General features: G+C 38.1%; 2 protein-coding genes across 3 annotated transcripts; both read right to left on the bottom strand.

Moving 5' to 3' along the window:
- Positions 1-3,976: 3,976 nt before the first annotated feature.
- PNLIPRP3 (pancreatic lipase related protein 3) lies at positions 3,977-39,189 on the bottom strand. 2 transcript variants are annotated; one of them, XM_019459552.2, is made up of 12 exons: positions 38,873-39,189; positions 29,011-29,165; positions 24,145-24,264; positions 23,358-23,489; positions 20,970-21,078; positions 16,914-17,033; positions 16,708-16,830; positions 13,478-13,596; positions 10,311-10,443; positions 8,395-8,506; positions 5,882-6,049; positions 3,977-5,626 (listed from the first exon to the last, which is right to left on the bottom strand). In XM_019459552.2, the coding sequence occupies exons 1-12, from the start codon at positions 38,919-38,921 to the stop codon at positions 5,545-5,547; spliced, it is 1,422 nt and encodes a 473-aa protein (XP_019315097.2). In that variant the 5' UTR covers positions 38,922-39,189; the 3' UTR covers positions 3,977-5,544. The 2 variants fall into 2 exon arrangements, with proteins under 2 accessions (XP_019315097.2, XP_019315098.2); XM_019459553.2 differs by lacking the exon at positions 16,708-16,830 and having other exon boundaries at positions 38,873-39,188.
- A 42,476-nt stretch (positions 39,190-81,665) lies between these two features.
- CCDC172 (coiled-coil domain containing 172) lies at positions 81,666-140,171 on the bottom strand. The gene is made up of 8 exons (XM_019459551.2): positions 140,038-140,171; positions 139,773-139,858; positions 116,294-116,410; positions 114,962-115,127; positions 98,527-98,628; positions 98,066-98,168; positions 83,646-83,733; positions 81,666-82,811 (listed from the first exon to the last, which is right to left on the bottom strand). Exons 1-8 carry the CDS (start codon positions 140,114-140,116, stop codon positions 82,776-82,778), a joined length of 777 nt encoding a protein of 258 aa, XP_019315096.2. The 5' UTR covers positions 140,117-140,171; the 3' UTR covers positions 81,666-82,775.
- Positions 140,172-144,179: the final 4,008 nt, after the last annotated feature.

Here is a 144,179-nt window from a genome sequence, read left to right as displayed (position 1 = left end):
TTCTCTGCCGCCACATAATCACACGTTTCTTCATTTCTTTTCAGCGTGAGGTTTCCTGTAGTCTTGGCAAAATGGCGGACAGAAGCTTGGTAATACCATCTGTTTTCATGATCCGTGGGCATCATTCGGCCGTTGACTCAGTTGGGGTCCCTGAACTGTCAGAAGTGAGCCTGAGGGGAGTTTGCTGGAGTATGTTGTCCTACTCTGGGTGGTGTCATCCTGAATCTACTGAGCGTGGCCTCTGCTTCCTGTACCTGAGACCCTCAAGGAAATGATTGCTTCTCTGGCCACAGTTCACAGTCAACAGACCCGGATGTGTGTGTGTGCGTGCGTGTGTGTGCGTGTGTGCATGTGTATGGGTCAGCGAAATTCCAGTTCTATTTCTCCGGGATCTTAGCTATTGTAAAAATAAAGTACACCGAATTCCGAACTGGAATCACGTGAAATAATATATGTAGTAACCACAGAATTCAGAGGTGAAACCTTAATGATTTCTGTCTGTTTTGGCTTCCACAACAGATCATGGAGCAGAGGGTGAAGATGAGAAGAGCAGTCTTTTCTTTGCTTCTCTCACTTCTGTGCCCGCTTCTATCACAAGAGCTTGTCATGATGAATTCTAATCAAGGATCTCCTTTCCTGTGCCCCTGTTGGTGCTGCGCACACCGTGAGAGCAGGGCCCAGCTCTTGTTTCACATATAACTTGCTACTGAGCACAGTGCCAGGCACGTGAAGACAACAGAAGGTGAACTCAGTAAATGTTTGTTCAATGAATAAAAAAAAAAAGCCTATGGACAGAAAGGAAAAATATGTGACTATGTAAAGGCTAAATGTTTGCAACACACAAACATAAACAAATAGGCTTCGCAAAGAAGTAAACATTTGCCCCACATCTTTGGCTCAGTCTACGTGGACATTTAGCCTCTCTCATATTGGAATGAAATCTAATAGAAGCTCCACTCTCTTGAGTCTGAGACTTAAATCACATACAGCAGAACTTTTAGAGAAGCGTGCATAAAATAAAGAAGCCCATCTTGTGTTATAAGTATGTATTTGGGGAACAAAAAACGTAACACAGGCAAGGCATACCTATCATTTTTATTACACGAGTTACAGAAAGTGAGGATTTACAAAATCTTTTTAGTCAGAAGGTATATGAAAAAAGATTGATTTTTCCCAAGTGGAGGAGTAAAGACCCCAGGAGGGACAGGGGATTTTTCTGTTTATCTAGCAAGAGCCGAGGTTTTAAGAGGCTGGGAAACAATAACTTGGCAGACATCCCTGTTCCTGATGCCCTGGGCTCGTTCTGGAGAGTTGCAGAGTCAACAAAACCGGAGGGCTCTATTCAGCAGGGAAATTCCTATTGTTCACTCTGATCTGAGGAACCCCGGGGGACACAGTCACACAACGCCACTGGATATCTGAATTTTCCTCAGCTTCTGCAGGACCCTTTAGTATCTGCTTCCTCCAGCCCCGGCCAGAGGGCAGAGTTCAGTGCCTCTTGCGGTCACTGGATCTTCACAAGGCCATATGTCCTTTCCTCCACTCTTCCCAGAGCACAAACTCTTGCGGACCTTCTTCCACGCACTTTCTCCTCTTAGCCTGATGTTTTAGCAACCAGGTTCCCTGCCATCCGATATTCTATTCTACCCATGACTTTAATTGGTATCGCCCTTTCCAATATATAAAGTGCTACCATATACATTATCCTTGAAATAAAAAGAGAAAGAGAGAAAGCATGAGCGAGCAAGACAGAGCTGCAGGTCAGGTGCAGAAACTGCCCATCTCACAGGCCGGTAGGCAGGTGCTCAGTCCCCACTGCCCAGCATGGAAGAACCTGAACCTCGTCACATCTCTCAGCCTAAGAATTAATTTACAGGAGAGAAATGTGGGAAACGATACCAAGAGGGTTCCATCGGTTAAATGTGAGAAAATGTACAGGACGAGTGACCTGGTTTATTTAATAACTAGTGTGCAGGAAGGGGAAGGAGGAATTGTTATAGGAAAAAAAAAAAAAAAAAGAGACTTGGGACAAGTCAATTGGAGGCAGTGTTTGGATTTTGCTTGGTTCCCAGTTTAAACAAACTCACTGCCCAAAGACATTTTTCAGGAAATCTTGGAAATTTAAAAACAATCTCAGTCTAAGATGATATTAAGGAATTACTGTTCATTTTTTTCCCAGTTAATCTGAAGTTCATTTAAAAATGATTATTGTTAAATCTTTATAAAACGGATATTGCAGCAATGTTAAGCGATTTGAAGTATAAATGGAAGAAATAGTATTATGCCTAGAATTTGGTTTAAATTATTCTAACAAAAAACAAACACAACAAAAACAGGGAGTGTGTGTTTGTGCACACACTCATAAATTGGCAAAATTTGAAAATCGTTGAACTATTTGACAAGAACCTGGGGGTTCTATTTAACCGACTTCTCTGTTGCTATGCATATCTGAAAACTTCTACAATGAAAAGTAAAAATCAAAAATAATTTTTTTTTAATTTTGAGAAGCAAGAGAGCAGGGGGTAGTTGACAACAGGGCTGAATTCTGCTGAAGGATAGAATAAATGAACAAGATTTCCTATTCAACTTAGTGATTGGCGGTTGCCGGGAATGTTGGGGAGAGTCGTTCTGAGGTCAGATGGGAGTAGAGGGCAATTTAGGGTTGAACACAATTTTTCCCCCATGGGAGAGACCTAGGCTTTTAAAAATCTGATGCAATGAGAGGTTGCGTATACAAAAGAAGGAGATGTAATCAATACCCAAGAAAGCAGGGGAGGGTGAGAGTCAATGCATGGGGCAGACATTGACCTTGGATGGGAGAAGGGGGAGCTCTTCCTTACTAGAGTGAAAAAGGATGGGATGGATGGCCGATGTACGTAGTTGATAGATTTGGATCAAAAGAAGGGAGGGGCGCCTGGGTGGCTCAGGGGAGCATCTGACTCTTGATTTTGGCTCAAGTGATGATCCCAGGGTCATGGGATTCAGCCCTGCATCAGGCTCAGTGCTGAGCACGGAGCCTGCTTGGGATTTTGTCTCTCCCTTTGCCCCTTTCCCCCACTCGTCCTCTCTCTAAAAAACAAACAAGTAAATAAATACATCAATTAATTAAATAAGTAAATAAAGAGGGGAGATTTATTCTCTGATGACCTCTGTTTTCTGTATAAAGTAGGGGGAGAATTCAGGGTAGGAGGTATAACGTGGACATTAAACAACAACAACAAAAACAGGTAGAATTTAAGACAGTGTTGATGGCTGATTTATAGTTATATCAGCCCTCCCGTGATGTGACTGTCTCTGTAGGACTCAACGGTCCGGGTGCTGCCTACAGAAAGGGAACCCTGGTGCATTTAGGTAGAAGTTTTGCTTAACAGGATACAGAAAAAAAGAGATGGGGTTTAGGGCATTATAGGTATTATTACTGAACTAAATTATCATGCACTTTAAGCTGGGATGGAAAGGAAAAGGTTTGGTTGGTGGATTTCGAGAAAGTAGATGGGTAATGGAAATGGATCAGAAGTCACCAGGAGGTCTGAGAATGTCAGTGAGCCTGAAGGGACACAGTTGTGGTCAGAGAGGGGGACGCTCACATTAACAATTTTGGAAGTGGGCATTTGGGGTGACATGATGACAAGGTCTGAGTGAGTCAATGACAATGAGTGTGGAGGAAGTAAATGGCTCACTGGATTGGAAATCAGTCTTCAGCATTAACGGTAGGTCATCCAAGGAGCAGAAGAATTTCTTAAAACTCCTTGCGCCAACATCTGCTGGCTCAAAATGCTAAGTTACCGTAACGCAGGGCACTCAGAGAGAAAGGGAGTCATTTTTTTTGTGTTTTCCTAGGGAACGATACACACAGAAAATAATGCTGTCACTCTAAACTTTCAGAATCCCTTTGCCTACATAGCTCATGCACAGTTTTTCATCCTCACAACATTCTAATATGCAGGGGGGACAAAAAAGGACAGACAGTAAGATCTATGGAATGGAAAGTTTGCACTTCATTAAAATAGGGTTTCCAGAAGTTAATTGGTTCCCATTCGTCTTTTCAAGCTTAGAAAGAAGCAGCCAAGAAGCCTCTTGGGCAAGGAGGCAGGCCAGGACTCATGGAGCCTCATGCTGTGACTTGATCCAGAACTCTTCCTGCTGGTTTTTGAAAGAAAGAAAGGCTGAGCGGGGAACAGCGCAGGCTCAGGACAGCTGCTTTCACAGGAAGGTTTCTTGTCCCCAGAGCCAGGGGGCAGACTCTACCGCCAGGTTGCCAAGGTGTGCTGGGTCTGCCACAGTGTTAGGAGGGCTCGGACTCTCCCATGGGGCTGCTCATGGCCGTCCTGCTCCTGCACCGGCCAAGGCCTGGGGCTGACACGCCCACCAGAGAGCAGTTGATCGACCAGACCCCAGACCCTGCCAAATGTGTCTGCAGCTCCTTCCCTCCTTCCAGCGAGTCTTGGGCTCCCATCAGTCGGCTAGCTCCTATTTGCACAGTGGGAAAGAGCCACCCCATTTTGTTATCTACTGTCTGCCCCAACACAAGTTTAAGTACATCCGGGGGCCTCTTCTTGAGGTTGACTTGGCATTAAGGCATCAAGGAGAATCAAGAAAACTTCTGCAGAGGATCTGTCATCATTTCTTTTTAACAACATTTACAGTAGAGTGCTGCGGGCTAACCACTGAACCCATTAGAAAACAGAGCAAATAAAAACGTTCATCTGTCATTTGCCATGGATAAGGACAACTGAATTACAAAAGATGGAAGGAATTTTTTTAAAAAATTGGTACATTTAAATATTACAGTACTTTATTGCAAACACAAAGGGATAGTCAAGTGCTTTACAAGTGAAATGCTGCCTTTAGGTTAAATGCAATTTTGCTATGGAACTTACAAGGCCCAGAGAGGAGTAATTCTCCCCTGGCAGGGAAGTTTCTAGAGAAGGGGCTGATGATCCTCAGGGCCTATTGCTAACTGGTGTACACATCACAGATAGGCCCCCCAAATCTCGTTTACTTTACATACACCTGAAGACCAAGGAACAACTTGGAAATACTAATGTACTCTCATCGGTTTTCATTATTAATACATAAGCATATTAACCCACAGGGTTATCATCACTATATATCATGAACTATAGTCATAATTTGTCTTAGCAAGATTTAACAACAGAATAAATATTCTTTAAATCATTTTAGAACAATGATTATTTGACCTGGAAATACTCAAAACGTACTTCAAATACTCAACCAGAGTCTCGCTTTTGCCCAGTGAATTTATTCCAGCACACTTGGGCCTCTCCTCTTCTCATTCAGGGAAATTCCCACACAGCTTTATTTTGTCACTGATACTCAGATTCCTTCAGATTACCATACCATACCCTGTCCTAGGACTCAGTCTGTTTTTAAGGCACTTACAAAGTTTATCAGTGAGAAAAAAATTCTATATAAAAAGCAACAACAACTGTACTTGTCTATGTCATTCACAAAGGCCAAGTTTGGTTCGGATACCAGCTAGAAGGAGATTCTTTCTTTCACTGCTCCCATTAAATAAATCCATCAAGACTGTATCTGAGATTGGCATGGCTTCAGGATCTGAGCAATATTGGGTCCCATAATGTCCTGGCTACAGAAGGTAGATCTGAAAAATTTTACGAGAAAAAAAAGGATATTAATATAGTCTAGTGGGAAAGAGAGACATGGGAGATCTAATTTAATGAGCAATTATTATTTTGTAAACACTTTTGCAAATATAATATTGGTTTCTTAAATAATTTACTTTTTTTAATTATAAAATTTCAAGATATACAAATTTGTAGGCTGGTTGCAAATTTCAAATTATATGTAGGTTTTCGATACCACTAAAATTTTTAAAAAAGGAAAAAGTAATACTTACTCGTATCCATATTTTCCAGATATATCTATCACCATTTCTGCTCCCAACTTATTCTGAGAGTGTCCAAACAAAAGTTCCTTCCAAAAGAACTCGATATTGGTAACATTTCCAACATTAACGTCTGCGTCAATTAATTTTGTATAAGTCATGCCTGGCTTAAGTGTTCCACTGTAAACAGAAAAATTAGACTCAAAAGCTTGCCTTGGGTATTCTTGACGGTGTAGTCAAAGAACATCTGTGGTACCATGAAAGAGAAAGTTGCATTTGCTGGCATTTGCTTGTAGGAGATTTATTCTTTTCGTTCATATTGATAAGCATCGTAGAATAGCATGGTTATGAAGCTTGAAACAAGGGTGAGGTAAAAGGGAGGCTTGACTAGTTCATGTTGGGGGATGCCTGGAGAGGCATTATCTTGATGGGGTTTCTACAATGAAAGGTCTGGTCTTGGCTTTATAGTATCAGGAACCAGATTTTATTGACCCCAGGAAATGATCAAACTGTCAAGGAGGAGCTAAATTCACAGAAATCTGATCTATCCAGTTCACAGTGGGGAAGTGCTTTCTCTTTACTAGTATTCCAACTCTTTCCCTGGTAACTTCTTTATCTGGATAAAAAGAATCAGGTATCCAAACTAGTCATCAAAAGATGTTTTGCTGAACACGGCCATAGAAGAGAGAGAGGTGGATTATTTTGAGGCATAGGGCATACCTAATCCAAGCCCAAATTAGACCAGATGAGATTTCCTCATTCCTGTTGTTTCCCTCTTCCTTTGTTAATTTCATTGTAATGCCTATCTCCTCTAACTGGAAGATAGGTTCCACAAGAATAGGACCTATGGCTGTATCCTTAGCCATCAGAACAATTCCTGGCACACAGTGGGCATTCAAAGGTTTGTTTGTTGAGTAAATGAATGAATGGTGCTATTCCTAGGGCCTGTCTTACTCCATTTCATGTCGAATTAATTGCTTTAATTATCAGGAGGCAGCTTTTCTTCCGAATTCTTAAGGATAATCTTCCTGTTGCCCTGAACTGCCTTCACTCAGTGTGAACCTACCATCCGTTCCTTCATAACAGCGTCATTAGAAGCCCCAATGACTAAAATATAATCCACAGGGAGGGGCCAGACTCTTGGCACTTGACTGAAACATAGGAATAGGTACCATGCAAATGCATTTAACTGATTGCGTTTCAAGGTGAGACATCTACTGTGAACCAGAAATGCTGAATTATCCTTAAAAGAGGATCGGATGCCTATGCCACAAGATGACAAGTAGCTTCTTTAGATTTTTGCAAAAGAAACGCAGAGATGTCCAAATATTCTTATGCGTTTTTAAGGGGGCAAGAACACCTATCTGTCCCTACCTGCCCCGGGTCAGGTGCCTCTCTGCAGAGCTCAAACTGTCCAGTGTTAGGCAATATTCGTTGGGCCTCAGAGCCACAGGCACATGATTGTATTGAACTGCTCTCAGAGGACTGCTTAATGCAGACATGAAGAACAGGCAGAAATGAGATATGCTAAGACAGGGAAGGGTATTTGGAAGAAAGGAACAGCATGGATGAAGTCAGGAAGGGAGGAAAGGGTGGGATCTAGTCAATGCTGGGGAGTGCAATCAGGGTAATGTGGCTGAGCTGAAGATGAACAAAGTCAAATGGTGGGAGACAGGGTTCGAAGGGTGGGCTGGAGCCTGTGCATTGGCCAGGATCCAGATGACCACCAACTGAACCCATATGTACAAGCAGCAGCACTGAGGCAAGATGATGTGCACAGATTGCCAGAGCGATTAATCTGTTGCATCCTTCGACTGACAAGTAACCATAAAATCTGTGTTTTTCATACCTCTGCCCACTATTTGAAGATGATGGAAAGCGTAGAGGCAAAAATCGAATCCATTGATTGGTTTACCAAAAGGTAGCATCTAATTGGCGTGCATAATGTTAATTCAGAAATGGATTACAGAATTAAACGACAAAAGTGAAATATGTTACGCAAAAATGCTAAGGCTCACCAAAGGAAAGATTTAGGAAAACTCCGGATAAAAGGGGACTTCAGCCAAAGGTACACAGTGAACGTCTCTACCGAATTATTCCCGCCTTTGACTATTCCAACACATGTCCTATATCTGTGGGTACTACTCAGCTTCTTAGCAATCTGGCAATTTATATATAAATGTCTTATTCCAAAAGTAAGTTGAATCTACACAAGCAAAAACATATGCTCAAATCTATATGATATTAATGGACTGAATTAACAATATATCTTGTTTATAGTCCACTTGCTTTATTGTCTGCATCTGCCATCATTTTCCAACATTTTCTGTTTGTAGTTGGAGCCACAGATACCATGATTTCTATTTTATGCCTGGAAAACATGAAGTGGAAAGAAAAGGCAAATGTGGCCTGCCAGCCATGTGGTGTTCTGCTCTAGGAAAAGACCGAGCTGCCGAACGAGCCAGTCTGACCAAATGCTCAGTGCTGTGCCACCTGCTGCTTCCTCGCCCTTGGCCCTGGCCTACCTGGCTATCACCAATGCCTCTGTTTTCCCAGTGGTTCCACCTACACGGAGAAACATGCTCCCTTGGGTGACATTGTTTCCGTCGAGTCTGACAGATAATTTGTGACTCCAACCTGGAAATTTAAAAAAAAGAGAGAGAAAATGGAGAGGTGAAAACATGAGAAAAGCATGACCTTCAGAGCACATGGATGTGAACTCAACTCTCAGCCTTGAATGAGGCTGTTCATGTTCACGAAAAAAGACAACTTTATATAACTTGAGTGAATTGGGTGAAACACTGCCTTTAAAATACATATAAATGTGCATATTTTCATTTTACAAAAGTAAATAGTGGAATGACATTCTTTCAAGAAAATTCTTTAATTTTCGAGGCATTTTTATGTCTTTTTAAAACGGATATGGGTGTTTCCTTTCGTCTATTACATTTGTATTCTGCAGCATGTATGCTTTGCACAGCCAGGTTTTTATTGGCCATGGTCTGGCAACTGCTCCAGAACAAATCTAGAATGCCTATTGGGCAAGAGGGTCTGTGCTTTTATATTGAGAAGCAAAGTGAGCCTTCCTTCCTCTCCCGCAGGGCTCTGCGCTCAGAATGCCGGGTTAATGCAGGTCTGGGGCAGTACAAAGCCTGCCAGCAGAATAAATCCCTTGCAAGTGGCCAAGGGTGACTTTTTAAAAAATCTAGAACGAAACAGATCTTTCATTGTGAATCCTGAAATGGTTGTATGTTTAACAACACGTTGAAAAAAATGCAATTCTTCCAAAAATTGTTTGAAAATGTCTGAAAGGGGAAAAAAAACCTACAAGAGAGAACTTTCAGTTCCTGCCTTCACGGTTGCCAGAGTTGTCCTTCCCTCCTCAGCCCATCTCACTGTCACGTCTCCACTGAGACCGCTCGCCCCATGTTCCCAGTGACAGCAGTGGGGCTTCACCCCATGAGCCCTTTGGGCCCCCCTCTCATCTGACCTTTTAGTGTTTTTGGTGATGCATCTTCCGTGTCCCATACCTCTGACTGCCTCCCGGGCGCACACGCTCCCACATCCCAGGGCCTCTCAAAACCTTCATCCAGCTAGTCAGAATCATCCTTGACTTCTTGACTTTCTGCATCCCTCAAATCCATTCACCGAGTTCCATTTTTGCTTCTGCCTCCCAACCATCTCTGTACTCTCTCCGCTTCTCCTACCTTTCTGTCCAGCTTTACTGAGACGTAACTGACCTATAGCACTGTGTAAGTGTCCAGTGTGATATACATAGAATGATATACATATCTTGTGAAATGATCACCACTCTCCGGTTAGTGAACACATCCATCCCTTCACATGGTGGTGAGGCAACACTCGTTCTAACAGGTCATTCTGCTTCCATCTTGTGTCCCTCTAATCCATGCAGCAACGAGAATCATCTTTTAAGAAACCAATCCGGTCACCTTAACACCTTCGGTGGCTTTCCATTAGTTCGTAGATGAAGTCCAAACTCCCCACATGGCACACGATTTCATTACCTGACTTAATTTATTTCTCTTGCCTCATCTCATATTACTGTCCTCCTGGTCTCTCCAGTCCTGTTGGGGGAATCTTCTTTCTGATTTAGTTCTCTCTCACCTCATGGCACTGAAATGTGTACTTCCTTCCTACTGGAACGCTCCCATTTCCTTCTCTCTCTTACTCATCTTTCAGGAGTCAGCTTAGAAATCACCTTCCCTCAGAAAGCTCCCTTGACGTGGTTGTGGAAGTTCCTCCCTTGCGTGTCTCCCACCACGTTTATTATTCGGGATTGAAACTCCCCACTAGTCTCCTCACTGCATCCTCGGAGTCTGGCCCAGCGCCCAGTTATTTAGTAGACACTCAGTAAAAACTGTTGAATTTTTAAAGATAAGTACCTTGAAGCATTACAATAAAACTGAGCTACAATACTTACGGGCAAATGGGGAAAGAGTGCCTGTGTTTAAAAAATAATACGATCTATTAGGCTGCATACTTTTGAGGTGAAATCTATCAGCAAAATGACCCATTGTTGGGCAGCCTTCTTTGGGACAATGGAAGCAATTTCCCTGGTGACAGAAAATAAGAGGTAGTTAGAAATGTAATTAGCAATGTTGACCTTCAATAAACTCCTAATATATTATTAAACTATGATAAATCTTTGAAATTTAACTAAAGCATATGCATTTCAAAATGACTAAGCTGTTGGGATGCCAGGGTGGCTCAGTCGATTAAGCGTCAAACTTCAGCTTAAGTCATGATCTCCCAGTTTGTGAGTTCGAGCCCGGCATGGGGCTCTCTGCTGTCAGCATGGAACCTGCTTCAGATCCTCTGTCCCCCTCTCTCTGCTCCTCCCCCTCACGCACATGCCCTTTCTCTCTCAAAAATAAACATCTGAAAAAAAAAATGACTAAGTTGCCTAATAGGCCATCCCGTTTGCAAAAACAAAACCAAGGAAAACAAAAGTAACAGAGGGAAAAAAATGGCCTATTAGAAACATAAATAAGTGATATGAACAGACAAGCCATAGAAGAGGGAAGTCAAATAGTCAATAACTATGCTCAGTCTTACTAGGTGTCAGGGACGTGCTAATGAAATCAACATACAATCTCATACTCAGCAGATTTGCAAAAATTAAAAAAAATTGGCGATATCAAGTAGTGGTGAAGACATGGAGTGTGGGATTCTCATTTGCTCCTGTGGGGAATATAAATTGACTGATAATGTCTAATAAAGACAGGAATGCACATATGCTTTGACGATTTCGCTTGTATTGCCTTCCATAAAGAGACTTCTACACACACACACTAGCAGACATACAGAAGTGCTTACTACAAGTTGCTTTTAATAACAAAAACTGGAAACAACCAAAATGCCCATTAGTAGGGGAATGAATAAACAAATTGTGGTTGATTTCTCTGAAATAAATACATTAGATCTACATATATCAGTGGAGATCTCAAATTTATTTTATTTTATTTTAAACAATTTTTAATGTTTATTTATTTTTGAGACAGAGAGAGAGAGAGAGAGAGAGAGAGAGAGAGAGCACAGGCATCATGTACACACGGGAGAGGGGCAGAGAGACAAGGGGACAGAGGATCCTAGGCGGGCTCTGTGCTGACAGTGAGCCCAGTGCAGGGCTCCAACTCATGAACCATGAGATCACGTCCTGATCCGAAGCCAGGTGCCCAATCGACTGAGCCACCCAGGTGCCCCTCGATCTCAAATTTATAAAATTTAACAAAAAAAGCAAATCCAGAAAGATACAGTATAATACTATTTATTTGATAGAATATTGGATTCACTTCAAACACTTCAAACACGGCGTGAAGGGAATGTTAGGTAGTTCAATTTTATCTGTACATTTTGAAATCTAAAGCAAAACTGACAAAATGTTAACTTGAAAAAATCTGCATAGCGGTGTTTCAAGTTTTTTATTCGTTATTTTAGGATTCGAACGTTCAGATTTATAAACCATGGACATTTAGGTTAAGATGATCGTAAAATATCCCATGTAAAACTCTATTTTAATGAAGAAACATTCTAACAATAATAAATGAGCTCCTATTTATTAAGAGCTTACCACGTGTCAGGCACTTTTTAAGCACTTTATGTGCATTTAACTCAATTAATCCTTACAAGTTCCCTTTGTTGTTATGGTGCTTTTAGTCTCCCTGTTTAACAGATGAAGAAACTGAAGTGCACAGAAGTTAAATTTAATTCATCCAATGTCTAATAAGTGATGGAGCAAGACTGTGAACCACATAGCCTCGTACTAGAATTCCTGTTTATTCTATTCTATTCTATTCTATTCTATTCTATTCTATTCTATTCTATTCTATTTTATTTTAATTTCTTTTGTTTTATTCTATTTTATTTTGCTCTATTTTATTCTGTTCTATTTATTTTATTTCATTTCATTTCACTTCCTTTTTATGACTGGTTAGAAGCACAATAAAACGGGTCAAGGACATTGACTCCCTGTTCTCTAGTTTGTAGCCATAATTAGCAACCATGTGGCACAAGAGCCTCAATTTCTCTAATCTCACAGATTGCACCCCATTATCTCTGAATATACTGTGACGCCGAGGGCCTCTTCCACCTGCCTTCGTATAGTAAATGCCAAGATCCCTTCAGCCACTCAGAGCAGCATCTGGGGCCGGAAGGTTGAGGAGGTGGGGTAGAACGAGGTTCCTGGGGAAACGCCAGTGTTTGGCTGGCAAGCTTCCTGAGCATGGCAGTTCTTGGGCATGCCATGAGCAAGAACCGGCTGGGGAGACAGAGAAGGTGGCCTGAGGGCATCCAGTCACCTCGCTCTGTAAGAGCAGGGAAAGGCTTATTCCTGTCTAAACACTGCACTTATTCACAAAGTGCTATTACTTACCATAAACTTCAGCTGGAAACCCCACATTTTTCTACCCTGATAAAACAGGGAGTTTAGGTCTCTAAAGCATCAGAAGGAAAATCTTTTCCACTTTTCACTACAAAATAGATTTTCTTTCTCCTTCTCATAGTGATAACCAAATGAAAAATACATTGAGCTCAGATCTGGCACTGTGCACTTTATGACTCGAGCAAAATCAGATTTGGTATTTTGTCCCCTTATTGATCTGTGTGGAGCTCCTGTGAGCTATCTGTGCCTTAGTTTTGCTCTGTATAAATAATTAAATTTTAAGAAAATAATTTTCACGTTCCAAGTAAATAGTAACATATTTCGTTGTAGCTATTGATTGGTTCAGCCTTCTCAGGGCATCTTTGAAGATGACATTTAAAATATAGACACAGAAAAATTTTTGCCCTGAACTTACGTCTGTTACGCAGTAGCATCTAATTACCCCATAACAAATGGCCCCAAACGCAAAACTGGATATAATCTTCAAAAGAGCTGAAACAACCAGAATACAAATGGTTGGTTTAGTTATTTAAGCCCTTTAGCAACCCAGCTACTGTTCAGTACTCTGCACAGAGAAAGAACCTATTATTTCCCCAAATGGCAGATGCATTTTTTGCCACATACTCAAAGCACTAATTTTTAGTTGGCTGATCGTGCTTCAAAAACCGACTTGCTAATTAAGTTGCACTACAAAATGCTTTACTTACCGCTTTAAAAGATCTGTAGGATCTACAAGGATAAGCAATAAATGCATCAGGATTGAGGATGCTTTCAATATAAAAGCGATGACTTCGGGCATGGTTGCAATCAAAGAAGGAAGCCACTTCTGTGAAGACAATTTCCAATTAATAGATAGCAGTAAACTGATGAACTGATAGCTGATGGTGTGAACCATTTCTTAGAAAAGTAACTTAAAAAAAAAAACAGATTATTGACTTGGGAAGTCTAGAGAGCCAGATCTTGTATGCAGGCTTGTATATTGCACGATATTTATCAATGTTACGTATCATTTTCTTTGTATCAAAGAATTCTTTGTGTGAATCTCAAGGGACATTCAAGCAGGGTAAATAAACACACGCAACCACAGATGACTCTGTGTTTGGATACTAATATCTTCAATGCCTCCCGGATCTTTGACTTAGGGCTTTAAGTATTCTTGTGCACACAGCGTCTCTACCTTAGACCCATTACTTCTCTGCCTCTCTCTCTCTGTTTCTGCAGGAAGGCTGAACTCCCTCCTGTTCAATCACAAAACAGCCAGCAACAGCAACATTAACCGGCCGGTGCACAGCCTCAGCTGACCTTCCAGGTGTGATAGGTAAGAGGTATTATAAAGAATGCTAAGGACAAATTAGTTTTGTCATTGTCAGGCATGACATTATCGCCACTAATAGTTAAGATTGTTGCAATAATGAGGCATACCTAAATACATTTGTGCATTCTGAAGTTATCATAGTATTCTAGTCATTTATGCTCTTTATCTTGTATAGCAACATGTCTGGCATGGACCATTCTTCTACACAGCTTGGCTGACCTTTGAGAAGTTAGATTTTGTTTTAGTATGTGTGGTAGATCATTATACTACAATAGAGGCCTCCAATGAGTCACTCTTTTTTTAGGTCCTCACCCCTTTGCAGTATCAGGTTACCATTCTTCCTTTCAAGAACAAGGAGCTGTTTTTTTTTTTCACACACTCTCCCCACCCTGGATTACTAGCTAATCTTGTGATTTGCTTGGACCAACAGAAACATGGAGAAATTGACCTGTGCAAGTTCAGGTTCTCAGTCTTAAGAGGCTTTCTAGAATCCACTTTTGCTTTCTTAGAACCCAGTTTTTATGTTAAGCAATCCTGGTTAATTGGCTGGGAAGAAAGGCCCTGAAGGATAAGAGACCACTTGAGACAAACCAGTACCAAGACCCCAGATAATGGAAGACCATGTTGGACCTTCCCACCTACTGCAGCCCCCAACTGGATGCAATCACATGACTCGCATCACAAAGCAAAGTCTCTGCAGAGCTCTGCCTGAATCTTGACCCTCAGAACAATGGGCAATAAAACCATTGTTCTTTGAAGCCATTATGGTTTATCATGCAATAGATAATTGAGACAGGGTAATTTCAGAAAGCAGAGATCAATAATTGGCATTATATATATATATTTTAACAAGGACTTCTCTTACATCAGGCCTTTTTGTGTTCAGATTTATGTTTATAATTGTGATTTAGACCAGATGGTTCACTAGCATATAGGAAAATACAAATTTTAAAAGTAAATGGTTTCTTAGTAACAAATGTAAAATAGAATATCTTAATATCTTCAAACTCTTCTAAATCATAACATGAATGATACACATACTTAAATAAAGTTGTAGGGAATTTTATGATGTCTTAAAATGATAGCTTGTGATCAATGTATTTTACTTGAATTAATTCTTTACAGAATTTCAAATGTCCTGTGTATGTATATACTTACATAAAGAAATATTATGATCTATATTTTATCCTAATAGAAAGGGTTTTAAGTCATAATATGGAAAATAAGAAGACAAATAATTTTTATAATAGGCCTTATTTCAATGAATTTTGCTTCTCTCTTCTAGATGGAATTGGCTTTCTCATTTTGAGTATCTGTAATTCACTACTTGTTTCTTTCCTTCAGAAGGCATTGCAAACAGACTTCTAATCACGTTTATTTTTCTGAACAGATATTAAAACTTTGAAAGTTGTCTCTAGAGAAGAGGAAATTCAAGCTACTCTCAGTGTCATATCTGTGTCTCTTTCCACTACACCAGCCAACTGGAAGTTGAAATAATTAAATCATCTAGATATTCTGACCACATGGAATCAGATAGTGAGATTTAGGGTAATCCATTTATTATCACATCATCATACATTCTACTATCGTGTATTTTATATATTATTGTGTGATATGTTTCACTATTTACATGATGGTAATATGTAGATATAGAGAAAAATGAAATCCCCAAATAATAATTTTTGGTGCCTTATTACCAAGAGCTCTATAGGTATTATTGTTACTGGAAACTATTATAAAGGGCTAAATACTATTTGTTTAATTTGTGATTAATTTAAATTGTGGATCGATAGTGATTCTGTTAAAAACTAAGTCAAACCGTATCTCTCCTCTGCTCAAAATCCTCCCATGGCTCCCAACTCAATTGAGTAAAAGCTGAAACCTTTACTATGGTTTATAAAGCCCTGCATTATCTCCCTCTGCCCCTGTTCCTTTTCCAACCTCATGCCTACTATTCTCCTCTTTCAATTTACGCCAACCACAGTAGGCTCCTCACTGCCATGAACTTCCCAGGCAGGCCCCTACCGCAGGCCCTTTGCACTTGCTGCCTCCTACCCATTGGCCTCGAATGCCTTTCTCCCGGGTATCCACATGGCTAACTCCTTTAGGCCATCTTGTCAGTAAGGACTCCCTGGCCACCCTATCAAGAATCTCCTCTCCCCACTCAACCTCTACTATCACCCACACCTCATATTCTATTCTATGCTTTGCTTTGTCTCCTTACTCTGTTATTTGTTTTTCTAGCAAATTAGAATATTAGCTCCATCAGGGAGGGGTTTTTGTGTTTTGTATTCACTCCTACATCTGCTGCTCCTGGAATAATGCCTGGCACATAGTAGGCACTCTCAATACATATTTGTTAAATGAATGAGCACATCCTCCCTGTTTATACTGAGTGCCTACAATATGTGCGATATTCTGATAGGACCTGGGGATGTGAAGATAACTAAGACACAGACACCGATTTTGCAGATCTCACAACCGGTGGGAGCTTCATACATGTGACTGTGTTTTGCACGAAAGTGTGTTTTTATAGTATATTATGTGCAAAAGGGTGTGGATCCTGTCCAACGAGGGAGCTGAATATATAATAGCCAGCTTCATAGTTTAGAAAGTATTTACCTTCCTTATAAGTATTGAAATCAAAGCTAAACAAAGGTGTAATTAAGTCTTCACATCCTGGCATGTGCTTCCCTCCATTTGGGTAAAAGTCAAGGTGACCACAAGCATTAATAGTCCCAGCACCTGAAATCGTTAAAAGCAGGATAAGTGCTTCTAGAATTCTCTTCCACTCTTCAGTGTAGTTTCTGTTTGTGTTAAAAACTTACCAAACTCAAAGAGTAAGCGAACTGCATTTGTATGAATAACATCAACAAAGTTGGCATCTGAAGGGTCCAGCCTAACTTCATTCGGAGTGTTGTGGAAATATGGCCCAGCTGGGTCCAACCCTGGGAGAAAGCATAATGTCTTTTAAGCCAAAACATGTTCTATACAAGAGGATACTGATAGTGTTCTTTTGGAAGTACAGATGATAAAGGCAAGGTATTCATTCCTATAAGGAATAGGAATGAATAGGTCAAACACCACCCAAGGCAAAGTATAGATATACAAATTGAGTATATAAATGCAGGTCTCTATATATTACAATACCAGATTCCTATATACAAGAAGGGCTGTATCTAGTCAATGGCAACATAGCCAATAAAGTCAGAAAAATCAAAGAGGCTATTCTGGGTCTGTACAGAGACTACCATATTCATAATTAAACTTATGGATTGCGGATGATCTCAAAAGCAACATCTGTACGTAAAAACAAAAATAAAAGATAAGAGCTCTTCAATGCGTAAACGTGAATCTACAAAGCCACACACTTAAAGTAACCGAATCCTAGTTTTCAGCTATGGCTCACTTAGTTTCACTTCATTATATCACAAATGAAAAGCTTGACGTCCAGGAAAGTGCAGTGACTTGACAAGGTCACCATACATTGGAGGCAAAATAGACTAAGAGCCCAGGTGTCTATGCCCTCAGCCCACCGTCTCCTGTTCAAATGTCTAATAAAGATAAAGGAAAGATATCTAGAGGTCCCTAAGATGTTATGACCATTCACGTACCTACTCATTTACACATCTGACAATTATTTATCGAGCACTTAATATGTGCCAGGTTTAGCACTTGGATGCAAGGAATGAGGCCTAGACTTGTCCTCAAGGATTTTTCCATCTGGTGAGGAAGGCACCTCAATCCGCTCAGTGCAGAGACAGAGGTGAGCATTGGTCTTTTGCAAGCACAGGGAAGTGACATGTAAACCAGTCTTGGGAAATTGGGGCATGCTTCTTCTGCTGGAGATGGGAAATACAAGCAGAGGTCTGAGGGCCCAGAAGAGTCTGCCAGGGTAAAGAGGGGTCAGCAGACCTCCGGGGGTAAGAAAGAGACTCTCCATGGCCTCCAGGTGAGGCAGTTAAGCACATCTGGGAAACTATATAGTGAACCGGATTTTGAGGCTGGTGTGCAGAGCTTTAGAACTGGGTGAAAGATGAAGACAGCACTATAAGCAGGAGCCGGATGTAACCGGAACCATGGGAAAGGGTTTGGACGTGATCTGGTTGGCAATGGGAAGCTCTCACAAGTTTGCAACAGGAGAGATCTATCTATATTTTGGCAAAATCTTTTTGCTGTGAAGTGGAGACTGGATCCTAGATTGGAGAGGACCCCAGAGCACAGCCCCCTGGGGACATGTGGCACGAGTGGGAAGTGAATGTTTGCACACCACACTCCTGGGACACAGCAGCATTTACCTGCCTCATAATCAACCTTCAACTTTAGGAAGTCTGTCTGGCTGTCTGTGTGTTTAGTGTACAATCACTGGTTAGTTACAAACTTCTGATGGAGTCAAGAGCCCTGTAGAGATGTATCCAAATATAGCAGACACACTTCAGACTCTATCGATCGGAGGACAGGCAAATAGCAGGGAAGAGAGGATCCTGGATTTTTGGTTCTAGCGTGTCTCTGGAGGAAAGGCAACAGAAGGTTCAACTTACGGGTGTCTTAAAATCTATCATTTAGGGGCACGCGGGTGGCTCGGTAGGTTACGCGTCAGACTCTTGATTTTGGCTCAGGTCATGATCTCTCGGTTCATGGGATCAAGCCCTGCTTCGGGCTCTGCGCTGACAGCATGGAGCCTGCTTGAGCTTCTCTCTCTCCCTCTCTGCCCCTCCCCTGCTCATGCTTACTCTCTCTTTCTGTAAATAAACTTAAAAAAATCTATCGTTTAATTTTGCTTTTAACTGGTTTTATTATAAAGCTAGTATCTTTCTTGAAGTTCAGTTCTTTGGTCTCAAGGAACATGATTGTTCAAAAATTAACCACTCGGAAGGAATATAGATCAGAACATCCAAATTATAGCAATCTTTGGACTTTAGAGACATTTAAAAATGCATCATTTCCTGGGGTGCCTGGGGAGCTCAGTTGGTTGCGTGTCCAACTTTAGCTCAGGTCATGATCTCACGGTTTGTGAGTTTGAGCCCCACATCAGGCTTGCTGTTGTCAGCAAGGAGCCCGATCCTCTGTGCGCCCCTCTCTCTGGCCCTCCCCCACTTGTGCTCTCTCTCCCCCAAAGAAATAAAGATTTAAAAAAATGTTGTGTTTTCTATTTACTCAACAGGGTAATTCACTTGGCAGGAAAAAAATTGGAGTTAGACAGTTTCTGATTTTTGGAATCAAAATTGAGAAAGGCAAAATCTTCATAAATTTATTGTAACCCAGTGTGATTTTCAATACATGAACAGCAATATTCTTCCCTTTCATTTATGGCTGACATGCTCAAGGTTGGGTAGGCCCCATGAACTTCTGACTTCACACACTGTGCCCATTTCTTCTTTCCCCAGGCCTGAAAACTTAGAGCGAAGGGGGATTTTTGCTACCCAATGACTTCAGAATAAAAATACAGTTTATTATCCCCAGAAAGAAGGGTGGCAGTGGGCTGGTGCTAGGGCTGGGATTTGGGAACTAGGAGAAAGAAGAAGCGTTCAGTGGGAAAAAACCTGCTGTACTAAGAGCTGCAGAGGCAAAACCCTTTGTACCCAATTTGGAGTTCTTAACTAGTTTTAGGAAAAAAAATACGTAATGTTCAAATTTGAATTTAAAGCATATGTATGTATGTGTGTGTATGTATGTATGTATATTGTTTTAACCGACAGGAAATGTGTGCCTCGTATGTGCCCGGGTAGGGTGGGGGTGAGGGAGACTTTCTAGGTAGTTCAGAGTCTATCAAAAATGACAGGTGCATGAATAATTGTAAGACCATGCAATACAATGGTTGCATTTCCAGATATAATAGAGGCATATTTCAAAGGGGATGGTAAGCACAGAGAATTAGCTCAGCCTGAGGAAGGTGCTTTTGAAATGGATCTTGAAGGATGAATAGTGGCTGTTTAGGCAATAGCATGCGCTAGGGCACAGAACTATGAAAGGCCCCAATGAAACATGAACTATTTCTATCACCAGCTAAGAGGCTTTGGGCAGTGGAAAGTTCCAGCAGTGAGTGACACGGCCTGTATTTGGAAACATGATGACTTGGCAGCACTTGTGGGGGACTGGGCTGGGGGACCAGCCGCGAGCGGCCAAATCCAGGCTAGAGACGAAGAGAGCCTGAACCGGGTCCAGGGCCAGGGCACGGAGAGGTGAAAAGCAGACAGGGAGACGTGGCGCGTGCCCACAGAGCGTTGTTGGCTGGGAAGGCAGAGGAGACAGAGGCCAGCCCAACCCGTTGATGTTGGAGCTGATATTTCCATCTCCATCCATCTTGGAAGTCAGAGTGCAGGGAACGGATATGATTAATTATCATCCTCAAAAAACCGAATCCACAGTATAAACTAATTCATACTAATTCATCGTCCACACTTGCCTCTGCGATTTGTTTTTAGACTTAACGGTGTATCCAGGAGGAACACCCACCATTTTAGCAACCGGAACAGCCTGGGCACAGGCCTTCAACGAGTCCCACAGAGGCAGCACCCATTGTGAGCGGCGACCCAGATGCGTCCCAGACGCCATTCCAGGACCATCAGCCGGGCTCTAACTCATCCTCTGTATCAGCTAGTGGTGCAGCGTTGCAAAGCATGGTGTGTGTGTCAGAATGCGCCAGCCACCCTCCACAGCTGGGCGGTCACAGTTGCCATGACTTTTGCTGCCCCAGATAATGCTGAGCGAACACTCCTGAACGTGGATCTGCACGCTCATACTTTGAAAGCACTTTTATGTTTTGCTTCAGTTGAGTCCCGTTTTCTCCTACCTTACATGCGCTTCTGCTACTTCACGCGGTGCGTCAGATACTTGATTTTGTGCGTCAACAAATTCAAGGCCCAACTCCAGCGCAAGCTTACCAGTTATTCTTCCAAGGCCTGGTACCCTTGACCCAGCTTCCCCAGCCAGATGTGCTCCCACGCTGTGGCCAATCAAGTGCACTTTTGAAGGAGAATATCCAAACTTTTTCTGGTAGGGATTTTAAAGGAAAACAGAACAAGTATTTTTAAAAGACCACGTGGAGCGGCTTACATGTTCTTGACATATGCTTGGCATAATTGTCCTTCTCACACACAGCCTGGGGACCAGTCAGGTGACAACGTGACCCCCACATCCACCCACTTCCTCGTCTGGCTGCAGGAGCAAGCACCAGGCAGGCCTGGAGGAATGGCTCCTGTCAGGTTCTTCCCGCTGTGCTAAGCAGCCTCAAGGCCCTCCGGAAAAGAACAGCCCAGAAATGGCATCTGTGGCTCTCAGCCCATGTCCATTCTTCCTGAGACCCAACCCTTCCAGCATCCTCCCAGTATAGGCCGAATGCAGTCAGACCCAGGCTGTTACCTACCCTACCTGTGTCTGTCTCCTCCAGTTGAAGGCGACTTGAGCAAATGTCTGGGATGACTTTGGTCTTCAAAGAGGAGTTTTTAAGAATGTTCACAAAATGGCTATGTCCCTAAGCGTTACACACACACACACACACACACACACACACACTCAACTTAAAGGGGAACAAAGGAGCACGCATTTTTAGTTTTATCTAAGCTTCAAGTTCTCTTCATGATAATAGTGAATATCAAGCAATCGCCTTCACTTGGATAAATGTGTCATTTGATCAAATGTTCCACTTTTTATTTTTGCAGTGATGGAAAATAATGACAGTAATGACAATAATCTGTGCTGCTTTATAAAGAGTATTTTCTCTCTGGTTCACACGTGAATGGCTGCCCAGGGTGTCACCTGGTCCTTAGGCAGCCTACCCTCCACTGCTGCCGTCCTTTGAAATCTCTGCTTTCTTTCCTGGGTTCCTCTCCAGCCCTGGTATCTGAGATCAGCCCTCCTCACCCTCAGTCTTCCCCTCCTCTGTCTCCATCAATTTCCGGCACATTTAGCTCAGCAAATGCTTTCCCCTTCAGTGCAACAAACGTTTCCTCTCCTACGAGCCACTCCTACTTTTTGTCTGGGCCCTAGAAAAGTCCACAGCTCAGGCCTCAGGGTCAACAAAACAATTCACGAAAGTTTAGGACGACTTTTTCTCAAAGAGGAGATGAATCTGATTTCATCCTTTGGGTACAAGGACCCATTCTAAGTACCTCCTTGTGCCCTGGTCTCCTTTGACAGCAGGAAGAGCTGCCGAGCAGTGTGGGGGCGCAGGTGAGTACTTGGCTCCCTGACCCCTCACTGCGCTCGGGGTCCCAATATCACCTCCCATGGCCTCCCATCTAGGTTAGCTGTGGCTCCAGTCTCTCTCCACCCCGTTGCCTTGGACTCATTCGCAGCACCGTCCCCATGCTTTGTCAGAGCAGGAACACAGTCTCGCTTGCCGTGTACCTTCGGGGACTAGAACAGTGCCCAGCCCACAGCAAGTGCAGAGAAAAATCTTTGTTGAGTGAATGAATGAACCCTCCTTAACAGTCTGAAAGGGTCATAAATCTTTAGATTTTCCTTCACTGCATTTTATGGTGGGAAATTACTTTCCATTATGGTAGGGCATTCGGAGATTTATAAATGTCTCAGGGTATATCCCTCATAAATAGCAACGTCTATTTGATTCTTTTAGAAAACGTATAGGTCATTGTGCCTGGACTGGACTACAGACCTAACTAATTCACTGCCGTAGAACCCAATTTCTGTAGGAAAATGTATTTCACATTCTAAACAAATAACATTCATCAGAGGCGAACAGTTTCTAATCATCAAAGATAGGTTTACAATGCAACGAAAACTACCCAGCATGAGAGGGTCCTGCGAGTTGACCCAGGAGGCGACCTTGGGGGTGGGGGTGGAGAAGCATTTGGTGAGGAGCCTGTGAAGGGACACTGCCACCAAGTGGCGCTTTGTAGAACCACAGGCGCTTCTTTCCCAAGAAGTAATTTCCCTTTTCCAGTCACCTTACAGGAATGCTTATAGTATCCCACCTGTTCAGAATTTGTGTAAGCTGATATAAAAGCCATACAACTGACCCAAATTCTTGGTGTTATGATGCAAAACCAATTACACATAATTTTTGAAAAAATCAACTTTTGGGGCACCTGGGTGTCTCGGTTGGTTAAACGTCCAACTTTGGCTCAGGTCATGATCTTAACGTGAGTCTGGGTCCCGCATGGGGCTCTGTGCTCAGAGCCTGGAGCCTGCTTCGGATTCTGTGTCTCCCCCCCTCTCTCTGCCCCTCCCCCACTCACGCTCTGACTCTCTCTCTCTCTCTCAAAAACAAACAAATATTAAAAAAAAATTTAACACTCAACTTTTCTTACCATGAGAACATCAGTAAGATATGCCACCTCGGCACCGACAACGCGGAGGTTGTTTACCGCATGGATATACTCCAGTGAACCGTTAATCCAGTCTACGTTAATGCAGTTCACATCTTCTACTTTGAGTAGCACCTGGGGCAAAGATTTATTATAAGTCTCGGAGAGATAAGAATTGAAGAAAACCAAAGTGACCGAACAGGGGATTCCATAATAAGAAATAACACTACCAGGTACTGAAAACCTATTACATGCTAGGTCCCGTCCTAACCCTTTTACATATATGAACTGATTTCATCCCCAGTTACAGATACGGAATCGGAAGCACAAATAGATTAATTAAACTTGCCCAGGATCATAGTAAGTAGAACCATGGTATGAATTCAGGCGGCCTGACTCTACTATACTATATGGCCTTATAAATAATTGCTTACTATGTTAGCACTCTATTAATCTCGAGTATCAGAGAGGAAAATTAATTTCTTGGAGTGAACCTGGAAAATTTCGCCCTTAAGTGAGAAATTTATCGCATCATTTAATCTTTTGTCAAAAGTGAGAATTTATCAAAGAATAATTATTAAAAAAAATATGCTCCCCTTATAATCTATGCGATTCATAATAAGTGAGCATAAATGGGAAATGGATAATTCACTTGGGGCCTTTGGGACAAGGACAATGTGAGTAACTGAATGGAGGGATTTCCACGAATGGGCATTAATGTGTGTGAAGTTCATTCCCATTAAACATAGAGCTTTTATCTAGTAGAGGGAAGAGTTTATTCACATCATACATTGCACATGTCTTGCTGCCATTTTCCATCTGATTTCCATCCGGGTATGTTGATATGGGTCATCTTGTCTGTCCCGAAGTGTGAGGCTTGGATAGTTCGATAATTAACTGCACTGATCTCCTATTTCAAGCGAAAAGAGATGAAGGTTAAAAAAAAAAAAAAAGAATTTAAAATTATTTGATATTCAGTAGAATTATTCTGTCTGCTCAAAAGTCTTCCACTAAATTGGATTGTTAACAACCTTATCGAAAGCATTTTAACCAAAGAAATAGTTACCTTGACACACTGCAAAATACTAAGAAGTTATTAATGTGTTATAAAATACAAAATACAAACTTAATCACCAGGAAGGGCAAGTGTGTGGTTTTAAGGCACTGTTTGGGTCAGGGCTTTAGGACTGTGTTGGGTCAGTTTCAGTCAGGACTTCTGTCAGCCTTACTTTTGTATAACACTTCTCTGTTGCCGACGTGATTCATGAGTAGCGTGTTACTTGAGGCTTAAAAGCATGCTACAAAGGTGGCAAAAACAGATTGTTCACCCACTTTAAGAATGAGGAATAGAGGTTAGGATCTCACCATGTGCAATACAACAGCTAACGATAATTTTATGTAATTACATTAAATGCTCTTTTGTACTTCTTGTGTTTTGTTGGATTCTTTTTATAACCAAACTCAATTTAAGTGATATGATGAATTTAAGTAATTTCATTATTAAGAGAAAAATGAAAAGGCACAATAGAAGAAACGCGCAAAATTCTATCTTGAGAAAAAGTGAATAGTCTAATCAGCAAACTGCAAATTTGACAATGGTGAATCCTAACGCTGGAAAGCAACACATTTAGATACCTATGAAATTCAAACAAAGAGCCTATTACCAGCTACCTGTGATTAATAGTAACGTGCAATTAATCATATAACTTGCCGGCTAAAGTATCTCCCAAGATGGTGAGCAAACAATTATGAGAATCCTAAATTAGTTTACATGGCAATTGTAATAGAGCTACACTTAGATGTGCCTACATGCTGGGAATTGTTCTAAGTACTTTGTAGAGTAGCTCATTTAACTTTCACGACACTGTGAGGTAGGCACTAACTTTACAGATTAGGAAAGAACATGATGAGAAGTCACTTGTCCCGAAGCACCTGGAGTGGGGGCTGAGTCCTGGAGTGAGGGCTGAAACCCTCATGGTCCTTCTCTGTATTCATGTGCTTCACCACTGAGCTCTCCAGTCAGGATCTGATCCTACTGTTCTTTACTGATAGGGCCCAGGGCAGATGTGGGATTTGCTGAGGCAGATAATAAAATCAGGTGTACCTGGGCCTTCCCAGAAACACTGTTCTGCTAAATAATGGAATTCTAGTGCAGAAAACTTTGTCCATCTATATACCTAAAAGAATCCAAATGCTCATTCCAATTCCAGCTGAAGTCCCTTAAACACCAACTGTGTTTCTACTTCTATGCTCCCCCTCAAAAGAGTCTTATTTGGGAAAAGGAATTTGGTAGAGAAAGTTTGTTTCATCTTTCCCCATCACGAGACTCGCGGGAAGCGGGACCTTGTGATAGCTTCAAGGTAGCAATCTGACAAGGATTGTGAGGTCCGACCATCCTCCACTGTCACAAAAGCCCTGGAAGAATTTAATAAAATAGAAAAGGTAGAAAAAAACACTATTTTTCACTTTGTATGCCATCTGGCACACCCCTATGAAGTGGCATACTAACTTAGAAAATGTGAAACTTGAAACAACATCATGGAACCAACTCAAAGAAGACAACTCAGATTCTGCCATCACAAGGACAGAACCTTAAAAGGGTGTTGGGACAGAACAGGTCATCCAGAGAAAGGGCTAGTTAAAGTCTCAGTGTTTAGCTGGGTGCTCAGGCCTTTACTTGGAACGTTCTTATCTTTGAGGAGTTAGAACCTAACTGGAATGAGATCAACCCATCCTACAAAGCATGACTGGATGATCTCGTTTCTAGTACGTCAAAAGTAGTCACTGGTTAGATATGTTCTAGCCTGGAGAAACTACCATGATTATGTCAAATGTGCATCACCAGCAGCGACTGCATGAGCTACTCTGGGGGACAGTAAGTTGGTTTTATTCTTGCAGAAATGTAGCTGTGAAGACCTATGACTCTCAGAAGAGTCAAGTTTATTGCACCATGTTCAGCTTTAACAATTCCTCTATCTGAGAAAAGAGTACATTAAACCATTGCACAGTTTACCTCTGCTTCCTCATAAACGAAGTCAGATTTGCACAGTGTAGCATATGGGTCAATTCTGGTTTTTAGTACTGCATCCTGACTCATCCTATATCCTCACTGTTGTTATAAAACACTCTAACAACAAACCCTTAGGCTTCCATCCATTGCAAAATTCAAGTACAGATCTGGTTTGTCACATGGGTTTTTCCAAATGGAAGGGAGTGGTAAAGATATGAGTAACATTGTTTTTATGGTCCCTTTATTAGGAAAGTGCTCAGTGTCTGATATTCTCTTCATTGCCTTCAGGGCCCAGACTGTCCTAAAGACTGACCTTCATCACCTGTTTTAGTGCCCGTTCTCTACAAAAGCTCAGGTGCATGGCCACTGTGCAGAAAGTGAAAGGACCCACGAGTCCTATGAGGACTGAGAGTCAAGACTAGGGGTATAGTTCGTCCTGAATGCACACATACACCCTGGAAGTCCTAAACAAACAGTGAAGGTGCTCCAAAACATTTTTTATTCAACATAGATTCTCTTTACCTTAAAAAAATTGTGGTAAAGTATATGTAATGTAAAAATTACCATTTTACCCATTTTCAAGTATACAATTCAGTAACGTGAAGTCACTCACACTGTTGTGCAACCATCAACACCATCCCTCTCGAGGAATTGTCTATCATCCTAAACTGAAATCTGGCACCCATTAAACAGTAACTCTCCATTATCACCTCCCCTAGCCCCCGGTAACTATTATTCTGCTTTCCATCTCTATGAATGTGACTATTCAAATAGGTGTTTCATATAACTGGAATTATACCATGTTTTTCCTTTCCTGTCTAGCGGATTTAACTTAGCAAAATGTTTCTAAGGTTCATCCATGTTGTAGCATCTACCATAATTTCATTTCTTTTAAAGGCTGAACGATATTCCTCTCTTCGCTTCTTGATAGTTATAAAAATCAAATTTTTAGGTACAGTTGCTTTGTAAGTTTCTCCATACCCAAAATAAGAATTTTTCTTCTTTGTTTTAGATAGAGCCGTCATCTACAGCGCAAATGGCACATGTCAGTGAAGAGTCGTGTGTCCCCGTGTATGTGTCTGGTACGTAGACAGCTACGAATCAGATCCTGTTTGTAAGAAGGCAGAGCAGAAGGCTGTCTTGGCTGGGTCTGAAGGAAAGTAAGCCTCAAGGTTTTATAGATGAAGGTAAAAACTGGAAATGTCATTGCACTGGGGAGTGCTCTTTCTCTGGCTCGTGCTCCACCTGGGTCTAGTATCATGCTTTTTTTTTCTCTGCCCCTAAGATAACATCATTCTTGGGTTTCAACTCTCACCACTGGGTAAAAGACTTTGTATCCTATTTTTCCAGGTCTAGACTCCCACAGAGTTGCAAGACGAAAATCTCCAATAGCCTACACGAACCTCACTCGTCCAACATGTAACTCATTCTCTGGCATCCCCAATCAAGTTTTCTTGTTAAAAGGGTCATTATTCTTCCCATAACTCATGTGTAAAATCTCCAGGCAGTTTGTGATGTTTATCATGTCAATTTTCTATCATCATACTCATGTTCATTCCATGGCTCAGGCTAGTTCCCCGAGTCCATTCCGAACCGCGCCGTAGTTTTCTAGTTAATCGCGAATAGCACTTTCTGTGATGGTGGAAATATCCCGTGTTTGCACTGTCCAAAATGGTAGCCACTAGCCACACGGGACTATTAGCACTTGATATGTGGCTGGTGCAACTGAAAAACTGAATTTTTAATTTTATTCCATTTTAATGCCACACGTGGCTCACGGCTACCATGTTGGGTGGCATAGTACGAAACAGTCAGAAAATCACCTGCAGGCTTGCCCGGCTCCAGTCAAGACGGTGCACTGCAGCCAGAGTAAACAGCCTAGTGACTCTTCAGAAACTACCAGTGGGACCTCCTGACTCACAGGATGAAATCCAAAATACCCAGGAAGGAGTTACACAATTTGTCTCTAAACTACTTTTCTAACTCCATATTTTGAGGACTTCCTTTCAGTCTAACTCAACATATTGTCATTCATCAGATGTTCTCTCCTTTATGTATTTGTCCATGCCTTTTTTTTTTTTTTTTTTTTTTGTCATTTCTCTGTCTGCCTCTGCTTATGCAAACCCTTCCCACCTCTCAGGACACACCTCAAAACACGTCTTCCTCAAAGCCTTTCTGGCTCTTGTCCCACCCTTAAGGGGAAGGTAAGCCTTTCCTCACTGCTCCCAGATTCTTTTGTTTGTATCTTATGTAACAGATCATAATTTGTGCTGCAACAGAGGTAATTATTTATATACCCCCTTTCCCCTAATATAATAAATTTAGGACACTGTCTTATTTATTCCATTTAATACATGAGGAGCCTGTTGCCTATTTACAGTCTTACATGTGGAAAGCTCCCAATTAATATATGAATCAAATGAAATATCAAATTTACCTCCTATGAAACGACATACTCAGACCAATCTTTATACTTAAATACTAGGGCAAGTATTTGATGATGAGAAAAAAAAAAATCTAGCTTACAATATTAAAAAGAAATATTTGCCTTTAAGTCAACAGTTTATCCCAGAGTAGGTTACTGAACCTATAGCTACATCTTATATTTTGGAATAACCTATGTGTGAAGGCAGCGAGTTATCTTACCTGATAAGCTTTGGGATTATGTCTCGTGTAGAGCAGAAAGCGAGTGTTTATCTCTTCAGGAGACCAGGGTAGACCTGCCAACTGTCTTGACAAAGTCCCAGTCCATGGGAAACCATCTTTAAAGCACCCCACCCTTTCATAGCAAACTTCTTTTCCTGCGGCAGAAAGATTGAGGGTCAGTATTGTAGGAACCAGGCCCAGAGAGAGGTTGTTTCCTACCACGAGGCTTAATTGAAACTGGTCTTTAAGTTACACAAGTCTGACTTAGGGGGAGATTCTCTTCAAAAAATGCTCTCCTCTCTCCTTCCCCCACCACCCTCCCAATATCATGACCATGACCTTGTAGATCACAATGTTGCGGATGAGAGCACAGGGGCTGTGGGATCAGACGTTCCTGGCTTTGGGCAATTACTTTGCCTCTTTAGAGTCTCAGTTTCCTCCTCTGTGATGTGGAGATGATACCACTTACCTTACAGCCTTGTTGGGAAGCCTAAACGAACTATTACACGGCACAGCCCTTGTCAATGGGCCTGGACATAAGAGGGATACTGTGTGTTCCCTGAATTTCTGTCTTTTCTTATCAGACTGAAAGTTTGGGATGAAATGGACCCTGGAGTCCCCAGGACCTAGCACTATGCCTGACACACTGTAGGAGTCCAACGTCGGTCTTCTGGGAGTATAGATAACAGCAAAGTTTCATTCCGTTTTAACCAAGTCTTTTCTGGAGCTCGCCTCACTCATGTCTAAAATGAGACGCTTTGGGCAAACTGAGGCTTAATGTTTCTGTGATCTACCGACTCTGATTGATCTTTTCACCATGGCCTTTCTTTTTCATTTTCTTTTAACAGCCAAAAGCAAATAACTTTATTTCATACTGTTTTATGGAGGCATAGTTTAACTTGTTCAATTATAACAATAATTATTTATTCAATGTAGCATTGAATTATGTATTCAATGTGTTATTATGATTTATTAAATTGGTTGGCATTTATTCAATATATGGTTATTCATTAGTATTGGCTACAACTGTTTGAAGTCTTGAATTTGAGCATTTCCTTTTCTCACTTACCAAAAAATGCTGAATAATTCTTTCACTCTTAAGTCCACCAGATTTTACTTTAAAATCTTAGGAGATTTTGCATTTTCTCCATTCCCTAACAATGAGATTACCCGCTAAACATGAAGAGAGAGGATAAGGAATTAAATTTTTTTTAATCAAACAAATGTTTATACATTAAAAAGAAATTGTACAGATGAGCAACATCCGTGCTCACTCCCAGACACAGCCCTCTCCCTAGAGGCGGCTACTTTTAAACATGTCTGCCGTTATTCTCGTGGTTACCCCCACATCTCTATATAATGTGCTAACACTGCCAAGGTTTGATTTATTAACATTAGTCACACATGATCTATTAACTTGCTGCAATAATAAATGAGGATTTAACCCACCTATTCTTGGGATCAGTCAGGATCAGGGCAAGAAACAAATCACACCGGTTATCTTAACTGTGAGAGTTTAATACAATGAATTGCTATCAATCAAGTGTTGGAGAACTGAAGGCACAAAGGGGCCCATGTAGTTGCTCACAGGTGGCCATTGCAGAGAGCAGCTGCTGGTGGAAGGCTGGTGGAAGAATCAAAAAGAACCAAACCAAAAGAACCAAACCAAAAAGTCATTCAGATGTAGAAACTTGAAGGAAGGGCTGCTAGACCCTGGCGGGGAGGGGTGCTGTCTCCAGAGCTGGGGTTTGGCCCGTGAAGAGGGGTGCTGGCTGGCTAGCACTGGCATCTTTGAGTAGGCACCGTGTGCCTGCTTCTGGGTGTTTCCGAACAACTGCCAGCTGGAGCCACCTGCTGCTACCGGATGATTATTGGTCATTTCTGGAAAGACAGGAACCAGGAGCAGAGAAGAAGGAACGCCATCTTCCTCCCTCCTGGAACCTCAGTGTCCCTCTAGTGTCTCTATTGACAGAGCTTCTCTGGGAGTGGCCAGACAGGCTGAACTGTGGTTGCACGTCCCAGAGCTGGCCAAGCAGGGGCTGGCCCGAAACTGCTGGGGGACAACAGCTCCTACAAGTCCTGCTCTCCACGCTGTCTCAACTCCTCCTCCTCTACAGTCGATAACACTGTTTTTAGCTCGTTAACTGGCTTCCACCGTGAACTGAAAGAGTAATAATCTATTTCTTTTTTTTAATGTTTATTTTTGCGAGACAGAGCGAACGAGTCGGGGAGGAGCAGAGAGAGGGGGAGACAGAGAATCTCAGGCAGTCTCAGTCTGCTGTCACTCAGGCACGGACAGTCTGCTGTCAGTGCAGAGCCCAACGTGGACTTGAACTCACGAAGAGTGAGATCATGACCTGAGCCGAAATTAAGAGTTGGAAGCTTAACTGACTGAGCCACCCAGGTGCCCCAGTAATCTTCTATTTCTTGATCGATACCTCATACTCCTTATAACCTGACTCTCTACCTTTGCAAGACGAAGTTTTAAGCCATGTTACCTCTCTTCCCTTCCATCTTTCAAGGTCCGCCAGCAGCACTTTGACTTCATATTGTCAAAGTTGATAACAGTCAGACTTTGTTCTATGATCATAATTAAGTCTTTTATGTTTTGTGGGTAGGCTGGCTCCAAAAAATTGAAAGCCAATAAACAGAATTTATACGATTATGACTAGATAAATATTTTTCCTTTCAGAGCCAGCTAGCGTGCTATAATTACATTTGCTTATCTGCACTTTGTTGTATGGTTACCCATTCGCTTCAAAAGGGGAATATTCACATGAATTATCTTTTCTTAGACATGAATTGCTCGAGATCAGTGTCATTTTGGTTTGCTTCATATTTGGATCATGCTTTTCTTGTAGCATTTTCATTTTCCTGGATTCTCTGGTTGCCTTTGTTTTCTCTTGTTGTAAGTGTAAACATGTGCCTTCTTCAATGTATCTCTACTATAGCTCCTCAATCAATATTTCTCATGCCTGGAATCCATTCTGGTTTTTTTTTCTGTTGAAGCACACATATGTCCAGTTCTAATTTGGATCAATGAGTTCACATTTGGATCGTGCCTTTCTAATACAGCCTTCTGTTTTTTTCTAGAATGTCCAGCTGCCCTTGCTTTTTGCATGCCATGTCTCCCCCTCCCCCATACACCCAAATTCTCAACTACATTATTCAGTCTATGGAAAGGAGTTTGGATTTTGAAATAAAGACTTGTAAAAACTGTATGTTTCTTATGTTTGTAACTTACCAGGGTTATTGGTCACTATGCCTTTTTCCATAAGGAAATACCCATAAAAAGAATATAAAGTTAGAAGAAACTAGATATGATGAAGGAGACTGATCAAGATTATAAAGTATCAAAGCCACTTAGGGAAAAAATTGAAAGATTAATAGTTCTTTAAAAATAACATGTTTGCTACAAAATCAGTAAGTTGATACTGGGCCAATAACTTAAATGGCCCATATGACAAAGAATATAGTTTTAGAATGGTAGCGTTAACGGTATTACGCAGCCATTGAAAATGCTTACAGAGATTTGTAATGAAATTTGTAATGACAGTGATTATGTTAGTGTGTTGTGCTGAAAAGGCAGGCTGCAGAACTATGCATGGTTTTATTTAAAATGCATGGGGAAAAAGAAAATTTAAAGGAAGTGCATCAAAATATTAATAATGGTGAGAAAGCGTGGGTTTTATTTATTTTTTGAGAGAGAGAGAGAGAGAGAGAGAGAGAGAGACAGCGCCAGTGGGTGAGGGGCAGAAGGAGAGGGAGACACAGAATCCAAAACAGGCTCCAGGCTCTGAACTGTCACCACAGAGCCCAACGCAGGGCTTGAACTCACATACCATGAGATACGTGAGTCGGACACTTAACTGACTGAGCCACCCAGGCGCCCTGAGGATGCATGGTTTTTATTTTCTTGTTTACCCTTATCTATGGTCTTAAATTTTTAATAATTAATAATGGTAACTCTAAGTCACAAAAGAAAAAAGAAGACTACTTCTCCAAATTATGTTTAGTTAATAATAATTTAATTAATAATAATTAAAAGGGCAAAAACAGACTGAGCCCTAAGTGTCACATATGTGAGGAAATGAAGACTTACAAAAAGTGACCACCCTGCCCAATGCGTCATTGTTATTAAGTTGGTGTTGGGGGGGTTGGGGGAGAACCATGATGCAGCTCATTCTATCACTAAGTAGAATTGGGAGGTGCATTAATTAGCTTTTGTTAGGTTATGTTGTAACAAATAGCCTCCAAATCTCCTCGGCTTCCCAACATGAAGGTTTAGTTCTCGTTCATGTTCTATTTTGGCTGCAGTAGTTTCCGGTTGGCTGTGGCTCTGATTTACCAGTCTTCTTCCTTCCAGGATCTAAGCCAAAAGAGACCCTGTCTGGAACATGTTGCTCTTGGGGCAGAGGGAAAGGGCAGAACCATGGTTGAACCATGCAAATGCTCTTCATACAGGCATTCGAGCTTGGCACTGCTCTCCGCAGGTCATGTAGCCAAAGGTGGGGCTGTAGCATCCTCTTCCGGGGAGGGGGAGTAAAGAGTGGGGAACAACACTACCATCTGCAACAGAAGGGTATGCGGGTTTACATTTTTATAGGTGCCACCGGAAGGAAAACCTTTTGTCATTTTCATTTGTATTCCTTGAATTACCTAAATACCTGAATATCTTGTGCATTTCTGGCCCTTTGCACATGTTCTGTGGGTGACATCTTTGTGTCTGATGTACATTTTTCTAAAGTTTGCTTTTTTCTTATTCATTTGTAAAAACTCTTCAAATAGTAGAGAGATTTGGTCCTTTTCAATCAGACATTGAGAAAAAATATTCTAGTTTGCTGTTTTTGTTTTTGTTTTATAGAAATTTCACATTTTACTCAACAAAATAATCAGTCTCTTTCTTTATGGCTTTGGGGTTTCATCTTGTTTAGAAAAGCCTTCCTTACTTCAAGATCATTAACAATTTCACTTTGTTTTTGTTTATATTTTTCTTGTTTCACTCTTTTACTTTAAATGTTCATTGATCTGGAGTTTATTCTGGTGTAAAGAGAAGTTTTTCATCTAGAAGTTCAATTCTCTTGGCCTGAATTTATACAAAGTATAATCATTTCAATGTCTTCCACATCTGTGGTTATTTCTCTTTATTTAAATCTGTCATCACAGTTTTCTATTTTTTACTTTTATTAGGCAATCACAATATACATTTATCAATTGTATTGCTTTACTCCTGTTCTTCTAATGTGTTAACCTTTACTTTCATTTTTATTCATGAAATTCTTCCTTCAATGTTACTTGTTCTTTTTCTAGTGCCTTCAGTTCTTGGGTCATTGTATTTTGATATATTCTGCAACTGAAGTGTTTTATTTACCCTTCGACTTCAACGTTCTTTACTATAGCACATTAGGTTTAATTGGTTAAGAAATCATATAAGTTGGTATATTAGCTCATGTTTTCTTAACTTCCACTCTCTAAATGAGTAATTTTTCATACTGTGAGCCGCCTTTCCCAATGACAAAAAATATCTTGAAAATGGACTCACTAATTTATCCAAGAAATATTTATTTGAGTGTCTATTATGTGCCAGATATTGTTCTCAGCATTAGGGAATCAACCGTGGAAAAAATAAGCCTAGCCCTGGTGGAGTATAGCCCAGTGGGGGTGTGGGGACAATGAATAAGAATAAGTAAATAAAATGAAGATGTGTATGTGTTCAGGTGAGGAAGGGGTTGCTATTCAAATAGGGTGGCCAGGGAGGATCTCACTAAAATAGGTGGCATTTGAATCTACAGCTGAAGGGGGTGAGGAGCAAACTGTGGGGATTTCTGGAAGAGGGCTGAGGGAAGAGAACACACAAGCCTCTGGGGGAAGGAGCATGGCTTAGTGTGACAGAGGACTTATGACACGGCCACCCTGATCAGAGCTGACGGAAGAGTGGGGAGTGACAGGTCCGTAACACCTTACTCTGCAATTGCAAAATCCAAAATCCTCTGGGGGAAAGAAGTGGGATTTTGATTTTTTCATTCGTTTTTCAGTTTGCAGAAAACTCATTTGGTAGCAAAAACTGACCTGAGGCTATATATATTCGTCGTCCTAATTAATATGAATGTTCATAGATTTCACTACAAAAATATCCATGTGGTTGTGCTACCCAAGATTCCTCTCAGGGTTTTGTATTTTACAGTATACTTAAAATTAGAAAAAAAAAAAAGTCTGAGTTCTGGGACATATCTGGCCCCAGGGAGTTGAACAAGGGATGATGGACAAGGGATGGTATTAGGAAGGTAACAGAGGGCTAAAGCATGCAGCCCTTGGCAGATCATTGGAAGGACTCTGGCATTTACTCCAAGGTGAGGGGGATAGCCATTGGAGGGCCATGAGCAGAAAAGTGATGCAGACTGACTGAGGTTTATTTTGTTTGAGGAATATACTGAAGCGGGACAAGGGGGGAGGCACAGAGATCATCTGGGAGGCGACTGTAGTAAATTAGACAAGAGACAATGGTGTCCAAAGTCAAGGTGGCAGCAGGGGAAGTGGTGAGAAGTTGTCAGGTTTTGGATAAATTGTGAAGGAGGATCAATTTACTGATTAATTGGCAGGAAGGTGTAATAGAAAAGTAGAGGATGATGTCAAGGTTTTTGGCGAAGTTCCTGGAAGGCTGGAGTTGCCATTACTTGGGGAGACGCTAGAATTCTAGGCAGATTTGGGAGTAGAATCAAGAGCTCAGCTCTGGGGACACCTGGGTGGCTCAGTAGGTTCAGTGGCCTACTCTTGATTTCGGCTCAGGTCATAATCTCAACGGTTCGGGAGTTTGAGCCCCATGTCAGGCTCTGCACTGAAGTGCAGGGCCTGGTTGGGATTCTCTCTCTCCCTCTGCCTTTCTCTCTCTTTCTCAAAATAAATAAATGAATGTAAAAAAACTTAAAAAAAAAAGAGCTCAGCTCTGGATATGCAGCTTTTATATGAATTAGATACATAAGTGGAGATGCCACAGAAGTAGGTAGATATATGAGACTGCAATTCCAGGGAGAAGTTCAGTTGCACATAGGAACTTGGCAGTCATAAACATAAAGTTGGTGTTTGACGTCACGAATATGGAGGAGATCACCAAGGGAGTGATGGTAGGTAAAGAAGAGGGATGACCTAAGGACAGAGTCCTAGGACACTCCATCATTGAAACATCAGGAAGACGAGTGGGGATAAGCACAGGACACGGACAAAAAGGCTTACAAGAAGTAGGAGGAAACCCAGAAGAACGTGGAATCCTAGATGCCAACTTAAAAATGTACTTCCAGGGGAGAGAGCAATCAAGAGTACCAAATACTGCAAAGTCTAAGTAGATGAGGATGGAGAATTGACCACTGGCTTGTCAACAAAGGAGTAACTGGTGACAGTGACAAGGGTAGTTTCTGGGGTGAAAGCCTGATTGGACTGAATTCAAGAAAGAAGGGGAGGAGAAAAAGAAACCCCATACACACAACTCAGAAGTGGAGTTTTAAAGATGGATGGGGTACCTGGGTGGCTCAGTTGGTTAAGTGTCTGACTTTGGCCCAGGTCATGATCTCACAGTTTATGGGTTCAAGCCCTGCATCAGGCTCTGTGCTGACAGCTCAGAGCCTGGAACCTGCTTCAGATTCTGTGTCTCCCTCTCTCTCTGCTCCTCCCTTGCTTGCGCTCTGTCTCTGTCTCTCTCTCTCTCTCAAAATTGAATAAACATTTAAAAATACATTTTAATTAAAAAAACAAAAAGATGGATGAAATAACACACGTTTGTGCTGCTGGGAATGTTCCAGAAGACAGGAAGAAAATTGGTAAAGCAGGAGAAATAGAAGAGAGTGTGGTTGAGTGCACTCCTTGGGCAGGTGAGAGGAGAGAGTGTCTAATATACAGGAGGAAGGGTTGGCCTTTGTTGCAGCAAGAACAGCTCATCTCTTGTGAAAGAGAGAAGGCAGAACGTACAGGCAGGTGTATGCAGCTAAGTTGGATAAATGTGGTACTGGGAGTTCCGCAAAGGTCTCTTCTCTTTGTTTCCATTTTCTTATTGAAATGGGAAACCAGGCCATCAGCTGAGTGCTGGTAAGCAGGGAGGTGTTGGAGATTTGAGAAGAGGGGAGAAAAATGAAAGAACCCAGGAGCCCAGGCAAATGAATGGATGAGGGGAGAACAGTAGGATGGCTTGGCAGCCTTAGGGTCACCTTCTGTCTGATAACCATGACTTTGCAGTGAGACAGTCAGCATGGTGTGTGTTTTTCTCCAGGCACAGTCAGCTGCACAGTGATGATGTGTTGGACTTAACCAGTGTTGTGGTTAAGCCAAGTGAAGCAAAAGCAGCAAAGAAGTCCAATGTGTATACCAAGGAGTGATTATGATTGGCCATGGCATTAAACTGAGGAGAGAGTTGGCTGGCTGCCAAAAAACTTAAAAAAATAAAATCATAGTTATATTAAAATTAGATTATATATATAATAGTTATGCATAGTTATATATATATATATATATGTGGAGTAGTATATATGTGTGTGTATATATATATATATATATATATATATATATATATTTCTACTGCACACTTATATTCATTATAGAGTCGCTATCATTAAAAATTTGAGTCTCCATCACATTTGTATTATTACCTGCCTTGGCATCTATTAAATTTGTAACAGGGTCCATTTGCATTTAGTTCTCTGGTACCTGCCATTTTACAATTTGTGTTTAATTCAATAAACCTTCAAACAGAAATCACTCCCTACTGAAAAGTAAATATTTCCGATGGGTATAGGGAAGTCTTATTAATCACAACTGTGTCTCCAGGGTTCAACACAGTGCCTGGCACATAGTAGGTGATTGTATTTGTTGATTAAAATAAAACATATTAGCATCCTTGTTCAGAGAGGACTTTGAGGGTGGGCTGTGAGTAGAGATAGCAAAGAGGCCTGAAGTCTGGAAGGAGGAGAGACCACCTGAGGAAAAAAAGGTGACGGTATAAGAACAATAGACCAGGCAAGACTTCACTCGATTCTGTTCTGGAACTGATCAGTCTAGCTGCTTTCAGTATTCAGTAAGGACTGTCGGGGGCAGGAACATTACAGAAAATAGAGCACAGTTCCAGGAATATACTAAAACCAACAATAGATCCATCCACTTTTATCCCACAGAAAAGATCTGGAGGGCAGGGAGTAAAAACACTGAAATTCTTTGATTCTACTTTGGTTAAAACATATCAACTAACTTTTGTTGTGCTTATAGGAAGAACACTGAACCAGGGAGGTAAAAACAGAGATAAACAACAGCTACTACACAGGAGATGCCTGAAGAGTCCACAATATAAAGAGCACAAGTCCATGAATATTGAGTTAATGTGTAAGAAATGTTCACAGACCAAAATCTCTTCACAAAAGCATGACCCAAATAGAAAAAATCAACATGGAAGTTCCAATCACCATTAGTCATTCATTGATTGATTGATTCATTCATTCATTTGTACATTCATTGAGCATCTACAGTGATTCAGATACTGAAACCAGAAATATGAATGTATTTTATCATTTATTGCTACACACTTATCTTAGAAGTGAGGAAATCAAGACTTTAACAGATAAGTTGCTTCACCAAGGCCATAGGCTAGTAAGTATAGAGCTGGGAGCCCAGTACAAGCCATCCAGCAACTTTTATATTATTGGAAATAGATACTTCCTATATACTTATCAGATTTAGTATTACTAAATTGATTCATTTCCCTTAGATATTTTTAGGACAAATAAATCAAAATATAAACAGAGCCAATATTCCGAAACCCGTATCAATCACATTCTGGATGTGACTGTACTCCTTATTTTGAAGGAACTAATAAATTAAGTCTTACCCGTTGATGTGCCAAAGAATAAGAGAGCAGCAATCCAAATTCCAAACATCGAAGTTGCTTTTGAAAATCACATCAACGCTTCTTGAAGATTTTTACTCACAAAGTCCCCTCACTATAAAATATTAAGCAATTTTCTTCAAAACGTTATCACCCAACATTTAAGTTCTAGGTCCAGACGAGTGTGGAGTTCACACGACCTTGAATCCCGATGCCCTGCAAAGTAATGTGCCCTAGCCTAGACTACTGGCTCCACATTAAGGGATATAATTAGCAAGGTGTGCCTTCCATTAGGTGATTGGTAGTTAAAACTTCTGAGGTTTTGTTGTTTCATCATTAGCAAGATTTTGATTACACACAATCTGAGTCACTCTTGAAAGTTATTTTAAGGCTTTGGGAGGGTAGATAACAAACATCGAAAAGGCACAGTTTTTCCAAACCAGGACCATAACTTGGAGTATTCTTCCCCTCACACATGTCGAAGGGCAAACAAGCAGACCCTCCTGAAACGTGTTAGGAGGTAAATAATGAACGTGGCTAATAATGGCTAATCTGCACATCTTGTGTGGCAATACAACGTTGCAGCTGCCATCATCTGGAGCCCAACCACCTGGAAGCAAATTCTGGCTCTGCCACTTATTAGCAGTGACCTCACACTAGCAAGCCTCACTGCACCTTTCTTCACTTGTAAAATGGGGATAATCATGGCTCCCAACCCACAGGGTCATTTAGCGATGGAATTACTTATTATATAAATAGTATCTCGTGTATAGTACTGTAGTGGAGTTAATTTTATTAGCGATTTTTCAACTATGTTAATGGTTATAAGAGCAAATTTATGTGCACATAAAATACAGCGTTACATCATGGCACCTGGGCCGCGTAACCAACTCTAATGTGATGCGAACCTGCCTTTTTGGCTGCTACACTGACTTAAAGTGATGCAGTTCACAGATACCCTCAGTCGAATTCTCAATTTCTAAATGCTCATAGAAGATGGCTGAAAATATTTCTTGGTGTTTCTTTACTTTTTCCCTCTTACCATAATAACATGACGATATTGAAGCATTTACGAAGCATTCAGCCCTTTCATACAAACCTTGTTACATTGTGCAAGGATCAGACAAAGAAGAGGTTAAGACCAAGAGTAGTTACAAGTCTTGGGTGCTTTATTTGGTTGAACTATTTCCTGGAACTGGTAGCAGCCAGTCCACCACGGCATTCAGACACGCAGTAATTAGAGAAAGGGCTATTCAGCAGCTCTGAGCTTGGTGTCTGGGGTGCTGAATGTCCAGCGACTACAAAAGACATGCTCTAAAAGCTTCGCCAGTTGCCACTGGTCATTTTTCCAGGAATCAATGTTTTTAGCCACGCACGCAGGATCAGCATAAATAGCATCATCGTCAATAGCACCTCTCAGAAGACAGCCTCTTATTTGCGTCTCCATCCCCAGGGACAAGCACAATGCCTGGAATCTAGCAGGTGCTTAATGAACATTTTTACATGAAAAAAAACTACAAAGATCTACAGTGATAATACAGGAATTTTTTTCAAGCCACGCTCTCTTCCATGTTTTCATAGCACTTTTCAATGAGTCTGCTATAGCTCTTAGCATGTCATGGAATTGCTGGGCATTTATCTGTTAGTTTCCTCCCCTAGACTGAACTATTCTGAGACAAGGACTAGTTTTTGTTCATCTCTGGGCCCCCAGGGTCTAGCAATAGATCTATCACAGCAGACACATGGTCAATATTTGTTGATAGAAAAAAAAAAAACCAGTAGCCTTAATTTTCATTGATCTCATATCATTTGAGGAAATTCTTACTCTAGACAGATTATCATTCTGAGAGTGGAAGACTCATTATACTTTAACAATTATATTTAACGAGGATCAGATACTGATGACGACATGGCTGCTTGCTGAATTCATGGTAGTTCTGCCTGAAAAAAATGTCACACAGAGCAGTTTAACAATAGCTTTTAAAAGTTCATCACAAAATCAAAGCTCTGCTTATATATGACAGCACGTCAAAATGAGGAAAAACAGCAAATCAGTTGTATTCTTGATTCAAGAATAGAGAATAATTCAATTAATTTTGTCCCTGATATGATAAATTATGTTTAGGATTTAGTAAGGCAGAGAACCTTTAAAGATGTCATGATGAATATTTCAATATTAATGTCAGAACCCTGAAGAATATGGCTGTAATTTTAAAAAGCACTTTTTAGGCTATTTCTTAATGCATGGCATTTTAAATTATCCAAGATTTCAAGGAAGCTGGCATCGTGGCCATTTTGGTGAAGCAGAGAAAGAGTGACATACAGGGACGCCTGGGTGGCTCAGTCGGTTGAGCGTCTGACTTCGGCTCAGGTCATGATCTCACAGCTCATGGGTTCGAGCCTCGCATCAGGCTCTGTGCTGACAGCTCAGAGCCTGGACTCTGCTTCGGATTCTGTGTCTCCCTCTCTCTCTCTGCCCCTAACCCACTCGCATTCTGTCTCTGTCTCTCTCAAAAATAAATAAACATTAAAAAAAATTTTTTTTAAAAGAGTGAAATACAGTGACAAAAACCTGGGTAATTTTAGCACTCATTCATTCATTCACCAAATATTTGACTGGCTACCTCATGCTCGGTACAATTCTAGTTTCTAGTGATACATCAATGAATAAAAGACAATAAGGACCCTTCCCCCTTGAATTCTACAATGGGGGAGGCAGCCAATAAACACAAGAAACAAGTAAAACCCTAGAGGACAGGGAAAGGTGGTTCAAATAATTGGCAAAAAAATAAAACGAGTGAAGCAGGTTGGAGAATTTGGGATTTGACTGGAGGAGAGGGTTGCAATTAAGTTTGGATGGTCCAGGAAGGCCTCCTTGAGAAGGTGATGTATGAGCAAAGAACTTGGAGGAGGTGAGGGAGGTAACTACGTGATTCTCCAGGGAGAGGGGCAGGTGGTCCCAGGCCCTGAGACAGGAGTGTGCTTCCTGTCTTTGAGAAAATGCAAAAGGCCAATCTGGCAGGAGCAGAGGAAGAGGAGTAGGGGATGAGTCACAGAGGCACCTGGGGCCAGAGAGGGTAAGGCTTTATTGGTCATTTGTGGCAACTTCAGCTTTTCTTCTCAGGGAAAAGAGAGCTAGCTGTTGGAGGGCTCTGAGCAGAGGAGACCTGGGCCGACTGTGGCTGTAACGGTCGTTCGGCTGTCTGTTGCCAAGAGACAGAAGTGGGGCAAGGGCAGAAGCAGGAAGGCCAGCTAGGAGGCTATTTCAGTAATCCAGGTGAGAGATGATGGTGGTTTGGACTAAGAGGTTGCCCATAGAGGTGGAGGGAAGCGGACTGACTCAGGATATAGTTTGAAGGTAGGGCCATTAGGTTTCCTTTCTATCTCTGTTCTTCAACTCAGCTCTTGAAGGATGCAATGATACAAGAAAGTCCTCAGTGTGTTTTGCAGAGGTAGAAAAATCTACTCACTTTTTTTTCCTGTTTCATTCTTGAATAACAGATTTTCGCTCATGAGTATTGTCAGAACAGTTCTTACGACGTTTGAAAGGACAAGAGTATTTTGATGAATTTGTTTGGCTTGGTTGGTTTAAGGAATGTAAGTGTTGTGCAAATTTTTAGAAATGTATTTCTGAATCAGATTATGCTTCTAAAGTCAATCTTTGTGATAAGGCTTTATTTGTATGCACATTTGGTAGTAATACGCCTCTTGTAGGCAGACATAAAGCAAGAATCTCATGTGGAAGTATAACCTCTACCAAGGAAATATGATTGTAAACTATTACTTTGTGAACTATAGGCTATAATTAGATAGTCATCACACACTTGTTAAATTATACAGAGTAAAAACGTATACTGCATCAACACGACTCATTATAATTACAAGTTACTCTAGAGGGCTTCTTGAAGTTTCCAAGTAGTACACTTTTCATAATAGTAATTTACTATATTGGAATGTGTATTAAAATTACACCTTGAAAAATTAATTTCAACTTTCCCACATTCAGCAAAGAATTGGGAACATCTAGAAAAACATCAGTGGCAAAGAGGCAATTGCAAGGGAAGGAGAGGTTAGGAGGATTCATAGTGACAGATGATGCGTGAGACTGCAACACAGTGTGAGAAGATGTAAATTCTAGAAGCAGGCTCTCACTGAAGCAATATAGCATGGGGATTTGGAGCCTGGACTTCTGAGCTGGATCTGGGTTCACGGCCTGGCAGGACTTCTTTAGCTGTGCGATCGTTGGTAACTTAACCTCCCTGAGCCTCAGATCCCCTGTGCACATTGGTTAAATAGGTAAGTGCCCTTATCTTCCAGGCACTGATTGTGTTTTGAATGTTTGCAAATTTGCCTTTTCTCCTCTATCCAACTCTTCGTTTCTGTCCTTCCCTCCCTGCCCAGGTTTATCGAGGTGCAAGTGACAAATTAAATTGTATATAAAGTGCACAATGTGATGGTTTGCCATACATGCATTGTGGAATAACTACCATCATCAATGGATGTCGGGGTGTTCTTGGGAAGATGAACTGAGCACATGTTCACAAAGAGGCACACGTGCCTCAACTCAAATGCTCCTCGTGCCCACACGAGGCACGCAGTAAACGATAAAGGGAAGCTGTAACAATAATTACTATTGTCGTAGGTCCAACCCAGTCTCCTGTTATGTGTGGGGTGCTACGCCATGAATGTTATTGAGAGAGGCTGGGCTACTTGTTCAAATGAGCCCAGGAGAAAGGCAGGACTGGAAGGGAGGGTCATCCATGGGTAAGTATTCCGTGGGAGCAGAGTGACAATAGGGAAGTCTGTATGTGGACAGCTTGTGTAATTACGTAGGAATTGTGGGCCCAATAGAAACAAACCACAGGGAGAGAGAGTCACGGAAAACAGGCTCATTGGGAAGCATGATGTAGTAGTTAGATACGGTGAAGTGAGGGATGATTGCCGGGTGAGGACATCAGGAAGAAGAGCAACTATGCCCAAGGACAGGGAAGAAGAAGGTGACTTATAGGTTTAGAGCAGAGGGAGGAGACATGATTGGCTTCAGCAGAAATTGAACGTGTTCCTGTGAGACACTTGTTCCATGATCAACAGCATTCCTAACCTTGACTCGTTGTTCCGTCATATACTTATACTCATCACAAGGAAAACCAGAGCTTAAGTAGATCGGCGTAAACCCAGCCCAACACATTCTAAAACAACTCCAATGCTCACCTATCAAAGGACTCACCATGATTTTCAGGGCTCCCTACTGGTATACGTGCTCTCAGGGCCCCTGCCGGGGGATTCACAGCATTTAACCTTTTTGCTAAGGGATCTAGACCCCATTTGCGTAAGTCTCTTTCTACTCTGGCTCCCCTTCTATCGCACTTCCTCTTGCGTGGGTGGTGCTGGAGCGACTTGGGCATTTCTGGGGCCCAATTAAGGGAGATTTAGGGAAACATTTTCTAAGTATCTGACTCTACGGTTTGATGCTTGGTTGCTGACAGCTTTTAAGCCTCACCCTAACCTCCTTCCTTTCTGCCCCGCATCTGGTAACCCGATAAGAAAGATAAGGATGCTCCCCCTTTGTGGCATGAGTGAGAAGTCCAAACGTGGAATCCCCTGCACATACATGTGTGTGGGAGCCCTTGCCTCAGCCCCACTTCCTAAGCACCGTAAAACCTCCAAGCCAGTCTCCTTTTTCTGGTGATTTTTAGACCAGCATGGGTGCCACCCTCGTTCTCCCCAGTGATGCATAAGGTAAGCAGTATTAGCTCATTTTGTTCTCACGAGTCCCCACAAGGTTGCCATTGTATTGCAGTTTTTCTTTCAGATAAGAAAGGTGAAGTTACAGAAGTTAAACAAGTAAACCCCAAGGTAATTATGAAAATTGAGCTAGGAATTGAACCCAGTAAAGCCTCCAAACTTTGCTCAAATGGTCAGTACCCCCTGCCCTCTCTGCTGTATTTTTTCTGGCTCTTGAAACACACCTCCTTATTTTCTGTTTTCCTACCTATTTTTTCTATGGATTCTCTGGTTCCATTGCTGGTGGCTTTTTCAATTTTTTGTTCTTATTCTTCAAATACAATATTTCCCCCAAATTTTCTCCTTTCCCGACACGGTAGATTCCTAGATGTTTCCACCAGGGGCAAGAGCGTCCCCTCCTAGGATTTCACGTTTTGTCTCTATGTGAGAAACTTGCCTCCATCCTCTTTCCGAAGCTTCTGGCCCAGCAAGGCCAACTGTCTTCAGGACCTTTCCAACTGGGTGTTTTGAACGAATCAGAGAGTCATCCCATTAAGCAAAAAACTCTTTTCTCTCCAAGGAACTCTTCCTCACACCTTCCCTGTTTCTATTGTAGGAACTGTTATTCTTTGAGTCATGAGCTGGAAACATCCAAAGCATCTCTGATGCTCTCGAGGGTCCTATCGGTTCTTCCTCTGTGGGGTCTCCCTCCTTCATTTCCTGTGAGACTCACCATCACAATCCCCGGTCAGGACTTCATCTCTTGCCTGAAATTTTGCTCTTCTCTCTGCAGTCATGAATTCTAGGTGTTATTTACAGACGCACCATCTTGAATCACATCTCCCATCACATTCTCCTCAATGTCTCTGTTGAACGAAGCTGAAACTATTTAACTTGGATAAAAGATCTCCTTGTCCTCCACTCAGTTTAGCTTTTGAGCCTTCAAGTCCACACCCCTCCACACCCATTGCTCCTGTTGACTTGCTGAGGTTTTTGTTCCTGCTGGTTCTTGCACCTTGATGGCCCTTCCCCACCCTTCTCTATATGCTGAATCCTTCTCATAATTCAAGGCCCAGTTCAAGTGTGACAGTATATTTTCTGAATATTTCTCCTGATTCCCTCCAGTCATATAAGATTTCTTCAATTTCTGAATACTCACTGTAACTTGTATTATTTTTATTCTTATAACTTTTCATTGTTATTCATAATTTTAATATTGTACCATTCCATTGTGTTTTCTTTTTTTTTTCTTTTTTCTGTTTACCTTTGACCCCCCCCCCCTTCACCCATTTCTCCCCTCCTTCACTCTCAATCTCTGGCAACCACCAGTCTGTTATCAGTATCCATGAACTTGATTTTCTTTTTTTTTCTTTATTCCACATATAAAAGAGACCATAGGTATTTGTCCTTCTCCGTCTGACTTATTTCACTTAAGCATAATGCCCTCTAAGTCCATCCATATTGTTGTAAATGACAAGATTTCATTCCTTTTTTATTGCTGAATATTATGCCTTTGCGTGTGTGTGTGTGTGTGTGTGTGTGTCTATGTGCGTGCATATGTGTATACCACAAATTCTTTATTCATTCATTTATCCACTGATGGATACTTGGGCTGTTTCTATATCTTGGCTATTGCAAAACAAAATGCAAATAATTATTTTTATCCTTCTTATAACTTAAAAAAGTCTCAAATTATTTATTTTTTCATCTTCACTATTCAATTGTAATGAACTACATTGTAATGTAGTAAATTCAAGGCCAGGGATATATATTTGTATGCTTATTATGATACCTGATGAGTACAGTTTTTTTTTTTTTTTTACAACAATGATCTTTTTTTTTTAAGTTTACTTATTTATTTGGGGGAGGGGGGAAGGGCAGGGAGAGAGGCAGAGAGAGAGAGAATCCCAAGCAGGCTCTGAACTGTCAGCACAGAGCCCGATGCAGGGCTCGATCTCACGAACAGCAAGATCATGACCTCAACCAAAATCAAGAGTCAGAAGCTTAACCAACTGAACCACCCAGGCACCCCCACGTTTGATTACTTTATTCCTCTACTTTGTCTAAGTCCAAATTCACCAGCATATGGTGCATGGCCTTTCTTACACTACCCCCTTGGGCTTCTTCCACCATTCCTCACTTTACATGCCCTTCAAACGGAACCACTTAGAGCACTGCAACAAGCTAGCTCTGCCTTCATTTCAGCCATTTTTGCAACACTATTTCCTTCCCTCCTCTACTGGGTGAAATCTTAATCTTTCATCCAAATCCACTTCAGGTATTACCTACTCTCTGAAATCATACTCAACCTTCAAGTTGCATATCATCACTTACTATGGGCTCCCCCATACTTTAGAGACATCTTTAACTCTGACACTATTACATTATAATTAGTGACATGTTGGGCTGTCCCACCTGACCCCTCCTTGAAATTAAGGAAATCAATGCCTCATAGTTGTCTTTGTGTTTCTCACTACCATGTAAGGGGCCTGTCACTTGGTGGGCACTCAAAACTTCTAGAACAGATACTTGAATAAATACATGAGTGAAAGAATAAACAAAGGAAGGAAGGAAGGAAAGAAGTGGTCTAAATAAATATTGAATGGGCTCATCCTGATTTTGCTAAACATATCAAAAAAAATAGAATTCTTGCCAATGGTCCAAATTTCTATTAGTCTTCAACAACTTTTGGGAAAGGAAGGAACTCTATGAGTTTATTCATTCCATTCTTCATGTTTCTAGTACATGAGGTTCTTAAAAAAAAAAATCAACTGCAGGCCTGGTTTCCATTCTCAAGGATCACTGTTATGTATTGCTCTCCTTGATATACTAAATAGGTATGTGTATCCCAATATAACAAATGTATATATTTCCACAAAAAATAATTCCAAGAATTCAGCTTTGGTATTGATGATCATTTGTCTTTAATCAGGCTACATACTGATTATTTCATTAATTTGATGAATATTATTTATTTATGTTTCCATATTTCCACACTGTCTAGTTGCCATCTTTTTTTTTTTTTTAACTTTTAACTTTTATTTAAATCCAAGTTAGTTAACATATAGTGTAATAATGATTTTAGGAGTAGAATTTAGTTATTCATCACTTACATATAACACCTAGTGCTTGCCCCAACAAGAGCCCTCCTTAATACCCACACCTGTTGAGGCCATCTCACCAGCCGATACCCCTGCAGCAACCCTCAATTTGTTCTCTGTATTTAAGAGTCTTTAATGGTTTTCCTCCCTCTCTCTTTTTATCTTATTTTTAATTCCCTGCCCCTGTGTTCATCTGTTGTGTTTCTTAAATTCCACATATTAGTTGCCATCCTAATGAATTTAAATTTTCTGAGAAAAAGATGACCTACGGGTAACTTGAAGACAATTGGGCTTTCTCTTTTCACAAGAGACGCAGTATTTGGGCTGTTATAGGGAGAATGGAATGCTGCTATTTGAGGTTTATTGAATACATATATCCTTAAGCTCCTTATGTGATAAATCACAAAACACATTTTAACCAAGCGCTTATTTCCCTCTAGCAGATTTTATATTTAAATTTTACACGACAGTACATGATATAGAAAAGACAACTCAATTTGACATCTGAAGAGAGTTATGTGAGAAAATTCTCTGGATACAGAGGGATACATAGAAATAAAAGGTCTTGGTCTCTATTTCTGATACAGTCTCTAGCTAGCTATGGCCTAGGAAAATAGACACTAGGTCAATAGACATTTTTTTTTTTTTTGCCATACTTTCTGAGTTTAATTTTCTTCTCTATAAAATGAAGAAGTTAAATTTTGTGATCTAAGCTCCTTTGTAGCTCTCAAGCAGTCTAAGCTTTAAATTCTAAGGATCACATTCTTAGATACTTGAATAATGTCATCTTGTGAGAGAAGGAAAAAATCGACAAATTTGTCTCCCTCTCTCACAGTAATGCTTGTGCTTTAACCATAAGACCAACCTAAAGTATGATTATTTCTTGCTGTCTATGCTGACGCAGTGTTTATACCAATTAGGTAGTGTGACTCTTGCCACCACCCAGACAGGAGCTCCTCTGTTGGGGCAGGATATCGTTAAATAATTTTAAGAAATGGGTGGCTCAGTCAGCTAAGCATCCGACTCTTGATTTCAGCTCAGGTCATGATCTCAGGGTTTGTGGGTTCGAGCCCTGCACTGGGCTCTGTGCTGATGGTGTGGAGCCTGCTTGGGGTTCTTTCTCCCTCTCCCTCTGCCCTTCACCCCATTCACACTCTGTCTCTATCTCTCAAAAATAAGCAAATAAACACTTAAAAAAGTGAAGAATGAAAGACTTGAATTTCAACTAAAAAAAAAAAGGAGAAACAAAAACAAAACAAAGAATCAGTATGTCTTGATGAGTAAAGGGACTGATTTAGGTTCAGTCAAACCTGAGACCTTGCAGTGGCATAAGGAAAATTGAAACCACTGTTATTTCAAAGGAACAGGAATTGAGATCAGCTTTTTCCCTTCCCATTGTGGAAGGGGATAACAAGGAGGCAGTAACAAGAAACTAAATACCTTTAAGCTCCACTTTAAGGATGAAGCCCCATTCTTGGGCTGGGAGTCTTCTAAGAAAAGAATGGGACCAGTTAACAGAAGATTTCAGGGGGAATTTTCTAAAAAGAATGTGCCCAAACTTGTTCATTAATCACTTCAATAGTATCTTTGAGAACCTTATTGCAGGGAAAGCACTTGTTATAAATAGGATACTAGGGATTTAAATATTGAATCTGCCCTCAAGGAGACTATAGTTTAGTAGAAATCATCTGCCACATACAGTAAAAACTCCAAAACCAGACAGAAGGTAAAATTTATGAACTGAGTAGAAAGGTAATAAATCCAATGTCAGTGACAATGTTCAAGGAGAGGCTGCATGACTGTTTGGGGTGACGTAAGAGAGATTTATACATCCGGTAGGAAGTTAAACTACATGACCTTCAAGATCCTTTCCAACAAATGCTTTGTGGTTTTATTAAGACTGTCACTATAGTAAGGATTTTTTAAAACACAAGATTGTCTGATTTTCTGTTCTAGTCACATCTCAGTTAGACGTTTTCCTCGTACAAATGTATCTCTATTATTTGGTATCTTTTTCCAACATTAGTTTTTAGAACAAACATTCTTAATTAATTTACTTAAAGTATGTCTGAGAATGCAATCAGAAAAAGTCAACAGAGATATTTAAAACTATTTCTAAAAGGCTAATATAAACATTTTTTCCCAATATCGTCACGATGGATTTTTTTAAAGGAAAACTTAATTATTTTATATAATACAAACCAGAAAAACAGGACTGATATAATAATCTGACATACATTTATACTTTCCATTCACTCTTCATACTATTTTAGCTTTAAGATTAATTGTTCAGAATCTTATTTCACAGCCACTCAACTTTTATTGACTTCGATATTGACAGACTTGGTACAAGTTATAAAGCCTTATGTGGCGTGATATATAATTAAAATACTTTGTCTCATAACTTATATTAATGGGTGCATGGCAGAGAATGCTGATTTGCCTCTGAGAAGAATGTAAACCTCCACTAATGAATTTATTGTGGAAAAACCTATTAGGGCCATTAACCACCTTGTCTTTGCCTTCCATAGTCAAGTGCTAGCAGCTTAAATTTTTCAGAGTGTAAAGCCACTGGATCTGGATTAGATGAAACTTAAAAAAAAAAAAACTAGTAAAAGGGCAATTTGGTTTCTAAATTATTGCGGTAAGGAAGACTCTCACTGCTGTTCCTAAATATTCAGACGTGAATTCCGTTGAATGGCACTGAGTTATATAAATAAATAAGTAGCAGGATATGGTGCGTTGCTTATAGGTCAAGATGCATACTCTGTTCTTATGCCCGAGGGTGATAAGGCTTTAGCAACTAATTTAGCTACCCAAACTGACAAGAGGATGCTATGTTAACCGGAAAGCAAATTTATTAATGTGTAGGAGAAAAATTCACTTTTGAGGAGAAAAGATACTCTGGTGCCTAGTCTGTCCCCCAGGCCAGATCAATAATGTTGCCGTTGCTTGGTGAGCACAGCATCTGATCAAGGATAGCTAGCTGAATGATATTTATGGCTACTGTTATCCATCTAGAAAAAGACCAGCACAACTATCTCCACGGTAACAATATCCTTGAGGCCCCTGGTTGGGACATTTTTCCCCTAGATAGTGCTGGAGACACTCTGACAAATTCTTGCTATTTGGAATCTCTGCTTATAGATACCATAAAGGTTGTTTTCTTTAATACAGTCTTCCATCAAAGGATGATTGAGCATCATCTAGAGGCATAGGTCAAAGCCAGAGTACTCATTCAAATGCCCACAGGGACCAGCTAGTCACAGAAAGAAGTGAGGTAAACGAGATGTGAGAGAAGTCAAGTGTTGGAAAATAACCAAACTTACTTTATTTTTCTTGAATATAGTGCGAACTGGTATGTATGATATTCTTAGAGATATTTGAAATTTTAAAATACAAAAAAAATCACAGAAATAGAAATGTTTCATTACTTGAGTTCTTTCTCATTTGTTACTTCTGGACTTATCATGGAGACATAAGATAATTACCATCAGATCATGTCAACCTACACCACAAGTCCGTCGACTAGGTGTACTCAGTGTCATATGCAAAATGTACTCAGTGTCATATGCAAAAATGGAGTTTACAGGGGCTCCTGGGTGGCTCAGTTGGTTAAGCGTCTGACCCCTCGGTCGCGGCTCAGGTCACGATCTCACAGTTTGTGACATCGGGCTCCGCGTGTCAGTGCAAAGCCTACTTGGGATTCTCTCTCTCTCTCTCTCTCTCTCTCTCTGGCCTCCCCCGCTTGTACTTTCTCTCAATAAATAAATAAACTTTAGGGGCGCCTGGGTGGCTCAGCTGGTTAAGCGTCCGACTTCGGCTCAAGTCATGATCTCACGGTCCGTGAGTTCGAGCCCTGCGTCGGGCTCTGGGCTGACAGCTCAGAGCCTGGAGCCTGCTTCAGATTCTGTGTCTCCCTCTCTCTCTGCCCCTCCCCTGCTTGCACTCTGTCTCTCTCTCTCTGTCTCAAAAATAAACACTAAAAAAATTTTTTTAAATAAATAAACTTTAAAAGTTTTTTGAAAAATGGAGATTACACACATTGGTGCTACTTAGCATGTATAGACTCTCTTTACACAACGCTTTGGGTCTGGAAATGTGTTTGTTCAGTTCTGGCATTCCAATTCCATTGTATTTAACTTTCAGTTATGATATTCAGTTCAATAGTGTTAGTGGGTAGCTCTTGTTTTCATATTATCAGTCAGTCTCAAATTATAAAGGTAAACTTTCTAATGTTTAACTGTTACTTTATTTTCCTAAAGTTTAAAACCCAAAAACCTTTTCGGAATTCCATTTTCAAGCCCCTAGCTTTGGTAATGTAGTTCTAGCCATGACTTTCATTTTAGGAAAGTGATTTCAGTGCAGGATAATGGGCCAGATTATTCTTTGCCAAATTAGTTTCTTAAAGACACAGTTTCACTTCAAGTGAGCAAATTGAATCATACGTTTGTGTAGCTGTTTGTGAATGCCTTTGTAGAGAACTATTCAAAATTGATAGGTTCTAACATCCACCCGAAAGGCCAAGACTTTAATCCACTTTTCATTGTTAGAGATTGAGTAGAGATTTTTCTCTTGAATGACATAAAATTATCCAAAAATATCCTTTAGCCCTCAGCCACATAAGTCCATGTACTGCAACGGGCTACAACCGTATACATCTAACTTATAAAAAGAAGCCCTGGAATATCTGTATTTCATGCTACGGGGCATTATCCAGTTCATGGTGTTAATTACAAGCACATTCATGGTATATTACATTTTAAATTCTTTGGCACAAAGCAATTCCTGGAAAATGACGTAATCAGGAGACCTCAATCCTAGGTTTCCTGGGGAATGATCCTTTCTTAAATTTAAGTTTTCACATTAACACTGTCCATTGCAAGGGCTGAATCACACTGACTGACTTTGACCAAGTGCGTTGCCTTTTGCAAATTTCCCTAGACAAAGATCAGTCATTTGCTGAGTCCAATCACAGCCTGTCATCTTCTGACACATAAGCATTCTTGTCAATATCACCAATTCAATATAGCTGACGATGTGATATTATTCAAATCTGTGCTCTCATCATCTTCAATAGAAAATGCTGCAACTGATTTAACTTTTTTTTTTTGGTACAACTTTTCTGTAACTGCTAAGACATAACTTCAATACTCAGGTCAACAGTACTTCCAGTAAGCTTTCAATTTACAAATGCTTGTCTCTGTGCAGAACCCACAATTTCTGCTGTATTCTATGATGCTCTTTCATAAACTTGCCATCCATAAAAGCTTTTGTTGTCTGGGTAATTTTTTCACTTAATATATAACCTCATTTATAGGAGTATCAGATATTTTATTCATAATCAAAAACAATCATTGACATTTCAATCCTATTCTCAGGTTAAGTTTTTCATTTCTCATCTTCTCCATGCACCAGTCCTAAATCTTATTATGATTTGTTTCATAATGGTTTCAGATGGTTTATTTCATATGTCACAGCCTCTTAAGTTGTGGTTCTTTCAATACAGATATCTTTTATTTGCATGTTATATATGGAATAATATTCTTAAGTTAATCAAAGAAAGATGATATCTTCCACTATGCCTGAATCAAACATCTTCTCCCATATTTGGTGGAGGTAGGCATATAGAGAAGCAATTCTCTTCTAGAAGAAACAAGCACAAGTGGCAACTGAAAAGGGCTTCAACATTAGAGAAGCAATAGAGGGTGATGGTGATTGTGGCTAACAGAAGATCCAATGCTCCATCTAAGGTAAGAGCTGCTGCTGTTCCATATAAAAAAGGTGGCTAATTATTTTCATGCAGGAGGGCAGATCTAGTAATGCCAACATTTATTTTTTAAAGGAGAAGCTCACAATGATTGACTAAATTAAAAAAGGAAAGGAAAGGAAAGGAAAGGAAAGGAAAGGAAAGGAAAGAAAAGAAAAGAAAAGAAAAGAAAAGAAAAGAAAAGAAAAGAAAAGAAAAGAAAAGAAAACTACAGGCCAATAGGCCAGACAGAATAGATCAGCAAGTGGAATCAGTCCCATAGGCAATCAGTATACAAACTCTGCATTGAAGTGTTAGATATTTTCATAGAATTTTACTTTCCGGAGACTATATCAATCACTGTGATTAGGATATTATATATTCCCCAACATCTCAAACCTTTGCAAAATAATTTATAGATATCAGTTCATAGTGTGAATCTCTTATTTTCATCATCCCAACAGGTTCTCTCTACTGGTAGGGATGTCGAGCGCATGGACCTGCATTCTCCGCATCCACCGTCATTTAGAGAATGTCATGGATACGGTCTAGCCATAGTTCTGAGATTTATGAATGGGCACATGACCCAAGCCAGGCCAGTCAGAATCCTCCTTGGGTTTTTGTTTAAACGTTGATATACTCATTTTTCTTGGGGCTCACTACCAGAAAGTGCCATGACATCTAGAATTACTTAAGGTCATTTTTGGCACAACACAAAAAAAGAGTGTAATTCAAAATTATGCCAATATGGAGAAACCTATCAGAGCCTAAAATCTGAAGAAGAGAGATAAATAAGTTGATCATAATATCATTTGAACTGTTGAAGCATGCCATCTCTAAAACCAGAATTTTCCTTGGTCTTCCTAGTTACCTAAACTTCTTGTCATAGGCTGATTTAGTGTGGGTTCTGTAACGAGCGGAGTCTTTACTCCGTCTGACTAGCGTGGATAACTAGTATTACCCATTATGTCTGAGTTGTTTGGCAAGCTATATGATCCATATAGTCCTAAATTTTCTCTATTACAATATACTATACTTAATTACAATCTCTATTTAACATCAATTTTATGTACTAGATTTGGAAAATTTTATCTGTAAAGAACCAGATTGTCAATATTTTAGTCATTTTGGGCCAGAGGTACTCTGCCACAACTAAGTCAACTCTGTCTGTTAGTGCAAAATCATCCATAAATAATCCACAAACAAATGAACCTGGTTAGGTTACAATAAAACTTTATTAATGGCACTGAAATGTGAATTTCATATAATTTCACATGTCATGAAACATTACTCTTCTGTTGATTCTTTCCAACCACTTAAAAAAATCATTCTTCACTTGTGAGCCATATCTGGCCTGCAGGCTATGGACTGCTGACCTTGTCATAGATTATAACCTTCCTAAGGTGAGGAGAGAGTCCCATCATCATCGTGTCCCCAGCAGTAAGAGACAGTGCTTGCATAGAGCAGCCTATCACTAAATATTGAATGGGTAAATTAAAACTCAAGGAAGATCAAGATTGTGGAAAATTCAGTTTTCACACACAAAAAAATAGTTACACACTAGAAATCATTAAAGATTTAAGGAAGCCAGGGGCGCCTGGGTGGCTCAGTCAGTTAACCGTCCGACTTCGGCTCAGGTCATGGTCTCGCAGTCAGTGAGTTCAGGTCCCGCATTGGGCTCTATGCTGACAGCTCAGAGCCTGCAGCCTGCTTCAGATTCTGTGTCTCCCTCTCTCTGCTCCTCCTCTGCTCACGCTCTCTCTCTCTCTGTCTCTCAAAGATAAATAAATGTTAAAAATTAAAAACTAAAAAAAAAAAAAAAAACTAAAAAAAAAAAAGATTTAAGGAACCCAAAGGAAGGTCATCACTTCTACCCAGTTGTCAGGTCCCTCCTCTCCCCTTCTCAAATCTCTTTACAATCTCCCTCCTGAATTTCCCAGGAACCTCGACTTTTTCTTCTTCTGTTATGCAGGTCCATTTTTTTCTCTTTATAACTTTTACCCCTCAGCTTGCATATTGAAACCAAAGTATTCGGCTGAACAGAGGGATCTACTCTACAATACATGACTAACCTTCCAGTTCTATTAGTGACATCCTCAACAGGTCATTGGTCTCAGGCAACACGCTTAAAAACGTACTTTTTTTTCACACATAAAGTGGAGATGGTATCACCTATTGAACCAACTCCATACGTTTTCTTTTTTGGTTGTTTGTTTTTAAGTTTATTTACTTATTTATTTTTGAGAGAGAGAGACAGAGAGAGAGAGCATGAAAGGGGTAGGGGGACAGAGAAAGGGAGAGAGAATTTCAAGCAGGCTCCGTGCTGTCAACGCAGAGCCTGAGGTGGGGCTCGAACTCACGAATCATGAGATCATGACCTGAGCCGAGATCAAGAATCAGACCTTAACCTACTGGGCCACCCAGGCACCCCTGAACTCCATACATTCTCTTAAAAGTTTCACATGAACTAGTAAACATATAGGATTCATAGGGTTTTTTTTTTTTAATTCTCAAAAAAAAAATTAACACATGAGTAGATTTTAGTAGTTTTCACGATGATCAGTGTTTATAAGGAATGTGATCCTGCCTGCTTAACAAAATAGATCGAATCTGTTACAAAGGGGTGGTCATCGTAATGGAATTTCTTGTCCTAAAAGAAAAACAAACTGGACTTCACAGGCTTTCTAAGAAAAAAAAATCAACTACAACCAGGATAATTTTCATACTATATTTTTTCTTAACTGAAAATCTTGTATTCAACAAATTTCGAACTATTAATGCATGAAAATAAAAAATGACATCTAAATTTTAATTGTGTAAAAAAAATTACAAACTCAGCCAGTCTAATCTCAAAAATATGAAAATTTACACTTTTAGAATGTTATGCCCTAGAAAAGTGTGCATATTTCTAAACATCTTTTAAAATGACATTTGATTCTAGTGGAATCTTTTTCTCTTTCATTAAGCTAGAGGATAAACTTAGGATTAAACTGCCTCGGATTCTGTGTCTCCCTCTCTCTCTCCCCCCCTCCCCTGCTCACGCTCTGTCTCTGTCTCTCAAAAATAAATTAAAAAATGTTAAAAAAATTTTTTTTTAAAGTTTTAGTCTTTCATACAATAATGAACAAATCTCTTTTCAAAATCACCTTTAATGTTTTGCATAGCTACTGTTGCTAAGATTCTTGTTTCTTTTTCTTGAAAAAGAATATTATGTTATGTAGCCTATGGGGCCCTCTTATCTGATCTTAACTTCTGCTATCATAAGTACATAAAACTAAAAATCTACACAGACATATCTTTGTTTAAAATAAAGAATGACACATGGAAGTGGTTAGATTTTAAATTGCTTTCAGTATTTGCATTATTGTCCAAACCATAAATTCTCACAAATGTAGAGTTTGGGTTTCTAGTCCAAACCCTCCAGTTAATCTGTCCATTTTTGCACTTGTCTGTTTATGAAGTATGAAGCTAAAATATAAAATAACTAATTCTAAACAAATGTGGTTCCATTATTTAAGAATAAGATGAAAATAACTGGTTGCTTTAATACTAAATAGAATTATAGTAGCTCTCACTGGTTATCTCTGTTTGGCTCTACAAAATCAAGTGTGGACCTAGGATGAATATTATTTCTCCTCCTCTATTACTGTAGTAAGTAATATCATTTTTCATAGCTGACATGGAGGAACTTTTCAAAAGAGATTTTACTCTCATCTTTTGTTTTTTCCCTTGAGGGGGTGGCATGGGGAAAAGAGCAACAGAGGAAGGAAGGAAACGAAACCAAGTCCAGCTGATTTTCCAAAAAAGATAATGTGTTCTCAGAACCTCTCAGTTGTAGCTCCTAACTGGTAAAAACCAAAGTTGTTCACAAGTCTAACTTCCCCGTTACACTGTGAGTTCTTCAAGGACAGGACCCTGTTTTACTCATCTTTTTTTTACCCCCAGTGCCTAGCACACATGATGCAAGAGAAGTAGGAAGAGTTTAGCAAGAGTGTTGAAAGAATTAATGAATGGGCAAAAGGCCAATGGTTAAGATTCTAATGGGTAGCCACGGCCATATGTCCCTTTAAAAGGTAAATAAAGACAGTGTCTCATTAGCTAGGACTATAGGGTAAGCCCCCCAAAAGAATAATAGTTATTGTTATTGATATAGAAAATAATTAGTGGAAGCCCCTCAAAACTTTGCATTCATCTACTGAGATCTGAAAGGTTGGGTTGGTTTATGATTGATCACAGGAGAGTAGGGATGAAAGAAACGTCATTGGATTAGAAACTAACAAAAATTTTGCATGTCAAAGACCATTTTAATCAATTGTTAGAATTTTCATTCCTTTTGAATTCCTGTGTTGCTTATGACAATATTTTAGAATGAGGCAGGGTTAGAATCACTTTTTCACCAAGTAAAGAGCTGCTAGGAAAAACTGGTTTATCTTCTATATACTTTCTGGAGACAAAGGTGAGATTCTATTGAAAAGAAACAATACAGGAAAAGGCATAAATAACTAACTCATTCTCAGTATTCCTGGTCTCCATCCTGGTATTCAAGTAGATCTTTTGTTTTAAAATGAGCACTTTGGGACACACTGATGAGTTTGACATTGATTAGTATATGTCCTAAGATTTCCTTTGCACGAAAGAAATAGATGTCCCTGGGCAGTTTATGGAATCTGCTCATGTATTTGAATAATGCCTCCCATCGTTATTGCTTTACTTAGAATACTACCATTGATTATTACAGCCGCAACATCATACATTGCTCAGAGATTATACCTTCAAAAATAGAACCAAAAACTATGCTGCTTATGGTAAAGGCTGGTATATCTATTTCACCATTTAACATTGTTGGATCTCTTTGACAACATAGGACAAAAATCGAATGTGGAGTTACCAATAAAATCCTCCCAAGTTAATTTCTGACTGAACTCAGCCCAATTAAGTTCGCCAGCCAATGAGACCCCATAACCAACCACCACAATAAATAAAAAAAAACAAAACAAAACACCATATCCTGACACTAATGTTGTCCATATTACACAGGCAGAAATCTGTTGCCCACAGAGTCAACAGAATGTAGGAAATTCATGTGTCAGAATGCAAGGAGACAAGCCAAATCTGGCTTTGATTATGCAGGACCTAAAGCTTTATCTGACTAATTCAAGGATACAACGTGTCCATCTTCTCAGGACGTGCCACTTTGAGTAAACCTGTCCTTAGGATGAAGACTTACCAATATTATAACAAAGTCTATAACTGGATGTGAATATTCATGTGAACTATAAACGGTTCTTACTCAGAGGTCCTCCACTAGGGCATAGGTTTCAGGATCTATGGCATAGGTTAGCAGTAGCCCTTAGAAATGGCCATGACTTGTCTACGGCCATACCACCCTGAACGCGCCCGATCTCGTCTGATCTCGGAAGCTAAGCAGGGTCGGGCCTGGTTAGTACTTGGATGGGAGAAATGGCCATGACTTGGCGATGTCCACTGCAGTTCTTGGAGTCAATCAACAGTGAGTACTTCCTCACATGGTCTTTTGCACTGATGAACATCGTACCTGACATGGCTAGAGACAGTGCAGAGAGCTGCAAAGGGAGACACAGCTTACAGGGGGACAACTTACAAAAATGTCTTGGGAAAGACATGGTTCATTAAAAATCCAGGTACAATAAAACGATAGTATGGCCTCAGTTGTTGAACCATTTCCCAAGATATAATCTGGGGAAATGGGCACTTACAAACTGTAATTCTATCTAGATTCAGATATTAAGCCATTTTACTTCAAAATGTGTATCTTTTGTGTTTTTTTTTTGGGGGGGACTGAAAACCAATTAAATTAATAAAAAAGGGGGGTATCAGACTAGTGAAACAACCCCGTAGGCTCTACCCAAGGCCCTACAGAAAGGTTTCAAACCTAAAGCCACAGAACATTTTGAGAGGCCATCAATGATCCATCAAATAAGAATCTAAGCACCCATATTCAGTGCTTACAAGGTACTCAGTTTTTACCATATTTTCATTCAATAAACATGAATTACTGCAGAATTATTTTACAGCCCACAAGAAAAATGTTGTTCCATGATATTAAATTTACCAGCACAGAGATGCTGTTTGGAATATCAAGCAGGTACTGAGTTCTGAATTTGTGCCAGAACATTACAAACACAAACCACAATTTCTTCGGCTTCACATTAAGAAATCAGACGGTGCTGAGGGAGAAAATGTGTATTCTTAAGGGACAATGCCCTCCAAATAAAGGAAGCCCTTGATACTATCTCAGAGTCAAGAAGTTCCAGAATCATGTCTGCAATTATGTCTATATAATTTACATTGATTACAAGCTGTTTTCTGGGCTGCAAGGAGGAAGCCTGGTGGGAGTAGGAAACGGGTGGTTGGATAAATAGGACTTGAACTTTCTGACAGGAATCGCAAGGAGAATCTCAGCCTTATTCCCATGGAGTCAAGTGTCAGTGCCTCGGTAGGAGGAGAGATCCAGAAGAGAATCATCAGGCTCAGGAATATGTCCTTTAGTGGCCAGGACAGTGTCCAGTGATTGTGTGTGTGTGTGTGTGTTTTCCCAAATAGAAAGGAGACCAGCAGGCTGCATCAGAACCAAATACTAGAGATTTACAAGGGGGGAAGAACCCACCTGACAGAGGTACATCAGTGTCACCCATACTTCCCCAATTTCCACAATACCTACAGAGGAGGGCAACCCAAAGGTGGAAAAAAGAATGATCTTTGGCTCTGAGCCACCGGCAACAAAACAGACCTTGATGCCTCAATTATAGTCACTTGCAACTGACAGATGACTAGATAGGACAGTTCCTGACTCAGAATCTGAGTGAATGAATCAGTTGGTCTGTGTTGGTATTAGACAGGCTGTGAACTAAGGGGTTATTTGAACTGCCTTCCTGGTTGCCTCCAGCAAATGGTCAGGCAGAAAGGATGCTGTAGATAACAAAGAGTATCACAATGAAGAAGACTGCTGTTAAGACTCGTGGGTTTTGCATCACTCCACGCTCATGTGTCCCACATTAAAAATCAGAGTCTGTCCAGGGCCGCCTGGGTGGCTCAGTCGGTTAAGCATCCAACTTCAGCTCAGGTCATGATCTCAGGGTTTGTGAGTTCGAGCCCTGCCCACATCATGCACACTCTTGTCAGTAACAGTGCCTGCTTCGGATCCTCTGTCCCCCTCTCTCTCCGCTCCTCCCTCCCCCTCTCTCTGTCAAAAATAAACACTAAAAAAATAAAATAAAATAAAATAAAATAAAATAAAATAAAATAAAATAAAATAAAATAAAAATAAAAATCAGAGTCTATCCAGTGAAGACAAGGGGATGGTGCCTCACCTGGCTTCAGTGGTCTCTGAGTAAACTCTTGAGAATTCACAACACAATCCTAAAGGCTGTTCTACCTGTTGTACCTACTTTTCAGTCATTTTATAATAGTGGGTTTTGTAGAGAACTGTGGAGTTACCAGGGTTGTTTTCCACCATGGATATTGAGGAATCCAACTTGGAAACACACAGTACAGTATCCATATATCTCTACACTTCTTTAGGCATTCTATAATTTCTCAAAATAACATTGCACACTTTTCAATGTAGAAGTTGTGTACATCTTTTGTAATATATCTGTATTTTCCAAAGTATTTGATGTTTTTTGATGCCTTTGTATTTAGTATTGTTTAAAATTTAATTTTTTAAAGCTTATTTATTTTGAGAGAGAAAGACTATGAACAGGGGAGGGGCAAAGAGAGAGGGAGAGACAGAAAATCTGAAGCAGGCTCTGCACCATCAGCAGGGAGCTCGATATGAAGCTCGAACTCATGAACTGCGAAATCATGACCTGAGCAGAAACCAAGAGTTGGACGCTTAACTGACTGAGCCACCCAGCCTTCCCTACAATTTAATTTTAAATTGCTCATTGCTCTTATACAGAATACAATTAATTTTTGAATACTGCCTGTGAATCTTGTCTTCATGCTAAATTCACTGGTTAGTTCTACTATACTTTTGGATGATTCCATAGAATTTTTAAAATACTCACTGATGTTGTCTTTGAATGAGGATTTTACAACTTTTTTCAAATTTAGATGTCTTTTGGGGTGCGTGGGTGACTCAGTTGGTTGAGCATCCAACTCTTGATTTTGGCTCAGGTCGTGATCTCACAGTTTGTGTGTTCAAGCCCCGCCTGGGGCTCTGTGCTGGCAGTGCGGACGGAGCCTGCTTGGGAATCTCTCTCTCCCTGTCTTTCTGCCCCTCCTCTGCTCACACACTTGTGCTCTCACTCTCTCTCTCTCTCTCTCAAAATAAATATAGAAAAATTAGATGTCTTTTGTTTCTTCTTCTTGCCTTAATGCACTATCAAGAACCTCTAGTACACTGTTGAATGCAAACACTGAAAGCAAACTTCCACACCCTGTTTCCAGTCTCAGGAGAAAGGAGTTAGCATTTCACCTTTAAGTATGATGTGACCTGTAGGCTCTTTTGTAATGCCTTTTACCAAACTGAGGAGGCTGTTGTCTATTCGTAGTGTGTCAAGAGGTTTCATCATGATGGAGTATTGAACTTTGCCAAGTGTTTCTCTGCATGCGTTATGAGTTTTTCCCTTTATTCTATTAAGGGGTGTACTCCATTCGCTTGGTGTTCAAGTGTTAAATCAACCTTGTATTTGTGGAATAAACCCCACTTCACCATGATAAATTATCCTTTGTGTATATTACCAGCTTGTTAACAATTTTGTGTTATGTTTGTGAGAGTTATTGATCTATACTTTACTTTTCTTGTAATATTACTGTTAGGTATCTGGGTTATTCTAGCCTCATGAAAGAAAGTATGAAATATTCTCCCCTATTATACTTTATGAAAGTTTGTGTAGATTGGTTTTATTTCTTCCTCCAATGCTTGGTAGACCTCATAAATGAAGATATCTGGGGTGGTTGTTTTCTTGGTAGGAAGGTTTATGATTACAAATTCAATTTCTTTAATAGATACAGGCTATTTAGATGTTCAAGACGTATATGTTTTGGTAATTTAGTTTTAAAGAAATGTGTCTATTTTATGTTGCAAAATTGATTGGCATAAAGAAGTCTGTAACATTCACATTATTCTCATACTGTATACAAAATCTGTAGTGGTGTCTCATCATTCCAAACATTGGTAACTTGTGTTTCCTCTTTTGCTTGATTATATTTGCTGCAGTGTATCAATTCTATTCGTCTTTCAAAGTATCACTTTACAGGTTTGTAAAATATTATTGTATGGTATTTTCTAATTTGCGCTTTTTTTTTGCTTAAAAATGTATCATGGACATTTTCCAAACTGGTAATATAAATATTCTTCAATTTTTAATAGTTGTATAATATGCCCTTGATTCCAAATTTAAGTCATTTCCAAATTTTTCAAAACTATAAATGTTGCTGAATTCTCATTTACAAACGTTCACACAACCCATGCTTATAATTGGTAGTACCTGCTAGGTTATGAACCACAAATTAAAATGTTGAGATTCCCTGAAAATATCGTAAGAGGATGCTTTTTTCTTCCTAATTTCACCAATACTGCTATAATCATTTTTTAAAAAATTTTGCCAACTTCCTAAGTGAATTTATCTTGTTTTTATTTGCGTTTCTTTAATTATAAATGAGTTTAAGCATCTTTTTATATGAGTACCAGCCTTTGTATCTTTTTCTATTAATTATTGATATTCCTGGCCCATTTCTTTTTTTTATTAAATTTTCTAGGTTCTCTCTGCATTATTCATGTTAACCCCCCACTTATTACCTGTTGCAAATTCATCGTCCTGGTTTTGTGTGTTCATGTGTCTGTGCGTTTGTGTGTGTGTTGGATGTTTTTCATTACAAGTATCAGAAATAGATGAATGCTTATAAAGCACCTGGCATGGTGAATAGCAGGCATGCAGTGATAGAACTACTGTTATTAATCCCGTCATGTGAATGGTTGATGCCAGGAGCTAACCCCGTTGCTTGTCCTACTGAAGTCTGTTAGGAAGCTAAATGCTTCATTTTCTACACACTTCTGACTTATATCCGACTCCTCCCCCCACACCAGTCACGGAGAACGACTGCTTTCTCCCTTCCACATTCTGCTAACTGTAAATCTTCTACAGGAAACTGAGTTTTAATTAATATAAGCCAACTCACACTAAAACAGATACCATTTTTCATGACAAGCCTCAGAAAACAATTTAAATTCTTATGACTCATCCTTGAGAACAAAATGTCCTCAGACAGTGGAACACAGGTGTAACAGGTGTCGGTCAGCCCTGCAGTCTCTGTCTCATGCTCCCCAGATGAGAAATCAGAACGTACTCTGGATAAGGAATGAAGAAATGTTGACGTAATTTGCTGTATTCGCTGTGTACCTTCTGCCACAGGAAAATATTTTAGTGGACTATCTTGCTCAGCTTGATCTGACAGGTCTCAATGACATAAACTGTTTGTGCAGCTGTTACTAGATAAGATGGGCATTTGAAAAAAAGAATCACAGGACGCATGTGAGCCCAGGTGAAAAGAGTGGTGGTTTCCATGAGGAATCAAGAGAGTGCGAGAGCTGACACTTAACTACACTTGGAAACAAGACTTTTCAAATGAGAGACTCTAATTACTCCTGTATGCTCTACCAGTAAATCCTTTGCCTAAGACTGATACCTTCCTTTGGCCCAGATTGATTAAGCCCAAACCAATTTTCTGTCATTGAGATGGTTCAGCTACTAGGAAATGTTGGAAGCTGGGTGAATATTAGCTTCACAATGATGTGTGTCCTTACATATTTTATCCCATCTTCAAGCAACCTCATCTACATTTTTTTTAAAGTTTCTTACATTAATTTGTTTTTGAGAAACACAGACAAAGCATGAGAGGGGGAAGGGGCAGAGAGGGAAGGAGACACAGAATCTGAAGCAGGCTCCAGGCTCCGAGCAAGCGGTCAGCACAGAGCCCAATGCGGGGCTCGAACCCAGGAACTGTGAGATCATGACCTGAGCCGAAGTCGGACGCTCAACCGCCTGAGCCACCCAGGCGCCCGCCCTCATCTAAATTTTTAACAAAAACAGTTCATTCAGTGTCTCATTTATTCAACAAACGTCTTTTAACCACTCACTAAAATATTTTTTCCACTCTTGAATTTTTAGTACCCAGCACTGGCCCTGGCATAATCGTTGTTTAATAATCATTTATTTGACAAATAAAATAATAAATGAAATCAGGTGCTGTGCTAGGCAGGATGGGTATGTTTTCATCCCTACCTTTGTTGACAGCATTTGAAACAGTTGCCCATCCCTTTCTTCCTTAAAGTTCTGTTTCTAGGCACACTCTATGTCACACTCACCTGTTTCTGCTCCTACCTCTTGGGGAAATCCTCACTGTTCTTCCTCACCGTTCTTCCCCGACTCCTCCTCTACTTGCCCATTAACTTTTGGGAGTTCCTTCAGAGTCTGTCATAAGCCTTCTACTAAGTCTACTCCCTCTCCCCCGGTCATTTTATTCACCTCCAAGTCTTCAATTACTGCTTCTATGTGGACAACAAATCTTTATTTCCAATCTCTCTCTTGAGTGACAGATCATAGATCGAATTGTCTCTGGGTTTCTCCCCTTTGATCTTACAGGCACCTCATATTCATCTGCATCAAACTGGAGCTTATCCTTTCCTCTTCACCTTGCTTCAACATGCTTCTACCCCACAACAGCAGTCCCATGCAACCGAGTGTTCAAGCTAGAAAACTGGGAGTCATGTGTGAGTCCTCGGTCTTCTTTACTTCTTTCTACTTCGTTCTATGCAACCAATCATGAAGTCTTCTTAATTCTAGGGCTTAAATTTCCCCCAAATCTGTCTCCTCTTCCCCAATCTTCTTTACAATGATTTTGGTCCAAATTGCTCTCAATGTTGACCTCCTCCTACTACAATAGGGTCCAATCTCTCTGCCTTCAGTCTCGTGCCTCTTCAATTTCTTACCCATACTGTAGTAGGAAAGAATGATTCGATGTAAATATGGTCATATTCTTCTCCTTCTTGAAACTCCTGGTCCATTGACCTCTAAGTAAATGCAAACAGCTGGAACAGCTTAATAATGCATTCCAAGATCTGGCCTATGCTGTTTCCGTACTATATGAGGTTCAGTTCCTTGAACACTCATGGTATCATTTCTTACCTCAGAGCTCTCACCCAGGTCCTTCCGTCTTTCTGAAACAGTCACCTCCCATCTCCACAACACCCTTCATCGTGCTAACTCATTCATTCCCTCCGTGCCTATTACCACAGTGCTCTTACAACTTGTGTCACACAAGTTAACACATAATCTGCAATTTTTTTCTTCCCCGTTAAAATAAGCTTTGTTAGCGCAGGGACAATACGTTTATTGAAAGCCACCATCTTGCTGGCGTTAGCATCAGTCATGCCCAGTACATCGTAGCCACTCAATAAATATCTGTTGACTAAATGAATGAAAAAAATGGCATTCAAACAAAAATAAAATAAAAAGAGGTTGGAGGAAACAGAGAGGCAAAACGATTAATTATAATTGAGCCAAAATTATGTGTCATGACATAGATATGTGTAAAAGTTAAACGAGAGGTGAAGGGCTGATTATTTTTGCCTGTATTGAGAAGGACCCAGAAAGGCTTTATTGAGAAAGTGACACCTGAAGCAAACCTTGAAGAATAAGTAGACATTCACAGTGCTTGGGATACAGAAGAGTACTTTTGCAGGTAATGCCCAACATTAATTCCACCTCCTCGTTGTAACAGCACTGCCATTTTCTTTTGGAGAACTAGCTTTCTGTTTCCTCAGTGGGCTGATCTCATTCCTTGGAACTCCCCTCCCCCCCCCCCCCCCGCCACCAGCCACCCCAGAGTGGCCTGGCCAATCAGAATCGTAGAGAGTGGTTCAGGTGCAGGCACCTAGTCCATGTGGGCCAACGAGAACCAGTTCACAGAGACTTGCCAGGACTAGTAGAGAAGGAGCACTCTTTCCATGGGGATAGCTAGACTGCTGATAAAACCCTGAAGCTGCTGGTAGCCATCTTTGCCACCATATTGGCAGAGTTCACCGGCAGATGAAGCTGCAAGAGTGGAAAAGGTGGATCTAGCGATGGAGAGAGAGTGTGGTCTAATTCCTTTGTTTAAGCCCTTGGACCTAGCTGTGCCGAAGGCTAGTGTGCATTCCGGGACTTAACTACTTAAGCATGAGACAGCACACTCCTTCTTTGTTTTTTTAAGCTAGTTTGGGTTGGATATCTGATCTTTTACAAGTAAGAGTGTCCCGACTTACGCAACATTCAGTAATTAACTACTTGAACGTGTACAAAAGTAACAGGCAGAAAACACAAAACAAGGTTTCAGGTCAAAGGAATAAATGGCATTAAGTGAAGGAGGAAATTAAGTTTTAAACAGCTTAATTTAACTTCTCTTAAAAATGGGGGAATGTATATATATTCCTGTTCTCAGCAGCCCATAGATGCAGGGTATTTCATGCCTCTTAAGGCACCTATCTGAAGGTTCCTTTTCCCCTGTCAAATTGTCATACATAATAATGATACATTATAAAGAAATTGTCCAGTTTTGTTCAAAGAAGGCTATGTATTTTGTTCATGTTCTGAACAAAAAGATTGAAGGCAGTGTTACAGAGATCATTTATTATCTCTATTTTCAGCTATTACAATCAATCCTTAAACCAACCATTATGATGTCATTCCTCTTGACACACACCAGGAAACAATTCCTATTCTTAATTTATAACCAAAAGATTCACATAATCTGTACTATATTCAAACAGCATATATTATGACTAGAGCATTGCCAGCTTATGATGACGTAGTTTCACTACCTTTCCTATATGATCGAATTACACATCTACTGAAGTAGATCTTCTCAACTTGTCTTGTTTAACTTTAATATCGTAACTTTTCTATATACACAAAACCTCATTTCTCTTTCCTAGCATAGTTCAAACATGGTTCTGTTTTAGACAGTCTTATGCCTGGCACACCTTTCTTTTTCTTAATTGGAAATCCAAAATTTATATACTAAAGAATTTATGTAACAAAAAATATTAAAAGGGCCCGGTTGGCTTTTGTATCTCTGCAACTCAGGTTCTAAATTAACTTCAGCATTTGCTAAAATGCTCTAGTAGACAGAAGTTCATAGGCTTAATACTGGTGCTGAAAATTATACCTGGAGATCCCACTAACTTTAAACATCATGATCTCTATAATCTTAAGAAGGAAACTAAATGTAATATAAGGGAAAAATAGATATGCCTTACTTTAACTGTAGCCTTGCCTAAACTTCCTCTAGTCATAGTACCCTATGGCCTAAAATATCCCATACTGGGTATAGATGTTCTAACAACTATATATTATATAGTGATATATATATATATATATATATATATATATATATATATATATGTATAATAGTGAATAATAAATGAAAACTAAGAAAGTTTTTGGCATTTATAAATTAGCTTGATAAATGAGACCTCATGGATTCCCAGTTAAAATATTTAATTTGTTCCAGCGTACATTAAAACAAAACTTTCAAAGATAGAAACTTATTATATAAAGCCTAATTAATAAAGGATTGATCATCTCACCGCTTCTCCATTTAATAGTCCAATTTTTGCCTGTTTTTACATTTTTACCTGGAAAAAAATAAAGCACATTCTGTGGTGGATTACTATAGACTGTAAGTTATCTATTAAAGCTCTATCCCCAATATCCAATATTCTTAAAATTACTGATTCCATCCAGTCAATAACTATAAATGAAATTGTTCTATCCCTTGCTTTGTGTAGAGATTACATGGGTGCTTCCATCGGTAAACACTTATCAAACTCCACTCAAAATCTGTGCATTTTATTGTATATGAATTACATCTCAAACGGTGACTTAAATTTAAAGAAAAAACAACTGCAAAAAAATAGAGAGAGCCTTGTTTCACACAGCAGCAGTGTGCTTTTCACGTAAGCCAGAGAGGACTTTTTTCCTTTAAAAACAAAAACAAAAACATGTACTTTTACTGAAGTCATTATAAGCTGGTTTATACTGCCTTGCATGAGTCCATTGTTGTATTTTAGGAACTTTGTGAGCCAGCTGTGAAGCTATTGTTATCTTGAAATTGGCCATGGTGGTAGCCTTTACAACACATTACAAATCAGGGCTCCTCCCACCCCCATCTTCTCAGAGAGCTGGTTTACTAGCACGTCACCGTATTTGATTTATATTAAAATAAAGATCTACTTTGCATGTCATGTTTAGAGTTATGGTCCATAAACAAAGCAAACTTCCCAAAAAATAGTTTTATAAAGATTATTTGTATTAACATAGACCATCAATCTCTCCTTGCCTGCTCCCCTTTACTGCTGCCAGGCAGTAACTTCAACTTTTTTGGCTGTTAATTTTTTTTTATGTTTATTTATTTTTGAGAGACACACAGAGAGAGAGCATGAGTAGAGGAGGAGCAGCGAGAGAGAGGGAGACACAGAATCTGAAACAGGCTCCAGGCTCTGAGCTGTCAGCACAGAGCCCAACGTGGGGCTCGAACCCACGAACCTTGAGATCGTGACCTGAGCCAAAGTGACCCAGGCGGCCCTGTGGCTATTAATTTTTGAATTTGCTTTCATGTCACTAAATAACATGCTTTTTTTTTTTTTTTCCAGTTTTGGCATTATCTGCTGATTTTCTACATGGAGGGTAAGAATTTAGTCTTTTTTCCCACAAAACATCTACCATCATCACAAACACATTTCTTCCCACCTCTAGCCTTTCAACATTGTGTTATACTTTAGTTAGATCAATAGTCAATGTTTACACTGATATGATTATGAAAATATGTACAGACAAGCTGTGTAGGATTATGATTGGTATTACTCATCCTTCCTTGCACACCTTTTTGTTTTCTCTGGAGTTAGTAATATTCTTGTGATTTATTTTATTTACTGAGTTTTCTATATACTTAGCACCGACCAAAACTCTACTCCAGTTGTTTAAAGTTCCTCTCAATATTTCCAACATGTAAGTATCGTAGAAATTCCACTTTGGAAACACCTCTCTAGAGGCTATTCTCATTCAGGTCGGTTGCTCTCCAGCCTGATGCACAGCTTTGATCCTGGGAGTTATCATCTCCTTATCTATAAGATTCTCATTACCTCTCTTGTGAATTGGTAAACCAATTGTTGGATCAGTCATCCTAATATTGTTGAGAAGTTCAAAGCATTCTGACTCCTGATCCCTTAGAGGTGACCTAGTTTTCACTTTGTAAGTTCACAGGATCTTACTTTTGTCTTTCATACTCTAAAATCTTGTGATGATGCCATTTGGACAGCAGGTCTATGCATTGATTCCATTAGGCTCTTAATGGGTTCTTTCAATCTAAAAACTCAGGTCCTTTAATTCTTGAAAAATTTCTCTGCTTTTTCTGTTCTCTTTCCAAACTCCTATTATTTAGATATTGAACAAAATGAACTGATTCTCAAAATTTACCTTTCTCTCCTAGTTTTCCTCTTTTTTTGTTTTTATGCTCTACTTTCTGGGACATCTCCTCAACTTTACCTTTTAGCTCTTTTATTTTAAAAATCTTCTGCTAACATTTTAAATTTCATTTATTTGCATCTTATAATGGCAAATATCTTCTCATATCTCAGGATATCAAGGATTTTTTTGAAGTTTTCACTTCCCCGCATACTGTCTTCCAAGTTGCTTTTCCCCCTATTTGTTTGGATACGTCGTCTTCTTGTTAAAGGCACGTCTTGTGGATATTGATTGATTCCATTTAAGAATAAGGCTGTAAAATGTTTTAAAATTTCTGGACACATGGGTGGTACTTGTCAGCTGTGAATTTCACTCTAGAGTGATCTGGCTGGACTGTTTCATTGAAAACTTTCTTTCCTTAAGTCTTTTCTGTTGAGCTTCCTCAGAGAAGGATATTCCAGTCTTTTGCTTGGAGTGGTGTGGTTCTCAAACCTGAATGTATATCAGAATCACATAGGTGGCTTGTTAAAACACAGAATGCTGGGCCCCACCTATAGCTTTTCTGAGAGCCCTAAAATTTGCATTTCTAACACGTTCCTAGATAATAGTGATGCTGCTAGTCCTGGGACCATCCTTGGAGAATATTGGCTGGCCCTTTTAAAGGATATAAATTTGATTGTCCAAAACAAGACCTAAGTTAAAGAGGTGGACTTACAACATTTAGAATGTAAGCTTTTCTTAATCTCTCTGTTTTCGGTAATTATACTCCATCCTCAACAGCGCCTGGTACTCTCTGTCCAGAGGCCTTCCGTTTTACAGTTTCCAGAAAATAAGCCTAAGATCTTTTGCCAGAGTTGGGGAGGGGCTGTTCCTAGCTGGAATGGCGAAGAGGATCTAAGGGTCTCAGTGTTTCTTAAATACACATTCAACCAACCAATCCCTTTTCTTTTCAGTTCTACCTTTACCTCCCTCCCCTTATAAAGGTACATAAGATTGCCAATTTCCAAGTGTTTTGAGAATTCTTGAGGGGAAAATCAAGACGGTTTTCACCTTTCTCTCGCCAGTGTTGGAAACTGGATCTACTTTCTCAAGTTTGCTAAGTCATTGGCTAAGTCATTTCCCACTCATCCATCTACTTCCAGCTTCCAAATTGTGTCACTACCAGCTCTTCTCCATCATTTTCTCTTTGCCCTTTTATGCTTTTAAAAGAAAATCATTAGGTTAAAGTTTGTGTTTAATCTGCTGCCTTTAACTGGAAGTTAGATAACTCTTTAGTATCCAATAAATGATATTCCCAGACTAATTGTATTTCAGAACATAGACGTAACAAAAGCAGATTGAACCATCCCCTAAAGTTCTGCCAGGCTGGTCAGTTCAGTTGTTGCCGACTTGGCAAAAGCTATAAACTATGTTTGCATGGGAAAATCTGCTTCACAGCTTCAGACTGCACCTCTCCCACAGCCAAATGTGTCATGGGTCTGGGATACAAGCCACACATAGAAATCCTGGTGTCTCAAAGCAAGACATCAACGTGATTGGACTAGAAGGTTCATCTTTGCATACAAAGAACAACACTAAAAACATTAATACCATGCTAAGGTACTCTCTCTGTTCCACATGGTCTTCTGCCCAAGAACAATTAAAATGACTCACTGAGCCTAATTATGCTAGCTCCTAAGGTCAGAATTATGCTAGCTCCTTTATACGCTCTGTCTCATAGAATCTTTACAACAACCCCACACAATAGGTATTAATTTAGTCTTTTATTACCAGTTAGGTAACTGAATTCCAAAAGGGTTACGTAACTAACCCAAGGCCACATAGGACAGGGCAGAGCCAGAAGAGGAATGCAGGCCTGTCTAATTCAAAAGCTACCACATGACCATTTTGAAATTGAGTGAGTTAAAAGCAAATACAAATATTTACTTTGGACACAAAACCCAAGTGAATTTCGTAAGGCAACACAGTGTACTTGAATTTAAGTTTTTTACAGATTTGGAACACATCTTATTTTGTGTAGGTGTGACCTATACACCATCGGAGCAAAACTTCAAGAAATACTCATTAAATTGAATTGAAGACAGTTATAATATATTTAATAGCTCTATGCATAATACACAAGAACAGGTTCATTCAAGATTATTATAGTTATGTCTGGCAAGTCACTAGACAGACTTCTGCCAAGGGAAATCAAAAGGACAGATAACCCCTCAGAGAAGTAATACACAGAAGTAATAAAAGTAATATTACTTTTATTATTTACCAGTACTTACTTACCATTACTTTGCAATATCTTCTGTCTTTCTAAATAAAAAGACTCCAAACATTTGAACCAACAAGGTGGTTTTTCCAAAGGGTACTCTGAGGGTGGATAATTTTGCTTTAGTATATAAAGGTCACCCCAAAGTTTTATGTTCTTTGGGGAGTCCTCCAAATGAAGATTTTTACCAGAGAAGAGAGATTAAACTGGGGGTAATGATCACATTTTCCAATCTAAAAAGGGGACCAAACTTCTTTTATTATCCATGAAAGTAATCCAGTAAAACAGATAAACAAGATAAGAGTGGGCAACAAGGGAAGTGAAAAATAAGAGAAAAAAATTTATTAAAATGTATTTGGCAGAAACTCAGAAAGACAGAGATGTTAACAATTGGGACAAAAGGAGATGAAGGAAAAAATTCTAACTTTAGAACTGCCCATGAAATGTCTTTGTTATTGAACTACAGGACCCACTTGCCTGGGAGGGGGGGGAAATCACTCAACTACATTATGTTTTCACTTTATTGCAGGCCAGAAGATGGGCCACAGAATCATAAAAAGTAAAATGCCATTAACTAATATTGAATTTTTCATTCAATTTAAAAGGACTTGCTAAGAAACTGAACACAGAATGTGCCACACAGGTAAGAAGGCAGTTTAGCCTGTTTTAGAGAGCACAAACATTTCATCGATGTGCTAGGCAGAGTAATGCCCCCTTCCAAAGACGTGCACATCCTGATCTCCAAAATCTATGAATATGGTGAGGTAAGTGGCAAAGAGAAACTGGCTGACCTCGAGATGGGGAGACAAGCCCGGACTGTCCAGGTGGGCCTCGTAATCACAAGGGTCCTTGTAAGTTGAAGAGAAGGGCAGAAGAGGGAAACCAGGGAGACTCAACGTGAGAAGGACGTGGCTTACTGGGCTGGCTGGAGTAAGGTGCAGGAAGGGGTCATGTGCCACAGAATGTAAGCGGCCCCCAGAAGCTAGAAAAGGCAAGCGTTCTATACATCCTACCCTAGAGCCTCCGAAGGAACGCAGCTCTGACATCTCGCTTTCAGTCCAGTGAGGCCCACGTCACACTTCTGACCTCCAGAACTGTAAGATAACAAATGTGTGTTGTTTTAAGCCACTAAATTTGTGGTAATTGTCACAGCAGCAGTGGGAAACTAATACATCTGATCAGCCAATGCATGTAAACTCATTGTGAGTCTTCCCTTATTCTTTAAAGCAAGCCAGTAGACCCTCAAGTTTTGCACAGCAAAAATAAAACGATCACTTTTTTGTTACAACAAAAATTGACTCTATTTTTCAGTTTCAAATAAATGTATTCCCAGTTAAACTCAATTAATGAGGTTTTATGAAAACAGAAATCAGAACTGAATTAAACATGTATTTGTAGGGGCGCCTGGGTGGCGCAGTCGGTTGAGCGTCCGACTTCAGCCAGGTCACGATCTCGCGGTCCGTGAGTTCGAGCCCCGCGTCAGGTGCTGGGCTGATGGCTCGGAGCCTGGAGCCTGTTTCCGATTCTGTGTCTCCCTCTCTCTCTGCCCCTCCCCCGTTCATGCTCTGTCTCTCTCTGTCCCAAAAATAAATAAAAAAAAAAAAAAAAAAAAAAAAAAAACTTAAACATGTATTTGTAGCCTATTTAGTACATCATCATCATTGCATAATATCGCTGTAGCATAGCCAAATCTGCTTCTTTCTTCACTTGCAGAATGGAGTAACCAAACACCCTTCCCTAAGAAGAACTGCCTCCGCTGGTTTATATGTAGTTCTTAATTCTTTAATTCTAGTCGTCTGTCATCAGCTATGTTTTTCTAGATGCTTCCTCCATTCCTTCTAAAGTGTTCCCATACTGTGAGTATTCCCAACTTCCTTTTTAACAATATCAAGCTGTGAATGTGAATGGCCAATGGTAATTGGTTGTACTGAGAGCAAATTTGAATTTGGGGGTGGGGGAAATCACCAGAACAAGAATTTGAGAAAGAAAGAATTGTAGGTACCTATTCAAAAGTTAATATTAAGTAGGTTGTTTTTTATTTTGTTTCAAGTTTGTATTTCAATTCCAGCTAGTCAACATACAGTGTAACATTAGTTTCAGGAGAAGTGCGTTGTTCAAATCTTCGCATTCACCTCCTTTCACCAAGAGTACTGAAGATGATTAGGTTTCAAGCCAATCTATAAAACTTAATCAACCCGTTAAGTATGTGAAGTGCAAATTAATCATATGCATGAAGTCTTCCACACCTACTGGGTACCTGCAATGTGCAAGGCACTTTGATATGAATTCGAAATGCAAACATAAATGAAAATTCTTGCCCTCATATAGTTCACAATCCAGAGGAGACTAATAATTATACCACTGCTAGATAGTACTATAATGTGCATTTAGCAAAGGTTCAGTGGGGCAGAGAGGGCATGCTTGATTTGCCTGATGGTATAAGGAGACACGTGGCAGAGAAAGAAACACTTGGGCAATATCTGAAAGGAATGAATATTCTTATTCCAATTACCTCCACTTGCTGGGAAGGAGGAAGCAGTGGCCACCATTGGAGAAGAGGCAGTTTAAACAGCCCTGGTACCTGGTTAACTTCTCTCTGCATCTACGAAAACATAACACAACAAAACAAAACAAAACAAGACATCTCTTTGTTGCATTTCTAAACCCAGGCTACGTTCTATGAATTGGGAAAGACAGCACTTATTAGAGAGCATTGAATTTAGGTAGTCCTGGGTTCAAATGTGCCTGGAAACTGTCACTGCATTATCTTGGTAATTTTCTCAGGCTTTTTCAACCTCTGGTTTCTTGGCTATAAAGCAATCACCGACATCACCATCTTCCAAGATAGTGGTGAAGAGCAGAGATGGTTTATATAAACCACCTAGCATGAGAGATCAAAAATGGAATTCTGAATTCGGATTCTAACGCCAATCCACACACAAGTCAAGTGTTCACGGATCAGGAAATTCACCGAACTCTTCAAGAATCTCTGCCAAGTTTAACCCAGGCCCCTCAGAAAATACAGCAAAATGCAACACAACTAAATCCATCTCCTATTTAACTGAAGAGTAAATCTAGCAGCTCTGAGTCTGAGTTGTTTTGTCACTTGACAACGACAATTCTCAGGAAGAAGTGTAAGTTCTGTAAGCAAAAAGACCGCATCTTCGTCACCTTTGGTCCCATACTACAATTATCATGATCTCTTGTGTAGTAGGTGCTAATTTTTCACCTTAAAATGTAGTGATAGTCTGCATGCATGTAAACGATAGAGATTATACTTTCTTGGACATTGTAATTTTGAGCTAACAGCAGCGCCAAGAATGTATCTCTACTAAATGATTTATAATGTGAGACGAGGAAAATCACACCCTAAATCCATTTATTTAAGAAATAAGCTATTTGAGTACATACTATGTGTCAGGCACTGTTCTGGGCACTGGGGAGACAGCAGTGAAAGACACAAAAATCTCTAACTTAATGAAGCATATGTATTCTAGTCTGGAAGACTGAATACGACAGAATTTATAACTAATAAGAATAATAGGATAAGCACTAAGAGAAAAAGCAGAAAGGAATGGCAGGTTATCGGGTAGACTACGTCAGGGTGGTAGCCATGTTGTGATGGCAAGAGCTCCCCAGATTCTATAAATATTTTGAAGATGGAAACAACAGGACCTGCTGGTGGACTGGTCATATGAAATGCTGTCAAATATTCAACAACTAGGACATTCTTGGAGTCAACAGAGATTCACCCCAATTTCCCTTCGTCAACAGAATTGTGCTAGAAACGATTTCAATCACTTAACTCCTGAAACAACATGAATTCTGTAGATGTTCAATGACAAGGAGACAGGAATTTTAAAGCTTGAAAGAAAACACATATCTGGTGATAAAGGTGATGGGCAGGTCAATTGCCAAAGATCTTAAACAGAATGACTGCACTTCATTTGGTGGTCCACCAATTCATGAGTGAATCTTTGAAGATTAAAGATCAACACTAAATAACAAAGGTTAACAAACTCAGAAGTTATATAAACAATCAATTTAATTTTACACTAACTTTTCATGCGGTGTCACAGCACAAGTTTTATATTTTTTAATTCAAAAATGAAGATGTCTTGATTAAATAAGTTAGGTTCTTTTAATGTTAGAAAAAGTAGAAATAGTAGTATTACTAAAATTTCACTATTACAGCCCTTAAACTTTATATTTTCTGTAGGATACATGTCATACTGATTTGAAAATTAGTATCAAATACGTATTTGAAAATTATATATGGAACAAATGAAAATTATAGATAGAGATTTAAAATCTATATTTACATAAATGGGGGAAGGAGGGAATAAAGGAAGGAAAGAAAGGAGAAAGGAAGAATCACTTGTTTATAAGGATTTGTCATTCCCAAATTTCCTCCATTTTTAGCTCATCTTGTTCAAGGCAGTACCAAAGAAATCCAGCAGATGGCACTCATACATTTTTCTAAATGTGGTGCTGCATAAAACCAAGATTGCTTAAACATCGTATTTCAGACCAGAAAGAGCGAGTAAATCACAGTCAGAAGCAAGTGCATTTCAAAATTTTCTATTACCATGGAGAAATAATGCTTTTAAGCTATTCTAATGCACATTCATAGCTTGCAAGCAACTTACAATTTTCACTTCCTATTCTAGTAGCTGGTGGAAAGTAGGCATTCAAAGCCATTACTTGCCAATCAACAGCTTGATAATAGAAAGCTGTAAGTAAACACTTAGAGACCTACAAACTTTTTCCATGATGGGATATGGAATCATTATTTTCTTCGAGTTTCTTTTCAACGCTTTTATTGGTTGTTCTACAAAGATAGGTTCTGAAATTAGCAAACATTATTACTGCCAATTTTTAGCTAAGTAAACATAATCTCAGAAAGAGTAAAAAATGAGAGGATAGAGTAAGAATCTATCAGCCAGCAAAGAATCAACAATAAATGAATCTAATTTCTTTAACTAGAGAATCAATAATTTATGTTCAAATTCTCAATTAATAAATATGGGTTACACGAACACGTTAATTAAGGAGCCATATTTTCACATACATTTATTGAACACTTCCTAAATGCCAACACTGTTCCAGGCTTTGAGAAGAAAAAATGACGTAAAAGTAATACCCCTGCCCTCATGGAACTTGTGTTTCAGTGGTTAGAAACAGGAAAGAAAAAAAAAGACAAGAAAGATATCAGAAATGACAAGTAGTATGAAGAGCATTAAACTTGAATGTGAACATGTGACTACTTTAGATCGACTGTTTAAAGGAGGGCTTCTTTGAGGAGGTGACATTTCAGTTGACACCAGAATGACAGAGCAGAAAACCATAAAGAGATCAGGAGGAGGAGCATCCCAGGCAAGAGAAACAGTTCCTGAAATGATCCCAAGGCCAGAGTGAGCCTGGCCTATCTGGGGAGCAAAAAACCCAGTGTGTCTGGAGAGGAATGTTCAAGGAGGAGAGTGGCGTGATACGAGTTCTGAGAGGTTGCCAGGAGTTGGGATGGCTGGATGGGAGAATAGAAGGGGAACAGAAAGAAATGAACAAGAGCGCTAATTTCAGGCTAATCAGAGATTCTTTAATATGTTGCTCTTTTTGGAAGTTTTTCTGTTAGTTCACAATCCTGCCTTAGCAAGTACTGAAACATGAATATAACACTTATTATTTGATATTTTAAGAAGATGCCATCCCTTAGGTTATCACCTTAAATTATCAATGACCACAGGGTAGCACTGAAAAAAATACATCTGTAGAAAGTATAATAAAGTGGGATGAATAGGTATTAATTTCAAGCGATATCCGGGTGGTAAATTTTCAGTAATACTTGAATTGAGTCTGTTTTATACTGATTTGCCCTTTTCTATTCATGGAGTGTAAAAGATATTCTTAGCTAATGATTTAGATTCACAGATTCTGATCGATGTTTTCTGGTCCAAAAAGGTGTTTTAAGGGATTCTCAAATTTCTCTTATATTCTAATATTTACCTGTTGTGTAAGATTTTATTATAAGCAAATTTTCAAAAGCAGTGTATTTTTAAGGCTGTTGGTACTGAAGCCCAAGCAATTAAAATGTAAATAAAGAGGCCCACTGCCCTCTGTGACTTCACACAAATCAGATTCTCAATCAAAATCTCAGTTCCTCCTGCAAAAACTGGGATATATGTTTAGTTTCCAACTAGAATCTCAATAAAGAGATTTGATTTTATTGGATAAAATTATTTCTATAAATGTAACATTGATATTTTACAAATTTTACTTGGCAATAGATTCTAGAGCTGACACTGCACTGACCTCAGGATTACTCCCATGTCACCCATTCCCAACCAGAAGCTTTCTTGTGTAAAGTCCACAAAAACTGTCAACAACCACACCATGTAATGGTGGTTTGAATTTGCAAATACTTTCTCTCAGCAATCACAAAGCCATATCCAGAAATATTCATTAGTAATTATATTTGCATCTATTAAATGTAGATTAAGAGGATTTTATTTTAACAAGATTTTATTTACCAACTAATTAAAATGACAATTTATTACAAGTATGAAAATAATTAACTTAGAATTAATAGAGTAGTATAGCTTTTCTGGTTGTAAGAGAGAAATAAAATCATTTCTCTCCCACTCTGTGGGCCTTGTTTTGCACAGCTACTTATACCAGTCATTGTTATTAATTTCACATTTTTACTTACTCTTTATTTTCCTAGACATTTGAATTCTGGTGCTGTCAATTTCATAAAGGTCTTTTAAAGATAAATGTGCTATGTATCAAAAGCAGTTGTTTAAATAAGCTTTCAGTTCTGACAGCTTTGCTCTTGATACTTTTCACAGCAGCAGCAAGGAGAGAGCATTTTACCGTCAGTCATGGCTTTCTTTGTAATGCTTCTTTTTTCTTCCTCCAATCAAAGTAAGTATGTCCTTACAACTAGCATTACCCTGCAAAATGTTTCCTCATGTTTAATGAACATGACCCTCAGTATAATGAACAACAACAAATAAACAAATGAAATCCCGAGACTCCCTTATAGAACAGGGAGAATTATTACATTATTTCCTTCATACATCAGTCAGTGTCATCTCCATATTATTTGGTCAAATGTCAGTAAATGAACTTAAAAAAAAAAGTTTCTTTGCCGGCAGGATAATTAGATCATTAGTTGGCCAAGCAGAAATTTACTTAACTTGAAAATATAATGTTTAGAAAGCACAAATGCAAGTAACTATACACTCCTACCTCTGACATTTTCAAATACAACTTCATCTTCCCCTTTCTTCCATCAAAAAAAAAAAATCTGTTGTCTTAAGATAAAAGCGCCACAAAACTCCAAGACTTAATCCCTGCTTCAGGCTAATGACAAAAAAAATTTTTCATTTTTTTAGTTCACATCCTGAAAAAAATTCCCTTGACAGAAAATGCTCTGAACTAGACTCCGAAAGGCAAATGCATTTGCTTCATTTCAGTTTTTCAGGATGACAAAGGAGAGAAGAGTCATGAAGAAACACAGAAGTTGACCTCAACAAAATCTGTTTCAAATATTAATATATTTTTTAGAACGTTGGACAACTCCAAATTTCAAATGTTATGCTAGAAATAAATATTTGAATGACAGAACACCTTACCCTTGTACACCCAGGATTAAAAATCATATCATATTTATTTCTAATCATGTCACCGCACTGCTACTGTTTTCTGGGCTGCAAATAAATGACTTATTCATAATAATGTGACACAGTTATGTATGATTGATTGGTATGAAATAGAAAGGGACTTTGTCCTCCGTGTAAGCTTAGAACAGGGCCTGTTCAGTGCCCGCTATCCGTCCATCTGCAACCAGCCAGCTGAATTACCCTTCTGGTAAGAGACTCAGTAGATTTTCTCACAGTATAATATCCACTCTACAATAAATTACCAATCCCAATTGCCTCTGTTTTAAGACATTTCTAGATTGCAGTTCATCATAATTCTATGACTTGAACCTTATTTAGGACTTTTAACCATCTCATCATAGTTTTTCAAGGTTCAAGGAGAAAAAGACAAGCAGACAAAGTACTCCTCAATTTTTGTTTCTCTTATAAGAGAAAACACTGCTATTGATAAAACAATGAGTAGTATAGAAATCTTCTTGACTCTCCATACCTTAAAGCTTTTCCTTTTCTTTGATTTTTTTCCTTCCGTTTCAATAATTAGGCCAGGGAAGGAAGAAAGGAATTTCTAGTCTAGTGGTCACGCTCCACATACTATAATTTTGTTGCCGTTTTTCCCCTAGCCAAATAGTGCCATTAATCAGCAAGAAAAATATGCAGCAAAGTATCTATACATCCTCGTATTATCCCCAACAGAGAGCTGAGAATGAAAAAGTTGCTTCTGGAAGAACTTCTGTCACAGTAAAGAACTATGGTGGCGTGCCCAGAACCTTGGAGCAGGATCACTGTTACTCTGGGTTAATTTGAGCTTTGGTTATACATCAGTACAAGGAAAATTTAGTGAATTCACTTAATGAATGAGCATTCATTTAAAAACTGCCTTTCTGTATAGCCAAAGTCTTGCTTCCAGAATAATTAAAGTCAGTCTGAGACACATGTTTACCCAGAAATTTCAGTTATTTATCCTACTTACGAGGTTTATGAATACTAACTCTTAAAAAAACTAAAAACTGACCAAATCTACTACTGATATTTTACTTTGACAGTACAGTTCAGTTTAGTACACTGTGATTTCTATTGATTGTTGTATTTCCTTTGTTTGGTAAAACTCTTCCTTTGATTACATTGATTCTAGAAGTCCCAGTTATTTTGTCTGGAATCACATGGGTAGTGCTTTGAATTACTCTAACATGTAACACTAAAGTATTCATTTGATTGTTTGAAAATTACCTTAAATCTTAAAATATGCATTTTAAGCATTCTGAAATAATGAAAATACTGCATCTTCCATTTTTTCTCAGATTCAGTTCATATGAATCCTGATTCCATTAGTGAATATTTAATCTTGACATTCTGGATGATACACATATGAAAAGATAGTTGTATCAGTAAGAGTTTATTCTGCGTATATGTCATTGCATGTTAGTTATGCAAATAAGTGGCATATCTGTAGTTTACATTAATATTTAGCTACAAAACCAATAACGAACAAAAATTATTGGTAAGTGTAAGAGGCTTTATGTGTAAGCTCAATCTGCATATTAATAATAGAATACACATTTAATAAGTAGATATTCATGAGACTTAGAATTTAGATAGATAAATGGACTAAAATAAGACAAAACTGAAGTCACGACTAATCCCAATAACCATTTTCCGCTTTATATTTGCATATAAAATAGGAAGCAACTCCCTGGTACCATTAATTTTTTTCTTCTTAAGCAAAAATAATTTACTATCAACTATTTAAGGAATCAAAATAAGAAATCACTTTTGAAAATGCAAATTACTTAAACAGATGGCAACTGCTACACATCTCAAAGGAGAATTTTAACTTTACTAATTAAAAAAAATAAGAGTACAAAACAACATACACAGAAAACTATACCAAAATAGGACTTGCCCTGAAACTAGCCCACCTCACTGTCAGTAGATAGAAGACATCTGTAAACATCTCATATTTGATGTTAAACTAATTCAACTACAGCCGCAAAAGAAAACATGATTCTAACATTTGCACTCCGAACTTTGCAATATATCCCCAAATAGGTTTTGTTCCCCTCCCTGATTCACCACAGTTTAGGGCATCGTTGGGCAATTTCCATCCACTTTTTTTTAGAAACTAGTGAAAAATACACCTTCCTAGGCAGGATTGCTAACTGTAGGAAGCTATGTGTTGCTGCAAATTTGGTGGAAATACCACGTTTGATCCAAACGTGAGTTTTAGTTGCGATGTTTCAGTCCACCAGCGAAATGAATCCTGATGGCCATAAGGAGATCATGCACCTCCCCAGGTGGATGACTTACTTCATTCTAACCAACACCGGCACTGGGAAGAGGACAGCAGGCACAAAACGCTGGGAAATGGCCGCGGGAGCCCCAGACTTAACTCTACAAAAATATCTAGAGAAAAGGGGAGAAAACTGGCTTTTGCAGATGAAAGGCCTCAGAAGACTTCTGTCAACAGACATTTTAAAGATTAGAGAAGGATTAAAATGAAAGTGAGCATCTTTGTTAGGGGAAATGGCACTGACAAAATGGGATCAATAATCTGATCGTTTCTCCCCACCGGTGTTTGACCAGACCCGAGGTAAACTGCAATAAAGAATGAACATCACAAAGTACAGATCAGCTTAAGGGTCAGGAGAGATAAGAAGCGGAGAGCACAATATCCACCTGTCCCTTTTTCTTCCTTTAGAAACAAAATCAAATCCCATAAGAAGCTTTAAAGTTCCAGCAAGTAACAAGACATTACATTTTAAAAACGCTAATATGCCAATTCTAGATATCAACAACTTTGAACATTCAGAACCTCACGTTTTCCACAAAAATCTGTTATAATGGGCACTGTTTGTGTATCCGTCACAGGATTTGATTTTAAGGTGCTTTGATCAAACCTTGGATAGCTTTGGTCAATTCTCCACAAGTTATTTGTTTTCCCGAAGATCTTTCTGTGCCAATGTCTGAAAAGAAAAATATGATAATTTTTCATGAGGAAAAATGAAATTCTTATTGAAGGAATTCCATAAAGTTCATGTAAATTTAGCACAACAATAAATGGGCTTTTCTCAATTTTATTTTTGAAAATTTTCATAAAAAATTTAAATCTTAACATAAGCTATTGGAACACTTTTAAAAGAAATGTTTACAGAAAATAAATATGAAACAAAATGTAATGTAATAAATTAAAATGACATTTTAACATATTCTAAAGCTAGCTATATATGTCTTCCATTAAAATAGAGCATGGCAAATACTGCATTCATTTTATAAACAACCAAAGAGGTTAAAAGCAATTTAAAGTGCTCCCACACAATCCGAAAATAAGTTTCCAATAATTGAATCCAAAGTTCTTGAGATCATAAAAATCTGTAATAAAAAAGTTTTAAGATCAAATATAATAAAAGTATAATTTGTGCCTATCAAAAACAAAAAGCTTTTAAGCATTATGATAGTTAAAATCCTTCAGTGCATTAATCCTCTAACAACTGTTTCAGTCAAGGGAATGTTGTGAGGTCAGGTTTGAATTTTTTTGAAACTTAGTTTGAAATTGTATGTATTCGCTTTGAAGAGAACTTGCTTTATGTAGCACCTAACTCTCCAGGAACTCAAAAGACTTCACTGATTTAGATCCTGACTTTAGCCTGGTTCGTTGGTGCAGTTTTAATTTTTGTATCTAGTGAAAATCCATGTGAAGGGCAAACCACTAGATTGACGATATGTCTCCCGGCAAGCCCATTCTCGCCAATGGGTACAATAATACTGGACAGACGTTAAAGAATCACTTGGTGGCTTACCAACTCCAGAAATTCTATTTCTGTTTGGAGAGCTTCATAAGCACTTTGCATGTCGTCTTCCTTACAAAGTTCTAATTCTTTCTTAAGTCTGTTTTAAAGGAAAAATTCACTCTATGAGTTCAGCAATAAACTTTTACAGCAAGTTTTGGTTATATGGATAGTGGCATATTTGAGTTTAACACTAAAGAGTTTGGAAAGAAATTTTAATTCTCTAAAGACTATATAAAATTTGCAGAAGAAAAAAAAGCTTCCATAAAGAAAAAGGCAGACTAAATGCATAATAGGCAATTTTAGTTAGTTAAAAGAGCATCGCAGTTTAGTGGGAAAAATATAGTACTGTCTGAAGAGCTCTGTATTAGTCCTGGCCACTAACAAGCTGAATAACTTGGCTAACTCATTTCGCCTCTCCGAACCTAACCTGAAAAATTTTAATTACAGAAAAAATTGACCTCTGAGATTTCTTCTTGCACTAAAATTAAACATTAACTTTATAGTACACATATGTAATTAGAATATATTTTAATTTTAGAGTAAGAAAGCAATACTTCTTTCTTCCAGTTAAGTCTTTAATCCTTAGAATATTCTGAAATTAAAAAAATATTTTATGTCTGTATTTCATGTAAAAAATAGTGAAAAGTCTTCCATTTCTAGCATTACAGACTTCCAAAAAGAAAAACATAAGCAAAAGCCATGAATGGCAGTTGGAGAGGTAGAGAGCAAGGGCAGCCGGGCAGGTGAGGCCAACCTAAGGGCAGATACCAAGAGCAATCCTGATCTCACAAACCTAAGCCAGTTGGGCCAGCCCCAAGGTGCAGAGAATAGATCAACTCGAACCTCTGCTGAGCTCCAACCCTTAAGGAAAGTCTGAAGGGGTCCTAGGCCAGTGGCATTCCCTGTACGCTAGGAGAAGCAAAAGAAAATCCTCTTGGAAGGAAAGTTGAACATATTTAGACCTATAGGCCTCCCACAGATTAAGAGGAAACCATGAGCTCAAAATCAGAGATCACCCAGTGTCCAAGAAGGCAAGTAAAAGTTAGAAGACACATTAAATAATAGAGTATATCCATAATATATGAAGAAGTACAAGTCAATAAGAAAAAGACAACACAATGGAAAATGGGCATACAAGCGCGTGCGCACACACACACACACACACACACACACACACCCATACACACACCTCTACCAGATTATCCACAAAATGTGCTCAACTTTGTTAGTTATCAAAGAAACAGAAAAGAAAAACACAATGAAATGCTCGACACACATCAGAATAGCTAAAATGTAAAACAAGCAACAAGTATTGACAAAGATTATGACCATATGCCATAGGGGCTGCTTCTTCATATTTGGTTGCAGAATGAAGATGAGGAGAAGTGTGGCTAACTCCCAATGAACATGTAGTGTGATTGAGAAATAAACACTCACTGCACATCACTGAGATTTAAGGGTTGTTTGCTTCTGAAGCATAATTTAGTCTAGGCTGTTGGGGGTGGGGTGGGGGGCGGAATTAGAAGGTCTGGAGAAACTGAACATTGATGGCCACTAACACTCAAAAAACAAGAGGCACAAGGCCTTCTGATGGAAAAACATTCCATCTATGCTATAGCTTTGCCAAAAAATTTCAACCTAAATTTGCTCAAGCTTTTAGATCCAATTACCAATTTCCAAAAAATATATTAGGTCAAACAAATATATTTAACCATACAATGGGAACATAATCAACTACATCCAAATTGTGGGAAACTCTACAGGATAGAAAATGTAATTTCCTTAGGGTGCCTGGGTGGCTCAGTCGGATAAGCATCTGACTTCAGCTCAGGTCATGATCTCACAGCTCATGGGTTCAAGCCCCACATCAGGCTCTGACATCTCAGAGCCTGGAGCCTGCTTCAGATTCTGTGTCTGCCTCTCTCTCTGACCCTCCCCACCCATGCTCTGTCTCTATCTCTCAAAAATAAATAAATGTTGAAAAATGTGTTTAAATCTTAATTTCCTCAACAAATAAATTACAAGTTTAAAAAATAAAAGAAAATAGGGGAGCTTCAAGATTAAAAGAGATTTAAAAGACATCAGGTCACTGTCATATGTAGACCTTATCTGGAACATAATACAGACAAACAAAAAACTGACACCTATAAATTGTAAGTGTGAATACTGACTAGATATTTGATATCAGTTAATTATTATTTGTTCAATTGCTATTAATTATTTTATGTGTAATAATGGACTCCATGGTTTTTAAAAGTTATTTCTTAAGAGACATACTAAGATAAATATATAATAATGATATGATGTATATGATTTGCTTCAAGTAATACAGAAGAAAAACAAGTGGAGACATAGATGAAACATGACTGGCCATAAATTGATAACTGTTAAAGTTGAGTGATCAGTACATAAGATTCATTATATTTTTCTTTTTTACCTTTGTATGTGCTTTAAATCTTCTAAAATAATTCTCTTAAGAAACAGAGCTTAGCAAAGATAGCAGTCATAAAGTCAAAATACAAAAATCTGTTATATTTCCGTGCACCAGCAATAAACAATTAGAACATGTCACTTAAATTAAAACCACCATTTTCAACAGCGTCCAACACTGCAAGGTACCTAAAATTAAAACTTACCAATGATGTGCAAGATCGACAAACAGAAAATTCTAAAGTTTTATTAAAATATATTAGGGGCGCCTGGGTGGCGCAGTCGGTTAAGCGTCCGACTTCAGCCAGGTCACGATCTCACGGTCCGTGAGTTCGAGCCCCGCGTCAGGCTCTGGGCTGATGGCTCAGAGCCTGGAGCCTGTTTCCGATTCTGTGTCTCCCTCTCTCTCTGTCCCTCCCCCGTTCATGCTCTGTCTCTCTCTGTCCCAAAAATAAATAAACGTTGAAAAAAAAAAATTAAAAAAAAAAAAAATATATTAGAAAAACAAATTGAGGTATCCTAAGTTCATAGACAGGAAGTCTCAGTTTAATAAAGACATAAAGTCTCTCAAAAGTAACTATGATAGTAAGTACAACTGTAGCCAAAATCACCACAGATTTTAATGGATATGATAAGTTGATTCAGAACTGTATATAAGGACACCTGGGCTGGGTGGCTCAGTCTGTTAAATGTCCTACTCTTTTTTTTTTAAGTTTTTTATTTATTTTGAGAGAAAATGGGCAAGCAGGGGAGGAGGAGGGAGGGAGGGAGGGAGAGAGAGGGAGAGAGAGAGAGAGAGAGAGAGAGAGAGAGAGAGGAAATCCCACACAAGGCAAGGCTCGATCTCAGGAACTGCGATCATCATGACCCGAGCCAATGGGACACTTAATCGAATGAACCACCTAGGAGCCCCGTTGCATCCTACTCTTGATTTCAGCTCAGGTCATGATCTCAAGGTTCCTGGGGAGAAGCCCTATGTCAGGCCCCACACTCTCAGCACAGAGCCTGGTTGGAATTCTTTGTCTTTCTCTCTCTTTACCCCTCTCCCGCTCACACATGCACACTCTCTCAAAATAAATAATAAAATAAAAACATTAAAAAAAAGAAATGTACATAAAAAGTAAACAGCCAAGTATAGCCAACATGCTCCTGATGAAGACCAAAAGAGACAAAGGGGGTGTCATACCTTGTATCATGACTCCTTATCAAGTAATTAAATAGTTAAAATGGAATAGTATGCATTTAGTAGTAATTAACACAGTCTTACGCAGAAATCAACAAAGTGACCAATGAAACAGAAGAGAAAGTATAATATGAAATATATCCACGTTATTTTATTATTTTTAATAAAAGATGTGACACTGTAGATCACTAGAGGAAGAAGAAACCATTCAATAAATGTTGCTGGGACAAGTGGTTATCCGTGTGCAAAAAAAATAAAAATGGATCTTGTTATACACATAAAATCAATTTCATATAAACTAAACACTTAAATGTGAAAGGCAAACCTTACAAATTGTTAGAAAAAATATAGGACAATATCCTTGCGATCTTAGATGGGGGAAGAGTTCTAGAACAAGACACAAAAATGCTAACCGCAACAAAAAATGACTGATAATTTAAACCACAGCAAAAGTAGGAACTCCAGTAAAGCACAACAATATAAAGAACTCCAAAACACAAAGCAAAAACAAAAAGCTTCGTAAGTTGGGAGAAGATATCTTCAATGTGTAATAGACAAAATCCAAAACTATTAAAAAATATAAAAATAAAAAACTTCTAGAAAACAGTAAAAGACAAATACTCAAAAACCCAGTAGCAAAATAAGTATGGAACATTTTACAGAAAAGAAAACACATGGTCTATTAACATGAAAAGAAGCTCAATCACATAGATGGTAGGGCAATGCAGATCAAGACCACAAAATACCATCTTACGTCCCCTGAGATTGGCAAAAGTTAGTAAGTCTGAAAATATTGAAGAAGTTGGAGATCAGTGGGAAATTTTATCACGTGCTAATGGAAATATAAACGAGTTTAATCACTTTGGAAAAATAGTTTGTTGTTATCATGTAAAGTTCAACACTCGTGTGCCTTATATGCAGCAGTTCTGCCAGGAGTAAAACTTTAACTCTTACGCGTGTGCACCAGGATGATCACCTGAGCACTGCCAGTGAAAACAAAAACTGGAAGCAACCCAAAAGTGCACTGAAAAGAGAAAAGAGTGGCGCCTGGGTGGCTCAGTTGGTTAAGCGTCTGACTTCGGCTGTCATGGTCTTGAGTTTGTGAGTCTGAGCCCCGCATCAGGCTCTGTTGACAGCTCGGAGCCTGGAGCCTGCTTCGGATTCTGTGTCTCCTTCTCTATCTGCCCCTCCCCCACTTGTGCTCTGTCTCTCTCTACCAAAAATAGATAAAATATTAAAAAACAAAAAAAAGAGAAAAGAAAGTTGTGATATATTCACATATCTACACTCAACAACATAGGTGAGTTTTAGAAACTAAGTTGAATAAAAACAGTATCATACCATTTTTACATAACTCAAATATAAACAAAAATAAACAATATGCAGACATATATATAAATGTATGGCATACATTTAAATAAATCATAAGGTAACAAAGAAAATTATATATAAGAAAATGGACTAAATGCCATATCTCTCTCACACACACACACACACACACACACACACACAAGGAAATGAAACACAGTGTAGGACCACAATTACATGTGGAGTAAGGAAGGGTATGGAATAAAGGAGGAGCCATGGCTAAATGCAAGGTCTAGTTTAGTTCACAGGCGCCTATTATATTATTATACTTCAGAACTTACACATAGTTAGGGAAGAAAAACATAATTGTAGGGATGGAAAAGGAAACAATACCCTATATATGTGAAGTTCAATGTGTTCTGTGAACTTCTATGAATTTAATAGTAAATAGGAATCCTGAAGGAATGCTTACATAGGAAAGATAGAGCAAGTTATTAATTTTTGAGCATTAGATGTTTACACAAGCATAAAAGCCTTATAATGAATATTTTTAAAAAGTGGAAAACTGAATGGAGAGTTACAATGTACTGTGGAGGCTGCTCTAAAATGTACTTCAGACCTCATTTGAATATATTTATCTTTTCAACTAAAATAGTAGAGATCTTTCTTCCCATCATACCATCCATACCTGCTCCTCCCTCTTTTCAGTTCAAACGGACCGCAGGTTGCCTAAGACTGTTTATGCCCATCAGCACTGGGCAGTGACCACTTTCCCTTTCAGTTAGCTAACAATAAAAATGAGAGACTACTGAAATTAAGGAGGGCAGTTAGAGCAAATTATAGGAAGTATTTCACTATTCAGCATATAATCAAGCTGTAGAATTTAGATCTGTACTTGAAGAAAAAATTGCTGTTGCTAGCTTTAAAAGAGGCTAGATAATAATGGTATGAATATTAATACATTTGCAGCTAGCCAAAGCCATATAATGGTAAGCAGATCTCATGCTTCAGTGCATAGACTGATTGCCTATAGGAGTCAAGAAGGACTTCCTTCACCTGCTGCACAATAACTAAGGGCAGTTTGCATTGGTTATTGTCAGCTTTCTCTGAATCATCAAATAATGACAAGGATGGGCCAATATTGCTAGTTAGCTTTGCAAAACTTATGTTCCATGTATTTTTATGATTTCCTGTGCCATTCCAATTTTTTTGTTACTTCTGAGTGCTAAAGAAAAGCCTTTACTGGAAGAATACTCTTTTAAGCTATAGGACTGTACATAAGTACTATTTAAGTGGAAAGAAGGAAAAACTTCACCCAAAGTCCTAGTACACAAACTCAAACGACACTAAAATTTAGGTATATTTCGTCACGGTCTTTTGTTTCCCTATAATAGGGACTATGTACACTTACTTCCTAGTTTTTTCTTTTGCTCAATGTTATTACTTACATTTCCCCCAGTTAATTACACATGCCAGTTCATACCATACAAGAAAAATATGTAGCGATCCAAGTGGCTACATCAGAGTTAACTTAATCATTCATTTATAAGTTGTTTTCTACGTTTTTCTACTATAAATAACATTTCTATGCACACCTTTGTACATAAAGTTTCTTCTGTACTTAGAATTGTTTTCCTTAAGACAGAGCTCAGAGGTGGACTCTTAGATTAAATGGCATAGATATTTTTAAGTGCTTACAATGATTGATTTTATGTACATAAAATTGCATTCCAAACATATGCAATGAATACTGCCACAGCAATGTATTATCTCCATACCATACTCTTGTCAATTTTGGTATGGTCATTTAAGAATGGCTTTCAAAATTTGATAGGAAAATTGTATTTACTGGTTTCAATTTGCATTTAATTGGTAAGCAGTATAACTGCATTACTATTTGACTTATTTGCCCTGTTATCCCTACTAACTTGTATAGTGTATGAGACAAAGTATGCATTCTATGCATGTTTGTTGGATAAATACATGAATAAAACTATCGACTTTAGTGTTTTCTGATTTTTCATCAGCTGATTATTTGGTAAGCTGTTATCTGTTGTTTGTCATAATGACTATAAATTTCTCCCAGTTTATCATCCCATGATGCTGACTTTTTTGACACATGAAATTTTAAATCTTACATGCTAAGTCTATTAATCTTACACTTTTTTGGTTTCCTTGATCACACCAGAGTTCTGGTGTTCACAGACACCAGAGTTCACAGACAGTAGTTCTATCTACTTTTTGCTAGTGTTTCCTTGGCTTGACTGTCTTAGTATTCCTTCTGTATATTAACTCATATGAAAATTATTTTAGTGCCACTTAAACACATACTATTTTTTAAGACATGTAGGTCATCCTCTCTCACGTACAATTTATTTCTGCAACTAGGCTTCAAAGTTGAATGTGTGAAATCAGGGTTTTGGTGTCCTAATCATCCTTTCTTCAGTCCAGGCCACAAGCAGACAGTTACGAACCTTCACAGGTGTGTCAGTCTGAACCAGAGAGATCTGTTGAGAAGGAGGTAAAAGAGAGTGGGGTCCTGCCAGCGGCTATTATTGCAAATCCTGGGCGAGCTGAATTAGGCATCTTCTTTAACCACATACTTTCTATCACCTTCCTTACCCCCATGCCAAAAGGGGTTATTCGTAAAAGTAACATGTGAAAATGGAAAAAAAAAATCTGTTTTCCTTCAAAGACACCAATGATTTTTGAAAATGATTATTGTAACATTATACATGGCTTGTACAATAAATAGGCAAAATTATTTCAAAGTTTAGGAACATTTACGAATAGTCACATTTATATCAGAATATAATGTTTAAAATAATCAATTGACTCTGTCATCAAAGTTTCCCTTGTATTTACTTAGAAGCTTTAATAACCATAGAATGTGCCAAGAGTTCACAAAACAGGAGATTTCTATTAGCTTGAAGGCTACATAATCAATGCTGTAGAGACACTTCTGTTAGTGAATAAATGATGAAGTTTTACTAGAAAAGATGCAGAGTCAACAGAAATATTCAACATAGCTAAGAATAATCCTGGAATTAAATGGAGATTTTCATTTTTTTTTATAAATGCTAAAGAGAGAGAGAGAGAGAGAGAGAGAGAGATGGTATGGATTGGCTATAGATATATAATTATTTGACTAGTATTTTCCAGAAACTTTACTGTTGAGATCTTGTTATACTTACCCACATAGAGTTCATTTTTATTGATAACACAGAGTACTGCAAAATACATGTGCATTATTTTCTCACTGTCACCTGAATAACAATTCCTGTTACTCTACTAAATAATGCTTATTCTGTTTTTTTTTAATGTTTATTTTTGAGAGAGAGAGAGAATGAGCAGGGAGCAGCAGAGAGAGAGAGAGAGACAGGAACAGATCCGAAGCAGGCTCTGTGCTTGTCAGCATAGAGCCCAATGAGGGGGGCTTGAACTCATAAACTGTGAGATCATGACCTGAGCTGAAATCAAGAGCCAGTTGCTTCATCAACTAAGCCATCCAGGTGCCCCAATAATGCTTATCCTAAATAATGTTATAGAAACACCCCCATAAGTATTTAGGGATACATGTATAAAAATGTTTTCAACTATGAAACTTTAAAAACTCTTGTACATCCATCAGAGGGAGAAAGGCTACATAAATATGGCATCTCCATGCATTAGCAGTAAAAAAGAATGACACTGATCAGTACAAACCAACATGGGAAACGTCCATAATATTTTGCTAAGTAATAAAGCAAATTGCAGCCCAGTAAGTGCTAAACACACACACACACACACACACACACACACACACACACACGACGTGTGTGTGCACACAGACACACACACAGAGATACATAAACCCTGAAAGGATGCATGTCAAACTTTCAACAATGGTTACGTGGGGGGGGGGGGGGGTTCTGAAGTAAGGTGATAAGAGAGGAGACTTTGATGTTTTACGGTTTTGTAGTGTTTGAATTTTGGATTCAGTCAACATAACCTACTCTCAAAATTTAAAAACACCTCTACACATTTGGTAAAATAAAAAATATAAATGTGTGTAAATATACACATTTATCTGTGTATCTTTTAGAGAGGCTGGGAGTGTCTGAATACCATCCTGTATTTATGCTTTCTTATAAATCGAAGTGTGACCATCAATGTGACCTCTACATTCACCTTAACTCGATGGCTTTTTCACTGAAAAGGCAACAGCACTGATTTACTACTTCATATAAATGCATTTAGAGTCTCTCAGTAGGAGGTGTATATTAACTTTTGTGCAGTTTCCATTGCAAATATCTCTTCACAAAGCCTCACTATCTTCAAATGTTCAGAAGGACAGCCCCATGCTGTTGACTCTGCAGCTCTGTTTCTGAAATAAACTTCCTGTTGTATTAAACAGGCACAAATATTGGTTATAAAAAAATGTAAAACCTTCTAGAAAGATGTTTTGTGGGTAAGAAAAATGCCTGAAATGCTTCAAGTTGTCTGGCATGTCACTATTTGGAGCAAATAAAAAGTCATGATCAAGAGCTGTATTTTGTTGACCCTGGTGTTGGGTAATAATAAAAAAAATATTTTCTGTTGGGAGTTTGAAAGGGCCCAATATATAACATTCTTCTTTCCTCGCTGAATTCTGCCCTATTGAGAAATAAGCAAAGCAGAAGATACTGCATTTACTACGAATATGGCAGATACTGGAGAATGTGGCTTATATCTGCAAGCAAAGGACTGACTAATATTGAGCCCCAGAATTAGACTAAGGTAATACACACACCATTAAAGGCACAACTGGACGCCATAAGCTTTCTCTTATGTAGTCCTATCACCGTGAAGCTTATGTGACAGAAGAGCAGAGTGGAACATACACTATGTGAGGTAGGCCACCTTCCAAAGAGACAGGCCAAAGAAAGGGGCTAGCTCCAGCTTACCTTGCCAAACTCACCAGTCAGACTGAGTTGCTCGTCCTCACCTTCGAAAAAGAAAGGAGGGTGTTGGGGAAAGGCTGGGGGGGTTAAACCCGTCAAAGTCAGGAGTGAAGAAAAGAATTCCATGGGGCTATCCCAGTGGTGGGAATATACCATGCTTTTGTAAATAACATTCAAAATAGGTGAAGGACTTTATCTTCTTTGTAGTGAAAATAAAATTATATCAATCGCTGGAACATTTGTTGAACACCATGTGCCCTTGATTGTGCTAGATGTGAGACTGGTCGAAAAATGAACAGGAAGTAGAGGGAATCCTCAGTCAAGTGGGATAGGTTGATACACATAACTATCATAGAATATGATTAATGATATAACAGAATTACAAACATATTCTCTATGAACACAGAGAAAGGAAAAGTAGAGGAGAGTTTTCATAATTTATTAGAGTCATTTATTCATTTATTTATTTAATGCCTACTATATGCCAAGCTCTGCACCGATGTCTTGGATTCTGAGTATGCAATGGTAAACTGAGTAGACAAGATCCCTCCTCTTGTTAAGCACATGGCAGAGAGAGATACTAACAAGATAAATCACATAAATATGTAGTTACAAAATAGAATTTGTGCTCTAAAGGAAAAATACAGGTTGTTATTTTAAAAAAATAACAGAGGGAGGGCTTCTCTGAGCAAACATTTCAATCGAGACCTAAAGGACAGGGTATGTTCCACCTAGGCAGGAGACATGCAGGCAAAAGGGCTGGCAGACAATTTGGGGAGAAGGAAAGGTAGATACAGAGGTTCTCAAATGGAAAAAAAAGCTTGGATTGCTTGAGGCAGCATAGTGAAGAGGGGACCATGGCTGAAAATAACATCAAGGAGATGGTCAGAGGCTACATTGTGACAAGGCCACACTAAGGACTTTAGGTTTTATTATGTTCATTATGAAGTCATTGAATGATTTTAATAAGGGGATGACATGACTCAATTTACAATGGATCAGCCTGTGCAAGAGTGGATGAGTGGGAGAGAAGAAGTAGAGAAGAGGAGAGACTTACTGTGATCCAGGTGAGAGAGGGTAGTGGCTAGAACTAGGATGTTAGCAATGGGGAGAGAAAATTGGAAGGATTCAAGAAATATTTTGCAGACAAAATCAATAAAACTTGGTTATGGATTAGGGTAGGGTGAGAATGATGAGGTTTGTAAATATGTCAAAACTGCCTGCTACATTTTAGGTTTGACCAAAACCCATAAAAAATGACACCTGAGCTGGGCCTTAAGGACTAAGTTAGATTTTAGCTCATAGAGAAGAAAGAAAGATACTGAGGTGTGAAGAAGTCCTGTGGCATATTTGGAATTCCTTAAATGGTATTCTGATGCAATAGTAGTATAGGGCACAGATTACGAAGACCTTTGAACTCCACATCCAAGTACTAACCAGGCCCGACACTGCTTAGCTTCTGAGACCAGACTAGAACAGGCATGTTCGGAGTAGTATGGTCATAGACAAAACCTTTGAACTTCTGATAAAACTTTTGTGCTTGCTTTTTTGCTTATTTAATCAGGGCAGCATCACTTCAGATCTATGATTATATCAAACTGTTGGGTATTCAGGACTGGAGCTTAGGAAAGAGAGATTCAGGACAAGTATTTGGAAATCAATCATATGTGATCATTAAAACCATTACAACATATGAGCCAGCCCATAAAGAATACAAAGGAAGAAGACAATCAATGATTAACCTTTAGGGATCCCCTGCATTTAAAGGACAGGTGGAAGGAAAAATGAGAAAGAAGCTTGAAAGTCACGAAATCCACATGGATAATATGAAGTCAAAATGTAATCGTAAGTAATTATATAATTATACCTAATTATAGAGCATTTCTATGTTCCAAACACTGTTCTTAATTTTTACTATACCCTTGTGAGGTAGGTGCTATTATGAACCTCATTTTATAGATCTAGAGACTGAGGTACAGACAAGTTAAATTGTTTGTCCAAGACTACTCACTTAGTAAACAGCAGAGCTGAGATTCCAAGGGGTTTGTAATCTTAATCTCTATGGTTACTGTCTCTTAAGAACCTGAGATTTATCATTTCTATCCTCCCTGAACTATATGAAAAAACAAAACAAAACAAAAGAAACAAAAATCACAACAACTAGATCAGTCATTATTGTACAACCTTCTGGGAGCTTCTTATGGATTAGCCCAACCTTTGATTTAAGTGTTAATCACAGCGATATTCTACAAGTTAGCTGACTTAACATGATCCCACACTCTTCAAAATAGAACCTTTTAAATAAATAAGCATCTTGGTATTTACAAACAGGAAAAGATTACCTAAAGCAGAGACCATCAAACCACTGTGAATGTAAGTACCGAGTCTACAATAATGAATGACATCACAATAGTGTCCAACAAATAACCTGAACATGGCAGATTAACTTAAAAAATCATTAAAAAAGAATTCCAATAATGTAGACAGAATAAAATATGTATAAAAATTTCCAATTACTAAAAGTAGAAACAATAAGCTCATACAAATAAGCTAACAGTAATTTTTTTTTATAATTGCTTTCTTACTGGTTCAAGTTTAATAAAAGTAGGAGTACAATTATAATAACCTTAAAATAAAACTGGTTCTCAACTGGGGACAATTTTACCCACCCCTCTCTGCCCAGGGGACATCTGGCAATATCTGGAGACATTTTTAATTGGCAAGGCTGGGGGTGGAAGGTGCTACTGGCATCCAGTGGGCAGAGGCCAGGGATGCTATCAAACGCTTAAATTGCATAGGGCTGCCCTCTCACAACAAAGAACAACCTGGTCCAAAATGTCAACAGTGTGAAGTTTGAGAAACCCTGCCATAAATATAGCATCTATACCCACAGAAGTTAAACCTGAAAATTTAGGACAAAGGCAACAGAATTCAGTATACGTTTGAACAGAATGTTCAAATGGAACAGAATATTCCAAAGTTAGGGATAAAACCAACTTAATTTTGGCCTTCATGATATTGAATAAATGTCATATCACTTCTTGCCATCATAAGACTCTTGTTATACTAATTATGAGACTTATGGCCCTATTTCCTAAAATCTTTACACTCAGTACTTTGACTTGGTTCTTTATACTTGAAATAACTTTTATAGAACATACCAGTTGGCAAAATAAGCTACACATATCAAACAATTTAAAGTGGGAACTGGTAAATAACTGCTAAAATGCAGAAAATGGACAGTGTATACAGACTGATGTTTCTTTCTATTCAAATTTCCTGTCACCATCTGTGAAGGAAAAAACACTCTAACAGACTTTGTGTGTTTAATTTTAACCCAGGGCAAATTTTTATGACTCAGTGATAAACCCACAAAACTGGAGTTCACATCGGAAGTCCTTACACTACTAACCATAATGATACCAGTGGGCATTATCATTTTTAAAAGTGTAAAAAAATCAATGAGCAGATTGTCATTACAGAAACGCATTCTGCATCACACATATCACCCAAGAGATTGATATTTCATGCTTATAAAACTTAACATAAAATTAAATTGCAAATATTTTCTCACAATCTACTAAAAGTATGGCCTAAAGCAATACACTACTAATATGAAGCATTTGTTCAGCTCTAGTGGACATATTTCTATATGATTTATATAAAAGAAGACTTCATTTGCTTCTCATAGATTCAGTAATGAGGTTTCTTTCCTTATATTTAGCCTAGAAAGTATATGAACTTCTTTGAAATTAAGCAAGAAAATATAACATTGAATTATTAATAAATAATAGTAAAATTAATAAACCGAAGTTTTTCTCCTTGTGTGTATGACTGTGTTATTTCAAACGCCAGCCTTTCTTTCATTATCCAAATGCATAAAAAGCATCTAAACGTTCCATACAAAAAATACATTTCGTTCTTTCAGCACCAAACCGGTAGTAATAAATTTCAAGAAAAATAGGAATTTGTGATTTTTCCCCCCTTAGATCTAAAAAGAGAAAAAATAATTTCAATACTTTTTAAAAAAGTTATGAATAGGGGCACCTGGGTGGCTCAGCCGGTTAAGTGTCCAACTTCGGCTCAGGTCATGATCTCCTGGTTTGTGGGTTTGAGCCCCGCATCTGGCTCTGTGCTGACAGCTCAGAGCCTGGAGCCTGCTTCAAATTCTGTGTCTCCCTCTCTCTCTGCCCCTCCCCTGCTCACCTCTCTCTCTCTCTCTCAAAAAGAAATGAACATAAAAAATATTAAAAAATAAATAAAAATAAAAAGTTACAAATAACAAAAAGGGGGGTTGTGGAACCAATACTTTTGTCTTAATCTATTGGCATGTGAATAGCACTGAGTCCATGAGGCAGAAAGATAAAACTGATTTCAGTATTATCAACCTGATACCCTGTGAAACTTACATATAGTTCTTTTTAGCTAGTGAAGCGTTTTCTCATTAGCATGTTTCATAATATACATAGAAGGAATTAATGTCTTTATTTGGAACTTAAATTACACATTCAGTTTTATGCTCAAATCTCTTTGAAAACTTGAAAAATTACTAGATTTTATACCAAAATATAATAGGCAATTCTTACCTTAAGCATTCAGCATCATTTTGAGGCTTTTCATTGATTTTTACTTTTTCTGCCTCTAGGTATTTGGTAGTACAAATGGCTTCATTCTTTTTATCTTCAGAAACTAAACAGTTAAGAAAATGCTTACAATCTTTAAAAAATAAACAGAAGAGCTACCTTCATTCATTCATAAGAACAATACTCTAATTTTTGGTGCTTCATATAAAATGTATGTAGTAATGATTTTTATTTTTCTACTTTAACATAGCAACTAAAGGCACAAAAAAGATCTTAACAAAATTTATGACATTAAAAATACCAGATCTAACACTAATCATTTCAGTATTTTACCTATTCTTTTTTTATACCAATAATAATACTATATCCCAATAAATTAGTACAATCTGAAAGAATATTATGACCCTGTTATGTGTATATAACTATATTAATCAGCAGAATAAACTAGCTCATAAAGATAATACCTTTAAGTTTTCTCTGCAGAGTAAATAATTCTTGTATTAATTCATCCTTTTGTTTTTGAAGTTCACTTAACTGGCCACTATCGTGTTCCATTGTCTTCATTTCTAGAAACAAATAGACAAATAAATATCACATTTTAACTATTTAGGCTTTGCCTTAAATATGTCAGCAGGTATTAACATTGTGTGTGCGCGCACACACGTGTGTGTGTGTGTGTGTGTGTGTGTGTGTGTGTGTGTGTGTGTGTGTAGTAATAATAATTTAAGCATCATATGGTCAATTATAGGCCCCAAAAGGCTTCCTCTGGCCATCTAGAAACTGTTTCTAGTAAACTGACCAGGATTCATTAAGCAACAACCAGGTACAAAAGAATTCGTTGGTGGTTGGACCACCAAGAGATAATTCCAAAGAATGTAATATCACTAAGTAAAACAAGATTCCAAATAGGATAGTGAGAAAACTCTACCCTTCATAACTAAAGCATATTTAAAATAGCATTCCCCAGTACTCACTATATGGCTACAAACCTCCATAGTATTGGGAATACTATTTTTTCTACCTAGAATGCCTTTCCTCTCTTTATTCCCACAGTAAATTCCAGTTCATTCTTTAAGATTCACCTAATTTTTCAAAAGGTAAACAATAAATCAGGACACAAAATTTCTAGCACATGACACTAAATTAGTAGCCAACTTCCTTAATGTACTAAGAGCTCATATAAATCAGTAAGAACAAAACTGCAGAAAGATTAACAAAGAATATGAGCAGACTGTTCACAGGACAATAAAAAGAAATATAAGCAGTCAATAAATTCAGAGAAAGAAATTCAACATCATGCAAAAATCAAGGAAATGCTAATTAAACCAACACATAAAATAATATTTTTACCTGTCAGACTGGCAAAGATTAAGGTCAGCAATAATGCCCAGACTGGTAATGGTATAGGATAATAATATAGGAAAACAGGCACTCACTTATAGACTTGGTAGGAAAATTAATTAATTCAGCGCTTTAAGGAGTATAATTTGGCATTGAGTCCCTTAATATTTTCTTCTGATCTAGCGGTTTCTTCAGTAGATTTTGCCACACAAATATAGTCACAGAAGTATAGGGAGATATATACTCAGATAGTGAGAGGCCCTTATTGATGGTCATGTTGGTTGTTTCTTGATTTTTATTTTTATTTTGTTTTGTTTTCTTCTGAAATCACCACCAGTCCCTCTACCTGTGCACTTTCCTATCTTCTCTGGGAACTGAGAAGTGCGCACTGACAATGCGGAGACTGCTTGGGATTCTGTCTCTCTCCTTCTCTCTCTGTCCCTCCTGCACTCTCTGTCTCTCTCTCTCAATCAATCAATAAACGAACAAATGAACAAACAAACCTGAAAAAAAAAGAAGTTGAGTCTAATCCCCTTCACTTGAGTGTGGGCCGACCTCAGTGATCTGTTTTGAATAAACAGAATGAGGTAGAAGTAATGCTACCCAATTCCTGAGTCTAGATCATACGATGATATAGCTTCTCTCTTGAATTTTCAACTCTACTTCTCCATGGGCTTTGATCCATCAGCATTTAATATATTCAAATATCTCCTATCTCAAAAAAACACTTCCCCAGTAAAAACCCTCCATTGACCTCATACCCCTCTGGGTTACTGGACTCTCGGTCTTCTCCAGAGAAACTTCGCTTCAAGGACTTGTGTGCGCTCATGATCGCCATTTCCTCTGCTGCCACTGCTCAACCTATCTTACGACCTGGTTCGTTCATTCCTTTTTCTTTCTTTTTCTTTTTCTTTCTTTCCTTCTTTCCTTCTTTTCTTTCTTTCTTTCTTTCTTTCTTTCTTTCTTTCTTTCTTTCTTTCTTTCTTTTTCTTTCTCCTTCCTTCCTTCCTTCCTTCCTTTCTCTTTCTTTCTTTTTATGAAATTTATTGTCAAACTGGTTTCCATACAACACCCAGTGCTCATCCCGACAGGGTTTCTGCCCTTTCTTACTACCTCCATCTGTTGCTTTCTCTAAAGCTCACCAGGGACCTCCTCTTGCTGCTTCTTAGTCCTTATGGGTGACAGTTTGGCAGCAAGTAATGTGGGTTGATCACTCCCTCAAACACTCCCTCCTGTAGGTGAATTCGTTGTCACACAGTAATGTTTCCTGCCTACCTCTCACATTGTTCTTTGCCGTTTCCTTTTCCTTGCTTTGAAAATCCTGGGTTCTATTATTTTCTTTCAATACATTTTTCCTGGGTGACGCTCAAAGTTAACAGTTCCAGCCAAACCTCTCTCAGCACTTTTGACCTATAGACACAACTTTTCAACATTTACACTTAGATCTGTCACTTGGCTAATCTCTATCGGCCCCAGACTTCAGTCTGGACGTCACTTGCTCGGAGAGATCTTCCTCAACTCCTAGTTCACATTAAGTTCCCTTATTATATGTTCTCACACCATTTTGTACTTCTCCTTTTGAAGCAGTCATTAATTCATAATTATCTCTTTCATAGTGTTGGAGACAGAGCATTAAATAAAACAAAGTCCTGCCATTACAGAGTTTAAAGTCTCATGTAAAAATGTTAAAAAATATTTAGAGGCAGGCTTTGTGAAAGTATAAAGACCAACAGTACCAGGTACCATGGAGGCAAATCTATTAAAATAAATTCATATTTCTGGAAGAAAGGATACAAAATACAGGGCTCCTACAGTATTTGTGGTATCAAGGACTTTTTTCTTCATCATTTTTATAGACGAATAATTTACATAAAGTACATCCATTTACAGCATACAATTCTATGAGTTTTGGCTGTCACAATACACTCATGAAACCACCGCCACAATCAAGAAATTGTATATACACTTCCTATCAATTCCTAAAGCTTCCTCTGCCGCTTTGCAATTTATTCATTCTCACCCAGGCAACCACTGGTTGACTTGTCACATGCCTGCTTGTTGTCACACACAGTTTGCATTGTACGTAGTGTGTGTTCTTCCGTATCTAGCTTCTTTCACTAACAATATCATTTTGAGATGCGTCCATGATGTCTATGAGCAGATTTGTTATTTTTTACATCACTGGGTATTCCTATGGCATGGATATACCAATTTTGTTTATCCATTTACCTCCTAATGGACATTTAAGTTATGTTAAGTTTTTGGCTATTGTGAATAAAGTTACTAAAAACTTAGTGTGGACATGTTTCAATTCGTTGGTGTATCTAGTTGTAGGATGACTGGGTCATACAGTAAATGTATGCTTAATGTTTTAAGAAACTGCAAAATAATTTTTCAAAGTGTGTACCATTTATTTCACATTCCCATCACTACTATACGAATTCCAGATGCTCCACATTCTTGCCAACACTTGATATGACCGGTCTTTTTAATTTTAATTAAATGAATGTACAGTGATATTGCATTGTGGTTTAAATTTGTATTTTCCTGAAGACTAAAGATATTGAATATCTTTCCATATGTCATTGGTCATCAGTGTATGCCCTTTTGTGAAGTTCAAATCTCTTCCCTCTTTCATAATCAGTTCTGTTACCTTATTAACTTGTACGGGTTCATTATATTCTAGATAACAGTACAATGGCAGATATACGTATTGCAAATATTTTATCCAAGCCTGTGGTTTGTCTTTTGATTTTCTTAATAGTGTTTTTTCAAATTTAAATCCAATGTAATTGTTTTTTCTTTTATGGTTCACGTTTCTGTGTCTCATCTCATTGCCTATCCCAAGATGGCAAAGATTTCCTATTATGTTTTCTTCTAGAAGTTTCATAATTTTAGCTTTCATCTTTAGGTGTATGCTCATTCTGAGTTAATTTAATATGGCATGAAGATTTAAGAATAATTGTTTCACAACGGATGTCCAATAGTCTCAGCACCATTTACTGAAAAGACTGTCCTCTCTCCCTGGAATTGCCATGCTACCTTTGTTGAAAATCAATTGACCCTATATGCAGAAGGCTATTTCTGGACTCCTTCATTCCAGTGGTACATATGTGCCTATTTTTAAGCCAATGACACATTATCTTGATTACTATACCTTTTTAGCAAAATTTGAAATCAGGGAGTATAGATCCCTAAATTTTGTTCTTTTAAAAAATTGTTTTGGCTACCCTAAGTAATTTGCATTTCCATATAAATATTAGAATCAGCATTCAAGGCATAATAAAATTTGATGGGATTTTTACTGAGATTCTCTTGAACCTATGATCAACTTGAAGAGAACTGTTCTATTAACAAAATTGAGTTTTCTAATCCATGAACATGATAGATGTATTTATTTAGGTCTTCCTTAATTTCTATCAGCAGTGCTCTGTGGTTTACAGTGTAGAAATCCCTGATGTCTTTTGTTAAATTTGTTTCTATTTTGTTTTTTTGATTGTTTAAATGGTATTTTTATTCCACTTTTCAATTGTTTGCTGTTAGTATATAAAAATTCAAGTGATTTTAAAACATATACCTTGTAGTCTATAACCTTATTATATTAACTTACTAATTTTGGTAATTATTTTGTAAATTCCTTATAATTTTCTATATAATCATGTAACCTTACATAGAGGCAATTTTATTTTTATACTTTCTGATCTTTATACCTTTCCTTCTTCTTGCCTCATTGAAATGGTTAAAATTATTAGGACATCCAGGGCCATATTGAATAGAAGTGATAAGAATGGGCATCCTCACTTTATTCTCAATCTTTGTGGAAAAGTATTTAATATGTCACCATTATGTATAATATTGGTGTTCAATATTTCATCATTAAGTGTAATAGTAGCTGTAGGCTTTTCATACAGGTTCTTTATTAGGTTGAGAAAGTTCCCTTCTATTCCTGGTTTTCTTAGAGTTATATAGGACTGTAATGATCCATTTACCAGTCCCCCTTTCCAGTCCTTTGTTATAGCTGTCACATATGCAAGTGACACACATGTATACAAATCGTCTCTACATACATTAAAAATTCCACAAGATGATATATTATTTGCTTTAAGCAATCATATGTATTTTTTAAAATCAAGAGAAAAAATAGGTATTTATATTTATCTTTATATTTGCAATTTCTGATTATTTTAATTCATTATGATCTGAGTTTCTCTCTAGTGTCATTTTTGCTTCTACTTAGAGGACTTCCTTTAGCATATCTTGTTGAATCATGATGGCATTGGATTCCCTTAATTTTTATTTATCTGAAAATGTCTTTATTGTAACTTCACTTTTGAAGGATATTTTCACTGGATAGAGAAAATTTTCTTCAATATTTTCAAGATGTTATTCCACCGTCTGCTTGACTTCATCATTTCTACTGACAGGTACATAGTCATTAGATTTATTGTTCTCTGTTTTCAAGATTTTCTCTTTATCTTTGGCTTTTCAACTGTTTGACTATTATTATGTGACTAGGCCTGGATTTCTTTGAATTTATCCAGTTTGGGTTTGCTAATTTCTCGAATATGTAAATTACTGTCTGTTAGAAAATTTAAGAAATTTTCTGCCATGATTTCTTCAAATATATTTTCTGCTAATTCTCTCTCTTCTCCTTCAGAGACTCCAATTACATGAATGTTAGACCTTTTAAAACTGTCCCACAAGTCCCTAAGTTTCTATTTTTTTTGTTTCATTTTAATTTTTCTTTGCTTTTCCAGATGGGACAATTTCTATCAATCTATCTTCATGTTCACTGGCTCTTCTATAAGCTCCATTCTGCTATTAAGCTCATTTAGAGACAATTTTTTAGGTAATATTATCCTCATTTTATCATTTTTATTTTCTATTTTTATTTTTTAAATTAATTTATTGAAATTCAAGTTAGCTAACATGCCATGTAGTATTGGTTTCAGGGGTAGAACCTGTGATTCATCATTTACATTTAATACCCAGTGCTCATCCCAACAAGTGCCCTCCTTCATGCCCATCACCCATTTAGCTCATCCACCCACCCACCTCCCTCCAGCAACCCTCAGTTTGTTCTGTGTATTTAAGACTCTGGTATGGTTTGCCTCCCTCTTTCTTTTTTTTTTTTTTTTTTTTTTCAAGTTTATTTATTTATCCTGAGGGGGGAGGGGCAGAGACAGAAAGGGAGAGAGAGAGAATCCTAGGCAGGCTTTGCACTGCCAGCACAGAGCCCAGCACAGGGCTCGAATCATGAACCCTGAGATCATGAACTGAGCCAAAATCAAGAGTCAGATGCTTAACCAACTGAGTCTCCCAGGCATGCCCTTCCTCACTATTTTTATCTTATTTTTCTTTTCTCTCTCCTATGTTCACCTGTTTTGTTTCTTAAATTCCACATATGAGTGCAATCATATGATGTTTGTCTTTCTCTGACTTAATTTCACTTAGCATAATTCGTTCTAGTTCCATCCATGCTGTTGAAAATGGCAAGATTTCATTTTTTTTATATATGAGTAATATTCCATTGTACATATATACCATGTCTTCTTTATTGATTCATCAGTCAATGTATATTTGGGCTCTTCACATAATTTGGCTATTGTTGATACTGCTGCTATAAATATTGGGGTGCATGTGCCCTTTCGAATCAGCACTTTTGTATCCATTGTATACCTCGTAGTGCAATTGCTGTGTCATAGGGTACTTCTATTTTTAACTTTTTGAGGAACATTCATAATGTTTTCCAGAGTGGCTGCACCACTTTGCATTCCCACCAACAGTGCAAAAATGTTCCCCTTTCTCTGCATCCTCGCCAACGTCTGTTGTTTCCTGGGTTCCTGATTTGAGCCATTCTGACAGGTGTGAGGTGGTATCTCATTGTGATTTTGATTTGTATTTCCCTGATGATGAGTGATGTTGAGCCCCTTTTCATGAGTCTGTTAGCTATCTGGATGTCTTCTTTGGGAAAGTGTCTATTCATGTCGTCTGTCTATTTCTTTACTGGATTATTTGTTCTTTGGGTGTTGAGTTTGATACGTTCTTTATAGATTTTGGATACTAACCCTTTACCCAATATGTCATTTGCAAATATCTCCTCCCATTTTGTCAGTTGCATGTTAGTTTTGTTGATTGTTTTCTTCACTGTGCATAAGCTTTTAATCTTGAGGAGGTCCCAATAGCTCAGTTTTGCTTCTTGAGACATGACTAGTAAGAAGTTACTGTGCCAAGGTCAGAGAGGTTGCTACCTGTTTTCTCCTGCATGATTTTGATGATTTCCTGTCTTACAGTTAGGTCTTTTATCCATTTTTAATTTATTTTTGTGTATGGTGTAAAACAGTTGTCTAGTTTCATTCTTCTGCATGTCACTGTCCAGTTTTCCCAGCACAATTCGCTGAAGAGACCATCTTTTTTCCATTGGCTATCTTTCCTGCTTTGTCAAAGATTAGTTGGGTCTTTTTATGGGTCTATTTCTGGGTTCTATCTTCTGTTCTATTGATTTATTTGTCTGTTCTTGTGCCAGTACCCTACTATCTTGATGATTACAGCTTTGTAATACAGCTTGACGTCTGGAATTGTGATGCGTCCAGCTTTGGTTTTCTTTTTCAACAATACTCTGACTATTCAGGTCTTTTCTGGTTCCATACAAATTTTAGAATTGTTTGTTCTAGTTCTGTGAAGAATTCTGGTGTTATTTTGATAGGGATTGCACTGAATGTATAGATTACTTTGGGTAGTATAGACATTTTAACAATACTTGTTCTTCCAATCCATGAGTGTGTAATGTTTTTCTACTTCTTTGTGTCTTCTTCAATTTCTTTCATAAGCTTTCTATAGTTTTCAGCATACAAATCTTTTACCTCTTTGATTAGGTTTATTCCTAGTTATCTTATGGTTTTAGTGTAATTGTAAATGGGATCGATTCCTTAATTTCTGTTTCTGCTGCTTCATTATTGGTGTATAGAAATGCAACCAATTTCTGTCCATTAATTTTGTATCCTGAGACTTTGGTGAATTCATGTATCAGTTCTAGCAGTTTTTTGGTGGAGTCTTTTGGGTTTCCCATGTAGAGTATCATGTCATCTGCAAAAAGTGAAAGTTTGACTTCTTCTTTGCCAATTTATATGTCTTTTATTTCTTTTTGTGGTCTGACTGCTGAGGCTAGGACTGCCAGTACTATGTTGAAAAAGACTGGTGAGAGTGGACATCCTTGTTGTGTTCCTGACCTTAGGGGGAAAGCTCTCAGTCTTCTCCACTGAGGATGATATTAGCTGTGGGTCTTTCATATATGGCCTTTATGATGTGGATACATGTTTCTTCTATCCTTTCTTGAAGTTTTTTATCAAGAAAGGATGCTGTATTTTGTCAAATGTTTTTTTCTGCATCTATCGAGAGGTTCCCATGGTTCTTCTCCTTTCTTATTAACGTAGTACATCATGTTGATTGATTTGTGAATATTGAATGAGCTCTGCAGCCCAGGAATGAATCCCACTTGATTACGGTGAATAATTCTTTTAATGCACTGTGGAATTTGATTTGCTGGTATCTTGTTGAGAATTTTTTCATACAGATTCATCAGGGATATTGGCCTGTAATTCTCTTTTTAGTGGAGTCTTTATCTAGTTTTGGAATCGAGGAAAAGCTGGCTTCATAGAATCAGTTTGAAAACTTTCTTTCCATTTTTTTTTTTTTTTTTGGAACACTTTGAGAAAAATAGGTATTAACTCTTCTTTAAATGTCCGGTAAAATTCCCCTGGGAAGCCATCTGGCCCAGGACTCTTGTTTGTTGGCAGATCTTTAAATTTTGATTGAATTTCTTTGTTGGGTATGGGTCTGTTCAAATTTTCCATTTCTTCCTGTTTGTTTTAGTAGTTTGTATGTTTCTAGGAATGTGTCCATTTCTTCCAGATTGCCCAGTTTGTTTGCATATAATTTTTCACAGTATTCTCTTAAAATTGTGTTTCTGTGGTGTTGGTTGTGATCTCTCCTCTTTCAGTCATGATTTTATCTATTTAGGTCCTTGCTTTTTGATAAGTCTGGCTAGGGGTTTATCAATTTTGTTTAGTTTTCAAAGAACCAGCTCATAGTTTCATGACCTGTTTTGCTAGTTGTTTTTGTTTGTTTGTTTCTATCATTTATTTCTGCTCTAATCTTTATTATTCCCCCCCCCCCCTTTTTTTTTTTTTTTTTTTTTTTTTTTTTTTGCTGTCTTTAGGCTTTATTTGCTGTTCCTTTCTGAGCTCCTGTAGGTGTAAGGTTAGATTGTGTATTTGGGACATTTCTTGCTTCTTGAGATAGGCCTGAATTGCAATATACTTTCCTCTGAGGACTGTCTTTGCTGCATCCCAAAGTGTTTAAACTGTCATTTTTCATTTTCATTTGCTTCCAGGTATTTTTTTTTAATTTCTTTAATTTCCTGGTTAACACCTTCATTCTTTAGTAGGATGTTCTTTAACCTCTGTGTATTTGAGGGCTTTCTAAATTATTTCTTGTGGTTGATTTCAAGTTTCATAGTGTTGTGATCTGAAAATATGCATAGTGTGATCTCAATCTTTTTGTATCTGTTGAGGGCTGATTTGTGATCCAGTATGTGATCTATTTTGGAGAATGTTCCATGGGCACTCAAGAAGAATGTGTATTCTGCTGCTTTAGGATGAAATGGTTTGAATACCTGTTAAGTCAATCTGGTCTGGTGTGTCATTCAAAGTCATTGTTTTGCTTGGATGATCGGTCCATTGTTGTAAATGGGACACTAAAGTCTCCTACTATTATGGTATTATTATCAATGCCCTTATGTTTGTTGTTAACTGATTTATGTATTTGGGTTCTCTAAGTTGGAGGCATAAATACTTAAAATTGTGAGATCTTCTTGATGGATAGATGCCTTAATTATATAATGCCCCTCTTCATCTCTTGTTACAGTCTTTGTTTTAATATATAGTTGACTGGTAGATGTTTTTCCATCCCTTCACTTTCCATCTGCACATGTCTTTAGGTCTAAAATGAATCTCTTGTAGGCAGCATATAGATGGATCTTATTTATTGTTTGTTTTTGTTTTTTTACATTCTGATATCCTATGTCTTTTCACTGCAGCATTTAGTCTATTTATATTCAGAGTGATAATGAAAGATAAGAATTTAGTGCCACTGTGTTACCTGTAGAGTTGGTGTTTCTGGTGATGTTCTCTGGTCCTTTGAAGTATCTGTTGCTTTGGTCTTCTTTTTTTTCTCCACTCAAAGAGTCCCCCCAAAATTTCTTGTAGGGCTGGTTTAGTGGTCATGAACTCCTTTAGTTTTTGTTTGTTTGGGAAACTCTTTACCTCTCCTTCTATTCTGACAGCCTTGCTGAATTAAGAATTCTTGGCTGCGTATTTTCCTAATTTAGCACATTTAATGTTTCCTGCCACTCCCTTCTGGCCTGACAAGTTTCAGTGGTCTGCTAACCTTATGGGTCTACCCTTGTAGGTTAAGGACCTTTTGTCCTTAGCTGCTTTCAGACTTCTCTCTTTATCTTTGTATTTTGAAAGTTTCACTATGATATATCATGGTATTGACTTGTTTTTGTTGGTTTTGGGGGTAGTTCTCTGTGCCTCTTGGACCTGAATACCTGTTTCCTCCCCCAGATTAGGAAAGTTCTCAGCTATAATTTGTTCAAATAAACCTTCTGCCTCCTTTTACCACCATTCCTCTTTTGGGATTCCTATGATATGGATATTGTTTAATTTTATGGAATCACTAAGTTCTCTAAATCACCCCTCATGGTAATAGTTTCCTTTCCCTTTTCTTTTTAGCTCCATTATTTTCCACAATTTTATCTTCTGTATCACTTATTCTCTGCTGTTTCTTCAACCCTCATTGTGACTGTATCCAGTTGGTTTTGCATTTCAATTATAGCATTTCTGATTTCAGCTAATTTTTAGGTCTGTGATCTCTGCAGCAAGGGTTTCTCTGGTGTCTTCTATGTTTTTTTTCAAGCCCACCTAGTAGTTTTGACTATTGTTCTAAATTCTTGTTCAGATATTGCTTATGTCTGTTCTGAGCAAGTCTCTGGCTGTAATTTCTTCTTGACCTTTCTTTTGGGGAGACTTCTTCTGTCTTGTCATTTGGCTATGTTTCTGTCTTCTACATGTTTTAAATGCTTGTTATATTTCCTGAACCTGAGAGTAATGCTATATTCAAAAGGGCTCATACACTTCAGAACCTGGCACTTCAGGAAGTGTTTCTGATGTAAGCTGTGTGCACTCTGCTGCTGTGCTTTGCCTGCTTTTTCCCACTGGCCAGTACTCCACAGAGTTCTTCCTTACTTGCTGTGTGAGGTGTTCGGACCTTTAGGTGAGCTTTGATTTGGTCATTAAAATGTGCTTTAATTTGTTTGGAAAAAAAATAGAAAGAAAACCCTGATCCCCAAAAAAGATAAAAGGAAAGGGAACAACAACAACAAAACGTAAAAACAACAACAACAACAACAACAAACTATAAGGCTGATTCCAAAGAAAAAGAAGGGGGGGGGGGGGGAGTAAGAAAAGAAGAAAAGAAAAAAGAAAGAAAAAAAAGAAGCTTGATCCTAAAAAAAGAAAAGGAAATTTAAAAAACAAACAAGACACATGAACCTGATTCCAAATGAAAAAAAAGAAGAAGAAAGAATAAAAGTAAGTCTGATCCTGTTTCCACCAGAACTGCAGATGCTGTTTTGAAGCATTCGATTTTCAGTATACTTGGTTCACGCAGGGTGCTGGCTGCTCTGGTCTTCTGGAAGAGAAGCCTGCTGCATTGGCTCAGCATCAGTCTTACCTCAGTGAATAAGTAGTTGCCAGGCATAGGGGGATAGGGTTTGGTGTAAGTGGGTCCCACCTCCACTGGGGGCCACTGTGTTGCACTCCGAAGTCCCATCTTGTTGATAATGGGGGGGGGGGGGGATGGCACCACCTCAATCTCTCATCCCTTGGCTGGGGATGTCATACCCCCTACTGTTCAGGCAGCCCTCACAGAATTGTGAGGGCAGTCGACTCACCCTGCACCACAACTCTCCTGCATTTTTTCTTTGGTGTGAGGCTGGGATTCAAAACTCAAGTCTTAAAGTCCCTGGCTCTTCAGACCCAGCCCCCTTCTCTAGAACAGAGTTTCTCCACACTGTGAAGTTCTTTGCCCCTGAAAATCAGGCCCACACCTGTGCAATCTGTGGAATCTATGGTATAGCACTGCTAAAAGCAGCAAAGGTTGTATTCCCTCTGGGTGCACCTCTGTCCCCTACTGTTGAAAGGGCTTTTGCTGGCACCTTCAGGGTCTTTTGTCCTTGGGGAGGCAATATACCCTCTTCCAAAAGTACTCCCGGAAGGGAAAGTTCTCTCTTAATGCACCCCAGAGATCTCTACACCATGCTTTGCAGTCTGGGGCCAGCTCCCTCCCCGCAGGAGCTTGCACCACAGCTCCACTCTGGAGAAAGGCACTTCCAAAGCCTCAGATTTTGAGCTCTGAAGACCGTTTGCAAAAAGAGCCCTGCAACACTCAGTACTTCTCACTCCCCAGTCTGTTGTCCACAGAGGTTTTCCTCTTGTGCAAACTGATGCCGCACTGTCTTAACCCCTCTTAGTCTCCCTTTTGTCTCTCCATGAAAAGGGTTCAGGACTGCTGTTTTCCTCTCCCCCCAATTCACTTCTATGTACCTCGCAACTACCACACTGTCTCCCTCCAACCTTGGAAATCCTTCTGCCAGTTTGCAGATCGACTTCCTGGGTGTTCTAAGCGATCTGACCTCAACACAGCTGAATTTCAGGGACTAGGAAAGTCCAGGGTCCCCCTACTTCTCCACCATCTTAACTCCTCATTTATCAGTGACGTTTTTATTTCAGATAATGTATTGTGGCATTCTAAAATGTTCTTTTTTTTACATTTTCTATTTCTCCACTGAGATCACCTGTCTTTTCATCTCTTGCAAGTGCATTTTCCTTTATTCATTGAGCATAGCTCAATAATAGCTGCTATAAAATATTTGATAATTCCAATATCTAGATCACTGTGAGTTTGGCATCTCATGGTTTTCTTCTGATACTAGGTCACATTTCACTGATTCTTCAGAGGTCGAGTGATTTTGGATTGCATCCTGAACATTGTGAATATCATATTGTGGAGACTTCTGATTTGTTTTGATAATAGCCATCCTAATAGGCGTGAAGTGGTATCTCATTATGGTTTTGATTTCCATTTCTCTAATGACTAGTCATGTTGAGTATCTTTTCATGTGCGTATTGGCCATATCTTTGGAGAAATGTTTATTCAAGTCCTTTGCCCATTTTTTAATTGAGTTATTTTCCTAGTGTTGAGCTGTAGTTCTTCATATATTCTGGACACTAGGGGCACCTGGCAGACTCAGTTGATACAGCATGTGACTCTTGATCTCGGGGTCAGGAGTTTGAGCCCCACATCGGGTACAGAGACTACTTAAAAATACTCTGGATATTAATCCCTTATCAAAGATAGGATTTGCAAATATTTTCTTCCATAAGAAAACACAACCCATTATTTCTGAGAGTTTTGTTTTTATTCTCTTGATAGTGTCTTCTGATATACAAAAGATCTTTATTTTAATGAAATACAACCTATGTATTTTTTTCTTTTGTTGCCTGTATTTTTGGTATCCAAGAAATCATCTCCAATTCCAATATGACGAAGTGTTTCCTATATGATTTCTTCTCAAAGGTTTATTGTTTTACTTCATAAGCTTAAGACTTTGGTCCATTTTAGCTAATTTTTGTATATTGTGTAAGGGAAGGGCCTAACTTCATCTTTTGCATGTGGTATCTAGTTTTCCCTGTACCATTTCTTGAAAAGACTATCCTTTCCCATTGAATAGTCTCGGCACTCTTATTAAAAGTAAGTTCATCACATACATGAGGGTTTATATTTGAGTTCTCTATTCTATCCTGTTTTTCTATATGTCTGTCCTTATTCTAGTACCACCGTTTTGATTACTGCAGCACTTTAGTAAGTTTTGAAATCAGAAAGCGTGAATCCTTTATTCTTCATTTTTCTTTTTCAAGATAGTTTTGGCTTTTTGGGATTCTTTAGGATTCTATATGAATTTTACAGTGGGTTTTTCTATTCATGAAAATAATGCTGTTGGAATTTTGCTAGGGATTACATTGAATCTATAGATCAGTTTGGGTAATAATGGCATTTAACAATGTTAAGTTTTCCAATCCATGATACGGGATGTCTTTCCATTTACTTAGGACTTCTTTAATTCCTTTGAGCAAAGTTTTATATGGTTTTCAGCGCACAAGTCTTTCACCTCTTTGGTTATATTTCACCTCCTAAGTATTTATTCTTTTGGATTTATTACAAATGGAATTTAAAAAAATTTTCCTTTTTGGATCATTTATTGCTCATACATAGAAATGCAACTTACTTTTGTGTGTTGATTTTGCATACTTCAACTTTGCTGTATTTATTTATTAGCTCTAGCAGGTTTTTTTTGTGGTATCCCTAGTTGTTCTATATATAAGAGCATATCATCTGGGCACAGACAACATTTTACTTCTTGCTTTCCAATTTAGATGCCTTTCATTTCCTTTTCTTGCCTAGTTGCTTCGGCTAAAATTTCCAATATTATGTTGAATAGAACTGGCGATATCCATTACTTCTCACAGAAAGTTAGAGTATGTATCTATTTAACTTTATATTCTACACTAGTAGTTATTGAATAGTACACATCAATATCACCTAAGGGACTTATAAAAAAGTTACGTTCCCTATCCTCTCCCACAAAGATTCTGGTTCAATAGGTCTGGGATGAGATTCAAACATTTAATATTTTTTAAAGCTTCCCAGATGTGTGCCTCTGTCCTATATTCTCTACCCAAAGTAATTCATCTCTGAGAACCTTATTTCCTTCATCTATAAAATGAGATTAAAAAGTATAATCACCACATTTTCTGAGGGCTTAACTATGTGCGAGGCAGCATTCTATGTGCTTCAGTATTATTTCATTGAATTCTCACAACAATCTTTGTTAAGGTCATTACTACTAACCCCCATCTTTACAGATGGGGAGGCTGAGCCAAAGAAATGTTAAATATGTTGCCCCAAATCACACAATTATTAAATGGTGAAATTAAGATTTAAATTAAATCAACATGACATTAGCATTTATAATCTTTAGGATGATGATGATTGTTATATAGCATAAGCCCAATAAATAGTAATTAAAATAATAGTTGTCAAATGCAAAGAAAATAATAAATTATTCATACTGATAGCTCCAAGTCAATAAAAAAGTTAAATGTGTTTATTATTCTCCACCTACTAAAGCCATCAAAGTAAGAGTACATTTTAGAAAGGCTTCCATTAAAAACTAATTTTCCATTTAATATCATTTATATTTTCATTCTCTATTTCCTCAATTCCCATTGACTCCAATCTATTACTACCAGTCTTCCTCTACTGCTCTACTCCACGATACTGCTCTTGACATCTGACCGTCAGATTAACCTCCTATTTTGATTTCCACTAATTTGAGGAGAACATTTTTTGCTTTTGGTTTCCAAAATATTACTCTCTGCTGGTTCTCCTCTTGCCGTCTTTGACTACTCTGTCTCATTCTTCTTTCTTTTCCTAAATGTTATGTTTTCCCAATTTCTGGTTTTGGTCTTCACTCCTCATCTATGTTCTCTCTACATACTTTCTCTGAATGACGTCACAAACTCCTCTGGATTCAGTCCCAAGCCTAATACTCTAGCTCTGATCTTTTACTAGTTTCACAACCAAATTTTCCCTTGCCACTTGGGCATCTCCCCCTGTATATTTCATAGATATCTCCAGCTAAAAATGCCTGAAACAAAACTCAATCTTTTTGTCCAGAAAAGGCTATCGTTCCAACAGGCTTCTTTCTCTACCTCTGCTCTTCCTCCTGGTACCATATGCTACCCAATCTCTGAAGTTTGAAAACTATGATTCATCCCTGACTTCCTCTATTTCTATTCACATTTATCAGTGATAAAGTCCTGTCATTATTCCTACACATCTCTTTAATTCACACTCTCTTCTCCTTGGCAATGACTTTAGCTCAGAATCTTATCACAGATTGCAATAACCATATAATGTTCCTGAAATGAAATTCTCCCCACTCCACTGTGTAACCTTGTTTCCTAGTTTAAATTGTACTGATGGTAAATGAGGATCACTGCACCAGTCCTATCCCTATTATAGCGTCTATCACATTGTACTATAAATATCTGCTTCCATATTTGATTGTTCCACTTTTTAGTTTTATATCCTGATGACCTAGAACAGTGCCTATCACGCAACAGAGAGTAAATAGATATTTGCTTCTTGAATGAATGACTAAATGCTCTTGTCACACTTACTTCTAAAGAACGTGTGACTGAGCAATAAAAGATACACTTTCATTAGGATAATTAAGAAAAAGGTAAAGGAATAGCTATGAAATAACCCAAATTGCTTGTGAAAAAGTTAAATTTCTAGAAAATCCATTGATTCAAAATAAGTTAGTTTCGTTAGTGGCAGATAGATAAATGAGGTGGTACTTTGTACTCATACCTCTTTTCAAAATGTTTGCCTGGTTTTCTAAGTCAGATATTTCAATCTGGACATTTTCTTTTATCAACAGCTCTCTTTTCTTTGTTACTTCATACTCATTATTGAAGTCTGCAATTTCCTTAATAAATTTTTCCTCCTCTTCTATCACTTTTTTCTTTGTAGCCTCCTAAAAAACAGAAACAAAAGACCAAATATAGATGTTAATTTGTAACAATATTTTCTTTAGTGATTTACAGTGCAGTCATTTGGAATTATTAACAACAAAAATATATAATTGTATATCCTGGTATTATTACAAAATGCTTTACTCCTCTAGCAATACTAATAAAAGAGCTGAAGCTATTACATAATGACAACCAACTATTCCCATGTGGAAGTTTTATCCTTAATGTTTTGGGAGTATTACTGATGTAGAAATTCTACTATTTATCTCTGTATCTGTGTTTGTGTATTAAGCTTAGAGCCGTATGTGCCATTCTGTCACTGCAATGTGAAACTGGGGAAAATAACTAAATGTCCAAACTTGAAAATAAAAATCTATACTCAAAGGAATAACCGCTAAAGAAAAAAGACAAATAAACAAACAAGGAAATCCAAAGAACCCTTTTAAAATATAGGTAAAGAAGGTAAAATTCTATATTTATTTCCAATTCAGTTCTATGAAATAGCTTACATTCTATGAGACATAACATGAAGAAGAAGTAAGAATTTCCAAGAACTCTGGGCAATGCTAGAACCTAAATATTACTGTATTTTTCTATTTTTTCAAAGAAATGTCCACTGATTGTGAACTGCATTGAGAAACTGGCCATATCATATGTAACCACCAAGTCTGTTGATTCTGAAATCAGATAAATATTTTTAGTATTTCTACATATATTTTCTTTTGAAATGTCAATTAACTATAAGTCACATTCCTAAACTGGCCCTGTCATTTAAAACTACTCAGTCTATTGGTTCTGACTTAAGATAAAAAGATAAAAACTATCTTTTCACCAACATCCATAATATGACTAAAGTGTGAACCTCTCTGTCTTTCAGAAGCATTAAAACCAAGGTCTCAAAGCCTGAGCAATTCAAATCAGTTTCACCGTTTTTTAAATGCTTATTATAATTGCAAATAATATCTATATTGCATCCCTGCCAATAGAACTCTTTCAAACTGTATTACTCTACCAACTGGTTTTAAATAGCACTTAATACTTTCCATATCTGAACAGGACTATCTGCCAATATGCGTACAGATAATTTTCTAAAAGTACACCTAAGTATATTTAAATACTTTTCAATACAGTTAGTGAAATAGACATTTCTAAGCGGCTGAAGGCTTACAAAGGTTTGGAGAAGCATATTCCTCTGGTTTGTAATTTCACTACACTGTCTTTCTAAGGCATTTTCATGAATCTTCCAAAGCTGTAAGAGGAAAGTTTTTTCAGAAAATTCCTGAACCTTTAAAATGAAAAAACAGAAATCAGAATGAAACAATTAGTCAGACATTTTACGTGCCTTAGTTAATAGAACAGATCTGTATAGCGTAAGATATTTTCTGTATTAAACTTAAATACAAAATAAAATTCACATTAAACATCGTATTTTATAGGTACTCTCACATATTTTTTATAAGTGTTCTATAATTACAAGTTTTATAATATTTCCCCCCAATTAGACTATAGGCCCCTCAAGGGCAGAGAACGTGTTTTCTTTTTTCTTTCCAATACCTAGCACATTTCTTAGCTTAGGTACCAAGGTTTTTTGACTACACACACTGAAATCTGTTGCAAGACAGCTTGTGTTAAAGAACAAGTTTCTATTCTCATCATTTATAAGGAAGATATGGATGAATTAAACATGTATACAGTATGACTAATAAAATGAGATAAAATCTACAAACCACAGGCAAAAACCTAGTCCCATGACTACAGTTATACTAAAAAAACACAAATCTGCTAAAGCCTTCAAATGCTTTTGTGAAATCATTTTTTTATTTTAGTACCTCATTTGGTTCTAGTTAGCAAAAGACATAATAACATTAATATTAGATATGTAACTATTATTTCATTTGAGCCATAAAGAATAGCATCTCCTGAGACCATGAATATTGAAGTGAAAGTCAGGAAGTTTTAATATATAAAAGCTAAAAATGATGCCAGACTGGAAATAATCTTTCCTCTATATTCAGTACTGGCCTTCATAAGAAAGCATCACTTTTAGTTTGGGGCTGTTCCCATCTCCACAGTGAAAAGAAAAAGGAAATAAATTCAATTTAAATTGCAGAAAGCAAGATTTACGGTAGCCATAAGAATTTCCTGAAGGTGAGAGACAGGGTGTGAAATCTCTGTCCCAGAAGATATTGAATAGTAAAGAGCTTAGGAATAGTCTAGTCCAGAGGCAAAGGGTTGGCCTGAAAGATATTTTGAAATGATATGGCTAAAATGTCCTGGAAATATTGGCATTAAAAAAGTAGCAGAAAAAAAGTAACAGGAATAAAACAGAAAATATGATGTCGCATATATATAATATCACGGCACGTCTGCTCACACCTTCAGTACTTGGTATCGTTCTCATCAGCTCTATCTTAAGAAAGACATCAACCAAAAATGATGAAAGAGATGTAATTTTCATGACCAAAGAAACTCAGAAAAAATTGTTTTAAAACTGGGGGCAGGAAGAATGGGGCAGTTAGTTATTTTACTGTCTAGAAAGACAGAAATTAGAAAACATAAGGCCAGATCTATAAAATCATCTAGAAATTGGTCATAATAGCAAGCAAGAATACGATCATGAATTCTATTACATTTATTTAGAATAAGAAAATACTTCAGAGCCACTTACTATTTATTAGCAAATGAGAATAAAATGAGTTCCAGAAAAGTGAAATTCTTTAATAAAGGTAATATATTAATTATGGGCAAACTCAGGATTGAAAATCCAGATCTTTTTACTTCCTTTCTTCTAAATAATGACTAGAACTATTTCAAAGTAATAGAGATACTTCTGGAACTAAAAGGGACTTCAGTCTCTGACAATAGCAGAAGTTCAAAGTATGGAAGTTTGAGAATGAGAAAAATTATCAGACCCTAATGAAAGAAGATGGCTTGCAGTCTACACCTACCTCCCAGAGTTGCTATTTTGGACAGTAACCATGAATGCCTGAAAAACTGCTAGGACCAAATACTGGGCTGGATAAATTTTGGTTTAAGCCAATAAGGTGTGTCAGGTATTATGCCCTTCAGAATCAAAATTCCTGAATTCGGGTTGTTTCTGCCACTGATCTGTTGTGAAAGACTTATGGTAAAACCCAAAGATGAAGAAAATATTACTTACAAGGTTAAAAAGTTTTTTAAATATGACATAACCAAATTTATTATTCAAGTTCAGAAAAGCCTTATGTTGAGAACTAAGAAATTAATATATTAAAGTGAACTATTAGATAAGTTGGCATTTAATTGTAATATTTTACCACAATCTGAAAAATGAAACCTATGTACCCCAAATGAAAAGTAAACAGCTATTCAAAAGCTTTGTAAGAAAGATGTATCTATACATTTCCTCTTCCCCTAAACTCCCATGGGAATTATCATTTTGAGGTCTTTTCAGCTTCTTTGATATATTTTTTTAAATTATTGGCCTGCTTCTCCTCATCATTCCCCTTTTGTGTCTTACACTCTGTCTTTATCTTGTACTTCCACATTTTCCTCCTTAAATTAACCTTAAAAAGTCCTAGAATCAATAACTACTGAAAAATTACAGTAACACTGATTTTTAAATTTACTAGGGTCTGTGATTAAAACATTTAATACAAAAAGGAATTGGCAGGTAGAGGAAAGAGCCTAATAGAAAAAGAGGCAAAGAGTCTGAGAAAGCTCAAGTCGGTAAGGTTAAAGAGGAGATGCCCACAATATGCTGATTCAAATGGTGAAGACAGCAATAAGTTAAGGTTGCAGAAGCTACACAGGTTTATTAATAATAGAGTTCTTCATACTTTAACGAAACCAAAAGGACAAAGACTTTTGGATCTTCCCAGTTCCTCTTGGCCAAGTATGTTGTTACTCTTAAAAGCTGAAATAGCTTTTCAAGGCCACCTATTTGCAGAATGCATTTCTCATTATTCCTTTTGTTCTTTCTGTTATCACAACCAATCTCTTAAACTATTTTTCACATTCTTGTGTTTGAAAGCCAGACTTACTGAGGTGTAAAATTTAGGTAAATAAATCCAAATATAACCCCATACATATTGCTATGATCACAAGACAAGGTCATTTCACAGAATAAACCATCATCAGAAACATCTCTTTCATTGTAAAAGTGTTGGGTGGAGATCAAAACTTGAAAGATGCTGGAAGAAATGTGAAACTGTGACTTAAAAATAATTTTAACTAAGGTATAACTGACATATTATATTAGTTTTGAATGTACAACAAAATGATTTGATATTTATATACATTGCCAAATGATCATCAGAGAAAGCCTAGTTACCATTTGTCACCAAAGTTATAAAATCTTATTTTTTTTTCTTATGGGGAGAACTTTTTAAGATTTATTCTCTTAGCAACTGTCAAATATGCAATACAATATCACTGAGTATAGTCACCTCGCTGTACATTATGACCCGATGACCTATTTATTTTATAATGGGAAGTTTGTACCTCTTGACCCTCTTCACCCATTTTGCCCACCCCACAAACTCCTCCCAGCTGGTGACTACCAATCTATTCTCTGTATCCCTTAGTTTGTTTTTGCTTTATTTGTTAGTTTGTTTTGTGTTTAGCATATAAGTGAAAGCATATGGTATTTGTCTTTCTTTGTCTGATTTATTTCACTTAGCATAATACTCTTCAAGGTCCATCCATGTTGTTGCAAATGGAAACATTTCATTCTTTCTAATGGCTGAATAGTATTCCATTATAGATATATATTCACTCACACACACAGAGTAAAACCTTGGACTGAGAGTAACTTGTTCTGCAAGTGTTCTGCAAGATGAGCAAACATTTCTAATAAATTTTAACTTGATAAACGAGCCATGTCTTGCAGTATAAGTAATACGTGATGCCAAACGTCACATGATCACAACGGAACCAATGGTTCTTCTCTCTCTCTCTTGCTGCAGAGGAGGAGGAGAAAAAGGCAGAGGAGTATCCTCACTTCAGATGAGATTCGGGATATGTGTAAAATGCGGGAAAGTGCAAAATCTTGTAGAAAAGCACCACCTGAATAAGGCTGTAGCAGTGTGAGCAATGAATCTGTTTCAGGACAATGCAATGTCACATTTCTATGAAATCCTCAAAAGGAGTCAAAAGCAAGTGTCATTGGATAGGCTCCTCGTTAAAGTTGCACAAAAAGAAAAAGATTCCATTGAGCCAACAGATAGCAGGGATTTCATTAGTGATAGTGAAAGTCATCCTATACAACAACCCCCCTCTCTCTTGTCTCCCTCACACCAGCCACGAAGGTTTTCAAAGGTAAGTGCAGATTTATGTTTATTTTTCTTTATGTCTTTTATTTTCTTTATTATTTTGTATTATATTACAGTAATGTGATCATTCTTATATGAATACTGTTGGGTTGTGGAACAAATCATCTGAATTTCCATCAATTCTTATGGGGACATTCACTTTGATATACAAATGCTTTAGATTACAAGTTATGTTTTTGGAATGAAATACATAGATATATATATATATACACACACATTCACACATATATATGCATATATATGTATATATATGCATATACACACACACATATGTGTATATATATGCATATATATATACATACACACATGTGTATATATGCATACACACACACATATACACACACACACACACACACACACACACACACATACACACCACATCTTCTTTATCCATTCATCCACTGATGGACACTAAGGTTGTTTCCCTATCTTGGCTATTGTAAATAGTGCTGCAATGAACACAGGGGTGCCCCTATCTTTTTGAATTAGTGTTCCCATTTTCTTTGGGTAAATGCCCAGAAGTAGAATTGCTGGATCATATGGTAGTTCTATTTTTAATTTTTTGAGGAACCACCATACTGTCTTCCATATAGTTGCACCAGTTTACATGCCTACCAACAGTGCATGAGGGTTCCCTTTTCACCACATCCTTGTCAACACTTGTTATTTCTTGTCTTTTTTATTATAACCATTCTAACAGATATGAGTTGATATCTCATTGTGGTATTTGATATGCATTTCCCTGATAATTAGTAATGTTGAGCATATTTTCATATGCCTGTTGGCCATCTGTATGTCTTCTTTGGAAAAATATTTATTCAGAGCCTCTGTCCATTTAAAAAAAACTTTTTTTAACATTTATTTTTGAGAGACAGAGACAGAGCAGAGTGGGGGAGGGGCAGAGAGAGGGGGGTACACAAAATCTAAAGCAGGCTCCAGGCTCTGAGCTGTCAGCACAGAGCCGTACGCAGTGCTCGAACTCACGGACCATGAGATCATGACCTGGGCCGAAGTCAGACACTTAACCGACTGAGCCACCCAGGAGCCCCTCCTCTGTCCATTTTTTAATCAGATTGTTGTGTGTGTGTGTGTGTGTGTGTGTGTGTGTGCATGTCTACCAGCTTTAGCAAAGCAGCAGGAGACTGCAGAGGTGCGCATGCCCACTGGCATTAGAAGGCCAGTTGGAGACTGCCGTGACTCTGTGCACCCACCAGTGCTAGCAAGGTAGAGGGAGAGTGCAAAAGTGGCTCCCGCCAGCACTGGTGCTAGCAAGGCAGCAAAATGGCACAAGGTAGAGGAAGAGAGCAAAAATGGCGCCCACCTCCGCCTCCATCTCTGGAGAGAGTCCCAACAGGCCCCTGTCCCTCTGGCAGATGCTTTATAATTAGCAACTAAATTTCTCCTTCGCATATCTATAGTCTAGGTTCTTTTCAAACTGCTGTTTTGCACTGGGTTCCGGGGCAAATGATTGTGTGGATGAGCCCTTTAAGAACAGAATCCCAGTTCCCTACAGCCCTTTGGATCTCTTGGATGTAAGCACCATTGGTTTTCAAAGCCAGACGTTTTGCAGATTCATCTCTCCTGCGCAGGTCCCGAGGGTTGGTGTGTCTGACGCTGATGTGCTCCTCAGGGAGAAGCTCGTATTTGTGAGCTTCCTCCTGATCAGGGGTTGCTGTGCCAGGGTGGGGTTTCTGGTGAGACTATGTCTCTGCCTCTCCCACCCTCCCAGTGTGGCCCTGTCTAGTATCCTTTGCTGTGGAGGCATTTTTCAGCTAGTTTTCAGGTCTTTTTCAGAGAGAATTTTTCCGTATGTGGCTGTGGATTTGGTGTGTATGTGGGAAGTGAGTTCAGATATTCCTATATGGCCATCTTGAGCCACCTCCCAAAATAGTTTTGAACATGTCTTATGGGGGCAGGTTTGAATTGAAGCACCACCTTATATCCACGGTAGCTTGAACATCTTACGATAAACACTTAAGATGCTACTGACTCTATCTCCTGAGTTACCCAAGAATATCAAGAGGCCACAACAATAAAAAGGGTAGAAGGTTCCTAGCAGCAGTAATACAAATTTCTCTTTCTCATCTCTCTTCTTCCTCTGACTACAAACGAAGAGAAAAGATTTGCATGCCGCCTTAAAGTTACATTCTAGAATCAAATAGCCAAGCTTTGTGAGAAAATATTGCTGTTTTGGAAATTTTTAATTTATAGCACTGCCAACACTCTGGTTAATTCTGCTTCCCTCAGCAATAAAGGTCTTTCTTTCTTTCCCTGTTTTATTCCTCTTGGGATATTTGATTTTTCAACAGAGCTTATAGTTTTCCCAGTGAGCTGACTTATTTGGTCAACTAGGTCAGTTTTCAGCATAGCCGTGATTTGTGACTCTTCACTATTCTTGCTGCCTGGGTGCCTTAAGGTATTTTTCTACCAGAAGAACTTGAAAACTGAAAATGACTAAGAATTCTAAATTAATGTTTAGGTCCACATAAGCAAGTACAAAGCTACTCTGTTGTGATTGCTATCGCTTAAAATATTCTCAGATTTTAGGAACTGACGTTTTGCTGATTAAATGGTCTGCCCAATAGTGTAATAGGCAACTCTACATAAGAAAACATAGTTAATGTACATTTCACATTTGTAACATCATAGCAATTGGGGGAAAGAATGTGTTATGACTATTACGGCAAAGACATTTTAAATGTTAGAGTACATCAATGAATATTGTATCAACAGCAGATATTAAGGTTTTATAAAAAAATCTATTTTTTATAAATGCATTTCTTAACCACGATGCAGTACTTAAAGAGAAACTCTCCATGACACAGTAATCCTTGTTTCAATGTTAGGAAATATTAGTTCTTACAATGGCTTATAAGGCTTTTCGTGATCTGTGCTCCCTTATTCCCTTTCCAACCTTATCTTCTACCATTCTCCACTTCAGTCGCTCTCTCCAGCCACACTGGCCTCCTTGATATTCCTCTGACATACCAGGCACACTCCTTCCTTACGGCCTTTGTACAGGCTCTTCTCTATGCCTGAAAATCTCTTTCCCCAGATTCCTCCTGGTTCGTTCCTTTACCTCAATCAAGCCTTTGCTCATCTCTCATCTTTTCACTGAAGGTTATTAGGATGCCAGAGAAAACCACTGCAATTTAAGTTTCTTCTGGAAGTTCTTATGAATGCAATGTGGCAAGAAAAAGGAATAAGAGATATAATTATCCAAAAAGCTGGCACAAAATTCTCTTTCATTTGTTTAGGCAAATGTCATTAATACATACCTAATAAGTCCAAGAAAATCTACTGAGAAACTATTGGAAATAACAAGAATTCAGGAAAGAGATTAGTAACAAATAAATACCAAAACTAAGTATCTTTTCTAATTACCAACAATAAACAGAAAAAAAAGCATGGAAACAATCTCATTTATAACAGCAAAAACCAAATAAAGAAAACACAAATAAGCTTTAAAATATCTGAAAGCTATATGAAAAAAAATTCTACTGAGGAATATAAAAGATCTATAGCATTTAAAAAGCTACATATCAGTAAGAAAAAGACAAGGAAAGGATATGAATAGGTAAAACACATAGTAAATATGAGCAATCTATGAACAAAGTAATAAATATAATTAAACAGGAAATTCAAATTAAAAGTATAAAAAGACATTTGTCTTATATTTGCCAAAAGAATAGATAATTTCAATTATATGAGTAGTGAAATTATCAGGAAAATAAACTGGAACAACTTTTCTGGAGGACAATTTGGAAATTATCAAAAGCCTTAAAAGTATATACCCAATTGGTGTAGTCGGTTAAGCGTCTGACTCTTGATCTCAGCTCAAGTCATAATCTCACGGTTCATGAGTTTGAGCCCCACATCGGGCTCTATGCTGATGGCACAGAGCCTGCTTGGGATTCTGCCTCTCCTCTCTGCCCCTCCCCAGCTTGTGTGCATGCTCTCTCTCTCTCTCAAAATAAATAAACTTAAAAAAAATTTAAAAAGTATATACCCACTGATAGAGCAATTTGGTTTATAGAATTTTATCCTAAAAAAAAAGTGCACAAAGATGTATGTCCAAAATTATCATCACAGTGATATTAATAATGGTAATTTATTAACAGTAATAATAAATGTTTGTCAGTAGGAAAGTAGTTAACTAAGATACGGTATAGCCATTGAATGGAATACTATGCAGTTACTAAAAACTGCTTATCTAGGTATATATTTACTGACATATGCAGGATACATCAAACTGAAAAAAAACCAAATCGTTTAAGAAAAAATATATGCACTTAAATAATTCTGAAAGAAAACCTATGAAAATATTAACTATATATTGGAACTATGTGGTAGTTTTCAGTCTGCTTTTGGCTTATCTCTATTTGTGGAATAAACTGCAATTAACACATGTTACTTTTATGAAGAACTCAAACAATTAAAGCCAGTTTGATTCAGGAAAAACAAAATGTCTACTGCATGTTCACCAAATATCATGGCACGAGGTAGCCTACCTCCTGAGACTATAACCCACTCTTCCAGTGGCAACATAAGCAAGGGCTCCTAATAAAGATGGAGAGGAACAGGATCTCATAATAAAGAGAAAAAGACCATTGTAGAGTAATAATCAAATCCATTTTCCTACCGTGGCAGTCACATATCTCCCATTCCTTCCTCTTTTCTGTCTTCTCTTAGGAGGAATTAATAGAATTTTAACCAGGACAAACTGGGCTGCAGTTAAAGCCATGGAACTAGACTGAATCAAAGAAGCTGAGGTAGGCAACCTTTCAACTCATCCTGAGATATTAATTCAGGCAATAACCACTCCTAAGGCCACATGGGTACCAATGGCTACATGAGAAATTCTCCCCAGAAATATCAAGATCACAGGCACAGCCGCAATAGCCAGTTTGCTCTTGACCTCTTCCATTCACCTTTTTTTGAACCCATCTGGTATTACAAAGTCCAACCTAAATCTAATCTTCTCAAAATAACCCCCATACTCCAAAATTATTCTTCCCCTTTTCCTCAAATAAAACTCCCATTTCCAAAGAACTGCTGATTCAGCTAGATATTAATCTGATTAGGGAAAGAGCAGTAATGCACAAATACTGATAGGCCAAGAACACCTTGTAACGATACTTCTTAATCTGAAAGGCTCATGGGGGAGATACTCTGAAATAAGGTGATTTCTATGCTATTTGACAATTCAGGAGGCAGTACCTTATCTTACCTATCGCTACATCTTCCTATTCTGTCAGGATATAAAACAATGGAATGCTGAAGGCAGTGATTTTTCATGTACTGCTTTTAATGGAAGAACTATAAAATGTCACAGGTGCTTTAAAACATACATTTTCCTCCTCATAATAAGAAAATTTGGCACATGAGCAAGAAAAGATCATACCTCAGTCAAGTATGCTACAAGAAAGTGGGTTGGGGATATTCCCATCAACTTGTCAACCATCAGCTTTGGCTTTAAGAAGACAGTTCATACTTTAAGAATTCGAGAAAACAAGAATGGGATTAAGAACAATGCATACACTGGATCTGTTGGCAAACTGTAAATCTGAACAGTTCTCACATAATGACAGCATGAATCCCACCCCAAAAAAAATACTGTAATGGAAGATAAGAGAATTACCCAAAAGCTTACAGAGCAAAAGTACTGTAAATCTCTGTAATATAGTAGTACAGGGTACAAAAAGATACATTCTGTTAATCAAGTCTGTGATGTCCTCAAAAGGATACAAAGGTATGTTCCCTTAAAAAAAAAACAAGAGCAAGTAAGTACATAAGAGAGTAATATACAAATACAAGCTGAGATTAAAAGGAAGACAGATAGTTAAAGAAATAAAAAAGTAAGAACATAACAGGATTTAAATTTGCAGAGTATTCAATAACAGAAACAACACTGCCAAAGATGGAATCAGTAATATAAAGTATAAAGAGTTCTCCAAGGCTGCTGAGAAGTAGCAAATAACAGAAGATCATGGGTTCAGAGAACAGAGAACAAAGATCTAAGCTCATCGGGAATAGGGGTACTTGAAAAAGAAATCACAAGTAATAGTTGAGGTTCAAATGGGAGGCTCACCCATGGTTTAGACAAAACAAACAGATGCATCTGTGAACAAAACTGGAGTTGTTAAGATAAAAAAATCTGTACAACCAACCAGGGTAGAAAAATGAAAATGGTTACTTAAAAGGAATTGTGAAAGACCAGACTGATTTCAGCATTTCTCTTCTGCATTAAAAATTTCAAAAATCAGTAGTGCTACTTGTTTTGATGATTATCAGGTGTTGTATGTAAGTACTGAATCACTAAAATGTACACGTGAAACTAATATTACACTGTATGTTAGCTGGAATATAGATAAAAACTTTACAAAATCAGTGGTGCTAGAGCTACATAATTTTCTAAAAATAGGTGTGAGCCAAGAATTTGGTATGCAAACTAATACTCATTCAAGTGTGAAAACAACAGAAAGAAATTTAGGACCTTAGGGGCTTAGAAAATCCATTTTTCCTGAAAAATTACTTGAACAGTTATACAGATTGACCAAAAGATAGGTAAGAAATAAGAATTCAAGAATGAGGAAGTTGAGGCATTAAGATATTGTAAAGTGAAAAATTCTGGTTAATATGGCAGTCTAAGCAAATGTGAGCAGGACCCACTTTCTCCTCAAATACAGAGAAATGCTATATAAAATAGAACTACATTTAAAATAGACATTGTTTACATAGTCAACCCGGAATCAAGAATGGGAAATCGTCATGCCAGAAACAAAGAGGTGACTCGGGGTAAAATGGTGTGGTAGAATTTAAGCCCAAGAGATATCTTTGAGACTGGGTTACAGGTATTAGGGACTAATGTTTCCAATGCCCACATAAGACCAAACGTCAGGACCACAGGGAGCTGGAACTGGGATCACTGGATAAAGTCAGGAATTGAGAAGTGTCTTTGCCAGCTATGCAGGTGGAGTAACAAAGCCCCCTTCGTCGTAGAGACACAGCAGATAAATGAGCTGCCGCCATTGAGCCATGAGTGGAAGGAGTCATCCCTGAGAAGCCCAACCCCAAGCGTGAACTCTTCATAAATATGAGATTCATGTATCTCCTATTCATGTAGTGCAGAAACCCTAAGTTCAGAAATTAACATCAAAACTGGTCCTGAACAGGTGAAATATGTAAGGCTATGAAACTGCTTCACAGGGAGACCTTCCTTATGAAGGGAATATTTGGTACTCCCAGGAATGATAGGCTCTGCTAAAGGTAAGTTCACAATAGAAAACTTTGAAGCTCATAAGAAAATATATCATTACATAAGAAAGTCATGAGATGAAACAAACAGAATTCACAGAAGAGAACGGAATTCTATGAGAAAAGGTTTATTTTTTATTTTTATTTTTTTTTTAGAGAGAGAGAGTGCAAGAGCAGGGGAGAAGGGCAGAGAGAGAGAGAGAGAGAGAGAGGATCTTAAGCAGCCTCCACACTCAATGTGGGGCTCCATCCCATGACCCTGGGATCATAAACTGAGGTGGAATCAAGGGTTGGATGCTCAACCAATTGAGCCACCAAGGCACCCCTATGAGAAAAACTTTAAATTAACTTACTCAATAATATTTATTTAACACTCACTACAATTCAGGCACTGTTCTATACTGGGAATAACAGTAACAGACAAACTAGATGAATTTGTATTCTTTGTGGAGCTTACATCCCATTGTGGGAAAACAAATAATACACACATCTATGTAAAATATGTCAAGAGGCAGTAAGTGTTACAAAATAAAGGATAATGAATGGGGGGGGGGATGGGGGGATGCTATTTTATATACTGGAGGTCAGGGTGGGTCCTCTACAGTAACCATTATGAAACTTTTTAGTCTCATGACTTTTCTTGTCTTTAAGACTTTATAGTCTTAAAAAATTATTGTAAACATTTTGGTTTGTTTTTTTTTGCAAGCTAGACCTATCAATATTTTCTGTATCAAATATTAAAACTGAGGAATGTTAAGAAACATTTATTAAGAATAACAATAGTAAACCCATTGCGTGTTTAAAAATATGTATTTATGAAAAGACAGTATTTCCGAAAAAATAGTAAGAAGCGTTGCGTTTACATTTTTTGCAAATCTCTTTAATGTCTGGCCTAAAGAAGACAACTGGATTCTCACATCTACCTGTTTATTCAATCTTTTGCAATATGTTTTTTGTTGTTGTTGTTGAAATAAATGAAGAAAATGTGGCCTCACACAGTATATTTTAATACCCTTTTCAAACGATTGCGGGTATGCTTTATACTGCACCCAAACTAAACTGCTGGTAGTCCGTAAAGGTTAGTTGCAATGTGGAATCTGAAACTATTCCAAAGAATAGTTTTCCTTTTCTCTTACAATAAGAGAAAATTCCTCTTCTGTTACAATAAAATTTATTGGTCTATCTTGTGCTTTGAGAGGATCTTTTATCCATGCATGGTTTCCTAACATTATGTGCTGGTCATTTGGAAAATACCGTTTCGCTCAACTATTCAAATCCTCCAGATGTGGATACATTTCAAAGTATGATACTAAGAAATAACATTCGTTAATATCATCACCAAACTCATCAGAAAAATCTTTAAGTATTGGGAAACTGTCAAACTTATAGGGACAGGTAAGAGTCTTCCAAAATTCTAATTTTTGTTTGGAAGGTTGAATATTATCAATGGCAAAATATTACTAATACTACTACTACCACTACTTAACTATTCGTTGTTTGCCTTGAAATGTCAGGGTTACTTCGTTTTTGAAAAAAATTTGCCAAGTACTCAAGTTCAAATAACTACAGCCTGTCAGTTATTCAAGTAAAAATGGTGTTCCAGAAAAAAAAGAGAGCTATTTCATACCGCAACTCATCACACACAGTATTGAAAACTCATATACACAGTGGTCAACTTCAAAACAGTCATGGCATATAGTGAAACTGGTGGGTTTTATTTTTTACTGCGAGTTTATGACAGTGAAAAATACAATGACTGCTAGCACAGTTTGGTGTCACTGCCTCGATTTGTGCTAAGGCACCAACACTTTTACTCACTGCCTTTACCCACCATCAATGTGCATGCAAGCCTGGTGAAAATGGCAAATAATGTCTTTGCGTTATTAAGAAAATAGTTTGACATCACAAGACCTCCTGAAAGAGTCTTGGGGAGGCCTTTGGCTACAGATCACATTTTGAAAATCAGAGCTCTAAAGTGGCAACTGCACCCTAAGATTTTCACGGGACTGTCCTTTTCAAAAGTCTCACATTCCAGTGGAATGGTTGGCCACCCTCCAGAAAGAGACCTAAAAGAAGTGAGTGTACACAAAATACCACTAGCTGAGGGAAGATGCATTTCGGGAAGAGGAGACACCAAGTGCAAAAGCCCTGAAGTCAAAGAACGGCAGAAAATTAGATTATCCTCAGGCAGGTAGGCTACTAGAAAATGCCCAGTACTCAAATACTCAAAGGACATCCAGTGACCTCATGCATTTTCATGTTTTAGATAATTACTCATGACAAATATGAAAAGTTTTTCTTTATAGAACTCCACAGAAAAAAATTAAAAGTAATTACATACTTTTTTTTTAGAAAAGAAAACATCAAGAATTTTAAGTTTTAGGACACCTGGGTGGCTCAGTTGGTTAAGCGTCCGACTTCAGCTCAGGTCATGATCTCACAGTTTGTGGGTTCAAGCCCCGTGTGAGGCTCTGTGCTGACAGCTCAAGCCTGGAGCCTACTTCGGATTCTGTGTTTCCTTCTCTCTCTGACCCTCCCCCACTCATGCCCTGTCTCTCTCTCTCTCTGTGTCTCAAAAATGAATAAAAGTAATTTTTTTTTAATTTTAAGTTTACAGTTAAGTTTATATACTTGAAGCTGTTTGATGTCAACTCTCAAATTAAGGTAGAGAGTCATTTTGTAATTGATTTCCAATCATTCATAGTGTGATTTAGAAATTGCTTAATGAATGTTTGTTGAATGAATAATTCTCCAATGTGTGATTGGAGATATTTAAATGAGGAACACAGTTAACTGATTTTCTAAGAAATCACAAATCAAAAGATAAACTACAGAAAAAGGATTCTTTTGTGCTGTATAAGGAGGTCAGCAAACTAAATTTAATCTCACGCTTTTTGCATACTGAGCCACAAACTTACTATTCTTTAATTAGAGAACCATTCTCTCAGTTCCTGGAAAGGAAACTTTTTTTTTTCCTGTTGAGAACATTTCTCACATTTCAAGCTAAACAATTCACTTAGAGTAGCTCTTGAAAGAAAGAAAGAAAGAAAGAAAGAAAGAAAGAAAGAAAGAAGAAAAGAAGAGAAAGAAATAGAGGCACACGTGGTAAATTTTACAATTAGAAACAGTGCAGTAGATTTTCCACTTTGTGAATCCAAGCCAGGAAGTGTGCAACTTTTGTGATTTATAAGCACTTGCAAATAGAAAGGCTATCTGGCATACTGTTATAGAGTTCGCTCTACACTGCTATTATCATGAAATATTCTTTGGATTTTAAGATCGTGAAAACAAAGTTGAGAAAAAGGAGTTCAATAAATGCTATATGTAATATTTTTCATTTCATTTATAAATGCAATCATTCCAGTCTATCAATATGAAGAGAGATCACTGCTTCTCAGAGACCAGCTCTCCACACCTTACAAGAATTGGAACCGTGCAAATGACCATTAATCAAGCAGCTCATCTTAAGAATAGATGTGCCAAATGGCCAGTAAGCACCTAAAAAGATGTTCAGCATTAATGCCATTAAGAAACTTGAAATACAAACCAAAGTATAAACCAGATACCATCCCACACCCACTGAGATGGCTATAAAACAAAAACAAAACAAATTAAAAACCCAGGAAACATCAAGTGTTGGTGAGGATATAGAGAAATTGGAACCCTGCTATACTGCTGGTGGTAAAGTAAAATGGTGCTGTTGCTATGGAAATAGTGTGGCATTTCCTCAAAAAGTTAAACCTATACTTACCATACGACCCAGAAATTCCACTCCTGGATGGACTACTCAGGAGAACTGAAAATGTGTGTTCATACAAAAACTTGTGGACATTCATAGCGGTATTATTCTTAACAGCTAAAAGTGGAAACAACCCAACCTTTTACCCAGGTCTGATGAATGGATAAACAAATGTGGTAAAGGAACAAAGTGGTGATACATGCTACCATATGGATGAACCTTGAACACATGCTAAGTGAAAGAAGCCAGTCAGCAAAGGCCACCTATCATATAAATCCACTTACATGCAATATCTGGGGACAGAAAGTAGATTAGTGGTGACCTAGGGTTGGTGGGGTATGGGGGGGGATGGAGGGGGATGCTAAAGGTATAGGGTTTCTTTGGGGGGGGTGATGAAAATGGTTTGCAATTAGTCACGGTTGCACAACTTTCTGAATAGGCTTAAAAGCACTGTTTTGTAACTTTTAAAATGTATCTTTATTTTTAAAAGTAACATAACAGCTATGTCCCCACCCCCAGCTTAAGAAAGTAAACATGTGTACAGCTAAAATGCCCTGTATACCCTTCCCTGATTACATTTATCTTCTACCCCCGTCAGAGATAATCACTATCTTGATGTTGCTACTTATCATTCCACGCATGTCATTATACTTTCACTATATATTTATAATCCCTCATAAGATCTATTATTGTTTTGTGTGGTTTTAAATGGTATCATACTTATGTACTTCTATAGGTTGCTTTTTTTTTTTATCACAGTATTATGTTTTAGAGCTTTGTTGAATTGGGTGGGGGGGTCATTATTAAGTGGCTTTTTCACAATGACATTTAGTACTTAGAATTCTGAGGTCATACTCCCTGGAATAATAACTAAATCTGTTATGTCTCTGCCTAATTTTTTTTTAAATCAATTCAATCAGGTGATTTCTTCAAGCATCTCAAACCATCATTGAGTTCTTGTCCAAAATAAAGGAATTTTAAGACCATGTTAATAACATAAAGGCTTTATAAGGACCCCAACATAAAACAAGTCTTACTGGACAGAGGGATAACTTACAGAAGAAAACCCGGCATTATATACTTTCATATATGATAAATAATACCAAGATTAAATGACAAACAATCAATTAGCCTTACATATTTCAGCCAACTACAGGGACTCTCTACATGGGCCTTCTGGCTTCAACCACTGAAATATTTGTTGTAGAAACTGCAGGTGCCTCAAATATACATTCTTCCTTTCCTCGGTTAAGCATTACTTCTCAGAAACTTGTACCATTCCTAAACTGTCCACTGAATTTGGGAGAATTTTCTACTCTTGACTACAATTATTGAGTTAGGGATAGTCACATGTCACAATTTGTAGAAATGACAGGAAAGGAGGCATCTGATGAGGCTAATTTACTTGCTTTTCAGAGAAAGCTTCTGCAAACTTCCTTCTCTCTCCCCGATTCAAAACGAGAAACCATGCGACTCTAGGAATTGTTAGTTACTTTTCGGGGAACACAAGGACAACCAGCATTCTACCATTCTTCTTTATTAACAAAATTACAATTTTATTCAGAGGAGGAATGCATCCCCTTAAAAGTATCTACATTCCCAGGCTCCCTTTTCCAGGCTTGACCATGTGACCATCTAATCCTTGAGATGCAGGTCTAAGTCCTTAGAGAGGCCTTCCCTTCCACCAAAGCAATGATAAAGCCACATGAGGAGAAGTCTTTTGATTTTCATGTTCTCCTCTTCTTCCAGCTGGAATTCAGATATAATGCCTGGGTATGGAAAAGTACTTTGACTGTAAGGATGAAAGCCACATGCTAAGGATAGTGCAACAGAAAGAATGTTTTAATCCTTAAATCTTCCAGGATTTCCTTGAGCACCTTAATAAATGGCTTTGGATTTCCTACCTCCACACTTCCCATTACATGGGAAAAAAATAAACCTTTATTTGGTAAAGCCACCATGGTTAGATCTTTGCTATAGGGAAGCTGATGTGATTCCAACCGGCATAACTTCTGAATCCAATGTTTGGTTTTCAAATACGTAAGAAAGTAGTTTCTCAAAATTGTTTAAGCTCTTTTGAGTTGGATTCTGTTTTTTGCCACCAAGAGCACCCTAAACTGATGGAGCCCTCTAAGGAAGGAGTAGTACCTCTGACTTGACTCTAAACTCTCAAGGACAAAGGCTGTATATTACTCATCCTACCCTGCTGCCTGACTGAAATGGATCTCTGCTAATGAGTAGCCCATATGATTACAGGGAAACCTTTGTAAACTCACAGTATTACCTTGCTTGCATAAGGCCACCCAACTGGAAAAGCAGAGGAACAAAGAAATGAAACATTCTTATTAATCATTTCATTAGACACATAGGACACATATTCATCAAAATTGCTGAAATACCAAAGCAAGGAGGCTTTTAATGAATCATGCCTTTGGTTTGCTTTATGTCTCCAAACTTTTCTACATCCTCATCCTGTCCTTATTCCTTTCTTTATACTGTACTACAGTGGTTAAGAGCAAGACCTCTCTAGTTAACCCCACACAGATTCAAATCTTTTATCTATTACCTCTTACGTGACCTCATGTTAGTTACTTCATTTCTGAGTCTCAACCGTCTCAAATGAATAAGGGTGGAATAATTCTACCAACCTCGCCGAGTTCTTGTGAGAATTAATTGAGATAGTGTTTGTAAAATGCTTACCATAAGGCGTGATATACAGTAACAGTTTGCTCAATATTACCTCTTATTTTTAGTTTGTACAACAGAGGAGGTATCCCTCCTTTTGTCTAAGGCTAATTCTTATCTTATGCTCTGGGTCCCATCCTCCTTTGACTTCCTCAGAGACTTTTAACTATTGATTATCTTTACTCTCTAGTCTTTTTTTTTTAAGTTTATTTTTGAGAAAGAGAAAGAAAGAGAGAGAGAGAGAGAGAAAAAAAAAAAAAAAAACTTGAGTGGGAGAAGGGCAGAGAGACAGGGAGAGAATCCCAAGCAGGCTACACCAGCTCAAACCCACAAACCATGAGATCGTGATCCGAGCCAAAATCAAGAGTAGGGTGTTTAACTGACTGAGCCACCCAGGGGCCCCTCTCTAGTCTTTATCTTTAATCTCTCTCTGTAGCGCCCTTCCCAAGAATATGCATAACAATGATGATGGTAAGGATAATGATGAAACAGGAGATGATAGGATCTGAAGATAGAAGAATTGTCCTTTGTCAGAAGGAAGGGCACTCCTTCATAACAGGAAGAAAAGGGGAGAAAACGGGTCTTCACATAGGCAGGTTTGGAGAACTGTAGGTGGGAAAATAAAAAAATCCCGTTGGATGGTTTCTATCTTCTCTGAAACAAAAGGCAAAGTTATCTATCGCCTAAGTGTTAAACAGTTCAGAAGAGACAATAAAATGTATAAAAATAGTGAAGGTTTAAGTAGCCACTACAGAGGGTGAGAAAGACATGTAGTAGTATTTCCAGGCAGCGTGGAGGTCTCAGTTGAAGCTGAGGCTAACATTCACGAATACTGGATCCAATCTCCCCTGGAATTGTCCAAGTGCTGACACAGTAGCAGCTAATTGGTTCACTTAGAGTCGGGAGTCTTGCAAGGGGGCGGGGTGTGAAAGAAGAGGAGAGAGAGGAGTCAGGAGGAAGAGTGGAGTGACCAACCATGAAATCTAAGAATAAAGAGGGAAATGAATGAACAGACAAGTACTAGTGGAGAAAGACAGAAATGGATTCAAGGTTCAGATGAAATTGAAAAATATAATGGAAAAAAATGAAATATTTTATTGATTTTGAAAGTGAAGTGGTTTTAAGGTCATGGCAAAGTCCAGAGTATGATTATGGAAATAGGTGGCTGAGGTGGAGTGAGGAAAAAGGTCACTGAAAATGTGGCAACCAAAGAACTAACAGGCCAGGGTGGTAGCTGAATAGCCCATATGGACAATGACATTCATAATGATGGGGAGAGTGGAGACAGAGTGGAAGCCTGGGACCAGGTACCAAATTCTAAAGAACAAGTGAGTGAGTAGGGTAACAGAAAAGAAAGAGGGGAAAATATGGTAGAACACAGTATGAGCCACCAAAAGAGGGTGGAGAAATATTCTGGCAGTAGCATGGGGGAGTGAAGAAAACTTCTGCCAAACCTCTATGAGGTATCTTCAGTGTGAAAGAAAAATACTCTGTAGAATAGATTCCAGACTCAAAAATATATTGACTGGCTATGGAATTATACACACGACCAAGGTGAATGCAAAAGACATAATGTACCTAAAGTTTTATACTACAATTTTAGAAAATCAGCTGTGCATGTTCAGGACAGAAGGGATTTTGCTTAAAGGACTTGCATGTAAAGAAGTCAGAGAGACTGTAAGCAACTAAGTGTAACTACCCCCAAAAGTGTCTTGGTCACAATTAATGAAACTATAGGAATATATTAAATTGTGATAAGCAGAATTTCCATGTTACTCCCTAAAATTGAGATTAAACAATTCTCATGTACTGCTTTTTAAAACACTGTTGATTAGAGGGAAGAAATAATGCCCTTCTTTTATTTATGTTTTTAAGTAAATTTTAATCAACAATAAAATTAAGAAGGATATGAATTTTTCATTGTTCAACTTTTACAAAATGAAAAAATCTTAGTAACAAAACTCCCTTTCAATATCATAAAGAACAATTTGTGATTTTGTTCTTTTCATAGTTAGGTAATAGAGTACTAACAGACATGACTTTTACCTACTGTTTTGGGTGGGTCCCTGGCGGGAAGGGTTTTTATCAACTTAAAAAAAAAGAATATGTACATTTTGAAGAAAAGTAAAAGAAGCCCCCTTAAGTGACTTGCTTATTTAAATATAATTTTCTTTTAAAAATTCATTAAATATTATCTTATTATTGTTATAATGTTTATACAGTAAGTTAAAATTGGGAGAAGAAAAATTAAGCAAAATAGCCTCAGACTTTCCTCCAGTGATTTTATCTTGAGGCAGTATGGCATTATGTTAGGTTTTATGCAGTATGTGTATAAAGATTAAATGTCCAAATTTTAACTATATACCATTTTTGAAACAAACAAACAAACAAACAAACAAACAAACAAACAAGATACCTTTCAAATGCTTAGAAGAAACTACAAATGTTCTGTGAGTCCTTTATTTTGATTTGCTCAGTCTTTGATTTGCTCTGTCCTCAATACTATAAAACCTTTCCTTGACTATCAGAAGCTTTAGGTGTATTGGTAAGCATTAATGCAAATCCAGGGCATGTTCTTGTCTTTCTGTTTTCATATTACCAAACCTAACCAGCCATACTGTAGCCCTCCAATTCACAAAGTACTCATACTATATAATCTTGAGACTTTTGCAACCATATATTTTAAAGGACTCATCGAGCCCTGAAAGGCAAATGCTATCATTCAAGTTCTAATTACATGCTACCTGGGTTTTACAGAACAGAAAAAAAAAAAATGAGTACTGTACTTCCTAAATACATTTTTGACCACAAGCCACTTCCAAAATAAATGCCCCAAATATTTTCTGAATGTATCACTGCACAAATAGCTCAAGCACTGGTCTATTCAAATTATGTTCTAGTTTCTCCCTATGCTGCTTCCACTTGATAAATTGGTCAATAAATGCCAAGTCAAATATTCAAGTAAATATATTTTCATTGTTATTGGCAGACATATAATTAACTCTGAGAATAAAAGATACAAGAAATCAATTTATGATTACTTCTTCAGTTGTTCCCATTAGTCATTTACATTATAATTGTGGTTCCACTTTTAAAATCTTTATCCATACACATATACACACACACCACTTTGACTATATTATAAATCAAATTATTTCAATTACAAATTAGTATTGTATGAACTGTGAACCTCTATGTTAATTTTATTAGTAAGATACAATTGTACTATTACCCACGTATAGGAGCGGATTAAAAAACAATGCACATTTAAGAGCCTATATTAATTAGTAATTTCAGCAGATGTTTCTAAACAATGTTAAGGATTTGCTCTGTCTTTTCTCAAGTATAAATATTTGAGCCAACATTTTTTAAGAATGTGTATTTAGCCACAAATTACATTTCCATTTCAACAAAATAGGCTGCTAAAAAAGAAAATAGTACAAAGAGCAAACCTATTTTTTTTTTCAAAGAAGATATACAAAGAGCAATTTTTTTTAACATTTGTTATCTGTCAGGTCAATATCTTCACCAATCCAGGAAAAATACATTTTGTATAAAAACTTACATAAGTGACCTTTTAAAAATTTGTCCTAAACTAAATGAAAAAGCTTCAGATACATTATTATATGTGGATTTCATGAAGAATAAAACTTAAGACGAGCTCAAGAAATCTGTTTCTTTCTTTTTTATATTTCAAAAAATTTTTTTAATGTTTATTTATTTTTGACAGAGAGAGAGAGAGTGCACGCGCAAGTGGGAGACACAGAATCCAAAGCAGGCTCCAGGCTCTGAGCTGTCAGTAGACAGCCTGACGCGGGGCTCAAACTCACCAACCATGAGATCATGACCTGAGCCGAAGTCGCACACTTAACCGACTGAGCCACCCAGGCGCCCCAAGAAATCTGTTTTAACAAAATATGCTATCATTACTCAATTGTTACTTTCATTGTGGTAGCTTAATTGCCTTTAATTCTATATCATGAACAAGTCATTTAACCTCTGTGTTTCCTCACCCATAGAGGGGGATTCGTTACGGTGCCTCATCACAGGATTCCTGGGAGGGGTAAAGGAGTTAATGTAGGTAAAGCATTTAGAACACTGCCCAGCACACAGTAAGTGCTCAGTAAGTGTTAGCTAAGCATTACCTAATTGCATGTTTTGCCTATTACTTTTATTAGCTTCCAGTTACCAATCTTGAAAGTATCTTAATTCTTTTTAAAGAAAAAGAAAGCTACATTATGGCAGTCTTAATGCTCTACCCGCTGCATCAGTTTACAATATTGTTGTTAGTAGCTACTTCGTCCGCTACTCACAAGCAAAGCAGGACCTAGGGTCTCAGTGACTAACAGTTCGAAATTCTACTTTAAAAGACAGCACTCTATTATCCTACTATTAGTTCTCATCAATTCATTCAAACGCCAAAACAAACTATGTGTTGGGCACTGGATACAAGTTGTGGGCACAAAAGACGGGTAAGAAAAAAATGCCAGATGTGTCGTTCCCCAAACAGTGAGGGATACAAACACAAACACAAGTATGTACCGTTGTTTAATTGTAACGTGGTACAATGAATGCTATAATAAAGAAATTTTCTAAGCTGTCCAAGGGCAGGCTTCGCAGGTCACCGGGTAAATAAGGGATCTAGGATTACTTTGTTGAGAAAGATAACTGGAAATCCCTCGCACTGGTTAAAATAGACATATTTTAAGCAAACAGACTTCCTCAAACAGATTTGCCATTGCACACAGCTTGTTTAGTTTATCTCTAGGTGTTGAACAAATGTTTCTGAATGAATGTCTCTCTCCCCCACGTCCCCCATAGCAAGGCCTTCATTAGGGCATACTTGGATGATGTTCGTAGCTCCCTTCCTCCCAGAGCTCAGAGAAATCTCCCTAAAACCACTTTTATCACACCACTCCCTGCTCGAAAGCCTGGAATGGTTTCCTCCTATTCCCAGATAGCAGCTCTCTGCTTTGACTAGATTTCTCTCCCAATATGCCTTGGGCATGATTCCCTTTTGTTCACATCCTCTCTCTGCCCCAAATGCTTTTCTCTTATTATTTCTGCCTTTCCAAAATCCTACCCACCCTTCAAAATCCTCCTTCAAGAAGCCGTCAGATTTCCTTGCTTCTATTTAAAACAACAGAACTTTTCAAATGACGCAGAAAACAGAGAGATGCTAGTGAAAAAATTACGCTTCTGGATGAAAGAAATGTCCAACATGTGGTAGGGAACTGAACAACAAATGGCAGAGGCTGGTTCGAAAGCTACATTCAATTGTTATATCAACACAGCCCATTTCCTAAATTATTTACTATTCAAAATTTATACACTGCACCAACTATTTATTGAACAACTTTTTTTTTTTTCCCAGTGACATCGGGCTCTTTTAGAAGTTAACCATCCTACAACAGGGGCAATCAATTCATTACTTTTAAACTGGTTTCTTTAGGGCAAGTTCATATTAGAATGAGCCTCACGGGACTCAGTGCTTGAAATACTACCCCGCAACATGCAACTCCACTAACCAGCCTAGTAATGTGCCTCCTACTGGAAGGACAACTAGTTACAGGGTAAATATCCTCGAGAACCCAAGTTAAAACAGATTTTTTGTATCCCAAGTGACAATGAGCATGCTCCACCGGTCAATCTACCTTGGATTCCAACTTGGTTTTCTCTTCATTCAGCATCTCAGTTGCTTTCTTAATGTCTTCACGACATCTGTTAATTTCCGACCTTACTGTAACACAAATTAAATCCTTAAACACCTCCACCTTTCTCAAGCCCCCGTGTCTCTTGATGTAGACAGCAGACCCCCCCCCCCCCCACGCGCTCTGACTTCGCCTGCGGGGCTGCCTTGAGCTCCAAGCCCCCACCTCGAGGAGCCAGAGACCCCAGCAGGAGACAGAAAACACCCACCTTCTCGGATCAAGCGGCGACTCTCCTCCGCCTGATGCTCCGAGAAGATGATGTGCTGAAACAAGGACTCTAAACTCATCTCAGGCCCGGGCTGCCACGGATCCTTCCTGGGCCCTTCAGTATTTGGTAGCCGCGGGTCCTGGAAAGCACAACAGGGACAAGGCTCGTTCAGGGCTGTTCTTCCTGCATCGGCCTCAGCCCGGGCCGCCCGAAGCGGGACGCGAGCCCGGCTCCAGGCCTTTGTTTCCCCTGTTCACTAAGGACTGACAACCGTTTTTCCCCCACGCTCTGCCCGGGACAGCAACTCTGCGCTCCTTCCCTGGCTGAACGCAGCTCCCTTTCCTTCAAGGCCGCGGCCCTTCTCGGAGTTTCTTTTCTGTGCTGGTGGCAGATAAAAATGGAGGCTCCGAGAGCCGAGGCTTTGGAGCCTGCCGGGGCAGCAGCCCTTTGTGGCCGGCCTTTTCCTCTCCGTCCCCTCCTCTCTTTTATGGAGAAGGACCACATAATACTCCCTCCCTCAGCAAAACGTGTACTTGCTCACAATACCATGGCCTGGAGACCTTCCCGCAGGCGGCCGCCAGCGCCTAGCCTTGGCCTCGCCTGCTGTGGACGTAAACTACGGCGTCTCGTTGGGTCCATCTGCCTTCAAATGTTTTGCTTTGCCCATGTGGCCCCAAAGGTCTTAAGACCTCGCTTGGGCTTTGGGGGATCTATCTCCAAGGCACAGACACCCCGTATCATAAAGAACTAAGTACTCATGATTCTAAATATAAACCGCAACAGCTTATCCTTTGACTGTGGCAAAGACTGCTATAAATGTGCAATGTCTGACATTCCGCCTTAATCATTCCTTTGTAATCAGGGCATATCTTTTTAGTCTGCTTTAAAATTAATCATTGCCTTTTGTAATCAAGCTTCAGTAATGTTAACACTTCGATATCTGCACAATATGTGTCAGAGACCAAAGTGGTTGCTAATTAAAGCTTAAACATGAAAGGCACCTTTGGGACTTTTGCATGGGATTTTTAAATTAAAACATAAAGTATTTTTTTAGTTTTAGTAGGTCAAAATTGTAATACTGTAATAAACATTTGTCTTGATTTCTGAATGTAGCATTGACATTGGCTAAACTTAAAAAAGTAATTTTTAGTTAGATTGTATTAGAATTGAAAGACGGCAACATCATCGGTCGCATCATCTGTATAAGAGACTTAATTAATACTTCATTAACGCTGTAGCATATTTGGTTATAAGTTTTAACCTATTCCAAATTTCCACCTCAATTTCCATCACGCCATGTAAGATTATAAGTTAATTTTTAAACTTTATTATAAAAGAATATATACAGAAAAGTGAATGATATAGAAAAGAATTGCCCATAAACATACCGTTCCAGAAGCAAATATTAATAACACTTTGGCTACTGCCTTCCGAGTAATCCTCCTCACCTTGAATTGTTCTTTCCCAAGCTTGAAAATATTAGGAATAAGTAATAATTACAACTAATACTATTTATTGAATGTTTGCTGGGTACTACTCTGAACACAACGATTTTTACTATTACCTTCACAGTATTGGTATAGAAAACTGAGACGCGGAAGAGTTAAGTATCTTGCCAAGGTGGCAAACCTAGTATATGGCAGACCTAGAGCTGAAACCAAGAAATCTGAGATCAAAGACCATGAATTTAATTTTGGCTTCGACTCTGTTTTCCTTTGATTACATCATAAGCAGTTTACCATTTCGTTGAAAACTCTTCATAAGTACATTTTTCTATCTTCATAATCCCCCATCATGTGATGCATGTGTAAAATTTAGATGTACTGAAATAAATTTGACTCTTTTATCTGTTCAAGGATGGAAAACAAAACTGAAATTGTGGTTTGAACCATTTTCTTTGAGCGCTCGTTTGGAGGCTTATGAACTGTGCCACAGCACCGTCAAAGGAAAGGGCTTCCAGAAGATAAATTATATCACTAATTAATATCGCTCCCTTCAGAATTATTTCCCGTGGACTTGCACAGGGAGCAGCCTCACAAGGAGGCTGCTTTTCAAAAGCACGCTGCTCTTTAACATCCCAATTTTATTAGTTACACTCAAACTCACATTTATTATTTAACATGTTCTTTCTGTACTGAAACTTGGCAGAGTGGAATTTGGGCAGCCTTTGGGGAGCCTGGTCGCCTCACTCACGCAGGCATATCCAAGAGAGAACTGTTGGAAATTCTGGAATGGGGTAAGGGGGAAGAAATGTCTTCTTCGTCTTCTGCAGTATGTAACAGAGTATTTTGGTGCTCTTAAATCCCAAGTTCAATTCTTAGAGGTACCAAACTATAGGTACCTCTAGGCATTTTCTTTTAGTTGTTCAAACAAACATGACTATACAAGCCCACAATCAAATTCTAAGTGTTTTTTAATAATGAGTAAAAGTACCATGTTACGATATTAAAATATTGTTATCGTGTACTAGCTTTATTCATTTGTCATATACTAGCTTTATTCATATATTGTATTCAGTAATATATTCTTATAGATATACATGCTAATTACATTCTATAATATTCAGAGCAAGGGTAGCATTAGTTAAATTGATGCCAAATAAAAATGGTATATGGCATGGTAAAACTAGGGCATACCGTTTTCTGAAAATGTTATCTTATATGTATAAAAAAAGTGATTCATTCCACAACTGTTTAATGAGTCTGCTATTCAATCAACATTCACTCAACAAATATTATTGAGCATCTCCTATGTGCCATATTAGAGAAACAACAACAGGATTTAATAAAAACAGAACTACATAAAAACTATTTTTCTTCCCCCGGATATTTCTAACCTCATTGGAGAATTATTATATTTTTCAGCATTTTGGCATCAGTATAAACAACTGCTCTCAGATGTTTCAACAGATGTTCTGTAGAAAGAAAGCCAATTATTTGCATTATGATACCCACATATGATTCTCAGATCTAAACTTTCCATCTGTACATGTTTCATTGAATTGCATACCTATGAAATATAAAAGTTAAGATCACTCATTGTCTCTCAACCTCAGACTTGTGTTCATAAAAACTCTAGCACCTGGGTTATTGAGCCATTGATAATTGCTTTGCTAGAAGGCCTTACATAAGGCTAGATTGCTCTTGTGATTTAAAATGCATTTCCTCTCCTTTCTTAGATTGATGACTTCCCTAGGTTCTAAACCAGGCTTGCAAATACCCACTAGCCCAGGGCGTATATATTGCAATGAAAAGAAGAAAAGTAATTCATTTATTTTATGTTTTTCTTAGGGCATCTGCCAAAAAGAAAAACAAAACGTAGGTTCAACCAAGTTTAACAACCATTTATTGAGTATCTACTAAGTATAAAAAAGTCTCTGCCAGGTACCATGGGGATACAAAATTGAAAGGTACAAGCCCTGCCTTCCTAGAGGTCATCAGCTATCAAATGAGATATAGCATGCACAAATAACTCCTAAGCAGGCTGTGTATGAGACCTTCACCCCCGTGTTACGGGAATCTGGCAGAGGGAGAAAGAATAAGTGTGATGTGGGTGACCTGGGAGACTTATCACTTGGGGATAGACTCTGAGCTACATTTCAGTGAGGGTGCAACTTCAACAGATAGCGAGTAAGGGAGAAAAAAAGCAGAAAGTTAGATGAAGTCAACATTGAGATGGTGTTTAACATTTTCATAAACTATATAATGGGAAATCATGTAATGTTTTCTAGCAGGTGAGTGGGCCTGTCCGAGGTGCTCTAGGTAATCAATCTGTGGCAGTGAGTCAGAAGTACTAGAAAGGAAGAGAACAACAGCTAAAAATGTATTAATAACTTAGTACGTGCCAACCACCATCTGAGACCTTGACATGCCTTAATTCTCCTTATCAACCCAATAACCTTATAAGATCAATGCGTTTATTTGTTCCACATTACAGTTGGAGAACTGAGGCAGAGAGAACTAACCTGTTCAAATCACATACAGTAGCAGAATCAGGATTTAAACCCTGATAGTATCTTAAGGCAGATCCTTAACCACTTCATTTGCCACCTCCAAAAACTAGAGGCTGGAGAAAATAAGACTATTTCAGCAGCTGTGTTTCATTTCAAAGCAGATACGTTTAAAGAAAAAAAAAGCTCATCA

This window comes from Panthera pardus, unplaced genomic scaffold, assembly GCF_024362965.1.
Source record: "Panthera pardus isolate Hobbes unplaced genomic scaffold, ASM2436296v1 HiC_scaffold_22, whole genome shotgun sequence".
In the NCBI taxonomy this organism is placed as follows: Eukaryota; Metazoa; Chordata; class Mammalia; order Carnivora; family Felidae; genus Panthera; species Panthera pardus.
The sequence above is the reverse complement of the archived record's forward strand: the minus strand, read 5'-3'. Positions and strand labels throughout refer to the sequence as shown.

What these genes read in the sequence shown, in the direction of transcription:
- CCDC172 (XM_019459551.2), bottom strand. Translation starts at nt 140,116, where the DNA reads ATGAGTTTAGAGTCCTTGTTTCAGCACATCATCTTCTCGGAGCATCAG. An exon ending in ATATGCTTCTCCAAACCTTT is followed by an intron (nt 115,128 to 116,293) that starts GTAAGCCTTCAG and finishes TCTGTTTTTTAG; the next exon opens with GAGGCTACAAAGAAAAAAGT. An exon ending in AAATAGAATTTCTGGAGTTG is followed by an intron (nt 82,812 to 83,645) that starts GTAAGCCACCAA and finishes TTTTCTTTTCAG; the next exon opens with ACATTGGCACAGAAAGATCT.
- PNLIPRP3 (XM_019459552.2), bottom strand. Translation starts at nt 38,921, where the DNA reads ATGTTTGGAATTTGGATTGCTGCTCTCTTATTCTTTGGCACATCAACG. An exon ending in AGGCCTTGGAAGAATAACTG is followed by an intron (nt 17,034 to 20,969) that starts GTAAGCTTGCGC and finishes GCTTTCTCCCAG; the next exon opens with GGTTGGACCCAGCTGGGCCA. An exon ending in CACTCTTTCCCCATTTGCCC is followed by an intron (nt 8,507 to 10,310) that starts GTAAGTATTGTA and finishes TTAAATTTCCAG; the next exon opens with GTTGGAGTCACAAATTATCT.